The 144,179-nt window shown below is 37.0% G+C and overlaps 2 protein-coding genes and 1 non-coding gene across 3 annotated transcripts; all 3 read right to left on the minus strand.

The window, feature by feature from the left end:
• Positions 1-267: 267 nt before the first annotated feature.
• RXFP1 (relaxin family peptide receptor 1) lies at positions 268-79,001 on the minus strand. The gene is made up of 18 exons (XM_036424806.2): positions 78,622-79,001; positions 47,938-48,075; positions 37,673-37,771; positions 33,538-33,643; positions 29,674-29,745; positions 26,664-26,735; positions 23,584-23,655; positions 23,419-23,490; positions 21,452-21,526; positions 15,874-15,945; positions 13,664-13,735; positions 12,870-12,941; positions 8,661-8,732; positions 7,691-7,762; positions 6,915-7,144; positions 3,732-4,142; positions 2,812-3,030; positions 268-566 (listed from the first exon to the last, which is right to left on the minus strand). Exons 1-18 carry the CDS (start codon positions 78,668-78,670, stop codon positions 268-270), a joined length of 2,274 nt encoding a protein of 757 aa, XP_036280699.1. The 5' UTR covers positions 78,671-79,001.
• LOC118711977 lies at positions 53,088-53,214 on the minus strand. The gene has a single exon (XR_004985915.1). It is a non-coding gene; the product is annotated as a U6atac minor spliceosomal RNA (small nuclear RNA).
• An 18,056-nt stretch (positions 79,002-97,057) lies between the features above and the next one.
• On the minus strand, positions 97,058-97,576 carry LOC118711489 (histone H3.3 type 1). The gene has a single exon (XM_036424612.2). The coding sequence runs from the start codon at positions 97,466-97,468 to the stop codon at positions 97,058-97,060; it is 411 nt and encodes a 136-aa protein (XP_036280505.1). The 5' UTR covers positions 97,469-97,576.
• Positions 97,577-144,179: the final 46,603 nt, after the last annotated feature.

The following is a 144,179-nucleotide window of genomic DNA, read 5'->3' on the forward strand; positions in this document are numbered from 1 at the left end:
CCATTCCTCTTTCTCTCTCTCTCTCTCTCTCTCTCTCTCTCTCAAAAAAAAAAAATAATAATAATAAAACATATTTTTAAAAAAAGAATCTTTCTGAAGTAGATTTTCTTAAATTTTCTATATAAAACATGTGCTAGTATATACACATTATCAAAATAATTTATTTCCCTCATTTATCTTAGCCATTAATGTAAATTATTAATTTTGTGGCATTCATTTTATACTAATAAATCCATTTTGAAGCATCCCAACGGGGGTCAGAGTCAGTTATGAATAGGAATTGAGTCTGGTTGATTGAGAAATTAGGGACAATTCATAGGGGTCTGTGAAAAGAGCTGGCTTCATTAATCTAGGGGGCACCTCCTGCAGCGGCCACATTTCTATCCACATAAGTGATGGAGTATGTGTTTGCCGACTTCTTTTGCTGCCAATTGATCTCTGTGTGTAGTTATTCCAAAACTGATGTATCATTTCTTTGAATGGTCTTGTAGTCAGAGTATAGAGAATTGGGTTCAAAGCACTGTTGATAGGCAGAATAAAAATCACTACCCAAGAGTTTATGGTACCTGGAAGAGAAAAATGACATAGTTTAGTATTTATGGATGTTTTCAAGTTATAGAAACCCCTTTCCCTTCTTTGTACCTCAGCCTCTTTCAAGTGTTTATTTTTCCATTTGGATGTCTCATAATTAAATACAAAGTCTATATGTGATTCCAGGATATCTTTCCAGGGTACCAGTGTTCAAGGGGAGTGTTTGTGCTACAGAAAAACCAGGGTTCATTGCTAAATAGCTTTTCTTGAATATACCAGAAAAATATTCTATAAGGTAGAAATATTTTCCATCAAATGACTATATATTATTAAAATATGATTTCATTTAATATTCTGATTCAGGCTTTTTAGCATTACTCACATAAAGATTATTTTTAATTCTTTTTTTTTTTTTTTAAATCTTCCATAGCCCTAACCGGTTTGGCTCAGTGAATAGAGCGTTGGCCTGCGGACTGAAAGGTCCCAGGTTTGATTCCGGTCTAGGGCATGTACCTTGGTTGCGGGCACATCCCCAGTTGGGGGTGTGCAGGAGGCAGCTGATCGATGTTTCTCTCTCATTGATGTTTCTAACACTCTATCCCTCTCCCTTCCTCTCTGTAAAAAATCAATAAAATATTTTTTAAAAATAAAAAATCTTCAATTGATATTTTTCCATTGATTATTAGAAAAAGTGGAAGAGAGAGGGAAAGTCAGAGAGAAATATCAATGTGAGAGAAACAAAAAACTATTGTTTGGTATTAAATCATGCCTTTTAAAATATTTTAATTATTAGTATATATAATATTGCTCAGAACATATATTTAATAAATTTCTTTTTAACTATTTATTTGGTTCTTAAAAATAGGTATGCATTTTTACACTTTTCACTATTTCAGTAAAAACATCTTTGACTAACCTTATTTTCGAAAATTACTATATTATGTATGCATCTACTAAATTCTCAGATTTTTATTAGAATTTAGTTAATGCTGTCTTTCTTCTTCATTGCTTATAAAATGTCAGATATATTACCACAAACCATGGGATAAAACAAAATTAAAAATGTATGTTTATAAATTTTTAACAATGTGAATGTATTCTGTACTGTACATATAGTTAACAGGACTTTGCACATTTCTAAAACTGTAAAATAGACTTAACATAAAATTTACAATTTTAATCATTTTTAAGTATATAAGCACATTTCACATTATTATGCACCATAACCACTATGCATCTCCAAAATGTCTTTAGCTTGCCAAGATGAAACTTTGTACCTATTAATAACTCCACATCCCCTTCTCCTCCCAACCCTTAACAATACCATTAGCAACCTTTCTGACTCTATGAATTTGACTACTCTAGTTACCTCCTAGATGTAGAATCATATAATATTTGTCCTTTTGTGATTGGCTCACTTCACTTAGCATAATGTTTTCAAGGTCCATCCATGTTGTAGCATGTATCATCCTTTCCTTCTTCTGTACGTCTGAATAATATTGCATTTTGTGTGTGTAACACATTTTGTTCATTCATTCATTCATTGATGGACCCTGGGTTGTTTCCACCTATGGTGATTATGAATGCTGCTGCTCTGAACATGGGTGTATGAATGTCTGAGTTACTTCTTTTAACTCTTTTGGACAATAACCATTAGTGGAATTGCTCAGAAATATGGTAATTGTATGCTTAATTTCTTGAGAAACCATCACAGTGCTTTCTATAGCAGTGGTGCCATTTTCCATTCCTATCAGCAAAGCATAAGAGTGCCACTTTCTCCACATCCTCACCAATACTTGCTATTTTTGAAATGATAGTCATCTTAATGAGTGTGATATACATTATTTTTAAATGTCAAGAGTGTTTTCTTCTCTCACCTCTCATACTCTGGGGTATCATACTTTGAATTGCTATGCATTCAGGGAAGAAAAATGTCTTACCTTCTGAAATAAATAATTATTTGATCATTGTTTTCATCTATGTTCCTTTCTGGTCATCTTAAGCATGGGATTACCAGAATTTCACTACATTGAGTATAGTTTATTTGAGTAATTGTTCCTTTGTCCCAACAGTAATTGTGGTTTTAGGTATTTATGGAAATAAGTGAACAGCTTCTTCCCAGAGAACATTTTATTTGAGAAGAGAACATGAAGTACATATAACTGACTTACATTTCTTGAAACAAGTTAGTGTTAAGGATTTTAGTTTTCTTTCCTAGAGGTATACTGCAGAAACAGATACATTATTTTTGTTTTTATATAAAGAAGAAAAAAGTAGTACCTGGTATTTCTATTTGAAGCAATGAAAGAAATTTCAGTACAAAAATGGGTATCCAGCACAATGCATCAGTAAATACAATAAAGAAAAACCGTTTGGCAAGAGTCATCTCTTTTTTAACTTGATTCCGTATTTCACTTGCTGTTAGAGCACTTTGATGAACGCTGTAAAACATGCTTCCATAGGAAAAAACTACGATGATAAATGCCACCAAGTTAACACCTATTTAGGACACAAAAATTATTGTTCATGTATATAAATATTCTTTCAAAACAAACAAACAAAACATACTCTTAGCTGTTGTTAAGAAACAAAGACCAATATTTTTTTTTTTGTACTTCATAATTGCTTGGGTATATAGAAATCATGAATTTTTAAGATTTTAAAGTATTTTGGAAGTAATGAGGAAGAATGAAATGTTTAATTTTGAAATGGCATATTAAAATGAGATTATAGTGATTCAATGAATATATGGGGCCTATTATATTAAACTAACCTTTCTAGTATTATTTTTGTAATAATTCAATTATTTTATTATATTCTGAAAAGAAAATGACAAGAGAAAACACTTGTATGTGTACTCACGCCAAAAACTTGTCTGGCTACTTTGAATTTGTTCATAGTATAAAGGCAAAGAGTTAAAATATATTTTGCTTAGTATTGTTAGGGTGATTGCATAATATACAAGTGTTTAGTGTCTTGTCTTTTATTAAGGTGCATCATGTTGGAATTTATATGATAAAAGGAAAATTTTAAAAATCCCTTTAGGCTATTCTGATAGAATTCACCACCAATGTGAATGAGAAAAACTGGTTAGAAGATCTCATATAAAATTTTTGTAAACATTAGAAGGTATAACAAGGTTCACGTTGTGATTTATTGCAACCTTTGTGTGAAAAGGCTCATAATACAGAATTTCTTACCAAGAAAAATTGTCACTGAATAAATCTGGGCTCCAATACTTTCTGTGTCTTCCGAATGGAGAGGGAAACATACTCCATTGTTGCCATAGTAATTTTTGAAAAATTCCTTATTGCTCAATGGCACAAAAGCCACTATAACCCCAATAATCCAAATGAGAATCAACATTGTAATTGTTCTGCATTTTCTAGGTCTCAAAAATTGAAAGGGATACACAATGCAGATGTATTTTTCCACTGTCAGAAATGTTAAAAGTAATACTGATACTTCCGTAGAGAGGATGGCCAAAGACCCCGTAAGCTGACAATGAAAACTCTCTATCCACATCTGCGCATGCTTATTGTATTCTCCACGAAACTTTAGGTCAAAGGCTCCAATCACAAATAAGTATATCCCCATCAGGCAGTCAGCACCTATAGGGATCAGTAAATGTCACAAATTTAGAGAAATAAATAGGTATAATAGACTTATCAATAAGCATTGATATTTGAGTATATGTAATATTATATATTCATAACATATCTAATATTTTAGCAAAAATAATAAACTAGTCAAGTTTCTTCCATCTTGGGGCAGCAAATTTTTATTCTAACAATTCATTTATGGGTAAGAGCCTCTTCAACTCTCTTTGATAACCACATTTATAATATCCTTTACAACTAAAAAGTAATAATTTCTCTGTTCTCCTAGAACATGTATGTCTGTGTGAGCAGGGATCTTGTCTGTTCATGTTTTTCATTCTAGCTCCATCACCCCAGAAGTGTTGAATAAATGAATAAAATGCAATTATATTGAGCATTGGATTAGGGACCAAGATGGGGATGTTATTACTTGGTTCACCTCTTCCACTGAAATTCTCTCAGCTTAATAACCAAAAGATATCATCCAAAATCCCAGAGAGAATAATTCAGAAGTTGCTGTGCGAGTTAATGATTCTGAATTTTGAGGCCCATAATTTAGAATACAAATAATTCTGACGTGCTTTACAGTCAGTACAATTTCAGGGGGCTTACATTGTTTACCCAGAGCTAGCCTAAGCAGGCCTGTTCTCTCAAGTTCTGTTCCCCCCCCCCCTTTTTTTTTAACCTTTCTCTGTCTCATTTTAGGCCCTACTTGGTATATTTGCTTTTTAAGCAAACATTACATATCTGAAAGTAGATAAGATTTTTTTTCTCTTTATTTTAAATTTTTTTTGACTGCACAAGTAGTCTACACAAAGTTCCTAAAATCACATCTGTGTATAAATCATAAGGCTGACCCTAATCCTTAAATACTGAAATTACATTCTGGCCTTCACCAAGGAAGTTGAGAGTCCTCAAAATTTTATAACAATACAAAATTTTATAACTACCAATACAAAATAATTGCTTAGGTAGCTTGCAATGAAAAAACCCCTCACACAATTGAACATTAGACTTTGAATGAAGATAGGATTAAGACATGGGACAGCACACAGTATGTAGATTGATGCTTGCTTGAGGGAATATAGGTAAATTATAGACCACGTTACTTACACTATGAACATCCTGATGGCTAGTTTCATGCTCATTTTTCTTTGTAGCCCTCATTTAACATAATAGCTTGCGATCACATTTCAAAAACTTTTAAATATTTTATATGAACTAAAAACATTTTCTTTAGATATTTCAAATTATGACTGCAAAAGATTCTAGGATCTCAGAGTCCAGAAAAACAACTAAGTCAATATTCATGAATTGGACATTCAAACAAAAAGATAAATATAGCTTTAGATATAAAAATATGACCATGAAAGGTTTTATTCATAGTAAAAGATTTACAAGCTTTAATAATATATTATGCCTCGCCGGGACCGGTTGGGCTCAATGGATAGAGCATCGGCTTGGGGACTGAGGGGTCCCAGGTTCGATTCCGGTCAGGGGCATGTACCTTGGTTGCGGGCAGATCCCCAGTAAGGGGTGTGCAAGAGGCAGCTGATCGATGACTCTCTCTCATCGATGTTTCTAACTCTCTATCTCTCTCCCTTCCTCTCTGTATAAAATCAATAAAATATATTAAAAAATATATATATATATTATGCCTCCAGGGAAGAAAACTATTGTAATAAATAAGAGGTTGTTTATGTGGCAAAGTAATAAATGAGAACTTCATTAATCTGTGTAAAGTGATTGAGTTTTCGTCTTTTAAAACTTATTTTCATATTCACCAATGATACATCAATAAAGGGGTTAATCTCCACAATATGTAAAGAACTTATACACAATTCAACACCATGAAGACAAACAATCCAATTAAAAAACGGGCAAAGGTCATGAATAGAAACTTTTCCAAAGACGACATACAGATGGCCAATAGACATGAAGAAAAAATGCTCAAGGTCCCTAATCATAGAGTGATAAAAAATTAAAACCATAATGAAATATCACCTCACACCTGTTAGAACGGCTACCATCAATAAATCAACAAATGACAAGTGCTGGCAAGGGTGTGGGGAAAAGGGAACCCTCGTGCCCTGCTGGTGGGAATGCAGACTGGTGTAGCCACTGTAGAAAACAGTATGGTGTTTCCTCAAAAAATTAAAAATGGAACCGCCTTTTGACCCAATGATCCCATTTCTGGAAATATATCCTAAGAATCCCAATTTTAAAGAATATATGCACCCCTAAGTTCATAGCAGTGCAATTTACAATAGTTAAGATCTGGAAACAGCCCAAGTGCCCATCAGAAGATGAGTGGATAAAAAAGCTATGGTACATTTACATAATGGGATATTACATGGCTGTTAGAAAGAAGGAAATCTTCCCTTTTGCAACACCATGGAGGTACCTGGAGATTATTACTTATAAGTGAAATAAGCCTGCCAGAGAAAGACAAATACCATATGATCTCACTTACATGTGGAATCTAATGAACAAAATAAACTGATGAACAAAATAGAACCAGAGGCATGAATGCAGGGAACAGACTGACAGCTGTCAGAAGGGAGGAGGGGAAGGGAGACTGGAAAAATAAAATAAAACTTATTTTCTTTCTCATCACTAAAGAAATTTTATTTCCATTATAGTGAATGTGAAAACAATATATAAGCAAAAAGGAGAAAAATTTAAAATCTCCTAATTCTGTCTGTCCCTGTTTACTAAATTTTGAATAGCAATGCTTTTCTATATTTTGAAACTAGAATTCCTTTTCAGTCAGGAAATACTCACAGCAGAGAGATATGATTGACATGGCATGCGGCTTGTTCTCAGACCTGATATAAGGTCGCATACAAATGACAAAGATGTTTCCCAAGAATGTAACTGTAGACACAACCCAGACGAACACTCTCTGAATGATGCTTGCCAAGAGATTCTCTAGAGATGAGATTCCATCAGTGTTTGGTTTACAGCTGCGAACGTGTGGTGCATATCCACAGTACTGGAATTTCTTAAAATAGCTGGTGTGCAAAGAGGGAGTTAAAATAAGATTTTAAATTTAATTCGGCCTTACTATTCATGAATATGTATTTCCTACATTTTCTCAGTAGAAAGAAAATGTCTTACTAATGAGACTCAGGGGATTGTAAAACATTAGGAATACTGAAGCTCTAAATCTAAGTTTAATTCTCATTAACTTGATTTTTACTGTAAAAGAATATGTGGGTGAGAGCAGCAAGTAGGCATAATGAATATCCAAATGCTAGCCACGTCTTAGAATATAAATAAACTGTAGCATGTGATCAAGAGAACCCATCAATGAAACTAGTTTGGGTTTTTAGTGTTTGGTATATTGTTGCTGCCACTGATCTTGCTTTTGAACCCTCAGGGGAAGGGAGAGTTAAGCGCTCTCTACTCTGTGCTTCCATGGTTATTGTTTAGGCAACTTAGTCACTAGGAAATGTTAACAGATTGGATGGATTGGGGGTATGGATGCATTAGCCCAATACATGTGGGAACATAAAATATTAAAATCAAGGTGAAGAACAAGAAAAACATCTGCTTACATGTGAGAGAGATTCATAAGCGGTCTGAACATCCTTTGTTGGATATTTGAAATTTCAATTCCTTCTAGACTGCTGAAAATATCAAATTCATGATATAAATAACATGTTATTTAGGGTAAAATAAAATGAGGTTTTGCAAAAGACAATTTTATTTATTTATTTACTTATTTATTTTTGCAAAAGACAATTTAATAAAATGCTGTTAGTTAACATATACTCTAAACCAAACATTCAAACTCAGCCTGCTTTAGGCACTTACTCAACCCCTTTTTGATTCTGTTATTCACACATACTCATATATTTATCCCTTATTTGAATTTTTTTGTATGCTCATAGATCATGGCATAATGCTTTGTGATAATAACCATTCAATAAATGTTTGCAGAATAAATGAACAAGCATTATCTTTTAGACAATATTAAAATGGCAGAGGAGTTTTATATTTTTGAAAAATTTCTAATAACTTTAAAATATTTTTTTCTAAAAAAAAAGTCACTTTGCTAAGGGAACACTTAAATGAACTGAAGCTTATCTTTTAAGGCAATTCTTAGAACCTATCAGAATATGTTTTTATGGTACAAGTGATGATTTATGTAATCTAGAATATTCTCTCTTGGAATAAAGATGGGCATATAAATCCTAGAACTCCAGTGCTAATGGAGGAATGAATATGCATAGATGCCTTCAGAGGTTTGAAGCAATCAATCCAATATAAGCTACTGGTGATTATAGAAAAATTTGAAATGATTCATCATTATCTAATTTTTAGTTTACCAATATATAAGATAAAACTAATAGTTATCTGTTTATAGTCCAGTCATCATATATGTTTTTATGGAGCTTAACTAATATCCTGGGGATAAAGCTTCTGATTTGAAAGATTCTATAAATCTTATTTCATAGAATTTATTAGCTATTAGTATACAAATAACTATTTTATCATAAAACATCCCCATAAGCATATACTTACAGAGACTTGAGTTTGACAAGAGAATCAAATTGATTTGCATGAATTTTCTTGATTGGGTTATAGGAAAGATTCCTGTGTTTTAAAAAAGGCAGCAATAAGTTATTTCTATAAACTGATTGAGGAGAGATAAAGTATATCTGCTAACTTTGGGTTACTTTTAAACATTAACAAAAAAAGTACCGTAAGAGCACGTGCCTCATAGCATACATTAGCATTTAAATGAATTAATGAAGATAAAACAGTTCCTGGCTCTTAGGAAGTACTCTATAATTGTATAAGTGATCTATCTATCTATCTATCTATCTATCTATCTATCTATCATCTATCTATCTAGGATGAGAGAAAGAGAATGAGAGAAAGAGTGAGAGAGAGAGAGAGAGAACGAACTAAGACATCACCATGGAGGTGAAATTGTTAAGAAATAGCTCCCTCCAGAAACATTGTAGGGTACCCAGGGAGGAGCTACACCTACTTCACATCTTGCCTAGGATCAGGTGTGGTTTAAATGATAGAAAAATCTAGACAGGGAAGCATGGCACAAACTGACAAATTTCAGAGAAAAGGTGGGGGTGGGGTGGGTGGGTTGGGAGAGATTAACCTGGGGAATTTATATACATATATTCATAGCCTTTGGACATAGACAATAGAGTGGTGAAGGCTGGTGGATGTGTAGGGTTGGGGAGGTGGGGGGAGTCAATGGGAAGAACAAACAAAGTGGACTAGAATAATTTCAATTATAAAGGTAAATTTTTAAAAATTTGAATTCATAGAATCACATTGAGAATTTTTTACATAAATTATATGTCAAAGAGTGGTATGTAGCACTAGCAATTTGTGAGGCATAATTAAAAGTAAAAGGCTCTAGCTAGGAATAAAAGGTAAATCAAATAGTACAGCAGAATTTGAATGAATCTTTGTAAAAAGCACCTTGAAACAAGAAGCATTGATTAAAAGGAGTTTCTCAGGGCAAGTTCTCTTTTGAAGACATTTATTCTAGATTAGACCATTAGTCAGGTGGGGGTGGGGAAGAGGGGTGTCCCTGGGGGAGAGGTGGTGATTACAGAAAGAAGGAAAGAGGAAGAATTACATTGAAAAATTAATTGTACATATAAAAAAACAAATAAAAGTGGACTCAATAGTTTAGGAATTGAAAGAAACCATCTTAACATAATGAAGGTCATATATGAAAGTCCACAGCCAATGTAATAGTCAGTAGTGAAAGGCTGAACGTTTTTTCTCTAAAATCAGTAATGAGACAAGGATGTTCATGTTTATCACTTCTTTTCAACATTGTACTGAAAGTCCTAGCCAGAGCAACTAGGCAATAAAAAGAAATAAAGAAGCACCCAGATTAGAAAGGAAGAAGGAAAATGACCTCTGTTTACAGATGAAATGATCTTACATGTAGAAAGCCCTAAAGATTTCATACACACACACAAAAAACACCTGTTAAACTAATAGACACATTCAGCAAAGTTCCCAAGTACAAAACCAAATGTATTTATGTATACTGATAATAAACAATCCAAAATAAAATAGGAAAAAAATTCCACTTGTAATAGCATCAAAGGATAAAATACTTAGGAGAAAATTCACTAAATAGATGAAAGGATTATATTTTGAAAACAAAATGTTGCTGGAAGAAATTAGAGAGGACATCAATAAATTCTATGCTTATGAATTGGAAGACTTCCTATTATTAAGATGTTACCCAAAGTAATCTACAGATTTAGTGCGATTTCTATCAAAATCCCAATATAGATTGCAGAAAAAAAAATTATCTTAAAGTTCATGTGGAATCTCAAGGGAGCCCGAATAGCCAAAATAATCTTGAAAAAGAAGGACAAAGTTGGAGGTCTCACACTTCCTGATTTCAAAATCTACTACAAAAATACAGTAATCAAACCATGTGGTACTGGCATAAAGATAGATATACTGGGGTGGGTGGGCAAAAGTATATTTGCAGTCGTAATACAAATAAATAATACAATAATCTATAATAAAAAAAACATAATATGTTAATTAGTCCAGACAGCTGAACGCCCTTCTGGACGACCTTCCTGACAACCTTTGGGATTGAAGCCAGGGCTGCAAGGGCCATGGCTATGAGGGCCGAGCCCCTTGCACAAATTTTGTGCATCGGGCCTCTAGTTAATAACTAATAATGTAAGAATAAATTGTGTTTCATGTACTCACAATCATAAACCTACTTTTGCCCACCCCTGTGTAGACAATGGAATAGATAGTTCAGAAATAAACTCTTATGTATTTGGTCAAATGTTTTTCAACAAGAGTGCCAAGACTGTTCCATGGGAAAAGGGTAGTCTTTTCAACAAATGGTGCTGAGAAAACTAGATAGATATTCACATACAAAAAAAATAAAAATAAATAATAAATAAATAAAAAGAACATGACCCTTAGGTTACACCAGCAATTTTCAACCCATGTGCCACAAGAATTTTTAAAACATGCAATACTTGACTATTTAGTGAGGGACACTGACCTCTTTTCCCTTAGATTGTCAAATAAAAAAATGACAACAGTCAACTTAACAATAGCTGTCTGGTGTGAATGAATCAAAATTACACCTATTTTTTTTTTCAGATTGGCCAAAAATATATTTTTTGTGTGCCACAGAATTTTAGTAATTAGTTTATGCAGAAAGCCCTAAAGATAAATAAGGTTGAAAATTGCTAGCTTGCACCATTTATAAAATTAACTCAAAATAGATAAAAGATTTAAATATAAAAGCTAAAACTATAAACTATTGGAAGAAAATCCAGGGAAAAGGATCATAACATTGGATTGGGCAAAGATTTCTTGCATATGACACCAAAAGCACAGGCAACAAAAGTAAAGATAGAAAAATTGGACTACATCTAAATTAAAAACTTTTTTTTTTTTTTGCATAAAAGATACTCTCAACAAAGTGAAAAAGCAACCTACAGAATGAAAGTATTTTCAAATTGTATCTGAAAAGATTTAATATATACACTATATAAAGAACTTCTATAATTCAAGAACAACAATAACAAAACACAATTTAAAATGGGTAAAATAATATTATATGTTATCCAAAAAATATACGAATGCATGAGCAAATTAAAAAGTATTCAACATAATTAACCATTAGGGAAATACAAATCAAAAACATGAGATGCCACTTCATATCCATTAGGATAGCTATTATTAACAAAATAGGAAATAAAAAGTGTAGTTGAAGATGTGGATAAACTGGAACCATTGCATACTACCAGTGAGAAAGGAAAATGATGTGCCACTATGGAAAACAGTATGATATTTCTTTGAAAAATTAAGAACATGTAGCCTCAAAGTTGATCCAACAACTCTAAGGCTACATATGAAAAGAACTGAAAGCAATGTTTTTTTTTTTTAAATTAAATATGTTTTTATTGATTTCAGAGAGAGGAAGGGAGAGAGATAGAGAGATGGAAACATCAATTGGTGTCTCCTATACACTGAGCATGCAATCTGGACATATGTCCTGACCTGGAATTGAACCAGTGACCTCCTAGTTCATGGTCAATGCTCAACCACTGAAGCACACAGGCTGGGTGAAAGCAAGGTCTTGAACTGATATTTGTACACCCATGTTCATAGCAGCATTACTCACAACAGCTAACAGGTGGAAACAACCTAAGTGTCCATCAATGGATGAATAGATAAGCATATTATGGTATATGCATGCAATGGATTGTTACTGTGAACAATTATATTAATTCATTAATTGTAAAATTAAATAAATAGAATTATAGAATTAATATTATTATTTAGAAAAATAATACTCAAAAATTCTGACACATACTACAACATGGATGGATCTGAAGACATTATGCTAAGTGAAATAAGCAAGTCACAAAAGGACAGCTATTGAATGATTTCACCTATATGAGGTACCTAAGGGAGTCAAATTTATAAAGACAGAACATAGAGTGGTAAATGTTGGTGTGTGTGGGGATAATGGAAAATTATTGTTAAACAGGTATGGAGTTCCAGTTTGGGGAGATAAAAAGTTCTAGAGATAGATGGTGATGATGTTTTTATAATAACGTAAATGTAGTTAATGCCACTGAACTGTACACTTAAAAATAGTTAAAATGGTAATTTTATGTTGTACATTTTTTATCACAATTTAAAATATAAAAAGTAAAAAAATAAAGAAATGAAATGACAAAATATCAATCTTACAATTTTGAGAGCTCCTTTAGATCCTTAAATACATATGGTGAAAGATGTTCAATCTTATTATTTCTTAAATCCCTAGGGAAATAATTGAAAAAGTCCAATTATTTTCTTAAGACTTTATTTATTGCTCTATACTTGATTACTAGCAATTTTAACAATGCTATTAATGATTAATATTAATTACCAGAACTCTAAAAGTTAATAAAAAAAAAAAAAAGAATAAAAGAAAAGGGGAGTGACAGTCTGTTCCATGCCTTCATGCTTTGGGTCTTATTTTGGAATTGTTACTGATTTTTTAAAAGGGACATTATAAATAGCTGATTTAATTTATCTCTCTCTTCTATTATAGGTTTGGATGTTACCCATGGCAGTGTTTAATTTCTTTATGAATCAGAGATTATCCTTTGGTTTCAGAATTAGCAAAGTGAATCCTTTTATCGTAATGGTCTCTGAATACTAGCTCTTTAGGAAACTTAAAGACAAATTTGCTGTCCCTCTAGCAGTGGAACAAAGTGGTGTCAGATGTATTTTATTTATAAAATTTACCCTAACTTTATTCTTTTCTCTGCATCTATGTTTCCTTTACTTCACTTTCCTCAAATATCTATTTTATATTTTCCTTTAACACATATTTTTATATACTCTCAGAATTCCTTTGTGGTCCAAGATGTATATAAATTATGCTAGGAAAAGAGATAATAAATATTTCTTAACATATAAAAGCATATATGTAGAGCAAATGTGAACTACAACAGTAGAAAGAAAAATTTTATCATTATATGTTTAATCAAACTTACAATTCGTCTAGTTTCTGGAGAGGTGCAAACGTATTTTCTTTTAGATCATTAATTTTGTTTCCCCCCATTATCCTAAAAGTGAAAAAACAACACACACATTATAGCTTCTTAAAAAATGAGTTGTTAGAGGAGATGAACAGCCTGCAAAAACTATATATATATTTATAAAAGGTAATTTTATATATATATATATATATATATATATATATATGGTGCACTTTTCATATCAAGATAATCTGAAGGTGTATGATAAGTTATTCAACCTAATTTTAAACTCAAATTTCCAAATCTTTTAATAATGTCAAAAACAAAACATTCTAATTTTAAAGTGAAATAGGTAAGAGCTTTGCAAGGGAAATTGTGACGGTCTCAACTCTTGAGAACAGTCTGATTCTCAAGACCATCGAGAGCATTAGAGAGCTGTTTTAGAGCTGCTTCTTCAGCCCATGTAGTATGTTTGTCTAACAAAATATCCCCTAAATGATGTCACTCATACATATTTGGAAGTTGATGTAACTTCGGGTAGAGTTGCTGAAGAAGTTTAGCCTAAGCTGGACCACGTTAGAGCTCTAGTTTGGGATGCTGAATGATGACTGTAACTCTTGGAAGTTCACTTCTGCAGGATCTCATGTGGACGAGCTAGCATAAAGGACTAACTCATAGAAAAGTAAGAGGATTCCCAATTCTTTAAGCACTGCGTGACATGCTTAGAAATTGGCCTTATCCCATCCTTAAGTATTTATTTCTTCCCAGCACTCCAAACCAGTACCACCTCCTTCCAATATCTCTGGGCCAAGAGAAAACATAAATAACATCATGCAGAAGTTTCTTAAAAAGCAAACACAAGTAGAACAAAAAAGAAGTTCTAAGTTTTTTGGATATATATTTTATACATATTCTTTAGGTGCAGTTTTTTTTTTAATGTACTTTAACTGATTTCAGAGAGGAAAAGAGAGGAAGGGAGAGATAGAAACATCAATGATGAGAGAGAATCATTGACTGGCTGCCTCCTGTACACCCCACCCTGGGGATCAAGCCCGCAACCCAGGCATATACCTGACCGGGAATTGAACCAGTGACCTCTTAGTTCCTGGGTTGTTGTTCAACCACTGAGCCACACCTGGCTGGGCACAATTTGGTTTCTTTAGGATAATTAATATGAACATCCATATGAACTATTTTGCATGATTGATATAGAGCATACTGCATCTCAAAACTGCTGAACTCACTGCAGAAGAGTTCAAATATTTCAATGGCCTGAATTCATTGCAATGGGAGGCATAATTGGAGGAAAGTTATTGTTGTTTTAGTGGTAGCTATTGCATTGCCGATACACAGGGGTCCTGCATATTCTAACATGATGGTTTTCAAAGTTTTCCATGGTAACCTTCAGTAAAAGAAATGCATTTTACTTTGGGGCATAATCCAAGACTCTTGAAACAATACATTTAATTATGGGAATTACACTCTCATATTTTTATTCAATTCAATTTTAAAAAAAAATTATGATCAGGACGTACTACATTACTTTCATCACTCACTTGTGAGTTGCAACTCACAGTTTGAAAAACACCGTCCTGGAAAAATCAACTGTGAATTAGGCAGCTGCATTTTTATATTAAAGGAAGCCCCAGAATCCTTGACTTTCATGGAAGAGGCAGTGTGAATTTAAAATAGGCCAGAGAGGCATAATAAGGATAAATGAAACTCAGCAACATTCTAAGTTTTATCCTGGTGTCCACAATTATATACAGAAGGTGTGAACATTCTGCAATATTTTTTTAAAATTTAATTTTGACTATAAGTAATCTCGCCCCTTACAAACTTTGCAGTAATAATTTATAAAGAGAAAACACTCACAGATTAAAACTTTTGCTTAGTGTTTCTCATACTGAGGCCTTAGGACAGATTCTATGTGGTCTCTAAGAATTTCTTTCCACTAAAATGGGTTTTATTTCAGATTGGGAAAAACAGGCCTCAGGTAATACAGTGACATTGTGATGCTTTATATATATTGACACTTTGTGGTTACCCTTAATTTGAACTTTAGTAATTTTGCCAATATGCTTCAGTTTAAAAACACTTCAAGCCAATAGTGAAAAATTTCCGTAACTACTGTGCATGTTTATCCTAGCTACTGTTCACATAAATGATTCATTTTCTTTGTAAAGAGATATAACATTATTTGAAAAGGATAAAACATTACTTACAAAACAGTTAAACTACTGCAGGAGGTAAAAGTCAAATTTTTTAAATTATGGATATGGTTGCCTTCAACATCCCTGAAACATAAAAGATGATAAAGCTAAATTTTAATCACAGAGAGAAATAAATTGGTTGAGAATGACTTGCTTTCTAATAAAATCGCTTCACATGATGTTTATTTTATATAGATCCTTACAGATGGCCACTTAGATAACAGCTGAAATAATATTTATATAGATTTAATGTTTCTTTTTTTCGCTGTTAATTGTAAAAATGGTTTGAATCACCGAATCTCTACCATGTGTTCATATGGGCACATATGTTACTCTGAGAAATGTGAAAAGAATGAGAAGTCAAACTGAAAATCTTTGTTACGGTGGACACTCACTATTACCAGAGATTTCATAGTGGACTGTATTAAGCATCCGCTAGAGTTACCAATGGCATTTCTCTAAGTTGATGTGACCCTATTTTGCTGCAGCCTGAGAAGCTGCTCCTGCCAAAACAATACTTAGCTTCTACTTCCCTTGCCTAAATGCTCCCCAGAACATTTTTTTTCACCAGCCTTTCCCACTATAAATAACCTCATTGCTTTATTACATTGCCACACAGGTTATTGCAGAGGAAACCCCACAAGGCTATTCTTGGTTGTCCACTCCCAGCTTAGGGATTACCTATAGAAGGGGTCCCAAAGAAATGCATTCACACTTTAATAGCCGATAGCTCAATATTGAAGATGAAATGCATTTTAAGAAACACTGCCTTTATAATTATTCAAAGTGTGTGTATACATGTTCTTGCGACACCCTATTGACCCTCCTTGAACTCTCCTGCTACGTGGCTCACTCACTGTCAGGAGTTTGGTCTGGTCTAAGCAGCCAAATTTGTCAGAAAGTTTATGCTTTATTATTCTCTTGTAATTACCATGAAGGTATTCTTTTATTGCTCCTCTTTCATTGTTCAGTTAATGGGTAAAGTGTGTAGACCAGAGTTAGCTGAGGTTAAGGATGTACTTTCAAAAGTAAGTGCTGGTTTTTAAATCTACTCAGTCTATACCAATACGGAGTTTACTGGTCACCCTATAACATGGGCCTATAGGAATAATCAGGACTCAAATATATGAGCTAAAGTGTGACACAGCTACTAAAATCTGTAAGGGAAACGTGAGAAGCAATAATGGAAATGCGATATTCTGCTGGCTAGGCTACATCTGGGAGAGTCAGTTTTATTTTGGGCACTGCAATAAAAAATAGATATTGACAAATCAAAGTATATCTGGGAGATCTGGATGTAACGGGCCTAGAAATCAAGTCAGTTGGAGAAAGGCGTATTTATTATTATTTTTAAAAAGTATATTTTTGTATATTTCAGAGAGGAATGGAGAGGGAGAGATAGAAATATCAATGATGAGACAGAATAACTGATTCACTGCCTCCTGCATATCCCCTACTTGGGATAGAACCTGTAACCCAGGCATGTTTCCTTAACCAGAATTGAACCCAGGACTCTTCAGTCCGTAGGCTCTATCCACTGAACCAAACCAGCTAGGGTGAAAAGGGTGTATTTATAATAGAGAAGAGTAAAACGAGAGATATATTTGAAGTGAGGCTGTATAAGATATAGGGTTTTCCAATGTTGCATCAGGTTACAAAATTAGATTTACTGGTTGAAGGACACAAAACATTTTAAGTTTAAGCTCACAATCTATGGTGTTCAGAGAAGCAGCTTGTTGTCACTATAGGTATTTTACAGAGGCAGTACCATAACTCAAGGATTTTGTAGAAGTTATTTTTGTACTACATGGAATACAATACTCTAGAACATTCTTTTAAAGAAAAATTCCTATTATTCTCTTATATTGGAAACTAAGCACTTATGATCATAAGATTTGGCCAGGGCTTTGGCCTTTCATAATATTCATTGCTGTTTTATGAATCTACCACCAGGTGGTGATGCTCTCTTAAGCCTCAGAAAATAGCCTTAGGTGATCTTGTTAGCTACTTATGAATTTTTTAAAAAATTAAACTAGTATCTATATTTAAATTAGTATATTTATTAATTTGAAAAATCAGTGGAATGTACACATAGAGGCACAAATTAGGGATTTTTTTTTATTACATTGTTAGTTTTACTTAATTTTAAATTTATCTTAACCCTGAGTTGTAAGTTTGCTTTGGCTTTCTTCCTAAAATTAGAGGTTTTGGTCCTTGGTATGCAGGGATCTGGTTTGCAGCATACATATTAGCTGAAGCATCCAAACCTGCTTCTTGTTGTCCAGCTCCTAGCTTTTAGGGAGTTGAAAAGGGTAGTGTTTTGTTGTTGTTGGTTTGTTTGTTTAGACCACTTTTCCAACTTGATGAGCCTCTGAATCTAATTATATTTTCTCTTTATATATGGCAAAACTTGCCAAAAATAAAAATTTGATTCTTTAATATGTAGGACAACAATAACAAAACAAAAATACCAACAATCTTATCTTTTCTTTCTCAACTTTCTTTCTTATCCCTAGTGGCATTCTAACCATGCAAACCTCCTTATCCTCTACTTCCTCTCAACCTTTCAAACATTACTGGCTCCTATTTCACAAAAAATACTGAGGTGATCAAAGAGGGAAAAGCCTTTGACTTTCTGCCTAACATCTATAGACTTACCTGTAAATGCACCTGCTAATCCTTCCATATGTTTTCTCGGGTTTGGTTTGTGTATGTCCTAAAATATATGGTCAATTTCGGTGAATGTTCTTTGGGCATTCTTTGTTTGCAGTTTTATATCTATTAGGATTAGGTGCAGACACATATAACAGAGACCCAACTATAACAGCATAAACACATAAGGAATTCTTTTTAAGAAAAAAATAAATAAATCTAGAATTAGGCAGTCCAGAGCTAGTATGGTAGTTTTACAAAGTGGTTAAAAACCCAGATCTTTCACATTCACCATTCACATGTCCTAGTATTCATGGTCCAAGATGATGCTTGGCCATAATATACTTTTGTTCTGGATAAGGAAGGAAGAGAAGGGTCTGCCTTTTCCTCTTCAAGGAGATTTCCCAGAAGTGCTACACTACACTTCTTAAGCCTCATTAGTTAGAGGTTAGTCACGTGGATAGATCTAGATACAGGGAAGTTTCAGAAAGTAATGATTTAGTTGGGCACATTGCTGTCCCAAATAAGCCAGTTCTGTTATTGAGAAGGGACACTGCAGTTTGATATACATCAATTAGACTTAACTTATTAAGTATGGTAATAGTTCTCCATATCCTTATATGCCCAACCTGTATATTTTATTTGTAATTCATATTATGTTCTTGAAATTGAGCCATGTTGATGGTAGTAAGGTTAGTTCATTCATTTCATTGCCCAGTGTGTATCACATTTCCATAATTTTCCACATCTCCCAGTACCTTGCTTCGTAATATAGCCTCCATGTTTTCTATATATTCAAATTATTTATTTTAGCTTCAACCCATATATAATCTTGGTAAGTCTTATCTCAAATTAAAAGTTTACTTCACTCTCTTGGTTTTTAGTTCACCTTCCTTCAGCTATTGTCCATCTGTCCATATGCTTATTTATTACTTATATTGCTTCCTTTTAAAATTTCCCTATCTTTACTATAGTGTTTATAGTTTTAAAAATTGCCTTGAAAATGCTATACTAAAAGTTTTAATCTGTTATCTGCCATATATTTTGAAAGCATATTATCCTGAGCTATCATATGCCTTTTTATTTTAGTGTATTTTTCCACTAAATCAGAGTTAAACTTTTTTTTTTTTCCAATACATCTATCAGATTTTCTAGTTTATACTTGCTACATAAAAGTTCATGGGCAAGGTAAATATATTATAACTATTTTAAAAGAAATAAATACTTATAAAGTAAAAATTATTACTAGGATTAAAATTGGAGAACAGTCACTATTAGAAATGTACATGGAATGAGTTGTTTGGATAGCTAAAACTTAAAATTTTAAAAAGTCCACTTTTTAGTAATAAATCTTGATCATTTTTATCAGAAGTGATATATGGCTGTCTTTTTTAAAGCAAAGGGAAGACTTAGTATCTGCCATATTTGCTCCTAATCTCAATGTATGATTTTTTCATTGCTAATTTACTTATGACTAAGTTTAAAATGCTAAGCATGGTTAACTAGTAATGTATTGACCTGAACCAAAATTTAATTACAACACAGGATATTAAAGCTAATTTGCCCTTTCCATTATGACTACACCAAGATGCCCTCTGGACTAAGTCATGATTTCTGAGATATTTGCCTTCCTTTAAATAGTTCCAAGATATAGTATGTTTTGAATTACTATGTCTGATTTTTGCAGTACTTCTCACTCCTGCTTTATTATCAGGTTGATAGCTGTCACTTCTTACAAAAATTGTTTCTTACTCTACCTTTCCCCTTACTTTTTTTTAATCCTCATCCATGGATCTTTTCCCCCCATTTATCTTTAGAGAGAATGTGGAAGAGAAAGAGGTGGAGGAGAGAGAGAAACATTGATGTGAGAGAGATACATTGATTGGTTGCCTCCTAAGAGTCCTGACCTGGCCCTAGAATCAAACCTGCAACCCATCTACATACCCTTGACTGGGAATCTAACCTCTGACCTTTTGGTCTGTAGGCCGACACTAGTAACTGAGCAAAACCAGGGCTTCTTTCCCCTTACTTATTTTTTAAAATATATTTTTTATTGATTTCAGAGAGGAAGGGGAAGAGAGGGTGAGAGAGATAGAAACATCAATGATATTGATGGGTTGCTTCCTGCATGCTCCCTACTGGGGATCGAGTCCACAACCCAGGGGTGACCTTGATTGGAATCAAACCTGGGACCCTTAGTCTGAAGGCCGACACTCTACCCATTGAGCCAAACCAGCCAGGGCTTCCCCTTACTTTTAATTTGGCATTTTTCACCTACTGTAGGCTTAGAAATTAAAGAAAAATTCAAGAATTTCCTACACAATAAGAAACAGATGGAGTTTTCATATGATACTGTATCTGCCATTTATTGACCAAATATTCCAATAGTTATTTTGTTATTTATTTCTTCATTTAACCTTATTTTAATAATCAAATTTACAGGGTAACTGAGCTCTAATAGTGGAGTGATACTTATTACAACAAGCAATGCTATTCGGTAACAAATTTTATGGAACATATTCTATTGTGATGACTTCAAAATAAATTCTAAGTATCACATTTTCACTATGCAGAATTTAGAAAATTTAGTCTTTTTGTACATATTAATAGGTGAATAGGTTGACAGGGAAAAGGGGGAGATGTTATATAGATACTATGCCATCCCTTCTGTCTTCTTTCTGCTTCCACGTGTTTTTTTTTTGTTGTTTTTTTTTTGTCTGTTTGCTTATTGTTGTTGTTTTTGAGATTTTATTTTGGAGAGAGTTTAGAGGAGTTAGTTTGATAATGTGATGTTTAATAATAAAATCGTGTTAAAGTAACTTGAGGAAATGTGATATGACATTAACAATTTACCATTTTACAAAACCTAATATACAAACAAACTAGGCAAAATTAGAAAAGTTAGTTGACTTCTTTAAGAAAAGACAAAGCAACTTACAGCCAATTCAGTCTTGGCATGTGCTGACAAAGAGGTCTGTCAGGTAAATGGGTGAGGACATTATTCATCAGGCCTCTGAAAAAGAAAAGAAATAATTTTAAAAATCACATTTTTTTTCTAGTAGTTTTATTTAACTTAAGCCAAACATGGTATTATCATTATTCTTATGAAACCATGAAAATCTCTTAAGTTAGTTGTTTTCTCTATTTTGGTCCTGTGCTTTATAATTCAATGCTTGTTGGTGATAAAATTAGATAAATAATATCTGTCATATGGATGAAGCAATAACGCTAGTAACAAAAACAAAACAAACAAACAAACAAACAAAAAAACCAACCAGTGCCTTTCAATCGTGGGCAGTAAAAAGGAGGTGATGTTATTTTTAAATTTTTAATTAAAATATTTTTATTGATTTCAGAGAGGAAGGGGAAGGGAGAGATAGAAACATTAATGATGAGAGAAAATCATTGATCAGCTGCCTCCTGCATGCCCCCTAGTAGGGGGTTAAGCCTGCAACCCAGGCATGTACCCTAACTGGGAACTGAATTGTGACCTCCTGGTTCATAATGAGTCAACCTTCAACTATTGAGCCATGCTAGCCAGAAAGGAGGTGCTTTTAAATGAATGTTATTTTTCTTTACTGAGATTAATATAAGGCAGTAATGGTGTGCTTAAGAATATTTCAATAAAATATCACTGTGAAGATGTATTCAGTTTTGATGGACTCAAATTGTAAAAGACAGAAAATATTAAAAATTGTTAAAACTACAAAATAGTCTTATCCTAGCTAATAAAGAGGGAATATGCTAATTGTTGTCACACCCTGATAGAGGTGCCTACAGCCAATAAAGAGGGCATATGCTAATTGACTGTCACGCCCTCAAAGATGGCGGTGCCCACAGCACCCAGAACCCTCAGCCCTGCCGGGGCAGCAGGCGTGCAGCACGGCCAGGCCCTCCCCACGCGCCTGCCTCTGGAGTCCCCCCAGTCCCCTCAGCCTCCCAGCTGTCCAGGGCCAGCCCGAGGCACAGGCAAGCCTCAGATGTCAGCTGCCCAGCTGCCCGGGGCCGGCCCGAAGTATAGGCAAGCCTCAGGTGTCAGTTGCCCAGCCACCAAGGACTGCCCGAGGCTTGCACTGCCGGCATTAACAACAGCAGAGGTGTGATGGGGGCTTCACCCACCCCTGAGGGTTCCAGACTGTGAGAGGGGGCAGGCCGGATTGAGGGACTCTCCCATTCCAGTGCATGAATTTCATGTACCGGGCCCTAGTAAACTATAATTAAATAATGGTTTTTAGTGGTAAAGCCTTTTTTTTAGGGTTTTAACAATTCCAAAATTAAAAAAAAATTTCCAAACTTATTGCTGTTAAACTTAAAACAGTAATTAAAAAAAATGTAAATTTATCGTTTACATGGATCAAACTCACTGAAATATATAAAATCATTTTTATATTTTGTTGTGCATTTGGAAAGTTAGTACCACTAAAATAAATACGTTTCCATAAACTTTCAACCTATGATTCAAATAAGATATAAAATGAGAAATAATGCAGCAGTTAATAATATGGAAAATTATGAAAATAAAAAGTAGAAATAAACCAAAATATTTAACATTTAAACATTACCCCCCAAAACACTCCAAAACACTAATAACAAACAAAATAAAACAAAACAAAACCAGAATAGGAACTATTAATATAAGAAGATTACTCCCCACCCCAATATTTTTGTTTCTCATTCTTTAAAAAATATCTTTATTGTTGAAAGTATTACATATGTCCACCTTTTTTCCTTATTGGCCCCCTCACTCTGCATGGCCTTTCAGACTTTCACCACCCTATTGTCTGTGTCCATGGATTATGCTTATATGCATAATCTCTTCCCACCCCACCTTCCTTCTGAGAAGCAGTAATTTTTATACATGTGTTTTCTTTTAATTAAAACATTTGCTTTAATTTTAATACTTACAAGAGTATAAGAGAACTTAGTCCATAAAATGTTAGTGGGGAAATTTGGCTGAGGTTATTATCATCAATTACCCTGCCAGCCAGAAGAAAAAAAAAAATCAATTCACTTATACATTTTTAGAACATAAAAACCAACGCCATAAAATGCCACATAAATTAAACGTACAGCCACTCTAATTTGTGGAGATCTTCAAAAACACCAGGCTTCAAGAAGGTTATCCTGTTATTACTAAGGTGCCTGAAAAAGGAGAAATGACCACAGTAAAATTAGTATTCCTGATATTTTTATAATAAGGAAATGAAAAACAATAATCATACATCTTAAGGGTTTTTTTTGTTTGTTTGTTTTTTTCTCCTACTCTTCTCATCATGCCATTTCCCTGGCTTTGGATCTCTAAAAGTTCTTTGTCATTTACATTTTTATGTCTAGTTTTTATTCTCTCAGAATCTGTCAATAAACCAATCAGCCTTGTCTTCATTCATCTATTCATTTATTCATCAAATTGTTTTGAGCACCCACTCTATGGCTTTATGATAAGCATACCATTTATTTTTTTGAGGGGCCTTGAGTCTCAAGGGAAGACAGCATGTGAACAGGCTGTTACAGAAACAAGAGGAGAGGAGAGAAGTGTACCAGACATGGTGCTCTGACAGTGCAGAGGAGAAGCCACCTGGCTTTGCTGGGGTCGGGGCTGCAGAGCATGAAAGAGTGAGGAAGCAGGAAGACTTTACCAAAGGAGGCACGCTCGAAAAGAATCTTGGACGAAGACATACCATTCACAAAGCAAAGAATGGGCAGAAGTTATTCTAGTTAGAAGAGATGGCTTATGCAAAGGCAAGAAGTGGAGAGTGACTAGCGAAGGGATTGCCAGATAATTCAGTGTGGCCTCGCCATGCGGCTGTGAAGACAGTTAAGAGATGAACCTGGGAGGCAGTCAGGGCCCTCTGTTCGGGTTAAAGGACATGGCATGTCTTGCTAAAGAGGTTGACCCCACCATACCTACGCAACCTCTCACACTTTTACAGAGTAAATCCCCTCTCTTCTATGTTGATCTCCTCTCACCATGCTGATTTCTAGCGCAGTTTCGTTAGTGCATCCATTCACTGCTCTGAATCTGCTGCCAGTTTGATTCCTAGCGTTGTCACTGACAGTGTGACCTTAAGCAAGCAATTAGCTTCTGAAAGCCATTGCTTCTCCAACTCTAAAATGGAGACAGTATTAGTACCTGCTCCTAAGGGCTGATGTATCATTCGAGGCAATGCACGGCATCAGCACTGGCAAGTCACAGTACTCAGTACATATTATTTATTATAACAATGTTTTCGGCCATGCCTCCCACTTCAATGTCTTTCCTGTTCTTTTTCCTCTCTGCCTGTGCTTCATAGACAAGTATCAGTTTAAGTTTCACTTCCACTGATAACACGGCCCACCCTGATTTCTCTCTTTTCTCCACTCTGCAGATCTTAAGTAGACATCCTGTAAAATGTCTCCTGACAGGAATCTCTCCTTCCCCCACCAAGTTTGACTTTTGCTTATGGGCAGTAAGGGATGAGGCCCCATATTAGAACCACTTCCTTCCCTCCCTTTCAAACCTGGAGCCTCAGGTGGGCACAAGAAGAGGTAAAGAATAGCTTCTACACTTCCTCTGAATACCTCAGGGGCTCCCTTGAAAGGTAATGGAAATCTGTCAGGTACAGACATTTAATCCACCCACGCAGTCGGTGTTCATCTGTTGAGCCCAGTCCCTTTTCTGAGCCACTCTTCGCTGCTCTGGACACAAATGGTCCATTCTTTCACTGAATCATCCTACGCAGCAGCTTTGGTTTGAACGACACAAGTTAAAGACTCAAGTAACCTCTTTAGTCATTCCCTCTTATTGGGTGCATGCTGCGATTGCTTCTCCACCTAAGACCAAGTAAGCTTCTGGAGAATGAGAGGCTTATGTCTCCCCAGCAGTAGTGCAAGGCTGTACTGGAAACACTGATGTGCAGGCTGCTGGAAGGAAGTTGGTCTGACTTATCTGTCTTGGCTCCTGCACCCTCTCAGAATCCGGGACCAGTTGGCAGACATCCCCCAGGGGTCCTTAATGCTGCCGTGCAGGCGGGAGAGACTCCTACCATCAATGCTGTGCTCCCTCACCAGCCATGAGGCCGGCTTCTGGCTGAGCGGTCCTCCCCCTGTGGAAGTGCACTTAACACCAGGGGGCAGCTCCTGCATTGAGCATCTGCCCCTGGTGGTCAGTGCACGTCACAGGGACCAGTTGTTTTGTCATTTGGTAGATTTGCATATTAGGGTTTTATTATGTAGGACTAGAGGCCCAGAGCACACATTTGTGCATGGCTGGGGTCCAGCCAGCCCGGCCCCAATTGGGGTGGATTAGGGCTGGACCTGTTGGGAGGAGGAGATGGTGGGAAGTTGGCCAGCTGGTCTGCCCCAATTGGGGCTGATTAGGGCTGGGCCGGCTGTGGGGAAGGGCTATGGGCGTGGGCTGGCTGGCCCGAACCAAACAGTGTGGTGGGGATCCATCAGAGGTGGGGTTGGTTAGGAGAAGGGGCCGCAGGCAGTTGGCTGGCCAGCCTTGCCCTGATTGGGGTGGTGTGGCTAGTCTGGGGTGGGGCTGGCAGGAGGAGGGACTGCTTGGAGATTGACCGGTTGGCCCCACCTCCTTTTGGAGTAGAGGGAGCGATCAGGGGCAGGGCCAACTGGTTATAGGGGCCAAGGGAGGTTGGCTGGCCTCACCGTGATCAGGCAGGTTCACTGGCCTCAGTGCGCGCCATATCACAGCAACTGGTTGTTCCGGTCATTCCAGTGGCTAGCAGTCTATATATATATATATATATATATATATATATATATATATATATATATATATATATATATATATATATATTTCTTGTAATATGTCTGGCACAGTGTGCCTAATTCTTTTCATAAATTTTCTCATTTGTTCCTCACAACAACCTTGAGGTAGGTACTGTTATAATTTATATTTAACAGGAGAGGCAACTGATGCTTAGAAAGGAAAATAAATTGCTAAACTTAACTCACTTAAGTGAGTGATGAAGTCAGGACTTGAAAGCCTGTATGACTCAGAACCCCATGCTCTTAGCTGAAATGCCATGTGCCCCTTCAGCTCTTTGCACATCTCCTCTCCTAGGCATCGTTGTGGGTTGGAGGGCTGGTATGGCCTGGGACGGGACAGTCTGACAAACCACTGTGGAACGGGCAAATAAATTGGTACTTACAGTTTAGTAAGATTGTACAGTCCTCTGAAAGAATACTTGGATATGGATCTAATCTTATTGTTTTGCAAGAACCTGTGAAAATTATTAAAAGGAAAACATAATGATAACGATGACATATCTATATTAATTCATTAATTGTAACAAATATGCTATAATAATAGAAGATGATAATAATTGGGGAAACTAGGTGAGAGGTATATGGGTATCCTCTGTATTATCTTCATTTTTCCATACACCTAAAACTATTCTAAGAATAAAAATAAATAAATAAATGAAAAACAATGAAATTGACTTTCAGTTCTGAAGTTGAAAAGAATTCTGTGGCTAGATGGTGGCGATGTTAATATAATGATGTGAAGTACTTAATGCCTTGAAACCTATACTTAAAATGGTTAAGAAGGTACATTTATGTCAAATGTTTTTTTTAACACAATTAAAAAAATTTAATTATAAAAGGTATATATAAGGAAATAATTTAGTGAATGTGGACATCATGTAACTTTGTTTTGCTATTTTAAATTCATGCATGATTAGGCTAGTTTTTAACTTAGAAATACTAGTTGTAAAAGTAAAAAAGGTAATAGCTAAAATTTAATATTTGAATTTTCTGAGAATAAAATTTTTATTTTTTATTTTTTTCTGGGAATGAAATTTCAATGCACAGTAAGGCATTAAAGTTAGTCAGACTTTTTAGCTATAATTTTTCAAACTTGTTGGTGTTTGACATAGTGCTGGCAAACATATAAGTAAGGCCTCCAGAAATATTCCATGTCTGCTAAGCAAGTCGACTTTAATCTTATTAACTAGACACCCAAAGTCTTGCTCCCAGCACAAAAAATGTTTGAGGAAACTTATGGGGAATATACATGACAAAGAGAAAAATAAAAATGAAAAGAATCAGGACTAGAAGAATATAAATTAGATAGGAACATCAGGACAAGAAGGCAGGCTTACTTAGTTAATAACTAAAGTCACATTGATAGTTTGACCCTGAGGCAGCTGGAGGCCAAAGGAAATAGGTCCCAGAGCATAAGCAATTGCATCATATTCACTGGTGAAGCTTTGTGTTTTTATGGCCCAGGTGGTGGGGATGACCAAGGAAGACCTCCAAGCCTGAGTTCGTGCTCTGAGAGCTGTCCGTTTGGCTAGTCTATGTATACATTTCTATAAATTTTAAGAATGATAAGGGAGAAACCAATACAAACACTTAGAAATTTTGACTAAAAGAGATCCCCTATTTCTGCAACATGCAAGAAAATCTAACTTTGATTATAAATTTATTACGTATAGCAATTTCACAGATCATGTGGCCCAATCACATAGTAGGTAATGCATCTTTCTCACTAATACATAGACTTTAATATTTATTTATTTATTTATTTATTTATTTATTTATTTATTTATAACTATTGTAATGAGCAAACAATGGAGTATGTTTTCTGGAGACTGAGCCAAGCTATACATCTGATAATCAATTAGAATTTTTTTAAATTAGGCTATTTTTTTTTATTGTTTGGAACAAATTGGCTGTTCATGAATTAACTTAATGTTCTTTGTTTAAAAATCATAAACTACTGTGTTATATAAACCTGAATTTTGCTATTGAAATTTGAAGTCCTAACTTCTTTTAAACATGTGGACATAAGGTGGTGCTGTAGATCAGAAAAACTCTTCATAGTACAGAACTCAGAACATAAAGAAGTATTATCTTGAAATTTTTGTATCAGGCATAATTTTGACAACTTCTTTTTTGTTGATTGATAAATGTCCAGAATAAAATTTCTAAAAAGTAATTTTTATTGGAATTTCTGTGTTCAAATGTGAAATATACTTTTTTTTTTTTTTTTGGTAGATTCAAAATATTTAAACACAAGCATATGACAATACGATTTATTCACAGGTTGGCCTAAATTATCAGTTAACATCACCTGGATAATTTTGGATTTTGAGAGTACATACAATACATCACTCTAAAGCCCACCTAAACAAGAGAAGCTAGAATGTCAGATACTATTTGAGACCAAAATAAAACTCAACCTGCAAGGCAGATGTGAAAATGGAATTTAGTCTTAGGTGGAGACTGAATTTGCAAAACTGGGGGCAGGGGAAGCTCTTTTTATTTTTATACACACTCACAACACACACACACACACACACACACACATACACACACACACACACAGTATATATATATTTCAGAGAGGAAGGGAGAGACAGAAACATCAATGATAAAAGAGAATCACTGACCCAGCTTGTGTTGCTCAGTGGTTGAGTGTTGATCTATGAATCTGGAGGTCATGGTTCGATTCCCTGTCAGGGCACATGCCCAGGTTTTGTGCTCCATCCTCAGTGTGGGGCATGCAGGAGGTAAGCTGATCAATGATTCTCTCTCATCATTGATTTTTCTATCTCTCTCCCTCTCCCTTCCTCTCTGAAATCAATAAGTATATAATAGTATATATTTTAAAAAAAGAGAATTATTGAGCGGCTGCCTCCTGCACTTTCCCACTGGTGATGGAGCCTCCAATCCCCGGCATTTGCTTTGAGTGGGAATAACCTCCTGGTTCACAGGTAGATGCTCAACCACTGAGCAATGTTGGTCAGTTTATGGGGGAAAACTCTTCACTATCTAATCTTGACTGCAGATGTAGTATAAGTTTTTCATATCTTTCTTTAAGGTGTGTGTTGAGGTGATCTATTGTTAAATAGTGCAGAGTGAAACCTCCTGATGGTCCCCACTTTGGCAGAGTAGGGCAGGAAAATTTACAACACACATTCTCTAGTTTCCTTGGGGATAGGTATATAAGATTTTTCTTGAATGGCTTCTACAACTACTAAAAAAAAATTACCTGGTAGTCTCCAGCTAATAGCTAAATAAGTCCCCACAGAAGGATTAAGTTTAAACAGTGGTAATGCTGCTGTTACAGACATGGGAAGAAATAGATATGCCAAAAATGTTAATTTTAATACCAATAATTAAATTTTTAAAAATTGAAACTTTTTTTCTTACAGTGTCCGAAGGTCATGGTACTTCTTGAAGGCATCAGCAGGAAGTTTTCTTATTAAGTTCCTCTGAAGTGACCTGAAATAAACATAAATTTGGATTCTTACTTGAAGTTTGCTTTTCTTTATTTTAAAACCACAACAATATGGATAATTATAAACTTTATTTACTTTAGCAACAGCTTTCAGGAAACATTTTGTTTCCTGATGCTATGCTCATATTCCTAGTATCATTTTAACATGGTCTAATTGTTGATTTTGTATTAATTATATTCTCTTTTCTTAAATTAGATTACAGCACTATAGATATGACATACAAATTAAAGATAATAAAATTGAGAAAATAATTTTTAGTTATGTTCTCCTTTTCTACTTTTATTTAGCAAACATTAGAAAACATTTCAGCTTTTGCATGATAATAAAAATAGCATTTCTTTTTAAAACACATTCAAGGACTTAAATAACTTTATATTCTTCAATATTTCATTGTTCAAATTCCACTACTTTGGCTTCCTTTTAAAATTAGTTGTGAAGAAAACTGTCAATTGGTACATACAATTGAACCATCCTTATTACATAAGTGGTCCATTTCAATTTCTAATAAATCATATGGAAAGATTTTGCCTTGCTTCACAATTTGAAAAGCAGCTTGACACAGACCAGGTCCACTTTAATTGTGGTTTTGTTGAAAAGGACCTAAAATCTTTAAATATTTTTTTAAAGGAAAGCAATGTAACGTAGTGGTAACAAAATAAAACAAGCAACAAAATAAAAGCACAAACTAAAACACACACACACACACTCACACACAAATAAAAATACACAACAACAACAAAAAAACCAAAAATCCCAAAACAATTGCAGCTGGGATCCCTTACATGAATCATACATACTCTTTCCATGTCAGTCTTTTCTTTAATTGTGAAAGAATGGATTACCTCTCATAATATGATGTTGTTATTATTACTAACACTGGCGGCTGGGTACACAAGAAGAATCTTTGATATACTTAAAAGAGACACAAGTGAGGTCCCATGAGAGAACACAAGAGCAAGAAGTTAATTGCATTTGGTGTGGGCCTGCCAAGGCATTAGCAGTGAGTTAATTAAATGTTTGACAAAATATAGCAGGCTAATTTTTAATTTGATAATTTTTTGTGGCCTGCAAGTGATGCTACAAAGATCCAAATGGCCCTTGGCAGAAGAAAGGTTCCCATCCCTTTAAAGTTTCTTAAATAATGTTTCTTAGAAATTTGGGTTTTTATTAATGGTGCCTACAATTTATAGGCTCTTTCTTTCTAAATGATGCCAAATGTTTTCACAAATAGCATTCTCTATATTTTCATAGGGCCCCAGGAAATGGAAGGAGGTAGATGTTGTTATTCCCACTTAATAGAACAAACCCAAATACTTTTTAATATAATAGGTTTTTGTATTTAAAATTAAAATTCCAAGTTTGACTTCTCGCAAAGTGAAGTATGTGAATGAAAGAGAGCAACTGCTGGCTTTATTATTATAATTGTTAGAGCTACCTCTAGTTTTTAAAAAGGAAGTTCTTAATGGGTGATGTCATTTTAATGATAAAATCCCAGGACCTTAATGTCAGCTTTCATAGAGTTAATATTTAGCAAAGTAGAACAATGCAGAAATAAACATATTTAAATATTTGTCTCTTTTGTTATTAGCATTTATGTGAAATATCTTTAACAATCCCAACTTCAATAAATATTACTTGGGTTATTGGCTTCTTTACTACTTTACTTATATATGATTTAGTCCATTTCTGAAATTTCTCTATGATAGTTCTGACTCAAAATATGGACTGAGCTCAGTAATAAACTCTCCTAATATTTACTCTCCTAATGTGTTTGCTGTAAAGCCTTTTCTCTGCGGAATGGAACAAACACTGGGACAAGATATGATGCTGAGTCAGTGTTCTGCACAGGAAAATAGAAATGGACACCCTCAATCAAGCTGCTCAACCCAAAGTGCAAGAAAAAGCTATTTTTAAAAAACACAAAATAAAATAAAGTGGTACAGACATAACTCCTGCACTCCGTTCTCACATCTCCAAATTCCTATAGGAAATTTCCACGGCATGACCTGTTAACCTCAAATTGAAAGAAACTTCTAAAGCTAGAGTCCTCCCCTACTTATCGCCACCAGGCTCCCCATCCTTGGATCACCGTATTACTCAGAATAGAAACCTCACAGTCATCTTGGACTCTTCTTTCATCCTCGTCTTTCTATAGCCAATCATTTATGATCCCCGTTTTTTCCTTATACCAAGAGTTGAAAACCGGTGGCTCATATGTATGCACACATCTCTTTATGTATATATGTATGTGTGTATGTACAATGCATATACATTACACATGTATGTCTGGTGTATGTATGTCTGTATGTTCTGAGCCAGAAGAGCTTTTTTTTTTTTAATTGAATCAGAATACCCTTAGGTGGGACATGCACTTTCTAATTAGTCATTGCCTTATCCTCCTCTACTTCTCCAGCACTCTTCTGTTCTCATTTACAAAGATTAGCTGAATTGCTCAAGAATGAAATGAAATTTTATTTGTGGAAAAATAAGAAAAAAGATTGGAAGCATCAAGGTATTCTTTGGTTTGGATTTTTGAGTAATTTGATGTAAGCATTGGGGTGATACTTTTTTTCTTTGAATATAGAATGAAATCATCACACATTATAAAAACCCAGCAGTTCCAGTCAGAATTTAAATAATGGAAACTCTCCATAGGACCTCAGATTTTTTGGGGAAGAGATTATTATTATTTTTTAAGTAAGACTAATTACTATAACAAAGAGCATTGGTGAATTGATTCTAGGAAAGAAGGCTATCCTTAGTTTAGGTGAAAATGTTGCTTCCTTTCGAAAAGTCTCTGTAGCTTACCCTGCCGGATGCCCTCAGCTCATTGTCAATTTGGGTAAAGTCCCTAGATGACACCACTTGGGTAAACTCCTGGACGCTATTTATTTGATGGCACCACTATCATCATAGCTATTCCCCACCCCTTATATATACCAAGCATATGACTTGCTGGGTTACATGGTTTGGGTTAAAACAAGGCAGAATTTGCCAACATTTGTAAATTTAAGAATAACTTTTATTTTGCCCTTATATTCACAGAGCCATAAGTCACTAAAACATCTGATGAAAACAAAAAAACCTCAGCAAAAATATTGGACTAAAATATCTATTTTTTACTGATTTATTTTGAAAGTCTCAGCCAAATGTGTATATTTGTGGTGTTGAAGTTTGCTGAATTCTAATCTGTACTGGATCAACAAACCACTTAATATCAAGATTTCTGTTTTACATATATAAGTTTGAGTTACTTAAGAAAAAAACCCAGTTATCAACATCTCCAAACCAAATGTGATTCAGAAGAGTTTAATTTTAAATGTGAATCTTTGGGAATATTTACTAATACCATTTAGTTAACTTTTTTAAAATTTTATATATCAGAGTGTATTAAAATTTATGTTCAATAAACTCTAAAAGAGTTCTTTCAAATATGCGTCAAGTAAACACTTGATAAAATAAGAAAGCTCTATATAAAAGTTTAATTGGCAGCTTTTTTCTTTAGCAGCACATACAATTGATTGTGTCCTTTGTTTAGATGAAATATGGTGACATTATATTGTTATAAGGGACTAAGTAAGTTAATGCATGGAATAATTTAGAATAAGGGTAGCATTTAATACATGTAAAATAAATATCAGCAACTAGAATCTAGCATGGAGCAATGACATGATCTTTGAGTAAATGTAATATATCAAGAATGACAAGGCTTTAATTATGACACAGTTTCCCAAGGACTGTTCCGGCTCAGGCAAAGCCATTATTTTCTACTTACATGGAGGTCACATTTGAAGAAACTGATGGAACAGTTCGTAATTTGGACTCATCACAGTCAAGCTGTAAATCTCGGCAAAGGCATTTTATGGGCACAAAACTGATGGCTGAATAAAGGAAAGAGAGTAAGACATGAGGACAGTGAGGGACCAGGAACAGGAGGGTAATGGAAAGTAAGAAAAAGCTATGAAAATTATTTAGTACAAAGTCTATCTTGTTTTACCTAAGCAATTCAGTTAGTGCTTTAAATTAAGGTTCCAAAGTTTGCTTTTAACTTGAACATTACATGGAACTATCGATAAAACATTAAGATATAAAAATATACAGGTTTAAATAGCAGACTGCAATTCTCCTTTATTTTATTTTTATTTTTTAATTTTTGCAAATAAATGAAATCATCTGCTCTTGCTTACCTCAGGGGAAAAGCTAGTCTGAGGGAGATATGATAGTGTGTGACGGCCTTTAATGTCCACATTAAAGCTGCTACTTAAGAATAAAGTGTTTACTGACAATATAATCAAATCGTTAATGGAGGACTAAATCATTTTTAACTACCAAGTAGGCAGAGAACTAAATGCTGAGCTATAGTGTTGGTAGATTTCTTTTTTCTCCACTGAAAATTTCAGGAGTTTTTCAAAGGATTTTAAAGTGATCTTTTGGCTTTTGTAGGGATGCAAGAATGTCTAAAATGTCATTTATGGGATTGAACATATTTTTACACAAAGCTATTCTCTTCTTACTGATGGGTGTTGGGAAGAGGGGGCATGGGATACATGCCTTTGGTTATCATGTGGGGCTACAGTGATAGTCTTAAAGATGAGACCCAATATTCCTAAAGTCTACATGAGACTTGCAGTCATGCGCTCATCTAGCTAAAGAGTAAAATGGGATTATTACTAGGTGTAATAAATCTAGTCTGATTCCTGCCTCTGCGAGGAGTAGATGATTACTGAGAGCAAGGAGGAATGCTCCCCTTCTATATTTGCTTTGAAGCCCTGAACTGTACAGCAGAGGTTAAGGTTACAGGCTCCAATGTCTACAGAGAACAGGCAAAGTAGGTGTAGTCTGTGTCTAGATGTCCCAGTGGATCACTTCTCCTAATCATTCCCATACTGAGATGGGAACATGTGTAGCTAAGCCAACCAGCTTCCTTCAAGATTCAGGACAGTATTTTCTACACAATTACCTATTTTAAAAACGATAACAGTGAACAACATTTTAAAAGATCATAGGAGGATGCTCCTGCTTGCAGGCCTCCGTTGTGACTTTCACAGTAGAGCTTTCAGAGACTGGAACTGTGTCTTAATGGCAGAGTAGAGATTCCCGTGACACAGCTGGCAGGTGACTGCTCACCAGCACGATTGGCTGCAGCCTTGGAAATAGTAACGGGTCTCCTTGGCTCAGATACTGGCTGGTGACAGCTGCACTTCCTCTCCTCCCAAATAACTCTGCAGACACCTTTACAAGACCACGAGAGATCAAGACGATAGCTTAGGATTTGTGTCCTTTGTAAACAGAGTCTCTGCCAAGAACTAAACAGCTTTATAGTGGTAAGTGACCGCTTTGGTTATGAGTCTCTGAAAACCGATTCTGTCTCTTCACATAAAAGCCATTCCAGCGTGAGTGTGTTTATGTTGTGGGGAAGGAGTGGTGAGGGTTTGGCAGGAAGATGAAGGTCCTGAGAGTGAGAGTAAGAAGGGCAGTGAGATTAGCTTAACTCCAGTGGTTATAATATGGTTGTGCTTTTAGATCATGCTAAAATGCTAATTGAACACATGACAAAAATGGTTTGAACAGGAAATTTCACTATGCTAAAATCGAAAAGGATGAGCAATGCACCAGCTAGTTAATGAAATTATGGCTGAGTAAAAATTCTTTCCAAATCTCTGCACTTTCCAAATCCCTCAAATATTGTATAAACTTTATTAATACATTAGTTAACAGTAGATATATGTTTTTTTGTGGCACTCTTCTTGAGAGGTACACTTTATAAATGTGAGCTCACCACATTCTGTCATTCAGCCAAAAATGATTATTAGCCATCCTCAGTTTAATTTCCAATAAATCCTTATAACAATCTGATTCAGATAAAGTGGCACAATATGAACCTTAATTCAAGTATCACTTCCAAATTTTATACTACACTTTCTATCCATTTTACATTGCTTGCTTTTTGGAAAAAAAAATTATATATATATATATATATTTATATATTTGATTGATTTTTTACAGAGAGGAAGGGACAGGAATAGAGAGTGAGAAACATTAGTCAACTGCCTCTTGCACATCTCCTACTGGGGATGTGCCTGCAACCAAGGTACATGCCTTTGACCGGAATCGAACCCGGGACCCTTTAGTCCGCAGGCCGATGCTCTATCCACTGAGCCAAACAGGTCAGGGCCATTGCTTGCTTTTAAGTTTCAAAAAGATGTTTAATTATTACCACCTCTCCTTGAATTGTGTTTAAAAATAATTAAAAGTATCTATTTGTTCTTTACTAAGTACTGATAAAAACTTTTTGATACATCATTTATTGTATAGCTCCATTTCTGCTCTGTAATATTACTTGTGACAAATTTCTCTCAGAGTTCAGGTTCAGGCAAAAATTAATTTCTCTTGCTTACTTGATCGATTTTCCTCCCATTTGTTTGTTTTTACTTTAGAAACCAGACTATGAAAGTCCTGTAGCCCATTTCCCTCTTCTTTGACCTAGTAACTACTAAATTCAGAACTAAGCTTTGGATACAACTACTGAACTTTTCTCAGTGAAGATTACCTTATTTTCCTTTTCCATTCCTTTTTCTACTCACCATTGAATTTTGGTCATTTATGTTATGTTAATGGTTTAAGTTTGTTAATAGCCATAGTTTTATCATGAATTGCCTAAAAGCCTTTTGGGAATAGGTGAGATATAAAAAGATGCAATTAAAATTTAAGATATGAAAAGTATACATAAAACAAAATGAAAAGAAAAACTATGTTTTGAGAAATGTGGCTTGATCCATTGTCATTTTTTCATTATATTAATTTTTTTCTTTCCCCAAAGCTTTTAGTTTTTCAATGATCTAGTAATTTGGTCTTCATATTCTGGGAAACAACGTGAGGCCGAGACAGATTGCTGAGCAGCCTGTGAGACTTACGCGAAGAACGTACACTCCCTTAAACTGGGGATTGCTAGTAGTTTTATTAATCTCATTTGAGTAGTAAAGACAGAAATGCTAAAAATGAAAACAAAAGCTATAATTTACAATTTGTGGTAGAACATAAAAATAGTAAAGTAACCCAACCCCTGCTTTTAACTGCGGGTTTGTTTTGTTTAAATGTTTTTATTGATTTGAGAGAGAAAGGGAGAGGTAGAGAGAAATAGAAACATCTGTGATGAGAGAGGGATCACTGAGGATGGAGCTCACAACCCGGGCATGTTCCCTTAACTGGAATTGAATCTGGGACCCTTCAGTCCACAGGCTGAGGCTCTGTCCACTGAGCCAAACCAGCTAGGGCTCAACTGAGGTTTTGAAAAGCTAGAATCAACATTACAATTCCAAGGTGCAAATTTACATTGGCACAATTTATTAGAATAGACTAAATTTATTTAAAAGAAATTATTCATATAGATCTTCCTGATCTAAAATATTAAAGGCTTAATCCTCAAGGTTATACCCTCCAACACTGCCTCTAGTGTTTTTGTAAGTTTTTGATATATCATTCTGCATGGTAGGTTATAATTAATAAGGCCTTTTTTGTAGCTCTAAATCATAGTTTAGACCTCAGAAGATTTTTCACTTACAAGCATTAAAATCCAAATAGCTTTTATGCTCTTCTATTTTCAGTTTCCTTTATATCGGAGTTTATAGTGACTGTAAAAAGGAGACATATAAAATGGCCATCTTGACTGACAGTAATCTTATTTACAACAATACCTAGTATGATTTATTACTTTTACAGTTAAGATCCCTGAGTCATTTTTATATAAAATTCTCAAATTAAGACTGCATATCTAATAGAGTTTGCAACAGGAAAACTATAACTAGCCTTTTTTTTTTTTTTTTTTTTTTTTAAATGTTGGGTCCAACTTTTAAAGACATGGTGCCTCATGAATTCATGAAACAGGAGATTCAACCCCTCCGGTTACTTACAGCATTTCGGTGTTTCAGACTCTAAGAGGTATGGGAAGGTCGTTCTGTTGTAATTGATAAAATTTTTCTCAATTTGAAAAACCCATCCATTGTTGTCTCCTAAAATAAAAATGAGAGAGCAGAAACGTTCAAGAACACAGAAACATTCTGGCGTATTGGGGAAATAGGTTCTCCTTTAAAATTAATGAGTGGCCAAAACCAGTCTGACTCAGTGGATAGATAGATCGTTGGCCTGCGGACTGAGGGTCGCAGGTTTGATTCCGCTCAAGGGCATGTACATTGGTTGCTTGCACATCCCCAGTAGGAGGTGTGCAGGAGGCAGCTGGTCAATGTTTCTCTCTCATTGATGTTTCTGGCTCTCTACCCCTCTCCCTTCCTCTCTGTAAAAAATCAATAAAATATATTTAAAAAAATAAAATTAAATTAATGAGTGATTCTCAAACTGAGTGAGATAAACATTTTCTGGGAACTTGTTACAAATGTGAATTTCTGGGCTCCACTTCTACAGATCCTGATGTTATATGTCATTGATGGGTCTTCCAGTCTCCATATTTAATAGATATTGGAGTTGATTCTTTGGGCCATACTTTAAGATACAGTACTTTAGATGTACTGAAACATGACACACTATTCTTGGCATATTTAAAAAAAATATATATATTTTTATTGATTTTTTACAGAGAAGAAGGGAGAGGGATGGAGAGTTCAAAACATCGATGAAAGATTTTTTCTGCACACTCCCCACTGGGGTTGTGTCCAAAACCAAGGTACATGCCCTTGACCAGATTCGAACCTGGGACCCTTCAGTCTGTTCTTGGCATATTACTTATGATTCCCTCTATCTTCTTCAATATGAAAACTGATGTTTGTCCACATGGCCCCCACACAAGGGACTAATGGACTGCAACTATTATAACTTAATGCCAAACCAGACCTGGCTGTAACATGGAACAGAAACTCTGGTCACTGGCTTTGCTTTTAGCTTTACTGTATTTCCAGCTACACTTCTTTTAGGACTGGATTAAGGGAAAGGGAACTTTGGAAATCCAGGGATATAATTCCACGCAAATAAAATCACTCTCCTTTCATGATTTTTATCAGGGGAGTTTCAGAAAATTCTTTCTCTTGGGATATCGTAAAGACCTCCCCAATCCCAGCACTCAGTGGGAAAAGGGATACTTCAACTCCCCTGGTAACAAAAACACATATATCTCCCCCTCTTTTTCCTAAGCTCCAAGGGCCCTTCTACTACTTCTTTAACTTTCTAAATAAACTTTCCCTTATTAAAAAAAAAGAAAAAAAAGGGCAAGTCCAAGTTTCCTGAATGCACTAATTTGTCATGGTGCTGTGTTAGGCTTTTAAAAGTAGTTTCCCAGGATTCTCCTTGAGAAGAGAATTCTGTGGTAACACATGTGTGAGAAATACTGCATTTTCTCTCCCCACGTGGAGTTAGTAATACATGCTAGTATGATGAAAGGAGGACTCAGGCAGTAAAGAAATACTTTAATTTTGTTTAACCCTTTTAATAAGATACCACACAGTTTGGAAAGTGTTTGCTTTTTTTTTTTGCGTTTGCACAAGAGAGTGTAAGTTTAGCTCAGTACTTTTCAAACTGTAGATCTAGGACCAGCAGTTTCACCATTTCTTTTGGACTTCAGTGAAAAGCAAATCCTTGGGCTCCACTCCAGGGGCACTGAATCAGAAACTCTGTAAACGAGGCCCAGCAACCTGCATTTGAACAAGTCCTGCAGCTGCTCAGATGCCCGCTGAAGTTTGAAAACCACTAGGCGAGACTAATTCATTAATTGAAACCACAGCGACACTTCTATAACTGGACTAAGGGAAATGGGACTTAGGAAACCCAGGGAAGTAATTCCCCGGAAATAAAAATCCCTCATCCTCCTGTGTGAATCTGAATTGGTGAGAAAATCATTTGTACTGGGAAGGGGATCATTTCATAACGTTAACAGGTGTGGTATTCACATTTGGTGTTCACTAAAATGCAGATTCATGGACCTCACCAGCCCCCAGAAGACTCTTTGCAGCTTGTCATCAGAATTAGCTTCCCACAGGCTCCCACAGATGTGCAGAAGCCACTCCCTGGTCCCCTTGATGTTTGGATTTTGAAAAATCAAATGTTGAGGGACTTGTGCATCTGTCAGCGAGGAGGCCTGAACAAAGGAGGGTGGGATGATACTATTTGCTAAAATGGTCTCTTTTATTTAAATGTAGGCATAAATTCTATTTGTTACAAAGTGTATGCATGCTTTATGGATGAATGAATTAAGTAGGTGGTTAATCTACAAAGTTCAGATTTATGCAAAGCCAAGCATTCCCGATTCCAAGACATTTACTCAATTGTCACACCCATTCTTGGGACACAGTGGAGTATATTTTTCTCAGAAAGTGCCTGGGCCATTAGAACAAACCTCTGGATGCGGCCTGACCAGACAGAGCAATTCATCAAACTAGTTGTATGGAATGTCCCTAGATTGGAATTATGGCAGCAGTTTGCTGGGCAGAATGCCTTTACCTCTTTTGGGGATCTTAGTGATACTACTGTAATGAACTAGTTATTAATAACAAGAAGGAGCAAAGGGAAGACCAAATATTATAGGTATGTCATTTGGGCAGCTTCATGATGGACTGATGAACTGCTGTTAGCCTGATGCTGAACTGGGTCCAGATCCAACATGGAAAGAAAACTCTGGACACTAGCTCTGCTTCTAGCTCTACTGAAACCACAGTGACACTTCTATAACGGAACTAAGGGAAATGGGACTTAGGGAACCCAGGGAAGTAATTCCCTGGAAATAAAAATCCCTCATCCTCCTGTGTGACTCTCAGAAAATTCTTTTTCTTGATGTATTATAAGGACCTCATCCCCAGCACCCAGTGGGAGTGTGGACACCTCAATTTCTCTGATAACATTAGTATCTTAGGAAACAACCCTTTGAAGAAATTAAAAAGTATGACATTATCTTGAGCCTATTTTGAAGAACATTGAGGCCATTTAAGCAACTGAATTTTGTGTCCTATCTAGTAGAAAGTGTCCTGAGATGGAAAATCCTTGTGGAGTTAACCCAAATATTATTGAGCATTGTTGGATAAACAGATAAATAAAACTGAGGTCAAAACATATTTATAGAAAAGTCAAGGGTTCAGCTACTTAAGTATTTCCAATGCTATCTTGAGAATGATAAATAGAAAAGCAATCATTTTTTTGCACACACAATGCATGGTTGTATATTAACACACATAGTTATGATCCATGCCACTTTTTTTGCCTGTATTTTTAACCCCCCCAAAAAACAAACCAGCAACTTTAATGCAATATTCCAACCCGAGAACAGTTAACTTCTACAACAAAGTGCCATCATTTTGATAGCTGTATAACAAGCTGCACTTAGGAAATAAAGGAATATTTAGTGTTTCAAATTTTTAAATGCAGGCCTAATTAACAAATAAAAGAGTTCTTGAGTGTACTTGAAATATTCTTATAACTTCACTTTAAAATCTATATATATATACTAAGTAGCTAGATTATTATGATCTCTGAATGCATAATAATCTGGCCACTCAGTGTATATCCTAAATGCAAATTTTCTCATTGACCAGTTTGACCAGCAGGCACGCTGGCCAACTGCCTATGTCCCCTTTTCCTGGCAAGGCTGGCCAGACCACACCCATGCATGAATTCATGCACCGACCTATATATATATATATAATAATACACACACACACACACACACACACACACCCTCTGAGTGGCCAGATTATTATACGTTCAGAGATCATAATAGTCTGGCCACTCAGTGTATGTATAATCACTATTGCACTGATTAATAAATGCTGCTTATCTAATTCTCATACTCATAGCTTAAATAAGTGCCAAACCAGGGACAGGAACATATTTTGGGGCATTAACAAAGTTTTTCTTCCCTTGAATTCCTTGCACTCTCTGCCCCTTTTCCTGTAAAAACTAAAGTTTTTCACTTTCGTTGCCTTGAAAAATGGATGATGCAGAAGCTTGCAGATAAGAAAGGAGTCAAATTTTTAGTATGTGCTTTTCAAAGGCCTAGGTTTGGGCATTGCTAATAGATTTGGAAAAAAAGAAAAGTGAGCTTTGCTATTTTTTAGGCTAGACAAGAAGCATGGACCAGTGAAGGAGAGTAAAAGGGTCTTCTTTCCCTTCCTTCTTTCTGGGCTGAATCTGGGGGAAACCATAAACTCTAACCTTATTACTTCTGTAAGACTCTATTTCCATATACAGTCACATTCTGGAAGTCTAGGGGGACATGAATATTTAGCGGATACTAACCTACTGCACCACCCAAAATGTATTAGAAGAGGTTTCCATCTCCCCTATGGATTATGGACATATTAACATGGAAACAGAGTGACCTTACTACTTCTATTCTGGTCAAGGGCACATGCCTGGGTTGCAGGCTTGATCCTCAGTGTGGGGTGTGCAGGAGGCAACCCATCAATGATTCTCTCATCATTGATGTTTCTATCTTTCTCTCACTCTCTCTTCCTCTCTGAAATCAATAAAAATATATTAAAAGAAAAAAAAAAAGAAACAGAGTGACCAATGTATTCATCCTTTTCCAGTAGACAAGGCTGCTAAAGTGCAGAGCAGATGAGGGCTATTCAAAGAGAGTCTATAGAGGCAAGGCATCAGAACTCTCGCCTTATGGTGGAGTAAGTAATACAACCTGCCAACAGCAAGGGCATGAGGTGGGGTGTTCTAACTGCAACAGGGAACTTTCTTTGTACAGCCATCCATTTATAATGTAGAAAAAGGAATGCTAGCAAATTGTAATCTGGAAATGCAAATGGTTCCTTTAATAACATTCAGGTATAGCAAATAAACTCCTCAGCATATAACAATTTAATGCTACGTTAATAATTTAATTTTACTACTAAGTACTCAGTTTAAAATAGATATAAATGATTCCTAAATGAGAGACCTCACATTTTTGTAATATTTCCTTTGGTAAATACCCAGATGTATCTCTGAAGTAGCTGAGAATATTAACTGAAAAAAGTAAAAGGTCCCTCTTTTTGGATTTATCATTGTCACACCTAATACTGCTCTGATGATAAAATCAAATGGGGTAAGAGGAGAAAAATTGTACATTTCCATTTTGAAGTTCATCAGTAAGAATCAAAGTTATTATAAAAAAGGTGCAATCAACTATATATTGTATATATAATTTGTATTGCCCGCATATTTTAGAAAGGGATTCCTGTGAATTCAATGGAAAAATTTAAATCTATTGCTTTGGCTTACATTATGTCCAAGAAAAATGTTCAATGATTTGATGTCTTATGCTTTTTGAGCTGAGAATTCTTTTTATATTCAGTAAAATGTTTCATTGCAGAGAAATTATGGGTTTTCTAGAAAACTAGAAACTTTGTACTAAGAGTACTTGAAGATGTTGAGATAATACAAAAGTAATAGTTCTTTCTAAATATAATTAGTTCATATTATAGTTCAATATATGGGAGTAAATTTAATTTTTTGATCATGTTTCAATTTTTTTCAGTGACTTTCTTAAATTTCATTACTACATTTCCACTTGACTTATTTATCCATTTTAATAACTATTATTAGTGCCAATGTTTAGATAGCTTAAGAGGATAAAGAAGAAGTTTTGAAGCTATGTTTTAAGATGTATTTTAAAAGATCTAATTAAGTAAAAAGTCTTCCCACCCATTAAAAATGATTTTTTTATTTGCCAATATACTATTCAGTTATAAATAACCATTTTAAAAGTGATTTTTAGCTGTGTTTTAAAAATTTAAATGTTAAGATATTGCATTTTACATGACTGTAAATATATTTAATGCTGCTTATTCAAATAAGCCAAAAGTTTCAATTTTCTAAAAGAACTAATTTTTTGACCATTTAATTAACATTGAGTAGAATTTAAATATGGTTGTCTTAAAAATGAACAGCCTGGGGAGTATACATTTCCTAAATACTATAAAATGAAGGAGAAAATTTCACAACTGGTGAAAAAAAATTAAAGCAAGAAGAAATGACTATATCTCATAATTTTTACTCTAATGACAGTGGTGACAGCAGCAGCATGCCAACTGGCCATCTTTGAGATTTGGAGCAGAGTTAAAAAAATTTTTTTTTGAGAGGGAGAGGAGATGACTATAACTAGCAGAGTGTCAGTTTTTCTTAAAGAGACTAAAAATTTGAGATAACTGATAATAACAATTTAGTTTGTTTGCAAGCTAAAATGTTTAGATACCATTTTGAAACCTTTATCCTAGTTTATTTCTGCTGTAGGTACCATTTTGCATGCGTTTCTGATTTTTTGCTCACTTGAGTTTAGGTCAGTGGTCCTCAGAATATACTGTGCATCAGGATGACATGAAGAGCTTGTTAAAGTATTGCTGAGCCAACAGTAGAGTTTCATACTGAGTAGGTCTGGGCTAGGGCCCGAGAATATTCATTTCTAACTAATTTGTGTATGATGCTGATGGGTTTGGTCTAGAACTACGTTTGGGGATATGCTGGTTTAGTTGAATTTTTTTCTTTATTTTTTTTTAAAAAATATGTTTTCGTTGATTTTTTAGAGAGAGGAAGGGAGAGGAGAAAGAAACATTGATGAGAGAGAAACATTGATTGACTCCCTTTTGCACGCCCTCTATTGGGAACCAAGCCTGCAACCTACGCATGTACCCTGACCAGGAATTGAACCAATGTCCCTCTAGTTCATGGGTCCTTGCTCAACCACTGAGCACACCAACCAGGTTGCATTTAAGGAGAGCTATATGATTCTGACATAAGAAGATCAGGAACAGTTTTGCATAGTATTTGTTACATGTCTTTATAAGAGTGGTTGACTTGGTTCAAAGGAGAAAAGCATAGAGAAAAAGACACATATGTAATAGAAAGGGAAGTTGAGAGAGTAAAAAAAAGAGATGAGGGACAGTCAGTCAGAAAGCAAGAATGAACATGGAGAGATGCATGAAAACAACGAGACAGAAAGAGAGAAAGAGAGAAGAGCCCACAACCTACAGAGCTTGAAAAACCCCCACAAAAACAAAAAAACAAAACAAAACAAAAAAACTCAAAAAACCAACCACACAAAAAACATTGGGAAAAAGTCAAAGAGGTGAAAAAAAGAAAAAGAAAAAAAAAAGAAATAAAATAGATATATTTCTAATCTGATTTTGTTCTGATTAAGTATTGTTTTTACAAAAATGAAGGTCATGCTTGTCATCAGAATTTAATTCTAAGTATAAAGAAATAGGCCTTAATTTTTTTTTCTAGTGTTATAGTCTCTCTATTAAAATTCACTAGGCCCTGGCTGGGTAGCTCAGCTGGTTAGAGTGTCGCCCTGATATGCCAAGGTTGTAGGTTTGAACCCTGGTCAGGGCACATACAAAAATCAACCAATGCATGCATAAATAAGTGGAACAACAAATTGATATTTCTCTCTCTCTTGCATGCACTCTCTCTCAATAAATAGAATTTTTAAATAAAAAAACTCATCAGGATTGAGAGTACTGGATATCATTAAGGGCCAAATACACAAGTCTACCATTTTATCTTCTTTCAAAATAAACTATAGTTGTATTTTCAGATGTGGAAAAGCTTACCCACCTCCTGACTAACTATATCAGAGTCAGTAGGATGGATACACACACACACACACACACACACACACACACACACACACACACACACACATACATTTATATTTAACTATAAAATCAAGAGTGTAGAAAACTCATTTCTTCAGACAGTAGCTACTATCGATATTTCAATAAGATAGTAAATATATAAACCATGGTTATTCCTAGAAGTACTTAACTTGTTTAAGATACAGGAAAAAAGTCCTGCAGCTGGAGACTCTGAGTCAACCAAGTGTCAGCATTAAAGCTTGTGGGAAAAGCAATGATAACAGCAACTGTGGTAGAATTTGCCAAAGTGGCTTCAAATGTTGTCTTCTCTCAACCCAAGCTCCTTGCAGTGTGACTGCAGCTGCTTTCAGCGGGGAAGGGTCCCTCTCATTTCCTGAAATGCATCTGGCCTGCGGACTTGCCACAGTAAGGATGGCGGTGGAAATCCACACCACATTTCTGAGCGGAGGTCAGGAGGCCTTGCAGACTCTCACTTCACTCCTGGGTGTCATGTGCCTACCCTGAGGACAAGCCCGCTTAGCCTGCAGGGGACCACAGCTGAGTCACCGGCTGTCTCAGCCAAGGTCCCAGGCAGGACAACCAAGCTGAAGTGCAGAAAACCACATGGCTGCTCTCAGACAAACCCAGCTGAGTGCTGACCACACAATTGCTAGCCAAGTAAGTGGTGACTGCTTACGACACAAAGTTTGTAATAGAGCTGTAGCTGACTCACACACCAGCTAACATTTAGTGAGGGCCAATTATACGTCATATACCCTGCTAAACATCTTTAGACACATTATCTTACTGAATCCTCTTAACATCCCATGGATGCAAATACTCTTATTATTCGCACTCTGCATAAAGAAACAGCCATTTTTGCCCTCCTTATGGCCAGGATTCATGCCCAGGCCTTCCAAGCCTCATCTCTAGACTCCAATGCCTCCATCGGAATGTGCTGGTTGGTGAGTCTTGAAAAACTTACATAACTTCAAGGATTGTTGCTCTTGTTATTTGGTCTCTTCAAATTTAGCACTAAGGCAGGAGTTCCCACCCCTGTCTCACAGAGAAATGACTTTTGGAGGTGAATTGGCTGCTCCTACCAGGTTCCCTTCTCTGCTTCCTGCTACCATTTGCATTGGCCGGGAGCTCGCAGGTCACTCTCCCTACCTGAACCGCAAGCAGAAGGAAGGGGACGTGGTTGGCAGGGAGCAAACACTTTTATTTTAGCTTTAAAAATTTTTCTGTAGCATTTGGTTATTTTAATAAGATGATCCATCCACCTATCTATTTATTTGTAGAAAAGAACACATATGTATAGGCATTTAAATCAAAGGTTACTATAGCTTAAGCTCTGCAGTTTAGCTGCTCTTGAGTTACTGCCATCTAGAGACAGCATTCCAAGAAGTTTAACTTCTTTAAGGGGTGTATTAAAAAGTCTGCGATACTAGAAGAACTAATAACAGCAAGGCCTCTTCAGTGTAACAGTTCTTTATGTGGCACTTAACAATTGTCGTGCGATGTCTTTGTCTTCCCCAAATAGTCCCTTATTTTCCCAAGAGTGAGAAATCGTTTTATTTTACATTATTAACCAAAGCTCATTTTCTCACTGTCAGATCTAGCCAGTTCAAGTTCTTTTACACATTTGTGTTTTTGATGCTTCAGACATTTGAAGCAAGTCCTGACAGCCTTGTTTGCCCAGGTATACTAATTGGCCAGAAGCTTTATAGGATCATAAATATGGTTGCTAAATAGTAGGTAAGCTGGACTTTGTGTGTGTGTGTGTGTGTGTTTTAAGGAAGTCTCATTTTTCCTTCATAACTGCAGTAAGCAAAAGATAAGAAAAACAGAAACACTTAGTGAGTGCCTGCACACTTACAATCTTTTACATTTAATCTTCCCAAATTCTTTTAGTTTAGATACAATTTTTGAACGCTTTTATCACATGAGGAAACTGAGGCAAAGAGAGGGTAAGAAACATTCTCAAGTATGCATATTGGTTATTGTATTTAGGCTCAAACTGGGCAGTCTGGCTCCTGTGCCTATATTCTCAATTTCCATTCCATTCCACCTCCAAGACAGTAACCAGGCAGGTTCTCTCATTAAAAAAATTACTATGTGCACAATCACCACTTTCCTGAAATATTGGCTGTGATAGTAATACATAGAAAAGAATGGATTTTTTAAAAGGGGGGGTTGAGCGGCTCCAACCACTTTATTTACTTTTAAAATGTATTTTTATTGACTTCAGAGAGGAAGGGAGAGAGAGAGAAACATCAATGATGAGAGAGAATCATTGATCAGCTGCCTCCTGCACGCCCCACACTGGGGATTGAGCCTGCAACCCAGGCACGTGCCCTTGACTAGAATTGAACCTGGGACCCTTCAGTCTGCAGTCCGATGCTCTATCCACGGAGCCAAACCAGCTAGGGCAAGAATGGGTATTTTAAACTAATGGAATAAATGTAAGATTTCCTTAAGTGACATATATTTTGTATTTCTATGTAGTTTCCTCTCTGCCTATTTCTATCTTTGTTACAAGAGGTCTTAGGACTTCATGATCAGTCAGTCCTTTTGCCCCAGATTCTTGCTGTAATTACAGGCGCTTCACTCACCACAGTTTTCTTCATCGGCCTGGTTCCCACAGTCATCCACGCTGTTACAATGAAGATACTGAGGCAAGCACTTGGTGATGTTCCCACAGGGGAAATAGCCGAGGGAGCACTTGACCTCCTGTCCACTCCCATGAGAAACTGTGGTGAAGAAAGTGGAGACAAGTTTAATATGAAGGCATTGCAAAAAAGTGGTGCCCCAATAGTTTATAACCATTTGGTCTTCTCACCCCGGTGTTACCCTTCATGTGTGGCATCCTCACCTTGCTTCCTAGCATCTATTTTCCAAGAACCTCCACTCCAATAGAATGCTCTTTCCCACATTCTCTGAAGATGCCAGGATTCTCCCCTCTTTGCATGCTCCTTCCCACCTGGAATGCCCTGCCCAGCCCTCTTTTTTTCTTTTTTCTTTCTTCTATGAAATGCCTGCCAATCTTTTATAGTTTAGTTCAACTCTCCTCTTCTCTTTCGAGATTGTTTTAGCCAGTCATGTAAACAAATCAGGAATTTATTGCATTCTTACTATCAGTTCAGAATCAAGCATGGTCTGGGACTAGAGGAGAGAGGGATGCACATGCCTTGTGCTCTTCCCTATACTCTCCTAAGGGGAAGGCCCTGTGCCTATAGTGCTGAATGGAACAGAGTTCCTGCTCTTTCCAGATTGGCTTGTTGTTTTATTTTTTTGTTTGTTTGTTGTTTTTTTTCACTTAGCAACATGTATTCAAGGTTTTTACATTTCTTTCATGGCTTAGTACCTCCTTTGTTTTCAGTGCTGAATAATATTCCATTATTCAGTGCTGAATAATATTTCATTATGATAAATAAACATATACAATCGTTTATTTATCCATTTACCTACTGGAGAAAATCTTGGTTGTGCCCAAGTTTTGGTAATTATTACTTTTTGTTAATCCTCACCTGAGGGTATTTTTCCCCATTATTTTTTAGAGAGAGTGGAAGGTAGCGAGGGAGAGGGAGAAGGAGAGAAAGAGAAAGTGAGAAACATTGATGTCAGACACACATTGCCTCATTGCCAGGGATCAAATCTGCAACCTAGGTCTGTGCCCTTGATTGGGAATGGAACTCTCAACCCTTTGGTGTGCAGGCAGACGCTCTAACCACTTAGCAGATGGGCCAAGGCCAAATTTCGGTGATTATGAATAGAAATGCTGTAAATATCCCTGTGAAGGTGTTTGTGAGGACATAAGTTAACTATTTCATTTTAAAAAATTTATATAATTTCAAAGGTTATTATAGACACCAGTATAAGTCTGTGCTTATTATGCTTACCAATTTTGTAAATCTTTGTCATATTCTAGAATAATTGTTAATCATAAAGAAATAAAATCAGAATAGTTTGAACAGTTAATAAAGCTTATTATGTAAAAATCTATTTGTGGTCTATCACTAACTCATGAAAAGAATAAAAGTGGCTATTTCCTTGATAAGGAACAGTGGGACATTTTAATAATAGAGCAAATGACATTCTTATTGAAAAGGAATTTGTCAGGTTAGATAATTTGATAAAGGAAATAGTCAAATCTGTGTAATAATGAGCTGTGTTGCAAACAATTTTCTTACATGTGAAATTATTATAAAATTATTTATTAATATTTTTTTCAACAAATTGACCAAAGCAAAGTCAAAACAAAGATTTTTATATCACAGGACATAAAAATGTAGAACACCACACATTTAAGAAGTCTGATCTGCATTTTTATATACTTATTAAGTATTTTTTATATACCTATTAAGATATAAAGATATAAATGATCAGAAAAATTCTTTGATAAATTGTCTTCCTTCAGCCACATTTATTGTTTGAAGAGGTTTTTTAAAAAAATATATTTTACTGACTTTTTACAGAGAGGAAAAGAGAGGGACAGAGAGCCAGAAACATCGATGAGAGAGAATCATCGATCAGCTGCCTCTTGCACACCCCCCACCGGGGATGTGCCCACAAGCAAGGTACATGCCCTTGACCAGAATCAAACCCAGGATCCCTCAGTCCACAGGCTGATGCTCCATCCACTGAGCCAAACTGGTTTCAGCTGAAGAGGTTTTAACTAGACATCTAGGTATATTCATTGATGTGCATAAATTACTATGCATGTATTTTCTATTCAGTGGACAGAATAGAAAATACATGCATAGTAATTTATATATACAACATTTACTTCTGCATTTTCCCCTCTTTAGACCTCTAGATACAAAAACTATGATTTCAAACACAATTCCTAGCCAACACTATAAACACAATTCCTAGCCAACACTATAAAGTTCAGTCTCGGTTTCTTTCTTTACAATATTGGTATCTCCCTTCTCTAACAATGAAAAACCAGCTTTCTAAATTCTTATAGTTATTACCTTGACAAATCCACTTCTGCATGGGTGCCCTCCCCAATCCCATTCAGCTCTGACTCCCTATACTGGGCATCTTTCTGATGTGAGCACTCTCCTTGCCCTATTTGGGATCTGATACACTGTGCCAGGCTCTCTCTGTGGACACCCTCCTCACCCCAGTGGGGCTCCAAAGTTCCTCATCCCAGCACAGATGAGTACCATTCTTTTATATACACACACACACACACACACACACACATATATATATATATATATATATATATATATATATATATATACACACACACACACACACACACACACACACACACCCCGTATTTTCCGGCGTATAAGACAACCCCCTAATTTTACAGTTAAAACATAGGTTTAGGCCTATATTCGCTGTATAAGACTACCCCCCACTTCCGAGGCAACACCAATTCTTTTTTTAATAGACTGCCTCTCTGACTCTGGCCAATCTGAGCAAGCTTTTTACTAGAACACAGTGTAGCTTTGGGCACAGAACATGTATAATTTGCATGCATAAAAAGCCTGCTTGGATTGGCTGAGTTAGAGAGGCAGTCCGAGCAGCCTTGCAGTGATTGGTGCAGGATCGAGTTGGAAAATTCGTTTAGTGGCCTATCGAGACGTTTTTTTGGGATATACTCGGCGTATAAGACGACCCACCGATTATTTTGTTTGTTTCAAAAGTAGTCTTATACGCCGGAAAATATGGTGTGTGTGTGTGTGTGTGTGTGTGTGTATATGGTGTGTGTGTGTGTGTGTGTGTGTGTGTGTATATATATATATATATATAAATATATATATATATACACACACACATATATATATATATATGTGTGTATATATATATATATATATATATATATATATATATATATATATATATATGTATATATATTTCAGAGAGGAAGGGAGAGGGAGAGAGATGGAAACATTAATGATGAGAAAGAATCATGGATCCTCTGCCTCCTGCATGCCCCCTACTGGAGATCAAGCCTATAATCTCGGCATGTACCCTTGTCTGGAATGAAATCTGGGACTCTTCAGTTCACTGGCTAATGCTCGATCCACTGAGCCAAACCAGCTAGGGTTGAATGCCCTTTTCTTATTTGCCAAATGGCTTTAAGACTCAACTATTCAGGAAGAGAAGTGGTGGAGTAAAGGGCCAGTAAGTGATGTTAATAGGAAAATCTTGGATAAGTTGAAGGGGATAAGAATATGCTACCCTAAAACATGCCACGGTGGCATAAAGATTATTTTGAACTGAAGGCAATTGAGAAAAGGCAGACACTGGGAGAACGCTCTGCCTTCCCTCATCTACCTAAGAGCAGAGCATACATTTCCTTTGCATAGGTATTTCCCTCTCCTCTCCCACACCAGGAGAGCAACCCTTATCATTGGGGATTGGAAAGTTGGCATTGGGATACATCTGAACAAGCCAACTTTACTTAAATAACATTTAAAAACATTTTTATTGTTTTCAGAGAGGAAGGGAGAGGGAGAGAGAGATGAACCATCAATGATAAGAGGAAATTGTTGATTGGCTGCCTCTGGCACAACCACACTGGGGGTTGAGCTCAAAACCAGGAATATGTCCTGTCCTGAAATCGAATGTTGACCTCCTGCTTCATAGATCAATGCTCAAACATTGAGCCACGCCAGCCAGGCCTTAAATAACATTTTTATTCCATTGGTTTTCTATATGTTTACCTTCCCGCAAGAAGCCCAAACCTTTCTTCCCTTTGTCATTTCACAAGTTGTTGCCCTGTGTTAAAATGTTATATAAGCCTCAAGCTTATATAAGGCCTCTTTTGAGTTTTCATTTCTTTTATGAGGAATCTCTGCGTATGTGACATTTTAAATATTAATATCAATAAAATTTATAAACTTTCCACCTGTCAATTTGTTTTTGTTAGTTCAGTTTGCAAGCTTTAGTTACAGAATATAAGGGGATAGAAGAACAATTTTCTTCCCTTACAAAGTCAAAGTCAAAAGCAAAATCTAAAGAAGTGGAAATTTTTTCTCTCTCTACACTATGATTTGTCATGAAGCTATGTCATTAAGAAAAATTATTACCCATATTATTACAGCACAAATAAGTAGAAAAAAATGATACTGAGTAACTCTGGCCAAGTTGCCCCAAGAGTTACACAAGAAATAGTTCATGTGCAGCAATTAAACATGATATAGGCATGTAATCCAGCTAACCGCTGCCTGAAAGCTCACTGTTTTTGTCCAGCACTAACCTAAATATTTCAGTGGTTGACAATTTTAAATGGAAGAGAGAAAGAGAGTTTATATTTCAAGGCAGATTATCTTTACCAGATTGACACTTATAAAATTCCTGTGGCTTAGGTGCTAATGGGAATTCATCTTTTTATACCTCCCACTAGCTTCCAGACTCCCTGGCTGTAGCCTTGTCTGGGCCTGGATTTCCTGCAACCTCTATATTTCTTAGATCTTTTTCACGCAAAGTAACTTAGCCCTCTTCCAACATATTAAGGATAGCCAAACATCAGGGCCCACAACTCCTTTATAAGATGTGAGAAATTATAAAGAACAACGAAAACTTCCCCAATAAGTTTATCCAAAGGATCACAATGTGTGGCACTATTAGCATATGGGATGGAATATAAAAATAAATTGTAATTGAAATCAATTTTTTATTGTGGCAAAATGTAAATAACACATCAGAAGTACACACTTTAATGGCATTAAGTACATCACATTGTTGTGCAACCATCACTATTGTCCATTTACAGAACTTTTCCATCATCCTAAATTAAAAAAGAAAATGGCTAGATGCCACGAAATTTGTGGCAATGTCTTAACCATATATGTGTGGTGTAAGCCTGAGGGACTTTTCCATCCTTGCCAAAGGGAGTGCTAAGCTTCTCCCCTTTCATATACTAGAAAAACATCTTGGATGACATAATCTCTTGAATGCAAAGCTGCCATGGTTACTACTATTTCACTTCAAAAGATGTATTCATACATTAAATAAATAGGAGAATAGCTATTCTCATATGACTACCTTACTGAGCAAATTGTATTGAGTCTTTGTAGTTCTTCCACTTTATATAAAACTGGAGGCCAAATGCACGAATTTGTGCAAGAGAAGGCCTCCCTCCCCCTTACCCCGGCTGCTGGCACTGGCTTCCCTCTGGCATCCTGGACCTAGGTTTCCCTTACAGCCCCAGCTTTGTCTGGAAGGTCATCCAGAAGAATGTCAGGTCTAATTGAGCATATTACACTTTTATTATTATAGATATATTTTATTGTGGTAAGAATAAGCATATGAGATATATCCTCTTAACAAATTTTCAAGTGCACAATATAGTACTGTTACCTGCAGGTACAATGTTGCACAGCAGATCTCTTTAATTTACTCATCTAGCATAAGTGAAATTGTTTATCTGTTGATTAGCAACCTCTCGTTTCCTCCAGCTCCCAGCCCCTGGAACCCAATATTCTACTCTCTGCTTTCAAGAGTTTGACTATTTTAAATACCTCATACAAGTAGAATCATGAAGTTTTGTCCTGTGATTAGCTTATTTCATTTAGCATACTGTCCTCAAGGCTCATCCATGTTCTTATATAAAGCAGAATTTCTTTCGCAAATGGTATTGGCATTTAAATGTGAAGGATCACTGTTTGCTTTAGATAAGATCCTTTAAGTATAGTTGATATGCCAACTTTCTAATAGTTTTGTATTTGAATTGGCATACATCTGAGCCTATAAAGGCTGCAAGTTGGATACTCTAATAACAAAATTGGTAAGAACAGACCTGACTTATTCAGAGCATTGAACCTCAACAATTTAGTAATTGTATTTCATAACTAAGGTTGAAACAGAGTATGTAGTGGTGAGAACATGTGTCATTGTTTATTGACCAGCCAGTACATAATGCTTAACAACCCTTGGGAGAGTCCCATGTTTTCATGCAAAATTCTATGTGTCTATAGGGGGTTTGTTATATAATCAAGAGTCATGAGGTGAAAGAGGAAGGAGCTAAGCCCATGAAATTTCTGTGTTGTTCTTTACATGTGTCCATAGTATGTCTCCAGTGTTGTGAGTGCAGACATAGTCAGAGAAAAGATAGGAGATACTCAAACTCCATTGCAATACGTATTATGATTGTGGCCATGTCAGATGGGAGGAATAAGAAAAGAATGAGAATTTAATGTGACAGTGAAGAGATTAGTGAAGGAAGTTGGCCACAACTTTATTTGGGCACAGAACTCTGCCTAGTCAAATTAGGACATAAGATAAGAAAGTAATAATAATAATAAAAAAAGGCAAAGATGTAACAGAAAAAAATGTGAAAGACATTGAAATTGGACAAAAAAGATAAAGTTTCTTGAGACAGGTTATTTCCACCTTTATATTGTTTTTGAACTATTTTACAACTCTAGTTCGTAGAATATTTACAGTACGGATGAACGGAGTGGATCCAGAGACATTGAACATGGAACAGAGTGAGGAACCTTGGAGGGAAGGCAGAGAGAGTGGGTGGGTGGGAAATATTATAATCAACCAAGAAACTTGTTGGCAGTGGGGCTGTGAGGACTTGGAGTGGGGGTTATAGGGACGGGCTGGAAGGGGTTAATGGGGGGGGGCATATGCAATATTTTCAACAATAAAGAATTATTTAAAAAAACTTATAGTAATGCAAATGACTCTTGTTCACAATAATTAGATTGTGTGGGACAAAAACAGATTATAAGATACATTGATTATCAGATCTTAGTCATTTTTGTGTGTATTAAGCAAATTTACTTCAGCATTCATATATATATATATATATATAGGCACAATATATATGTATATACTATATATATATATACACGTATAGGAATGAAGTAAATGATATATGTTTTTAATTCTTTGAATCGATTATAACATCTTATTGGTTTCCTCATTAGCAAATGAGTTAAATAAAGCCTTTGAGACATTTTAATCTTATATTTGTATGAAAGTTATAATTTTAACCCCTCCTCCTACTGCTTCTGTTTCCTTTTAAAATGTCATTTAATAGGTGTGGGAACCCATTGAGAACCCGAGTTGTTATTGAAGGTTATTTTAAGCTGAAGGTTTTTGAGAATCAATAGATGCAGAAAGAAGCCTCCTGGGATCTTCCCTTATCTGACTAACAGAAGAAACTTCTTGGAAATGAGGCTGTCAAAATCCCCTTCTCAGAAAGAATCTACTCTCAGGAAAGAGACCAAGAATAAACCTTGCCCAACTGTCATGGCCAAGAGGAAGAGGGAAAGACTACTTGCATCTACATACAGAAACATGATCACAAACTTTCTTAGCTCACCTTTGCTCTCCTAAAAACCTATTTGTCTGAAAGAAATTTACTTGTTTTTCCCTAGAAGGCTTTGCTTCCCCCTTCCTTTTCCTTAAGTCAGGAATATAAACCTCTAAGTTTAAGCATAGTAAACTAGCTTCTTTTATTAGCTCCTGTTGGGATACATACAAATAAACTTTTTCTCTTGTCATTCTTCCCTTTGTCACTTTAAGTCACAGGCCACAGGTACTGAACCTAAAAGGGCAGAGGAAAAAATTTTCCTCTCCTACACAGGTCTAACTTGAACATAGGAGATGACTTCATTTGAATAACCTTTTGCTTATTTTAAAATTAAACTTATTTAGTCTTTAAGTTGATAGCAAGCTCTTATCAGATAAGGAGCAAATAGATGAGATAGAAAAATTTAAGAAAATGAGATTTAGTGCAAATGTTGCTAGGTTATTTTACAGGGAAAATATGTACCTCAGAAGTAGAGGTATTTCTAATTACATTTTTGAAGGCTTTCTGGCCACAATAAATCAAATATTTTATATATCTGAATATAGTTATGCATTAGGAATTAAAAAGACTGAGGTCAGAAAATCAATAATTTCAACAAATAATCCAATAAAAAAATGGGCAGAGCTACCATATACCATGGGCTTTGGGTAATTTTGATATGTCAATACTAGTTCTTCAATTGTAACAAATGTACCTCATTAATGCAAGACATTAATAAGCAGGGGGAACCTTAGGGGAGAATGGAGGAATGGGTGTATATAAGAACTTTTTGTACTTAATGCTCTTTTTTTTTTTAAATAAATCTAAAACTGCTCTGAAAAAAAAAAGGGCAGAAAGTCTGAATAGACACTTCTCTAAAGAGGACATACAGATGACCAAAAAATGCTCAATGTCACTAATCATCAGAAAAACGCAAATTAGAACCACAATGAGATATCACCTCAGGACTGTCAGAATGGCTATCATCAATTAACAAACTACAAGTTCTTGGTGAAGAGGTGGAGAAAAGGGAATCCTCATGCACTGTTGGTGGGATTGCAGATTGGTGCAGCCACTGTAGAAAGCAGAATGGAGTTACCTCAAAAAATTAAAAATGGAACTGCCTTATGACCCAGTGATTCCATTTCTGAGCACTTATTTGAAGAAATCACAAACTCTAATTCAAAAGAATATATGCACCCCTATATTCATTGCAACATTACTTTAATAGCTAGGATATATTAGCAACCCAAGTACCAATCAATAGATGAGTGGGATAAAAAATTGTGGAACTTGTGTACAATTGTATATTACTCAGCCATAAAAAATATGAAATCTTACCATATGCAACAGCATGGATGAACCTAGAAGATATTATACTAAGTCAGTTGAGAAAGACAAATACCATATGATTTCATTTACAAATGGAATCTAAAGAACAGAATAAATGAACAAACAAAATTAAAACAGACTAATGGTTATTGAGAACAGACTGATGATTACCAGATGGGAGGAGGTTGGAGGGGGCTAGGTGAAAAAAGATAAAGGAATTAAGAAGTAAAAAATGTTAGTTAAAAAACAGTCACGGCCATGTAAAGTACAGTAGAGAAAATATAGTCAATAACATTGTAATAACTATGCAGGGTGCCCGGTGGATAGTGAAAATATTGAGGGGTCGGGGGTGCATTTTGTAAAGTATATGATTGTCTAACCATTATACACGCAAAACAAATACAAAACTATATTGAATATAGACAATAATTGAAAAAAAATCTAAAAAAAGAATTTCAACTAAAATTTGGTAGCAAAATAGATTCAGAACTGAATTAAAACACTTAGCAGAGTGCCAGTGAGGCAGCAGACAGTTCATGATGGTGACAGCATGACATGGGTGAGGTTTTGGCCTAGTTGGTGTGGTATACGTTAATATTTAATGTTGATGCAAATACATCTTTTTTTTTTAGCGGTACTTGAAATTAAATTTTTGTGATTACAATTTTTAAATTTAATATTCTCATCTCATACAAACATCACTCGTAATTTAAGAAATCAATTTTTTAAAAAAGAGTCCTAATGGATAAGATCACTCCAATGCATAAAAAAGCGAGTAACTATTACAGTCATATTTGATGCAACTTGGGAAAAAATGCTAAATAATTTTAATAGCAACAGCAGAAACATTTTTGATGAAGCACTTGAATTTCTTCCTTCTGAAAATCCTTTGTGATTAAGTGTAAAATATGTGTATATGCTCTGTATGTATTTCAGGGGGTCTGTGTGAATTGCAGTACATAAAAAAGGAAAAATGGTCTAGACTTTGTGCAGCTATTGTAGCTTTCTCTTTGACTGAATAGGATACCAATGTAATTCAGGATCAAAGCCAGAGAGCAAGTACAGTGGAGTATTTTTATAATGTGGTTTAGAGGAAATTGCACCAGTTTCCGTCTAGTAAAACTATTATGCTGTGGCTGGCTATCATTTTTGGGTGAAACATGACTTGACTTGTATTATGTCCAAATCTTGAATCCTTCTCTGAGAAGTAAAATCTGAAGGGTTTCAATAAACATTTTTTAGAAGCTAGGTTCCTAGTGACTTATCATCAATGAAATAAAACTTAGCTTTTATTGTTGACAGATCTTGACAGAAGCGCATAAGCACTTATAATAGTGTCTGGGAAACTCCTGGAAACACCCACCCAGTGAAACCATAAACCTTATTTTGTAACAACATTAACTGTTAAAATGGAAAATTTCAACCCGATGGCTCTGAAATCACTGCAGTCACTTCAATTTAAAATGAAGGAGGCGAGTACATTTAAATAAAATGTTTTATAGGTTTTCCTTACAGCTATAGTTTGGGTAAGCACCAAGATAAGTGTCTCATTGGATTCCATAACTTATTTACAGCATTTTTACAATCGATGGAAAATATGTAATATTTCTTTTTTCTTAGGTAATTACTCACATGATCAAAAGCATAGAGGCAATTTGCTAAGACACCTTGTCAGGAAGAAACAAAAACCAGCCAAATAGAAAAACAAAAATCGACACAAACTTCTCCTACATTAATCACTTACTTTTAGAGATAATTTCTATCTTAACTGATGACTATCAGTAACTATTTCAGACATCCAAAAACACAACAAATGAAAATACTAGTTGTAATAGAGGAGTGTTAAATTATATGGTATGCTTACTGAACTATATATATATATATATATATATATATATATATATATATATATATAGTCCCACAATTTGAAGTGAAGTAGATATAGGTAAGGTGACCAGACATCTCGATTTTTAACTATTTGTCCCAAGTTCCGTGGTGTTTTAAAAAAAAGTCTCGATTTTTGGAAAGAAACTTTTTAAAAAGATTTCCCCCGGGATGAGGAACAAATTGTTAAAAATCGGGACTGTCCCGCCAAAAGCGGGACGTCTAGTCACCTTAATCTAGTGACATAAAACATTCAAGGCATATATTTGTACAAAAAGCATGTTAAAAACACTCTATACAGGTTGATCTTATTTATATGAAATAAAGGAGCATATAATGCTTGTGTTTAGAAAGTTCCAATATATTAACAAGAAACTGCTTACAGTGGTCATCTTTGGGAAGTGGAATCAATAATGTCAAGAGAAAGGAAAAATAATATTCAATAGTTTATATCCTTAGGGGAATTTGGCCTTTGTTTTTTAAAGTATTTCTTTAACAATAAAATATAATCTGAAGCTATTTACAGATATTCAAATGTTTGAAAATGTGATTTCTTAGTTATAAATAAAAATCCCGATTTGTAATATTGGTTACTTTTCTTTAGACCTTTTGAAACAAGGTAGGACAGTGGCTTTCAAACAATGATGATTTTGCATCCCAGGGGACAAAAGTCTAGAGACATTTTTTATCTCCACAACTTTGGGGATGCTATTAGCATCTAATAGGCAGAGTCAAGGGATGCCACTAACCACCCATTGATGCACAATCCTCAAAACAAAGATTTATTCTAAAATGTGAAGAGTGTCTTTTATCCTAAAAGACTGAGGCCTTGGTGAAGAATCAAAGGGAAAGCTTTCTCTGCTAGCAGACTTGTGGAACAGGCAATGAATTACTTCAGCGGCTGTTATTCTTCTATTTGAGATTTTCTAGTAGATTTCGAGAGAATAGACATTACCAGAGTGATCAATGCAGCTGTTGTGTCTCTTGGAAGGTTGAGGCTATTGTTTTTGACAAGTCACTTGGGAAAGAGGTTACAGTTTGTTATATCCACTAATGCCAGGGGGAATATTTGAGTTATTTATAAGGAATAATTTCTTAACTACAAGTATTATTAAACAACTAGAGGCCTGGTACATGAAATTCATGCACGGGGGGCGGGGGGCGGTGTCCCTCAACCCAGCCTGCATCCTCTCCAATATGGAACATCCCTCTCACAATCCAGGACTGCTGGCTCCCAACCTCTCGCCTGCCTGCCTGCCTGATTGCCGCTAAGTGCTTCTGCTTGCCAGCCTGATCACCCCCTAACCACCGCCCTACAAGACTGATTGATGCCTAACTGCTCCCTTGCTGGCCTGATTGACCCTAACTGCCCTCCCCTGCCAGCCTGGTCACTCCTAATTGTCCTCCCCTGCTGGCCTGGTCACCCCAACTGCCCTCCTCTGCTGGTCTGGTTTCCCCCAACTTCTCTCCTCTGTGGGCCTGGTCCCTCACAACTGCCCTCCTCTATAGGCCTGGTCCCTCCCAACTGTCCTCCCCTGCAGGCCTTGTCCCTCCCAACTGCCCTACCCTGCAGGCCTGATTGCCCCCAACTGACCATTTTGTGGTGGCTATCTTGTATATTGGAGTGATGATCAATTTGCATATTACCTCTTTATTATATAGGCTGAGTTGCTAAGACAATCTCTAGAGGTTTCAAAAAAAAAGGATAAATCATTTAAGATTATTTTGTCAAAAGTAAAGAAATCAAACAGAATATTTTCAGGATGCTTGAACTAGTTCTCTGAATTTATCACATTAGCAAATATTTAAAAGGAGCTATCATTAAAAGAATCACTTTAGACTTTAAATTTGAGATTTATTTTTAATTTTAGAGGATGTTTATTAAGCTTGAGGACAGTGACATAAGAAAGGTCTGGGAAATGAGCCTAGGCGGGGCTGCTTTGGCTCACTAAGAAGTCAGAGAAAAGGGGGCCTTGGGGATAAGTTCAGGGGATTAGTTCAGGGTGCACTGCCACTGCCCACTGCTGCCCTTGTTGCAAGTCTTGTGGGGTCCCTCAGAGTTTAGGAGATGCATGCCAGTGGGGAAAGAAAGGGAGAAGGGAGGGGAAAGGCATGGGGGTGTTCCTGGGAGGAAGAGCACATGCTGGGTTAGATTTGAGATGTGTGTACTTGGTATACATAAAAACTCTTGGAAAAATTCAAGCATGCATACCTCAGTAAAATGGAAAGAAAAAAAAAAGAGCAAAAAAATTCCATTGTCCTGACCAAATCCAGAGACTCATATCTCTTCATAATATTGCCTCAGTCCAGTTTTTCATGTTCAATCTTCAATCATGTTTTTTTCTCATAACTTATATTATTGGCTCCTGATAAGTCAGATACTTTATGTACCCAGAATCCAGTCTGTCTTAATGCCTCACACAGAACTGACGTAGGGACAGAACTGATTGCTTCCCCTCCACTTCCACCCCATGGGCCAGGCACATTGCTGCCTCCTACCAATAAAATGGCAGCGGAGTGGACAGTGTGACTTTCTTACGGTATTTATCTGCCAATGTCCTATGCTTTTCTCAGCATAGAACATTGCATATCATGGCCCCCTGAAAGCCTTTATTTCTCCCAGAGGCTAAAATATATGCCTCTTTTCTGTTTTCTTAGCATCCTGTGCTAATCTCATTCTTTCAGACCCTGGTTGCATTGTATTATAATTCTGCCACATATGTCTCTTCAGTCAGCTTTCTGAGGACAAAGATCATGCCACAAATCATGATTGAATTGCTTGTGCTTAGCATGAGAGTTTAGAATAGCAATAAATATTTAGGAATAACGAATGAGAAGTGAAGCTATGTGCTGAATTAAGAGGAAATGGATTGATTTTTCGTTAGTGCTATCCCCTCATTGTTACCAGCTTAATAGTCCATGCTGTATTCAATTCATATTCTCACCATATAATTAGCGAAGTAGAACATAAAGACATGCCTATTACAATTACTTCCCATGGAAATCAAGTCTCCCTCCCCGCCCACCCCCCCTGCAAAAGCAAACAAACTTAGAAAAACTAGACAGAATATGTCATAACTTTAGTAAGCTCATATCTTTCCATTCAATTTGATCTTTTAAAAAATATCTTGGCTCACTTAGGGGTGTCTGCTAAATTAGCAGGATAACATTTGAAGATAATGACTGAAGTATTTTCCCCCCTATTTTTTTTTTGTTGTTGTTGCCAAGACTTTTCACTCATTTATTCAATGATAGTTATTGCTTCATAGGGAGGGCAACTATAGCTGAGAACCAAGAAATATATACAGCTTGAGTTAATTTATAAACTTTTAGCTGAAATAATATTGAAAGTCCAGATTTCCATTGCAAGAGTGAAGCTTTTTTTGGAGATAATGTTTCTTTTTTTTAAGTTTAGAACTATTGATTTGTCTAGAGGACTTAGAGGATAAATTTATATATAAATCACAGAGTGAGAAGAATGTGTACATGATGGTTACCTTTCTGTGTTAAGTTGGGTAGACTATAGTAGACCTACAATCAGTTCCCTTTAAGTAAAGGAGACCACCATCACCCGGCCAGGTGGCTCATTTGGTTGGAGCATCATCCTGAGCACCAAAAGGTTGCGGGTTCAATTCCTGATCAGGGTGCATACCTACGTTATGGGTTTGATCCCCAATAGGAGCATGTATGGGAGGCAACTGATTGATATTTCTTTCTCACATCAATGTTTTTCTCTCTCCCTTCCTTGCTCTCTAAAAATCAATAAACATTAATAATAATGTTTCTCCTCCACCTGCACTTCTATGGCTACACTTGGCAGGACAAAAGCACATGATCCACTTCAAATCCAGAGCCCAAACTTAAGAGGGCCCTTAATGCTGATCAGTAGTTATTCCCTCTTCCATTGTTCCCTCTTCCCTATATTCTCTCAGTTTCCTAGATGATTATTTTATTCTTCTCTCCTCAATCCTCCAGCACCTCTTCTGCCATATTCATACCTCAGTGATAAACCCAAGGCCACCAGAGCCTCACAAATCCCCCACTGCAACTTCCACAGACAACCCTCCTGTGCTCTGCCTCCTCAACTTTGTTATGAAAGAGCTGTCTTTGCTGCCATCTAAAGTCAGTCCTTCAACCAAGCTCCCAGGTTCCATCCTCCGTCTCTACTCAGGACGCATTCCAATGATCCTCCTTTTTCTTTCAGCAGCCTGAAAACATGCTGTTATGTTTCCCTTCTTCAAAACAAGACAAAAGAAAACAAAAACAAAAAAAACCCCATAACTTCTTATACCATGTACATTCCCATTTCTCATCTTTACTTTTTAGCAAAACTTGTCAGAAGCTTCTATACTGATGTCTCTGATTCAGTTTTTGTGGTCAGCTTTACTTCTAAAGTTCTAGAAATTTATTGAACACAGTATCAACATTCCCTTGTGAATGTGGGTTATTATGTCTAGGGCCTTTTGAGGGGACACATGTCTATAAATTTGATCTCAGACTCCTGTGCTTTAGAAGTTCTGTCAACTTTTTATAGTTTTTCTCTACAATTCTTCACTGTCACTTCAACTATCATTAATCTGTCTGTCTCTGTGGTCTCAAGACTCTAATTACTATTTCTAATTTATTACTTGAATCTGCTGTAGCTCAAAATGCAGATACTCAGACTGCTTGACGTAAAGCTGTGGTGGGAACATCCGGGCCACAGGTAATATAAGGCCTGAGAAATCAATTGGTCTACCTCTGCCAAAGCATTAGGAGTGAGTTAATTAAATGTTTGACCAAAGATAGCAGGCTAATTTTTAACTTGATAATTTTGTATGGTCCATAAATGATGTCATAAATATCCAAATGGCCCTTGTAGGAAAAAGGTTCCCCACCCCTGGTGTAAACCTAAGGATCCTTAATGCCGATCAAATAAGCTATAATGGGGGCTGAACATTTTTTTCTTACTTTTGAAGAAATGTCTGGACTTTCAAGAATCCAAATTTTGAGGTTCTAGGACTAAGCAATATATAGTTGGGTGAGATGTTATAAATACTGCTCAGGTCTTAGTATTCTGCCAGAATAAGCATTTAGTAAGCATTTATTTAATAAGAGCATATATTTTCTAACACATGGAGTAGCTACAATTTCTGAATTTTCTATTTATACATTCTAGTACTTATCTCAAACTATGACAAATTTTTTTTCTTGACTTTCCAACCATCACATTTTATCCCTGCTCAGTGGTGTGACAGCAGTCAGTTTTATTGATTATGCTAGTAGTACAGCCAAGAAATAAAGATCCCAAATCAAGGGCAGTTGTATTTCTTTTTAATAGCTCTTCCATTCAGCGTCTCATTTCTATTCCTACTGTCTGTGATTCCAATCGGTATTATCTCACGTCTGGATAATAAATTTTTAACGGCTTCCTTTTGATTATACTTTAGACTTATAGTCCAAGTGTCCCCAACTGGCCACAAACCTACCTTTTTAAACCTAAGAGGACATTACATTAACCTTTCACTTCCATTAGTTTTCTCTTTCAGCTTTTTGACATGGATTGTATTTTAGGCATGCGACTAGGCAATTTACATGCCTTATTTTATTTCCTCCAAATAACTCCATTAAATATTTATTAATATTACCATGATTTTACAGATAGAAGGTAAGGCATAGAAGAGTAGCTTGTGTGGGGAATCACAGAACTAGGACGTGGCAGAACAGAGATTCAGACACAGGTCTGTCTGATTTTACAATAGAACCTGTGTTCTTAATCACTGTGTGTCTGCCAGTCCTCCCATAGTGAGCAGCTCAGGAGTCCCTGAAAAATCATTCATACTTTTGCTTCCTTTTTTTTTTTTTTTTTTAATGACAGTGTTCTTGCACATCTTCTTTTTCACCTAAGTCTTCCCCTTCATCATCAAGTTCAATTATACCTTTGAACAGACTTCTTCTTCTGTTCTGGGTTGTCTGTCCTTCTTTTGAAATCTTTGAGTGTAAGGATAAGGTGCTGCTTCATTGGGGCATGTTATGTGTGTGTTGCTCTGAGTGTTCCAAGTTATTTCCCCACAAGGTTAAAGACAAACATGATGCATATAAATAGACATTTTCCTATTGCTTCTTGACAGATTTATTGGAGATGGCAGCTTTATAAATTCAGACTCATGGTTCATATGGAACAATGATTTCCAAAGGAGAAAAAAATTTATTACTCTAGCTTCTCCTTCCTTCATATTTAGAAAGCAAATTAAAAAAAATTAAAAAGGGGAAGATCTCATAATTTTTTCTCTTTAGAGAAGTTTTCAGAAATAAACAACTGCATAGATGAGGCTTCTATTTTAGTAACTGCAAGAGGGCTTAGAGAATGTAATTCTTAGGATATACAGGCTGAAGTATTTAGGCCTGAAGGGTCATAATGTTTACAACTTACTCTTAAGTCATTCAAAAAGAAAAATATGTATATGTATGTATGAATGTGATAAGAGATAGAAAGCAAGTGTGGGAAAATGTTAACACAGGTTGACTCCTGGTGAAAGGTATATGGGTATACAATATACTACTTTTGTAATGTTTTTGTGGTTTTAAAAATTTTCAAAGTAATTTTTTAAAAACTTGGTAAATATTTTAAACTTGTAGCTGAAATAGTTGTAAAGTTTCTAGGTCTTAAAATTGTTATTATTAGAAAAATATTTCACTTTCCTTTTGCTTGGCATTTGGGCATATAGTATTTTTAGTAAATATTGAAATATAAAAAGACCTAGACACCATATACATGTGTGTGTGCAATGTATGTGTGCTTTAAGCTTTCTGAGGATTATTGGTGTAAGCTACAAAGAACTTTAATGGCAGGAGTATTATTTATAAGATATGTAATTCCATATCATCTGTGTGTTTCTAACTTGGAGCCTCTGATTTTTCTATCCCATTTAAAAAACACATTTTTATTGATTTCTGAGAAGAAGGGAGAGAGAGAGAGAGAAACATCAATGATGAGAGAGAATTATTGATTGGTTCCCTCCCACACACCCCAGTCCTTAGGTCTTAATTTCCAGATTAGAACTAATAACTGTGCTAAAAGTACATTTCATAGAATCTATACTGTTCAATCAGTCACCAATCCACGGAATTGTAAGCACCCTGGGCAGAATATTAATAGTTGTGTGGGAGCTCTGCAGACAATAGAAGTTACCAAAGACAGATGCCAAGAGTCACCTGTGGATCACTTTGATTCTAGGACCTTTTCTGAAACCAAGTAGATATTGCGTATGCCTTTCTTTCCTTATTAATGTCTATCAGAAACAATACTCATCCTCAAACTCTTCGTGATTGAGTTCTACTGAACTTAACAACCTGCAGTGCTTAGTTTGTATCGCTGATTACCTGGCTTCCTATTTCTGTCCATGCTGCCTGTGGACAGCCTGTGATGGGAACTGGCTGCTAATTCAGGTCATCAGGTTATCAGGTTAAACACTGAGGAAGAATTCATCTTCTCTTTTCTGGTCATACTCTGCTATTGTGGTTGCCACCGGGGCTGACTTTGAGTGGCTGTCTGCTGACCTGCCCATCTGCACCCAGCTCATGAGAACAACAAATGGATTATAAGCTCACCTGTGGCAGCACCATTTCTTTAGAATTGAATTCTTAAGCAGAGAAGCCATAAATTCTATGACCATTTCTCTACATATTCTCTTATTCTTTAAAAGAAAATTCCTTTAGCTGCTCTCTGACCCTTACAATTTCTTTTTCATTCTCTCATCTAGGGATAGATGTTCTTTGCCCTTCATCTCCCGCCTACAACCTTCAGCAAACACTGGAGACTTTAGCTCTACAACTACCCCAAAAATGTCAATTTCTAATCTCTACTTCTTTTTCCCGTAGTGTCAGGCACTCTCATTTCTTAGCTGCAACTGTCTCTTATTTGGACTTTTCTGCTTTCTTTCTTTCTTGCCTTTCTGCAACCTGTTTTCCATTCAGCATCTAGATTCTAGAGGGAGCCTTCAAAAAGAAGGACATTTGAAAATGTCCTCTTTCAAACCTTTTATTATCTCATTGCCCTTAGAATGAAATACAAGCCTTTTACCCTCACCTTTCAAATGAATGAGCCACTCCTTCCTACTTGTTGTCTTGGTTTCTTTCCACTTTTCCTGCCTGAGATTGAATTACATTGTCTTTTTGCTAGGCTAAGTTTGGTCTTATGTAAGGGTCTTTGAGTTAGCTGTTTCATCGACCAGGATGGCTGGATTGTTATTTCCAAAGGGTCATGGCTGGCTATTCCTCATTAAATAGGTTTCAGTATAAATATCTTTCCCTTAGGCCAGTGGTCAGCAAACTCATTAGTCAACAGAGCCAAATATCAACAGTACAATGATTGAAATTTCTTTTGAGAGCCAATTTTTTTAAACTTAAACTTCTTCTAACGCTACTTCTTCAAAATAGACTCGTCCAGGCCATGGTATTTTGTGGAAGAGCCACACTCAATGAGCCAAAGAGCCGCATGTGGCTCCGGAGCCACAGTTTGCTGACCACAGCCTTAGGCTGTTTGGGATCACTCTACCTATAGGTCCCTCCACATTCTTTGTTAGTTACTATCCTATTACACAATTCCTCCCTCCTTCTTCACAATAGTTATTTTTAATATAAGACATTTTATTTATTAGTTTTCATTGTTATTTGACTATTGTACCAGCATGTAAACTCCCACAGGCTAGGGATCTTTCTTGTTGTGTCTACCATTGACTTCCAATGCCTATGTTGGTACTACACACATTTTAGGAGCTAAAACAATTAGTTGAAGTGAAGAAGGATGAATAATTGTCTATATATTAGAAACATGTAGGATAATATTTTTACATGTGGTGCTGTGGAGGTCTCTTTAATGGATCTGGCATGTGACCCTCCTCTTTAGACCCTGGCTTCAGCTAGTTAGGGCTTAATTTCTATAAATATCACCCAAAGGCATCTCGGGTCTGATCCTAGGTTAGTCAGCCACCAAGTATTTGTTTCCTCAAAGGACATGATCCCTTCACTAGCTTCATAGCAACTCTAGGAACTGCGGATTTGCCTATAGAATGGCAAAACTGAGATGGTTTAGTTGTATTTTTAGGGTAAGGGGAGGAAAGATGAAAGGAAGAGAAAAGTAAGGAAAGAGAGATAAAAAGAGAACTATTTGAAATTAGGGCTAGCTCTTCAGGAAAGCTGCTGGTGGAATAATATTGGATTACTACTGTTGTTGTCAGTTATCAATTGATGGTAAAAATCCTAAGAGGTTAGAATTTAGTTTTAGATAGAATATACATCTGTATTAGTCAAGTGAATTAAAATATATTTTCATAGATTAGCCTGGTTTCTAAAGTGGACAAATGGGCATGAGATTTACTTTTTTGTTTTTTTGTTTGTTTTTATTGAGTTTTTACAGAGAGGAAGAGAGAGAGACAGAGAGTCAGAAACATTGATGAGAGTCATCTATCAGCTGCCTCTTGCACATCCCCTACTGGGGATGGACCTGCAACCAAGATATATGCCCTTGACCTTAATCGAACCCAGGACCTTTCAGTCCACAGGTTGATGCTCTATCCACTGAGCCAAACCAGTTTTGGTGGGATTTACTTTTTTTGGGAAACAATGAACAAGAAGTTGCCCAATTCATATGTATGGAATTTTAGCAGCACACCTAAATTTAGTACACCTAATATTGCAACTCCAGAATGTATACAATTTTCTGACTGTGTTATTTTTAAAGAGTTAATACAGTTTCCTAATGTGCATTGAATTTACTCCAGAAGGTAATTTACCCCGTGGAAGGATATGACTTAGTCTGGCTGAAGGTGAATCACTTTTTCCCCATAAATGTATTGAAACCATCTTTTAGTTTTCTGTGACTTATCATAGGGTATTAAATAAAAACTTTGTACTGTATTCCACACATATTTTGTACATTTTATAGGTACTAGTCAGGGAGAAAATATATTAGAAATGCATTAAGGTCCTAGAAAAACAACGTAAAATCCAGCAGCTGACTTGACGTGGTCTTAGGCTTTACCTGTCTAGTGGCTCAAGATGCAATGGCCACACTTCCTTTAGGGACTGCTTTTAGTTTCTCACATTCTAGTCCACTTTTGGTAAGTTACCAGAGTTACTTCCTAATGCATACATCTCCTTATAGCATTCCATGTAAAACCTCCATTCCAATTGTTAGGATTGTAGGGTAATACAATCTTAGAGGCCATTTGTAAGCTTTCCTCCACAGGAGAACAAAAGACCAGGAAAAACTCACTGGACACCAGGAGTTAGACCATACAAAGAATGAAAACTGTTCTGAAGGCACCTGATTGCACATCTTCATTCCCTCTGCATTCCAAGCCCACCAGCTCAGCCCCAGACCCACTGATAAGAGCGCCCCATGAGTGACTGCATACAAGGATGTGTGCTGCCATCATCGACCAAATGCCCCCTGGGCTCATGTGCAGCCTTTCCCTTTGATATCCCATTCCCCATCTCTTTCCCTTAAATCAATTCAATTCTCTTTCATCACAAGCTGAGATGGCTATTCAACTTACCTGAGTACACATTCACCCTGTTCACCTTTCACTTCTTAAACTCTCACAATGTTTCCTGGCCTGGCTCCTTTCACACCTAACGCCCATTACCTATTTACTATAGTCTGAAGTACAGACTTGAATGTGGCTTACAAAGACATTATGATCAGTTCCAATGATTTTCTCTATCTCCAATCATTTGCTTCAGCCCTACTCCTGAAACTTCTCATCATGTCCTTACTCTACCAGGTCCTTTTCAGTCTCGATAGTCTTGCCACATTCGACCTGTTCCTGTTGGGCCTTCTGTTTCTCTGGGAAGCACTAAGTGGTAGATCTGAGTGGAGTTCAACCTGTTTGATTAGTTTGCTTATCCGTAAATGGCAAAAAGAACACTTATCCATTTTATGATAATATACATACTTAGGCATCATGATTTGGTATTTGTATGGTGAATGGAAAGACATCAGACTTAGGTGTCAGGTAAATCTGAATTCAAGTTCTACATTAAGCACTTACAAGACTGTGGGGCAAGGGGCGTGTGGGCTCAGAGTGCATCAGGAGTGAAGGCTGAGTGATGGGGAAATGAGAGTCCACACAGCCTTGGATCAAAGTCTTGGGGGCTCCTGGGGATGGGAGAAGGACTGAGAAGAGGAGAGGATGTAGAACTTCAATAAGGCTTGTGTAGATCATTTATAACAAATTATTCTTTAAATCTTTCCAGGAGCAAGGGAAAAGGTGAATTTTCTTTTCTCTATATGAGTTTCTTTAAATGCAAACCCATTCTGGGCCTGGACTGTGTATGATGACTTTCTAAGGATTTCACTAACCTCATCACCAGAGCACACAGACGCCTTAGCCTGTTCCTTGCCCTGCCTCTATATTCCGGGCTGCTGCTGATCTCACCGAATTTTTCTTTTATCTTTGAAGGCTTGCTCTCAGTCTGCAAACACTATTTTTATCCAGCACTATTTAGCATCATTCTTTTTTTGATTCCTCCACAACACACTGCCTTGTTAAATTCTATTTTTCTTGAGCAGTACCACATTTGTTCTTCTTTCTTCGCTGATCTATTTAGGCAGTCATTGTAATTATACCATAGGCAGAAAGTTGAGGAGATATACTATTGATAAAATGTTTGGCTTTGAATTACCTGCTCACATTTTATTCTATTTTTTTTTTTTTTGCGCGCGCACGTGTGTGTGTGTGTATGTGTGTGTGTGTGTGTGTGAGTCCTCACACAAGCCTATTTTTTCCATCGATTTTTAGAGAGAGTGGAAGGGAGGGAGGGGGGCAGAACACATCGATTGGTTGCCTCCTGTATGTGCCCCGGGGCTAGAAACTGCTACCCAGGTACATGCCCTTGATGGGGAATCAAACCTAAGACCCTTTGGTGTGTGGGCCAATGCTCTAACCACTTTGCAACACTAGCCAGGGTTCTATTTACATTTTAATTTAATAATTATAGCCAGTGTCTATTCATATCTATCCATCTTAGATTATAAACACCTAGAGAGAAGAAAAAAAAATCTATTTAATTTTTGTGTGTATCCCTTTCTAAGGTAATGATTATAAAGAATGATGAAAATAATATTGAGCCTGCTGTATATACTTGCATAGAGACTTTGAAAAAAGATGCCTACGACTCAGTAGCAGTACAAAAAGATTTATATAATTTTTTTTGGCATTAAAATGGGTTTGATGGACAAATGATTTGCCACATTATTTCAGGTCAACACTGGGGATAAATGCTCAAATACTGAGAAAAGTTATGGAATTTTAACAAACAAACATAATCCTTCTTTCCAGGGAACATAAATCGTGCTGTCAGCTAACAGACCAGGGTAAGGACAGCAATCAGAAGAGCAGAAATAAAAAGCTAAATTTAACTTAGCCAAACCAGCCACCTCTCTTAATCTTAACTCATAGAGGGAGGTTAAATGGAGGCTAAGAGAGGCTCACAGAAAGCTTGATTGATGACGTCTTCTTGCCTAAGTTTGAAATGTGTGAGAAAGTAGAAACACTTATAAATCATCAAGCAGTTTTGCAGTTTCTAACAAATCAGATCCAACTAGGAAAGTGAAAATGGCAAATCTTCTGGACTATTGAAAATGAGTCAAACATTTCTAACCGGCTCTGGGAAAAACCTATTAAAATATCAAAAAGCTGGGATGAGCCAAGGAATATGAGAGAGGAGGATAAAAAGCAAGATAAGAATCAGAGGCTTTGTGAGTGAACAGAATGGCAGCCTGAATAGTGTTCTATTTCAGACTCCAGTCTCTGATGTATCTGGGAACTTAATCCATTTTTTTCATTAATTTATTCTTGCAATAAGGGCCCTGGATAAGAGCTTTCACAAAAGCTTAATGGGACACCTAATCTGATTTCTCTCAGTAGAGCCAGGCACATACGTTAATACATTTTCTTCAGCATTTATTGATTCATGCCCTGGCTGGTGTGGCTCAATTGGCTGGAGCATCATCCCTTACACCAAAAGGTGGTAGGTTTGATTCCTGGCCAGGACTTATAGACAGGCTGTGGGGTTCACTCTCCAGTCAGGTGTGTGTGAAAGGTAACTAATCCATTTTTTTAAAGGGTCTTTAAAAAAATATATATTTTATTGATTTTCCGCAGAGAGCAAGGGAGAGGGATAGAGAGCTAGAAACACTGATGAGAGAGAATCATTGACCAGCTGCCTCCTGCACACCCCCTACCGGGGATGTGCCCGCAACAAATGTACATGCCCTTGACCGGAATCGAACCTGGGACCTTTCAGCCCACAGACCAACGCTCTATCCACTGAGCCAAACCAATTTTGGCACTAATCCATTTCTCTCTCTCACATCTTTCGCTCTCTCCCTTCCTCTCTCTAAAATCAACATTTTTAAAATTAAAAATATTCATGTTTATTTGCATGCCTTAACTTACAACATTTTAAAAAAATATACTTTTGTGTGTTTTTGAGAGAGAGAAACATCCAACAGTGAACCTGCAACCCAGGCATGTGCCCTGAGAAGGAATCGAACTGGTGACTTCTTGGTGCATGGGTCCATGCTCAACCACTGAGCCACACAGGCCAGGCATAACCTATAACATTTCAATCTCAAGTGTGTGAAGTAATATTTATCTGTTTAAATGGCCACAGAAACATGCAATTTCAATGTTTCCTTACCCTGTGAGATGTTGGAGCCATTTTACTCATTACTGTAAAAGTTAGCCCATGGATCCAGGTACCCACACAATGGGGGTGTGTACATGCAATTTGCCTATAGTACATTAATCAGCTTACTAGCCTCTGTGAAAGTTCTAATTCATAAGGAAGGAACATTAGGGACAAGAGGTGGGTAGAAATAAGAATTCTGGCTGCAAGTTTTGGGACCAGGAGAGGAGCGTTTCTCTTTGTGTGTCTTCTGTCAGGACATGTGAGAGAAAGGTTAAGATAAAAAAGGAGAAATTGAGTGCTGAGGAGAAAGAGAGACTGGTTCATTAGAATTGCAAATTAATACCTGGGTTACAGGAGGCCAGGAAAGGAAATTTTCCTGGGAAAAGGAAAGGAGGTTTCACTTGGCACTAAACCGTCTATCTGTGGGAGAGATGAAAAGGAGGAGAAACAGCCGAAACCGGTTTGGCTCAGTGGTAGGGCGTCGATCTGCTGACTGAAGGGTTCCAGGTTCGATTCTGGTCAAGGGCATATACATTGGTTGCGGGCACATCCCCGGTAGGGGGTGTGCAAGAGGCAGCTGGTCGACGACGTTTCTAGCTCTCTATCCCTCTCTCCTCCTCTCTGTAAAAAAAATCAATAAAATATATTTAAAAAAAAAAAAAAGAGGAGGAACAGCACATAGCACGATTAAAAGGAAGTGAGACGCTCGGTGGCCAGGAAGACTATACTTTTCACATCCTCACTTCATCTCAATGCCTGGAATAAAAATTCAAAGACAGCCTCATCCCACAGGATAAATAGGAAATCAGACTTTAGCATGTAAGGCATGGTACCGGATAGCTTACTACCTGTGTGGGATTTATTCGCTACCAAATCATCAACTGTTAACGCCTTTGGGTAGCTTTCCTCAATAGCAAGGATGCATTATGTTGCTTCTCTAAGTGTCCTCTCCACTGCCATGAAGTTGGAAAGCATGCCACTGCTTCTCAGGAAGTTGTGTGTATGCTGAGGTGGGGAGAAGGAGGTAAAGAGCAAGTTTAGGGTGACTCTACTCAATGTGGACAGTCTGGGCTGTGCCTCATCTCTCTGGCACCAGCCTTGGCATAGGCAGGAAGACAGAAGACATGGTATCCTTGCAGGGGATGAGTTATGGGTGAGGTTAAGCACTTAGGTGTTTGGTGCTCAAGCTATTTTGGGAGGTATCTATGGAAAAGAATCATCTGTCTGGACACTAGAAGCAGAGTTTTTGATCGGCTACAAATTGCTCCTGAAAAACTGGCAAAGCTTCTTCCACTGTAGCTTCACTGGACACCTGTATAGTAATGCTCAGTCTCATTTCAACCTTCAGCACATAAAGACCCTCTCATCCTAGGGAGATGGCCAGATTAGTGATCCGCACGGCTGTGATGGAAAAGGCCTGTATCTTTAAAGACGGTTTGGCTATCCGGAAATAGCATGGGAGCATGGGCTGGAGAGGGAGAGCGGAGGGAGACAGTGAAAACATCCACTGATCTTAATCTGCTCTGAGAATTTCATAAGCCCCTTTCATTAAAGTCTCTTTGGGCCTGACTATGAGCATGGATTTGGGAAGATAGAGTCAGAACCCTTCTCTTCTCTGACCATTATCTCCTTGATTATGAAAATGATTTAAAATGGTTACCTACCAGGCAGGTATTGGTATATGAAAAATGATCGTACTAGTTTAGTGTGTTGGCAAAGTCTTAATCTATGAAGCTAGGATTTTGGTGGACAATAAATTTATTTTAAAATATTTTTAGTGCCGGGACCGGTTTGGCTCAATGGATAGAGCGTCGGCTTGGGGACTGAAGGGTCCCGGGTTCGATTCCGGTCAAGGGCATGTACCTTGGTTGCGGGCACATCCCCAGTAGGGGGTGTGCAAGAGGCAGCTGATCGATGACTCTCTCTCGTCGATGTTTCTAACTCTCTATCCCTCTCCCTTCCTCTCTGTACAAAATCAATAAAATATATTTAAAAAAAAAAAAAAAATATTTTTAGTAATTATTATTATTCTTAGAGGGGGGGCAGGGAAAGAGAAAGAGAAACATCAAAATGAGAGTGGAACATCCATCAACTGCATCCTGCATGCCCCCTACCAAGAATGTGCCCTGACCGGGAATCCAACCAGCACTGGGGCACTGGATGATGCCCAACCAACTGAGCCACACTGGCCAGGCCAGTGCAAGAGCCCCTAACTTCCCATCTCAAAGAATAGTTTATAGACATTTTTTCAAAGCACTGATTATTTTTAAAAGACAAATTCATTATTTTGGAAGATTTAAGAAATATAGTGACCCTAGTTAATTTAATAATAATAAAAAAAAAGAACAAAAACAAAAACAAAACATGAAGAAAAAAACCCCAACAAAACCAACCACACCCATAACCACCATCATAGGGCTTGAAATCAAAATTATATACATGCTTACAGTTTTATTCAGACAAAAATTAAATCTAACCAGAATACCAAACTCTAGGCATTCGCTTTAACAAGTCTGTCCTAATGTGTGAAATTATGCTTGTGAAACTATTTAGTTCACAAATGTGATACCTTGTTTTCCTTTTTAGGAACGATGATGATGAGGCACAGGCTTTCTAATCTATTTGAAACTTAAAAATTTGACACTATATTCATAGTAAGAACAATACAAAATTATTAGCAACCTTTAAAACTATGAGGTGAAATAGTAGATACTTCTGGAAAGTTTATTCTTCTATGTTTTGGAGGTGGGTAAATATATCAGTATTCTACTTTTCCATGTATTAATGTTCTGCTTTTCATGTACTAGTGGAGTGTTCTGGGAAAGCCTCTTCCCTTCCTCTTCTTCATGGTTACAGAAGAGAATGGCTAAGAGACATGCCAGTGCCAGGACCCAAGACACAGACCAGGTGGTCTTGTAAGTATCCACTTGGAAACTAAAAACTAGGACCTTACCCAGTCCTTGGCCCAATACTAATATTTGAGCCCCTTTTATTTCCTGTTTCCTCACTTGTTCCCTTCCTATCCAAAGTATTCAGTAAAATTATTGCTTTTGCTGAATGATATTGTTTAATAATGAGCAAAGCAATTGCTGGTAAGGACTTGTGATATAACTCTTCCTGGGGATTGTTTTTGAACTTTGCAGGATTCTAGGCTCCTAAAAAGTTGCAAAAACAGTTCAGAGAGGTTCCTGCATCCTTCATCTACCTTCTCCTAAGGGTAAAATCTTACGTAGCCACAGTACATTTTCAAATCTGCAAATTAACATTGACACAATTCAGTTAATTAGGCTATAGAGGAATTTTTTAAGAATGAAAAATCCTCAAGGTTAAAAGAAAACCTTTTCTGAATCTTAATGTTGCCACTCAGTGTGCGCTTGTCTCACTGTTTGGGAATCCTAGATGAACATTCTGTTTTCTCCACTCTCCCCCTTTAGCGATCACCCCTTGGTCCTATTGCTTATTGGAGTACCTGGCATTCAATAACTTTTTTGGTTAAAAGGGTGACTAATAATTGCTCAAGTCTATAAAGGGCTTTCTGTTTTTAAGGCCCTTTAGTACACATTATTTCTACTGAGAATGTTCATGGACTCAGAGGAAAAGCATGGACATCGAAAGCATTCAAACCTTGGCATTTATTAGCTTGAGTCTTCTGAGAAGGTACCGAATGTCTTTGGGCTTGTCTTCCTGCGCTTAATTGTATCTATATAATCTCGTCGTTTTGAAGATTCAGGGAGGTAACTGATGTAATAAAAAACCAAACATAGGAGATCTAGGAGACAGATAGGGTAAAAGATTTTACTGCCCTTTTACAAAACAAGGCTCAGAGTGGGTAAATCGTTGTCAAAGATCAGCACCTTAGGTAAGCAGTCATCCATGACAACTGTTCCTAGGCAACAGGAAAGTGGATTAAAAAACAAACACATAAACATAATTACAACCACCACCACCATGGGATTACAGAAACTTAAGACTTTTCTTATATCACTGTTGACTTCTTTTGCTATATGTGTAAGAAATCTTCTGTTAGGTGGTATTGGGTGATGAGATAAATTAAAAGGTGAATCATGGGTGTGGGTTGCCATTTTGTGGTTAAATGTGCCTCCACTCCACCTACCCAGTTGACACCAATATAGCCAGAAATTTTGCTTGCCAAACTGGGCATCAGATGTTTGTGCCCTCATTCTCCATGGAAAGCACACAGAAGGATGAGCACATGGAGCTCTCAAGTACTCACATTGCATTACAAAAACATTGTAAATCAGAAGAACTTAAATTTTAAAAGTTGTAAGGTTTTGACATCATTATTAACTATTTTTATCCCCCCACCCTCGCTTTGTAACAAAAAAAACAAAAACCCTTTTATTTTTTTCCTGGTCCAAGATCTAATCTGATACATTTAATTTTTTAATTATGTTTGTTCCTTAGTATCCTTTTTAACTTCTTTTTAAAAAATTAATTCAATTTATTGGCCATTACAGTGAGATATTAGTTTGCAAAACCATACACGTTTCAAGTGTTCAACTCAACAAAACATCATCTGCATACTGTGTCATGCGTCCATTGCCCAAAGCAAAACCTTTTCCTGTCCCCTTTCCCCCATCCCCCTTTGCCCCTCCTCTACTTAGCCCCCAACCTCCTAATAACCATTTTCTATTTCTGGTCATCAAAATAATTTTTTATTAACAAAAGACAACATGTAAGCATAGAGCCTTTTTTACTAACCTGAAATGATGGTAGCACATTAGCCAAAGTTACTTCTCAACTTGCCCTGAACATCTTTTACATATATACTGGTGAATTTCTCATGCCTATTTTGGAAGTACACCTCTGGCTTCTGTGACCTATTCATTTTATTGAAATGGAAATGGAGATGGCAGAGTATGCTATTGTTTAATGAGGAAGTTGGTGGCAAATCTCAAAAACTCCAATAGTTTAAGCACTTGCGTTATAATTAGAAACAGAAACATTCAGTTTCTGGTAGGGGTTTGCAATTTCACTCCTCTCCTCCACCCAGTTAGAAAATGGAAATGTCAGTAATCAAGATAACACATGGAGACAGCAAAGAACTGGAATGCTTCTCCAGGATTCTGAGTAATTTTTATGTTGATGCTCTCACCTTTGACCATCACAGTGATATATACCAGAGGTCAGAAGGCAAGAAGGAAAGACAGGGGGGAAAAATCATTGTGGTGGGGCACATGGGAGAATTTGTATTAAAATGTACTCAATAGAATATCTTCATGTAAACAAACTTTTAAGAGAGAGAGGAATATAACTCTTGGGAATACTCAGTTTGTTAGAGCTTAATCATTTCCAGCATCAAAAGGTATTAAAGGTACCCAGAAAGTTTTCTAATTCGCTTTGACTTTGTCATAATTTATTACCCATGAAACAAAAACATTTGATTTCTACTGACATAATTAACCTAGGCTTTAATGCAGAACGACTCTTTCCCTTGATGAAAGAAAATTATTCTGAAAAATAAACGACAGCACACAGAGACAGCAAAAACTGTCACTGTACCAAAAGTCAGATGTCCATCGGGACTCCTCCTGTGTGTGTGTGTGTGTGTGTGTGTGTGTGTGTGTGTACACGCGCCTTTCCTGGCTTTGCACTTTCCCTTATTTTTTCTTTTAAGGAACAGCGAGGCACCTTGCGAACTAAAAAAGGAGTTTTCTGAACGCATATCCCTTTGAGGAGGCAAATCTATGTTATCAAATCACAAAGGACTAGGACAGGAAATGTTACAACTACATAGAAACTGGAACACATGTAAAGACTTCCCGGGATATTTCAATGGGCATATTCCTTGAACCCAATCTCTTTAAAGTCTACTCCTCTTGAAATATTACAAAATTACTTATAAAATATTGTTAATACCAGTTAGACAAATTTGGTTGCTATGAAAAATAGGGTTTCTATGGCATGCTGGTCTTGCCTAACTACTGACTGACAATATATTCCAGTTTTTAATAGAAATAACAGACATGTATTAAGAATAATTCTGAGGTGAGATTACAATTTTGTCAGAAAAAAAGCATTGTCATCTAAAAGCATAAACGTAAGTAACACACAATCATACTTATGATAATTTCATAAAAGGCATATGGAATGCAATCCTGAGTATACTTACAATATTTTCCAAAAATCAAGATGTAGAAGAAGATGGGACCAGATGTCATCTCTTTCTTTCTGAGCAACTGATTAAGAAAAGTGAATACAATTTAGTCTTGGTTTCTGAGTCTCATACAGCTCACGGTGGTTGTGTGCTATTTCTGTCTGCAATCTTAGCAGCTATAAAGCAGTCCTCTTTCCTTTCTCTCCCATTTCCTCTCCCTCTCTCTTTCCATTCCCTCTTCTTTTCTTTTCTCCTTCCTCTCTCTCCCTCTCTCTCCTCCTACCCCCCCCCCCGAATCTCTTCTTCCCACCCTCCTCTCTAAAAGTCTTAATATCCTTCTTACACATACACCCCAACGCCCACACAAACACTGATAAAGCTTAGCAGCGAGGAAAAGTTTCAGACAGAACATACAGGCTTTTGACTGCTAAACATCTTGTTTCCATGTCCTGCGACGTCTACAAATGAGGGTGTGCACAAACCCTGACAAATGTCGGAACTGATCAAAGTCACACCACAGGAAAGAAATTGAGCTGGAGATATATTACAAACAAACAAAAGAAAATCTCTACCGCCTCTATGATTTGATACTAGCAAAAGAACAGAACAACAACAACAAAATCAGGGCAAAATGCCTTTGTGGAAGGAAGGTAATAATTAAAGTGTAACTACGTCATTCTTCTATGATCTGAGTTTAGACATTTGAGTGCTATTGTTCTAATAAAGTACAAAGGAATAAAAAACAATCTTAAATTTCCTTGGGCTCGTGAGTTCTACTGCAAGTGGAGACCACGACCTTCCATGGTTGTGGGGGGAGCCTTCCTGGGTTTGAATCACAGTCTGTTCCACCAGGCAGCTGAGCTCTGGAGTTCTGGAGGGAAATCTCTCTCCATCCAGGCAGCTGTGATCATCAGCCTGGTGCATACTGAATGCCTGGCAAAGGTCCTCGCATATAATAGGTGATTAGTAAAGGGCAGCCATTCATAGGGTAATGGCTTTTTATTATTTTTATCAGCAAGTAAAAGAGCATGGAATGCAAATAACATTTCCATGGAATGCATTTTCTTTTAACCAAGGCACATCATTCTTATTTTGAGAGATTTGTTTGTGAGGATAATGTCTCCTAACCACTCTACAAGTAGAATCTTTTCAAATGACATATCCTTATATCGTTTACTTCAACCTAAGCAGCCTCTTGGTGGCTTAAAGGTTATATTAATATGATTCCTCCCCACCCACCCACCCCGTGGAAGTAATTAATAGCATAGATACAGAAATGATATATAGGAATCTCCACAAGTTCTTATTCATTGATCAGTAGATTTATTTCTTGATGACACTGGGTGTTTTTTTTTGGCAGAAATATTTATGGTTAGTTGAGTTTAAATGCTCATTTGGTGTTTATAATAAGCGTTCATTAAGTGTTTCTTATTTATAATAATACTTGAAACATCTTAAGTGGTTTGTTACTTTTTATTTTAGAAATAGGGTTTCCTGGAAAGATACTTGGGATGTGTCAAGGCCAATATCTGGAGGGAGACAGTTAAGAAGCTTCTAAGCTGAGGAACTTGCTTTGGGAATTGTTTGGGATACAGAGTTTTCAAAGAAACACTGATTCTATTTTGCTAGTTTTGAACATTTTGCCTGAGCTGATATCACAGATGTATACTTTAGTGGTCTAGTAGCCAGGCAGGGCTCTTTAACAATATATATATACATACAATGCATTTTTAATATCAAATTATAATTGTGAAACTTCAAAATAATTTCTCATTTCACTAAGATTGTATTAGATTTTGCTAAAATCTAAATATTTATTTAAAGGAACAACTTTAGATTTTAATTTTTTAGGATACCACTTATTTTTGGCAAGTACAATAAGCCTGGAATATTAGTTTCATAGAGGTATCTTGGTGGAAAACACCCAGGAGTGAATGTACAGTACCTCTGCTATAAATCACAGCAGGTACATTAGTTGGACAAGAGGATTTTTTGAAAGTAATTTTTTATTTTTCAATTACAGTTGACATATTAGTTTCAGATGCACAACATAGTGATTGATATACCCAGTTCCCATCTGACATCAAAAATAGTTATGAGGATTTTTATTTATTTTTTTATTGTGCAATGCTGTCCTTTGTATTAAAAGATATTTACCAGCACCTCTGGCCTCTATCCACTAGGTGTCGACAGCACTCCCTACTTGTGGCAATTAAAAAAAATCTTCAGATTTTGATAAATGTCCCTTGGGGGCCAAACTTGCTCCCAACTGAGAATAACTGTGAATGAAAGAATTCCCACAATGTCTAAGTATTGATTTTTAGCAGATAATTAAATAGAATTGTTCTCACCTAAATTTGAGTGAAAGTGCTTTCTTATCTTCTTGTTCTGGAGTGTGAGGTGATACTTTTGTTTTTAAAACAAACAGATGGTACATGTTCCTAGCCTTCTCCTCCTGCCTACACTGTTCAATTACAAACTTGCTCTCTGGCCCTGATAGAATCTGTGATGTCATTGCCTCTGTTTGGCTGAGGGACTCCCCTTTCTTATCTTGGAATCCCTTCCAAAACCTTGCTGCAGCTCTGAATAATAATAAAACCTTCTATTTGAAAATTATTTCTCAAAAAAAACAACAACTAGTGAGTCAAACCAGACAAATATTAACCTGTCTGTACTACCTAGATTCAAATTTCTAATGTATTTTTCCCATCACACTACCACTGAAAAATATTATATTACTATGCTCTTCAATATGATATTTTAACATATGGGTGTTCATTCATGCTTCTGAACCTATTTGCAACCATTATTTTCAACAGTAGAAACAGCCATTTTATTAAATAGTTGTTTGATTGTAGACCTGGGAAAATCTCAGTGAAAGAGGTTGATAAAATCTTTGTCAGAGTATCATAATATAGAGATATTAATAAATTAAACCAATTTATAAATTAAGAATCAGTGCAATTTAAGAGCTAAAATACATGCAGTCAAACTAGCCAGCCTATGGACCCATTTCTAATTGACAGCTGTCAGTCAGGCAACACTCTAGAGATACCTATCATCTCTAAGTCACACCAAAAGATGATGCTTTGTCTCAACTTAGCATTAACTAAACAATTCTGAAATGAACAAGTACAGGCATTGCAAAAGATACTTCAGACAAAATCTAAACAATTTTGTCCTAGGTAGAAGTGATCAGAGTTATTATATCATTTTAGCAGAAAATGTGGAACCAAATCCCATGGGGTTTCATGTGTTGCCTTTGAGGGATATAATAGAGAGACATAACAGAATTGTGATCCTCTGCAAAATTCATTGTGTGAAATTAAGGACAGCTAATAAGTTCAGATCTCTCTCTCTCTCATCTGTCTCCATTTATCTATTTACCTACCTATCTATCTAATCATGTTATGCAGAAAAGCCAGTTGACTGCATTTGTTAAGTGCAAACTGTACAGAGCTTAGTACTATTAACCTTGCATTACTTAATTTCCTCAAACCGCTGTAATTAAAGACATTCAAGTTTCAGGCTCATTCTATCTAGATAGAGACTCCCTAGTTAAGACTGACACTATAAAAGCAGTAATATAGTCAGAGACTGAGCCAGTGGATGGGATCAGGAAACTAAATTTGCTGTTTCATGTCATCAACTGTGTGCTCTCCGAGGAGCCATCTTCCTTCTTTCCCCACAACCCACTGTGCATGCTCAGTCATTATGGTTAGGCTTCAGCCCCCTCAGACATCTGGAGTGCACGTCAGCTCCCTGTTGTGCTAGGAGCCTTGCCTCTAACCCCAGCCCACTTGCCTATGATTTAGTTGCCACGGAGCCAACTCTGCAGGAAACATAGTGCTTGTAGCCCAAGTGTTTTCCCCTTTAGGCACTCTCAGACTGCTGCTGGTGCCTCTGCGTGGCTCACTCATGAGACAGCCTGACCTAGGGAAGGGACATCTCCTACATATTGGAAGGAAGAATAAATTAGAATGGTAAAGGTGGCCTTTGCCAGTCAAAGTAGTAAATGATGGAGAATTCTAGTCCTGCTTTTGCCACTGGTTATACATATAACCTCTGATAAGTCACTTATATGCTTTGGTTCTCAGCTGCCTTTTCTTTACTGTCTTTGAAATCTGGTATGTATTTACACAGGCAGCACATCTCAGTTTGAGCAAGCCACATTTCAAGTGCACAGTAGCCATGATTTTGAACAGTGCAGCTAGAGAAGGGTGAAAAGGGTGTCTTTAAGATTCCACCAGGGTGCATTTTGTTATATTAAAATCAATAATAGGATATTAAACACATAAAGTTAGTTCTTCAGTAGTTTTTCGATTTGATGATCAAACAAAAAGGACTGTTTCAAATTAAGTAAAATTCTAATTAACAACAGTGGGGCCAACATAGGATTACCAAACTTAATTTTATCAAGTAAAAAAACCATACGGCAGGAAAATGGTAACCTGGCAAATTGTATACGAGAAGGGCTGCAGATCATATCTGCTTATATTTCATTGGCCTAGCTTCAAAATGGTAAAGGAAGGGCAATCTAACTCCATGGCTGGAAGGAGGAGAGCAGAAATATTTTGATGAACAGCTCAAATGACAACTTCAATCTCCCCTTCTGAGACGTGTAGACACAATATACTAATTTCTTTCCTAAGGGAGATACTCCAGAAGTTACATCTCTTACTTATGACAACCCACTTCCCATTTTTGTATTAGGACTCACTGGGATGTAAGTGGCAGAACTCCAATGCAGCTGAGATCGAGTCTCGTCATCTCATCTCTCTCACTCTAGCTTTTTCAGTCCTTGTTTCTCCTTCTTTGCTTTATTAGTTGAGACAGACTTTCTCTATACTCTTGACCTAATGGCTACTATTAACCTCAGGTTTTTATCTTTTCAGATCCATGATCCTCAAAACAAGGGAACACCTGTTACTCTAATTAAATAGTTATGCTTAGATCTCTGATTTTAGATTATACATTTGCCCCTGAAATAAGCATTGGACCTAGGGTACCAGGGCCTAATAACGGTCTGAGACTTGATTATGTATTTATCTTGATGATTAGAAGATCATATAGGATACATCATCAGAAACTGGAGCATGGGTAGGATTGGTGGGCAGGTCCACAGTATCACAAGAATGCTAGTAAGTATAATTAATGGAAATAATATCAAGGCTGAAAATGCTTAGACCATGTTTAGAATTAGTGGGTATTGGTAAGAGAAGAAGGGGGCAGGAAACAGAGTTGAGGATTGAGCAAAAGAAAGATTGACAAAGGAGAAGACAGATGGTGAATAAATTGATCACTAACTAATATAAGTTGAATGAGAATATTGTCAGGCTTTATAAAGTGGTGAATGGGCATTTGTGAAGAATCTGAAAAGTCACTGCTATCATAACAGTCATAAATCAGTGCAAATATTAAAAAGCAGTATATAATCATGCAGTTATCATTTTGCTATGTGAATACAGATCAATTTTGTCAAATTACTTTCCTTCTGGTGCGATAACACTCTTCAGGCTGTGTTACTGAAATGAGAAGGTGTTGAAATAAGAAACCCTAGTTATGAAAATAAAAATGTGTTTTCCTGTTTCTCATTTAATCTTCTGTTAGAATTACTAGGGTCCAAATCTGAGTTCCTGGGATTTCTAAATTGTGTCCCAGGTTACTGGCTATTGCTCATGTTAACATTTCATGAAATAGCTATAGGGAATTCATCAGCTATTATATCTTCCAGAGACTAATCAAACATAATTGACTCGGAGGGTAAAAACTTAATGGAGACAGATTTAGACACCTTCCCATTCCTATCATGTTTCTTGGTTGCTATTCCCTTTTGAAATGTGAAGTTGGGGTCTTCTCAAACTTGTCAATCTGAAAGCATATCAAATAGTTGTTATATTTTAAAGGGTCAAATATCTTACCAGATCTGCTACAGGTGGATCAGAGGTCTTCTGTGTGGAATGTTGCAGGACACGTTCCACACAGAAGTTACCAGAAATTGCATGACTTCGGATTCAGGTTGAAACCGTCTAACTTGTAAAGGCAAGAACGAATAGACAAAGACAAAGTAAGCGCGTCACACCTGTGACTGAGGACGTGCGGCCCTGACAGTCTGAGAGGCTCCCTTACTGTTCGAACCAGAGCTTGGTTCTAAAGTGGCAGTGGCTTCAAGGAAACACCAAGGACCTAGGAGATCCAGTACATCCTTTCTCACTCCTGCTACTTCCACATATTCGCTAACCATGGACCCTGAAAATCATGACATAGAAGGAACGTGAAAAATAGAATGACTTGTATTCCTTTTCTTTTCAACCCTTCCTAATTTTCAGTAAGACTAGATAGAGAATACTGGTAGAATGTGCTGTATCAAGAAATGAAAAACAAACAAACAAACAAACAAACAAAAAACAACCCAAACACAGTTAACTTAGCTTTGAGCAATATTTTCACTGTTTTGCTAAGTATTAATGTTTGAGCTACAAAATACAAATCACATAATTTGGTGATTTTGCATACGAGTTAAACGTTGGTATACCTGTGTTTGCATTTAAAACCAGCATTGGCAATATAAAGATGGATGACAAAATTCATGTTAATAATTTAAATTTTTATTTTTATTTTTAGCTAGAATAATATTAAAGAACAAATGAAAAACACTGTGGCAGGAAAGAGACAGAGAGAGAGAGAGAGAAAAAGAGAGAGAGAGAGAGAGAGAGACTGTGAAAAAGAGGAAAACCCTTTATATTTCCATACCTTTAATAGCACCTTTCCCTGCTTTTTAAAAAAGGAGTCTTGCATTTTCATTTTGTGCCAAGCCTTGTAAATTATGTAACTGGCCCCATGCTTGTACCAACATTAACTATGCAGAGATGTCAAATTTTCTTTTTCTTTTCTTATCTCTTAAGTGGCTGTACATGAATGAGGACATGGAAGCCACTTTGAAAATACAGCTGTCCCCCACAGTGTACATCCAAGATGAATCTTCTAAAAATGTGTCAGTTTACAAGCTGTTTGATTGGAGTAACCATCTCCTATCTGCACTAACATACACAAATTCTTTTCCTGATTGTCAGAGTGATGTAGTATTTGCTACATGAGCATTTCAGATGCCATTTTGCATCCCAGAGAGAGGAAGTGGAATATTTGGCCTAAGGTTGGATTCTTATTGTCGTATAGTTTCTTTAAAGCAAGTATTAAGATGACTTAGCTATTAAAACTAAGAAAACAAGTCTATAATTGAATAATGTAATTTTCTACAATTTTGAGAAATAATACATTTTATTGGAAATGAATGTGTAGCATCATGTTAAAGTTGTTGAAATGACTGTTCGTGTTGTTTAATGACCTTAATGTTGTAACTCAAATTGGTTAGAGAGCAGACTTCATTTTTCCTCTATAAACATTTCTAGCCTAAGTGCCTTAGGACATTATGTGCCACAACATTTGATTTATAATAAATACCTTTACAATTGTCCAATTTGGTTGGCTTTTAGTAGATTTTGACAATGGCTGTGTTTATTCTTATCCTGCTTTATAATTATAGAAGATATATATATGTCACATAAATAAGAATTACTTTTATTAGTGAAAAAGAAAACTGATTAATGAGTATAAATTATAGTGACAAATCTTTTTACTTTCTTATTTAGTTAACTGGTTTGTTTTTCTCCTCTTCCTTCTTATCTGTATTCTACCATGGCACTCTACTTGTATTGCTATTTGTATTGTTAGAAAATAAAGGAAAAGTTATTTGCTCATGTGTTTCATTATTGAGTCAATCAAAATGTTTACAAACCACCTGAATTTAATCTAGTTTTAGAACAAGGGAAGGTAAAAATGAAATTAAAAAAACTGCAGATGTCTCTACTGCCACTCAAAGAATCACTCAATAATTGCATTATGTTTCTTATTTCAGGCATTGGAGACTCAGAGGTCCTGTCCACAGGGAACTTTCTTTTTTTGTAAATATTTTTATTGATTTCAGAAAGGAAGGGAGAGGGAGAGAGAGACAGAAACATCAATGATGAGAGATAATCACTGATTGGCTGCCTCCTGCATGCCCCACACTAGGGATCCAGCCTGCAACCGAGGCATGTACCCTGACTGGGAATCAAAACCGTGACCTCTTGGTTCATGGATCAATGCTCAAATACTGAACCATGCTAGCCGGGTGAAACTTTCTTTTTAGTGGTGAAGACAAACAATACACATGTGTTGAGTAAGTGGTCAGAGAAGGCTTTGCTGAGAGTTGACATTAGAACACCCCATCCCTGAAATGATAGGATGGGGTGTTCTCATACTTAAAACCCTTCCTTCTCATGGAGCCAGCCCTGCATCTCTCTGCCTCACTGACTCTCTTGCTACCAGCTCCTTCTCAGGCTCCACCCCGGCTCCTGATTCTCTATATGTGTATGCACATTATATTTTTCAGGGCATGCTTCCTAGATGCCATCATTTCTCAATCTAGTCCTCTGATTCAATACCTTTTTTGGGTAATACATTTTTGAGCATCAAAAGAAAGATATAGACTTTGCTCCCAGATAAAATGAACATGCTCACGAAATCTTACATTTTGGGGGGCTTAAAAGAACCTGCTGAAGACTACTTCATGGAATTTATAGGGGTGCATGGACCCCAAGCTGAGGAATTCTCTTTACCTGCTCTTCTTGGTCCATTTCAACCACACCTATGCAGCTATGGGGTTAGTCAAACCAAAGACTCCGAAATCTATGTCCTCGGCTTGTGTCCTCTGTAGAACTGCTTGCTATTGCATGTCCCAAAGTCACCTTGATTCAGTATGTTCAACAGGGAAGTAACACACATCCCCCATTCATCACCATTTCTTCTGCACTTTTCCACCTTTTGCTCCTACATGCTCTGCCCTGGTGAACAGCACCACCATTCACTAATACCCTTTCCTTTTCTCAAGAGCTGACACATTTTTTATCATGTTTCCTCTTTCCCAATGCCACATCTGCTCTACAATACTACCTCCATTGCCTTTATTTATGCTTTTTCATTTTTTTGTGTGTGGATATTTTCAGAGTGGAGTGGCATAGAAATCTTGATGCATGTGGCAAATTCTTGGAAAAGCTATTCAGAAAAATGGGTGAGTTTGCTGATTTTGGACTGCTGAGTAGCACTAGAGGTCCTGTCAGTTTTCATTAAGTAGAAATTTCCTTCCTTTTCCTGGCTTAAATTCCTCATGAAAATGCAAGGATTAAAACATTACTAATGAATATCATTTTTTGCCTAACCTGAAGACAGTTATTAATTTTCTCATGGCTTTTCTATTGGCAAGTTAAGCAGGCTCACATCCTTTAATTTCCACATATTTTCATCCATATTTCTATTTTTGAATCCCTTCAATATTTTTCTCATAATAGTAATATTTAATTCAGAATTGGATGTTGGACCCTGGTCAACTCAACAATTACATATTCTTTGTCCACAAAATATTGGATATCTTATGGTAGAAGATGGTGAAGGAATGCTGATTAGGTTTATACATAATAGAATTAGGCAAATCAATTTAAGGCCATACAACACAGAATGTAATAAAAATGCTAAAAAATAAATATGATGAAGCATCAACATGTCTGGCATTGGGATGGGTAGAGACCAACCATGAACTATTGAGTAAGGGTTCAGTATCTGTACATCAGTGGTTTTTGGCTTCAGGGAAGTCTTAAAGGGAAATGATTGCGGCAGTTTGAAGAATGGCTGTGTGAGGAGACTCCTTTCCTGAGAGCCTCCACCTGTGTTCTCATCCTCAGCTGTGGGCCGAGAAGGAGCTGAGCTCTGATTTCCCCCACCTGGAATAAAATCTGGGCTTCTCCTCTCACTTCCACATGAAACAGTTCTGGTCTCATTTGTTTTACATATTTGTTTTCTCTCTAAGATTATATTTGAATACAGAGTTTCAGGAAAGAAAAAGAAAAAAATAATAATTGTTATGGATAATGAATAAAATTAATCTACATAAATTATTTTTTGATTGGATTTTTTCATTGAAAGTCAGAATGTTAAAATTTTATTCTAAACAGCATTATTTGTGTTTATGAATATATAATGAGTCTGTGTTGAGAGTTCTAAGGTTTACAAGATTTTACTGTCTGGGTCCCTCGTGAAAAATTGCTTTCATTTTTCCTAGTTGTAATTATGTAGAATTATGGACCTTAGCCATGAAAGAAACTCCAAGGCAATGTCTGGGCCACCTTTCTGACTTTGGTGGGCAAGTTGTAATTATTTACACTTTATAGGTAAAATATTCAAGGCTCAAAAAAGTGACTTGTCCAAGACGTGTTATGACAATGAGTGTCAATAAAAATTAGATTTCATATAAATTTTCATATTGATTTTAAGTATACTTGAATCTCCACATCTTGAACACTTTGCTGATTAATATTCAGCAAAATATAAACAAATCAGTGGTTAAATTTTCACACTTTCAACATGAGGGTAATATATTACTAATTGCTAACTAGTCATCAATTTTTTCTTTCTTTTAAAAAAGTCTTTATTGTTGAAAGTATTACATATTTCCCCCGTTTCCCCCATTGACTTCTAAAAACAAACATTCCTCTTTGTACCAATCCACCAATCCTTCTAAATATCTATAGACATGGTTCCAATCTATACTCATCAACCTTACAGGAAATTTGTGTCTGAGACAACTAGCCATCTACCAAAGATTCATGTTCTTCTTCATGAATGCAGAGTTTTTTTTTTCTAGGAAGTGACTGCCCAACCAAGTTATCGCATTATATTTTTTAGCTTATCTTGCATTTAGGTGAGGTCACTAATTCTTGCCAAGAACCTGAGTGTAAGAAATGTGTGGTCATCTCAAGTCTAGGAGGTTAAGAAGAAATATTTTCTCCAGTTTGCTGGCTGATTATCATGCTCAGTGGTGATCTTGGAAAGCAAATGTTGAAGATATTAGGCTGTTTACCAATGTCCCTGAATCTTGGAGAAGAACCCCTCATCGCTCCTAAAGAGGAAGACTCAAGTAAGTTATTGTATCAATAGTAAGCCACTGGGATGTCGGTATTTCTTACAGCACCTGGTATTGCTCTGATTATTATTAATAACTAAATATCTATATCTTTGATATTCCCTTGCTAACTTTCTTGACTTTTTTCTCTATTCAATTTAGATTCCTTGGTTAACACCATCTTGATAATCTTTACCTAGGTGAACCTTTGTCCTAATCTCCCTCCTGCTGGGGAAAACCACAAACTTGGATGAGTCTTAGTATGAGCCATTTTGTTTATGTCTCTGATATTATGTGCCTCTAGAGAATATTGCATGACCATGTAGAGTTGGACCATTACAAATTCATGGTTTCCAACCACACATGGATAATCAGTGTATTTCAGTTATTTATTTATTTATTTATTTATTTTATTTTATTTTCCCAAGTTAACTTGATCTCAAATTCTCCTTAGTGGTTATTTTAAACATCCATCCCCAACCCATTCTTCAGCCACTGACATTTTTATTCACCTGCATAGTCTCCTAAACTCTTGAGCAGCATTGGCTGTGTTGGCCCTTCCCTCTTTCCTGTTGCATCTTACCCTTACATTCTGTGACAGCCTTGATGCTGGTCTGTCTGTTTCTTTAGATTCTTATTTAAAGTCCCTTTGAAACTTTCTCTTTTTCCACTTATTCCCTGAAGATTGGTGTTCCCTAAGGCTTAATACAAGGTACTTCTTTATTTGATATAATCCTGATCTCTTCCATGGCTAAAAGCTTGTTCCCCAGGCAGAAGACTCCCAAAATTGTATCTTCAAGTCCTGTCTTTCTCCTAAGCTTCAGAGACTTATTTCCAACAGCCAGCTAAATATTTGCATTTCTATACCCAGAACACTTAAAAGTCTTCATGTCCTGAAAGAACATCACTTACGTACCATCCTTACTATTCTGTAAAACACTGGAAATGGCACCATTGCCCACCTACTACCTATGCTGGAAATTGGTTATTTGATTCCTCTTTCCTTTTTCCAAGTTGTCAATTTTATGTCCTAACAATATATTGAGTCTATCGACTTCTCTTTACCTCACTGCCCTGTCTTTATTGAATGTAATTTCATCCATTGTGTGGATTATAGTGACAGCTTCCAAATTGGTCCCTGCCTTCAGTCTTGACTCCTTCAATTTATTCTTATCCAGCTTACGCTGCTGTTCTTAAATATTATTATTTTTCATATCACTTTTTTGCTTAAAAGCCTTTGAACAGTTATGATTCTAAATAGTCAAAGAAATCTTGAAAAAGAACAAAGCCAGAGTCATCATGCTTCCTGATTTTAAATTATTGTATGTTACAAAGGGACAGTAATTAAAACAGTATGATATTGGCACTGAAGATCAATGGAACAGAATAGAGAGCCCAAATAAGCCCATGTGTATGTGGTCAATTAATTTATGACAAAGGAACCAAAAATGTGCAATGGAGAAAGGACAGTCTCTTCAATAGGTGATATTGGGAAAACTGAATAGCAACAGAATGAAACTGAACCACCATCTTACACCATACACAAAATGAGTTTTCAAAATAAATTAAGACTTGAACTTAAGACCCGAAACCATAAAACTTCTAGATGAAAAAATAAAAAGTAAACTCCTTGACACTGGTCTTGGTAATAATTTTTATTTATTTATTTCACAACAAAAGTAAAAGCAACAGAAGCAAAAGTAAACAAGTTGGACTATATCAAACTAAAAAACTTCTGAACAACAATGGAAACCATCAACCACATAAAAAGGCAACCCACAGAATAGTAGAAAATATTTGCAAATTAGGTGTTAATATCCAGATGATCCAACTCAAAAATGGGCAAAAAATATCAAATAAGGTGTTAATATCCAAATGATCCAACTCAAAAATGGGCAAAAAATCTGAATAGACATGTCCTTTCAAAGGAGACATACCCATGGCCAACATTTACCTAAAAAAGTGCTCAACCTCACTAATTATCAAGGAAAAGCAAATCAAAGCCACTATGAGATATTTTATACCAGTTAGAATGGCTATCAAGAAGACAAAAGATAAATGTTGGCAAGGATGTGGAGAAAAGGAAGCCCCTATGTACTGTGGTTGGGAACGCAAATTGGTGCATCCACCACGGAAAAGAATATGGAGGTTATTAAAAAAATTAGAAATATACCATCACATGATCCATAGTTCTGAGTGTTTATCTGAAGAAAATGAAACCACTAACTTGAAAAGATATATGCACCTTCATGCTCTTGGAAGCATTCTTTAAAACAGCTAAGATATGGAAGCAATATAAAGGTCCATTAATGACTGAACAGATAAAATATGATATATTTCTACAATGAAATATTTTTCAGCCATTATGTTACAAAGAAAATCTTATCATTTGCACAGCATGTATAAAATTCTAGGGCATTATGCAAAATTAAATAAATCAGACAGAGAAGGACATATAGTGTGTGTGGTCTCACTATATGTGGAATCCAAAACAAAACAATACACACACACACACACACACACACAGCTCATAGATAAAGAGAACATATTGGTAGTTGCCAAAGTTTGGGGTGGTGGTTGCGGGGGAGGTGAAATTGGTCAAGGGGGTGAAAAATTACAAAATTCCAGTTATAAAATAAACAGGTCATAGGGAAGATTTAAGTGACCTTCATTTACTTGCCCTATGCCCCACCCTTAAGGAATACCCTCTGTATTGGACTGTGACTGTATTAGGCTTCCTGGAACATGCCACTCTCAAAAGGACTGATGATGCTCTGTGTAGGGCTGTGATTTATAATTTAAACTTTGAATTGTATTCTGAGGTAACCACAGATTCAACAAAACTTGGGTCCACCAAGTGGGAAGGGGGTGTGGGAGGGAATAATCTGGTTTCTTTTAGTAATTTTTTTTATTTGGGTAATGTTTTTCCAATGTTCCACATGAAGGCCTTCTTTGTTGTTGTTTCTTTGACTTGGAAGAAGCTCTTCAACAGAGCATATTGCTTGGGTCAGTAAATGACCTCAAAATCTATTAGAATTGTGAAGTGTCTCCTAAAATGGCCAGTTCCTAGAGGGAACCAAATAGACTTTAATGTAAAGGGCAGTGGATGCAGGTGTGTGTGTGTGTGTGTGTGTGTGTGTGTGTGTGTGTGTGTGTGTGTGTCTAGTTCAGGTGCTGTGAAAGCCTCCTCCAATCAGGTCTAGAATTCCTGTGAAGTCACCTGCAGTGAAAACAATATGGTTTCTGCTCAGGCCAAGGGATCCACTGACCTGTTTTTATAAGTTCAGAGCATTGTGAACAGAACCTCAACCTAAAATCCACTTAGGTTTCATGGATCTTGCATGATCTTTGAGAATTACGCATATGCTTGTGCCTATAGAAGTTACTGGACATTCTATAGATGTAGTGATTGTCCCGGGGTAGTTCTGTTATCAACCTTCTGGCGTGTCTTTATGTTGTTCATTTGGAAAGCCGGGGGCAAAAGAGAGGTGATGTAGCATTTCTGAAAATTACAACTTAAAACCACACAGTAATTTTTAGACCTTAAAAAGGACTTCAGGAAGATACCCAGGGTTACTGAAAAGCTTCTTTCCATTTAATGAGGTAGTCTTGTGATTCCCTTGTTTTGTCTCTTTGGTTCATTGGAAATATTTCAGTGTTATATGACCACTCGATGCAGAGTCTGCATTTCTCTATAATAAATCCCTCTGCCAAATGGGAGTTGCAGACTTGCTACTGGAAAGAGTGAAGCAAATTGGTAAGACTATCCTCATGTGGGAGCGTATTTCTGTGGGAGTATAGTCTTGATTAAAGTGTCAATGCAGGAATCAGACTCCTGGGGGAGAGGCAGGATCTCCTGACAGGACCTGCTAACCATTTCTAGGCTATAACATTGGTGCTGTTTGAGGTGCAGGGAGGATGTCTAAGCAAGTCAAGGAGAGGTTGACTTGGGTGATTAAGCAAGAAGCAAAGGATTTTTGGTTAAACTGAAGACTTCATTTGGGAACCAAAAATGTAAACAAATCTCTTGGACCCCCGAACCACATATTTTCCCTGAAAAGCATGCCTTTTTTTTTCACTAATGAAATTTTGTTGAGGGTTATGTTATTAAGGAGTGAACTTGGATGGAACTTCTTTAATGGCATACTGTACTAGAAATCTGAAGACCTGCAGGAGATTTAAAACCAACTATTGCTATAACTTTTTAAAAACTGTGAAATTATCCAAATGCACATAAATCAGGTTTTAATATACTGTATGATGGGTGGGTAGACTGTTCATTATACCATTCCTTTCTTTGAATTCTCAGGCATGGTTTGGTAGCACAAGAACTCTGTAACATTAGCAAATTCAATAAGAATATATGGGGAAAAATGACACGGTGGTTTATATCTGAAGTTAGCAGAATCTGCGGGTTGGGGTAGCACTTACAAGCAAGAAGACCAGACAAATTCTACTGGCATCCTAAATGGTATTCCAGCTGAATTTGATTTTATCCAACATGATACAGTGCACCTCCACATCTAAGGGAACAGAGTGTGAGGCGTTTCTGTTGGGTAGTGAATTTTGGTTGCAGCGAGGGTTTTGAAAGAGAGAGAGAAGCATGGGAGAAAGAAAGATGAGAAATAAAGTTTAAAAAACAGTAGGTTGGAAGTAGAATGTTACAGATCTCATTACATTAAAAAATATTTCTATCAAAATAAAACACGTACCTCAGTAATTTTCAACCGGTGTGCTGCAAGCATTTTTAAAAACATGCAATGCCTGACTATTTAGTCAGGGACACTGACCTCTTTTCCCTTAGATTGTCAAATTAAAAAAAAATTGACAACAGCCAATACAACAGTAGTCAACTGGTGGGAATGAATCAAAATCATACCTTTTTGTGTATGTCGGCAAAAAATATAGTATTTTTGGTGTGCCGCAGAATTTTCACAGTTTATGTGTGCCATGAGACGAAAAAGATTGAAAATTGCTTATGTACCTGGTTGAGTTGATAATCAGAGCAGTTAATGATTTATAATGAAAAGCTCTTAGCCACACCACTTCTCCATTCTCTATTTTCTCTGCCCCAGAGGAAGTTGCTTTGAAACTGTTTCTTCTTGCAATTTCAGCTTATTGCATATAGTATACATGTCATTATTACTTGATTTATTAATTTTAGACATTATTTATGGACTTTCTGCTATTATAGACAAAATTTAGTTACTTATATAATTTATTCATTTTTTTAGCTCATGCGAATATACTTATTATTCTACATTTGTTCCTCATGATACACTTAAATAATATACCTATTTTTAATTCTTGCTCATACTATAAGGAATAAATTTTGATTTCCCACATTGCAATGTAACTGTCCTTCACCTTTTCTTTCTTCCTTTCACCAAATTTCTAGTATTTCACTTTCACTTTAAATTTTTAAGGTTCATAAGATATATATTCTACTTAGTAATTGTAATTAATTATTCCAGGTTTTATTTAGGGATTGACTAGAAATCTGAAAATTAGCAAATACTGTTTACATTGCTATAGATAGGTAACTGTTTATGCTCTGGCTAATAGTATCCTATAATTATATTTCCTTCCTTTGGCATATTTTTGTTGTTTTTCTGAAGATATTACTAAAGTTTCTAATTTATTACATTGACTGCTTTTATTGCATTCCCAAGTTCCTAATAACTTCTTAAGAATATTATCAAGTCTACAAATATTTTGCACAGATAGTTTTTCCCCCCTGAAGCCTTGTATCTTCCTGCTAAAAGGTTTATAGTGAGTTTACACCTATTTTATTTTTTATAACAATTTAAAGAAGTCCAGTAAAGAGCAAAGATACATATGCATGGTTACTTCTCCATTTTAACCTTTGTTACTCCTTGACACGTACTGAAGCAGGAAGATGCTTGCTAGAACCTAATTCCAACCTACTTTCTTTTTTGAATTGTTCAGTCTCCTCCAACTTTATATGTATGAAACAGAACTCATTTTCTACCCAATCCCTATCCCAGCCTGCACCTTTTTAAAATGAAAATGTTCCTGAATAGGCTAAATTGCTCTCACTCTCCAGGTACTCTTCAAAACTTTATTCACTTATTTTTAGAGTTTTGGGGAAATGTTGTCATATTTTGGTTTCAATTACCATTCATTAGTGGATAAGTCCTAAATCAGTATCTACTGCTGAGATGTCTCTTTTGAGCTCCTCTCTTGTCTAGCAGATATGTTCTATGGCACACTCACAGACATCTCACATTAGTAAGGACAGAACCACATCACCATCTTTCCTCCTGAATCTGCTCATCCTCATGTGGTCCCAGCCTCACGGAGTGAAAAACTTCAAGCCAGGGATTTAGGAGTTCCTCTTCACTGCTTTCATTTCTTCACGCTCTCACATCTCAACAATCATTAATTGCTGTCAAATTGATCTCATAAACATTTCTCAAATTCATTCTATTTCTTTTTTTTTAATTTAAATTCTTTAGTGTTTAAATTATTACATATGTCTCCCTTTTCCCCCATTGACCTTTCCCTAGCCATTCTCACTCCCCAGCACAGACCCTTACCATATATAATAAAACAGGAGGCAAAGGCCTCTGGTTAGATTGGGGGAAGAGAGATATTACTTACATGGAGTCTTTCACCATCAATGTTTATACTGTACCTAGATATTATGGGTTAAATAGTCTCCCTCTCCTCCTACCCAAATCTTTTTTTTTTTTTTTTCATTTGCAAAGCATTTTTCTACTAGAAAACAAGTGCAGTCTAGTTCGAACACCAACTGGTCCCTAAATTACACACACCTTAATGACAAGACTCCCCACATGCGAATGTAAAACATTTAACTTAAAAATGTTGACACTACAATATATAAAATAGCTATTATAAATGCACATAGTTTATTCTATAGCTGCCAGGTTTACTTTTTTTCTTTTTTTTTTTCTTTTTAGGAAACTGTAAGTTATTACACTGTGGTTAAGACTTGTCTCTTCACACTTGAAAAAGCCCACATTCTACTGTATCACAGTGATGCATGGTCAGACTTAACAGCCCCAACTGTTAAACACTTGGATCAAGTCATAACCAGCTTTATTGCAAAAGGACCCTGTACACATTTCTCAATTCCAGTACCTTAATAACTACCCAACAAGTCACTAACATACAGAAACATGCATCATGAGAAGCAAGAAATATCACCCATCCCTTCTGCCTCTTAGCAACTTGTCACTCCTGAGCAACAGTGCTCACGTTCACTGAGGTCTGTGAACAGTAGTCCCTTTTCCGCATTCATCCTGAGTGAAAGACGGAATGACTTAAGTACGAATGCAATATATTATACACAATTTGCAATATATTATACAAATGCAATATATTATACACAATTTCTCACACAAAAGAAGTCACACATGAAACCAAAGAATCGTACAGAATTTATTACAAAACACCCGTCAAAGCTGCCTTCCCTCAAGCTCTCTCTCCCCGTATCCGGCAAGCCAGCTGGATGTCCTTGGGCATGATGGTGACCCTCTCGGCGTGGATGGCACACAGGTTCGTGTCTTCGAACAGGCCCACCAGGTACGCCTCGCTGGCCTCCTGCAGCGCCCCGATGGCCGCGCTCTGGAACCGCAGGTCCGCCCTGAAGCCCTGGGCGATCTCCCGCACCAGCCTCTGGAAAGGCAGCTGCCAGATCAGAAGCTCCGTGGATTTCTGGTAACGACGGATTTCTCGAAGCGCAACGGTCCCGGGCTTGTAACGACTGGGCCTCTGCACCCCGCCGAAAGTGGGGGCGCTTTTCTCGGCGGCTTTAGTGGCCAGCGGTTTGCGGGGCGCCTTCGCACCCGTGGATTTGCGAGCCGTCTGCTTGGTTCGGGCCATTTTCGTCCACTCGATGCCGAGGTGTTTTTTTTTTAGGCCGCTTTTCTGAGTCCGTGATGCCGCTCCGGCCGCCCGCCCGAGGGAGAAGCCGCAGCCCGGAAGCTAAGTGCACGCGCGGGCCGCGCCAACGAATAACCAAACCGCTTTGCCCCTACCCAAGTCTTTATGCTGAAGTCCTAATCCACCAACATCTCAGAAGGCAACTTTGTTTGTATATAAGTTCTTTGTAGATGTAGTTAGTTAAAATGAGGTCCTAGTGGAGTAGGGTGAGCCCCTAATCCAATAGGATTGGTGTCCTTATAAAAAGAGGGAAGTTTAGACATAGACACACATAGAAAGAAGACAATATGAAGAAAACCAGGGGAAAAGATGGTCATCTATAAGCCAAAGAGGTGCCTAGAACAGATCCTTCTTTCAAAGCCCTTATAAGGAGTCAACCCTGCTGGCTTCTAGCCTTCACAACCATGAGATAATAAATTTCTGTTTTTTAAACTACTCAGTCTGTGGTACATTATGATGGTGATTCTAGCAAGCAAATATACTTGTCATGAGAGTAGGAGTCAATAGATGGTAAATTGTATAGATAGATGAATAAATAAATGCATAAGATGAGAGATGACTCTCGGTTGAGGAGATCAAGAGAAATTTCAATTGGTTATTAGGTTATCTGAGGATCAAAATAGTTCTCAGAGTTCAGTTGATGATTTGGAGAAATCAGTAAATATGAAATTCAAATGAAGGCAACAGGAAGGAAAGTAATAAATTAATGGCTTATAAATAATGAGTTGTAGCAAGGTAAGGAATACACCCTTTTTCCTATGCCACTGAATTAAAGGGCATAGGAAACTTGACTACAGCAAGGGGCTAGGAATGTGGTATAAAAAACACTCATTATCTTTGCCGTACATTGATATGTCACTGAAGTACTCTAGAGATCTCACATATTCTTTGTCCTTCTATCCTTATCTAAAGGATATCCCACCCCTATCCTAGATCTACATTATGGGCATCAAGATATATGTGCATGCTAATATTTCCTACTTTGATAATTGATAATTTTGGTATTATTTTTGAATAAGTACTTTGGATTTTTTTAAATTATCTATCTTGATAAAATTGTGAATGTTTTCAGATGTCCTTCTTCATATCGTTTTAGGTACTTTTAAGTCAGATGAACACACAGTGATGTGCTATGGAAACCAAGAGGAAAATACAAATGCTTTCTAGGTAATAAATGTCAAAATTTACCATTATGTTTCAAAGATGTGTTTTATAGGAAACATCTATAAAAGTGAATAACAAGTAGTCTGCCTTGTTATTGAAAATAGCAGATTATTAAGAATTGACGCAAGGTTATAAATGTAGTTTATATTATATTTACATTTTGGTCTTCATAGGAAATATTTACAAGATGAAGTTGGACTGATGGAAGAGGGGATGCCATGGTTATGAAGTTGCAAAAAGGATCCTTCATTCATAGTCACAGTCTCAGGGAGGTCATTGGACTTGGAGCATGTTGCTTGTTGAGCTTTGGGGAGACCCCGGCCTAGATTTTTCATGATCTGAAGGTGCTATAATTTACTGGGCTTGGATCCTTCTTTTTGGAAAGGCTTTCTAGTTCTCATTTCTGTTTTTCTATTGCAGTTGTTATGCTTCTAGTGTTAGAGATCTAACTTAAACAAAATCTGTTGGAGTCACACAATTGACTCCTATCCGGACAGATCATACAGAAAAACATGTGTGAGTGGCCACTTTCATGATGGACTCATTAGTCTGGGAGGTAGGTAAACTATAAGACAATTTTAGAGTTAATGTCCCATTTTCTCATGTTGGTGCAGGCAATTAAATGGTTTTCCTGCCTTGGAAGTTATCTAAACCTATTTCTTCTTCTGTAGAACTTGGAGAGCTACTAAACTGTATCTTTTAACACAGGGTATAAAGTAAAATATGCTACACTTTGAGTGTTATTTAGGGTTCTTAAGAGAAACAGAAAAAACTAGGAGGAGGAAGAGGAGTAGGAGGAGAGAGAGAGAGAGAGAGAGAGAGAGAGAGAGAGAGAGAGAGAGAGAGAGAGAGAGAGAGAGAGAGAGAGGCTCAAGTGATTTTGGAAGTGACTTGCCATCTGCAAGGTGGAGACTCAGGAATGCTGGTGCAGTTCAAAGACCTGAGAGCTGGGAGGCTAATGGTGTGGATTTCAATCTGTTAGAGGTCTGAGAACCAGGCATGCCAATGTTCCAAATCACTCAGTCAGGCAGAGAATAATTTCAAGATTCCTCTACCTTTTTATTCTCTTCATGCTCTCAGAAAATTGGACAATGCCCACCCACACTGGGGAAAGCCACCTGCTTTACTCAGTTTGCCAATTCAAATGTTAGTCTTTTCTGGAAACACCTTCACAGACTCACCAGAAATAATGTTTAACACGTGATCAGGCATCCCTGGGTGCAGTCAAGTTTACACACGAAATTAACCCATCCTACACAACCTTCTTTCTAGAACTTAATTTCAGCTCAATGTTGTTATTCAACGAGCCACTAAATCATGCTACATAGTTAATTTTTTAATGGCTTTCCTAACTCAACCATGTCTTGCTTCGTAGAGTCTTATCCTTGAGTAGATTTATGTGTATATATTTTTTTACTTTATCTCCCTTTTTAGGTAGGATTATAACACTTGTTTTAGTCTGATCCATGAATTTAGCCAATAATCTCTCAGGCAAGTTCTTTCGTCACACCCCAGGAACCCACCAAATTGCTATACACACAGCAGACGTTGCAGAAATATAGGGTTTGCATAATTAATTGCCTGAACTCAGATTGCATTCAAACAGTTGACAACCATACTGAAGTTGCCCAGGGAGCTTACAGTTCAATGGATCCCTCCCAGCCTTCTTACAAATGCCTAGGTAGTCAGGTCATTTGAAAACCATAGGAAACCTGGGGAGAAGCAAACAAAATGTGTTTAAATATCAGGTTATTATTCATGTTTATTATTTTAGCTAAGAGTTGCTGAACACTTACTATGTGCCAAACACCTGAGCCAAGGTCTTATGTTAAATGGTAATTCTGGGAAAAGTATTATTATCTCTATTTTTCAGATAAGGAAATGAAGGCGTAGAGTATTAAGCAACTTGCTCCAAGTCACAGAGCTTACATGGCCTTTGAGTGATCTGAAATTGAATCTAGGACTATCTAAATTTACAGCACCGGGCCATGACCTGGAAGATAACCTTTGCTATTAAGTTACGTTTGAGAAATGATGGGCCCAACCACTGTCTGAGAGCAAATATCTCAGCTGCATTGCTCAGAGCGCTGTCAGTAGTTGCCTCTAACAACTCAGCTTGCTCTTCACTCTGCCTCACATTCTGAGGCACATTTCCTATAAATACTTTCAGTTTTAGGTTGACTGCCCTTGTACTATATGGTTCACTTCAAAGGTAAAATACCAATTTGATCTAAAGAAGTAATTTTTGCCTTAACACCCCTGCTGCAAAAGAATAAAGGAACAGCTGAAGTTTCCCTGTGTAATTCCTATATAACCTGACATGACTCCTGGCCTCATAAAGGATGTAAACTTTCATGACCCTGGTTATTATTCCCAGGGTGATTTTAAAGTTTATGTATGTGTGTGTGTGTGTGTGTGTGTGTATGTGTGTGTGTGTGTGTGTGTGTATGCATACACATTTGGAAAACAAAGATAAAACATGATAAATCATTCTGAACCTTAAGATCTCTTCATTTTCTCTAGTTAATTGCACAAGACTCCCATGTGAAACTAATTACAGAGGGTCACATTGAGTACTGCATCCTCAAAATGCTTTGGGTTTACATTATTCATTAAAAGTGTGTGTGTGTGTGTGTGTGTGTGTGTGTGTGTGTGTGTTTGGGGAGGGGGTGAGGGGGATCAATTTTTGTAAAAGTTATTTCCAAAAGGAGTCAAATAACTATTTCAAATCACTATAGGTTGTATAGTTCCATGAAATGGTTCTCTCTAAAAACAATGCACATCTTGTTTTGTTTACAGAGATCTCTAGTGTATTTTGTTTTGGCCTTTTCTACAACACTCAGCAAATTGGTTTTTACCCAAATGTTCCATATGTGCTGTGTTATTTGACCATCTGTTGTTTTTGACACATTGCTTTTCTCTCCAGGTTTCATTTATTTGTTATTTTTAAAGTCGTCCAACAATGAGTTGCCCATTTAATAATTATAGAGATATTCTTGCTTGCATGTGAAGTAATGTCAATCTTTTGGTTGCCAGATATCAGCTAAATTGTCCATGATCAGGAGTTTCAGCTACATACATTTGCCCATCTTTCGAGTAAGTACTATTGGGTTTTACTTTTCAATAGTCTCAAAATATACCTCTGTACTAAACAAAGAGGGAACCATGAAATTACTACAGAAATTCCAGTTTGAGGCTTGTTTCTCATGAAAATAAGCAGTCCAATTACTCTACAGAACCCATTCCTAATATATGAATTCAATAAAGTAGAAGCATGTAAAATAAGTATCTGGAAATAGGTTGCATTTTATACAGTAATAAAGCACTGCATAACATCAGAAAGGGAAACTAAGAAAACAACCCTATTTACAATAGCATAAAAAACAACAACAATAACCTGGCAACAAATTTAACTAATAATGTAAAAGACCTGTAGTTGAAAAATTATAAGACACTGAAGAAAGAAATTGAAGAAAATACACAGTCTTGCCAGTATGGCTCAGTGACTGAGTGTTGACATAGAAACCAGGACATCATGGTTTGATTCCTGGTCAGGGCACATGCCAGGGTTGCGGGCTCCATCCCCAGGAGGGGGCATGCAGGAGGCAGCCAATGTTTTTTCTCTCTCACATTGATGTTTCTATCTCTCCCTCTGCCTTCCTATCTCTCTCTAAAAAATAATAAATAAATAAAGTATAAAAACAAAAGAAGATACAAATAAGTGGAAGCATAAAATATATTTCTGGATAGGAAGAATTAATGTCATAAAAATGTCCATACTACCCAAAGCAATCTATAGATTCAACACAATTTCAATGACATATTTCACAGAACTAGAAAAAATATTTGAAAATTTTATATGAAACCACAAAAGACCCCAAAGAGCCACAGTAAGCTTGAGAAAGAACAACAAAGTTGGAGGAATCACACTACTTGATATCAAGCTATACTACAAGGCCATAGTAATCAAAATAGCAAGGTACTCTCATAAAAACAGACATATAGGTAAATGTCAGACTTAAATGTCAGACTTAAAATGATAAAAATCCTAGAAGAAAAAAAGGCAGTAGAATCTCAGACATTTCTCATAGCACTACTTTTATTCTGATACATCTCCTCAGGCAAGGGAAACAAAAGAAAAAAACAAACAAACAGATGGGACTATATTAAATTAAAAAGTTTTTGCACAGCAAAGGAAACCACCAACAAAATGAAAAGAAACCCACTGAACGGGAGAACATATTTGCCAATGATAAAGGGTTAATACCAAAAAATTATAAAGAACTTGTAAAACTCAACATCTAGAATAATAAGGGTAATCTGCTAATTAGACTGGACAGTTGAAAGACCTTCCGGATGTCCTTCCGGATGTCCTTCCAGATGACCTTCCAGATGAAGCTAAGGCTGTGAGGGCTGAGGCAGCCACTGTGGCTGTGAGGGCCACAGCTTTGAGGACTGAGCCCCTTGCATTTGGCCTCTAGTCTATATATATAAAAGGCTAAATGACCAACTGTACGTCTGTCCAACTGTCCGACCAATGACCAGCCAGTACATAAGACACGCACTAGCAATCCTATCTAATAAAAGAGTAATGTGCAAACTGACTGTCACTCCAACACACAAGATGGCTACCCCATGTGGTCAAAGATCCTGCCCCTATGGGGACACAAGATGGCTACCACAAGATGGCCAGCAGGGAAGGGAAGTTGGGGGTGACCAAGCCTGTAGGGAAGGGCAGTTTGGGGGGGGGGCAGGCCTGCAGGGGGGGCAGTTAGGGGCAAACAGGGGAGCAGTTAGATATCAATCAGGCTGGCAGGGGAGTGGTTAGGGGGTGATCAGGCTGGCAGGCAGAAGTGGTTAGGGCAATCAGGAAGGCAGGCAGGTGAGCAGTTGGGAGCCAGCAATCGTGGATTGTGAGAGGGATGTCCGACTGCCCATTTAGGCCTGATTCTACCGGGATCGGGCCTAAATGGGCAGTAGGACATCCCATGAGGGGAACAGATTGGAGAGGGTGCAAGCTGGGCTGAGGAAAACCCCCTTACCCTCCCTCCCCCCATGCTCGAATTTTGTGCAACAGACCTCTAGTTTAAAAATAAACATTGAAATGCCCATGCATGATGCATATAAAGCTCCCATCAAATTTCTTAATACAATAGTATTATTTCTTCAGAAATGCCATATCATAAATTAAAATTGGGAGTAGATGCAATCATTATCCTACTAAGAAATCTTAATAAAATGGGGTCTTTTTAATGGTACTAGATTTTTTTTATCAAAATTGTGAGCTAACATAATTGAAGCTGACGTATTAACAGGATCTGTGGAAAGAAAGGTTGTTCTGATGCCAAGAACTGATTTGTCTGACACTGGCCTCCAATTTATTAATTGGAAGACAGTTTCCCATAATGCCAGCGATTGCAATGATTATTAACAAATCACAAGGACAAGCTCTAAACAGTGTAGGAATATTCTTACCTGAACCCATTTTTAAACATAATCAGTTACATGTTGCTTTCTCTCAAGTTCAAAGAGCATGTGACATTAAAGTTGTAAATACTTTATCACAAGGGAAATTAGTCAAGCACTCTGAAAGTGTTTTTACTCTTAATTTGGTGTACAAAGAGATATTAGAATAAGTTTAATCAATTTATCAGTCATTGTTTTTATCAATGTTGTTTTTATACCATGTTTTTGTTATTTTTATTTCATGTCTTTGTTGTTATTATATCATGTTGTTATTGTTTATTTATTAAGCAACTTATATATGATTTTCGTGTACATTTTACTAATTTTCTTTCATCTATGATACTTCTAGTATATAGAAAGGGTGAATAGTGAAAGTAAAATATTTCTTTTAGTTAATTTCCTTTCATTGTGCACTAATCCGTGCACTGGGCTACTACCTTACAAATAATCCAATTAAAAATTGGCAAAGAACCTAAATAGACACTTCCCCAAACAGGCTATACAGATAGTGAATAGACATTTGAAAAGATGTTCAAAATCACTAATCATTATAGAAATGCAAATAAAAGCACAATAAGATACCACCTCACACCTTCAGAATGACTATCAATAAATCAACAAATAGCAAGTGTTGGCAAGGATGTAGAGAAAAGGGAAGCCTTGTGCACTGTTGGTAGGAATGCAGATTGGTGCAGCCACTGTATAAAAGCACTATGGAGATACCTCAAAATATTAAAAAGGGAACTGCCTTATGACCCAGCAATTCTTGGAATATATATGAAGAAACCCAAAACACTAATTCAAAAAAATACATGCAACCCTATGCTCATTGAGGTGCTATTTACAATAGCCAAGCTTTGGAAGCAGCCCAAGTGTCCATTAGTAGATAAAAAAGCTGTGGTACATTTGTACAACGGAGTACACTGTTAAAAAAAAAAAAAAGGGAAATCTTTCCTTTCACAACAGCATGAATGGAGCTGGAGAGTATTATGCTAGGTAAAATAAGCGAGTCAGAGACAAAGAAGTACCATTTTACTTTGCTTTTACTAATGTGTGGAATCTAATGAACAAAATAACAAATTAGAAACAAACTCATGGAGATAGAGAATAGACAGTTGTCAGAGGGAAGGGGTGTTGGTGAACTGAGTGAAAAGGTGAAGGAATTAAGCAAAAACCAAACAAACAGAGTCACAGATAACAGTATAATGATTACCATAGGGAAAGGGGGTGGGGAGAGGTAGAAGAGGGTAAAGGAGGGAGAAATGGTGATGAAAGAGACTGGACTTGGGGTGGTGAACACAATACAATATACAGACGATACATTATAGAATTGTACAGCTGAAACCTAAATAATTTTATTAACCAATGTGACCACAATAAATTCAATTTTTTTAAAAAAGGAAAGAACTCCCAACCAGGAGCAGACAGAGGCAAAGGGAGAGATAAAGAGCTACCGATGGAAGAGATGTGGAACTAGAGAAAGGAGGGCCAAAGACGAGAGACAAACAGAGGAAGAGGTGCAAGAAAAAAAATAAGAAAGAAAATAAGCAGTCCATTTTCCTTGCAAAACCCATTCCTAATCAGTATTTATTACCCTTGTTGTGTCAGAAAACTCCAATTTTGATGGGGAGATTAGAGTTACCAACCACTTGAGATTAGCAATGTGACTCATGGATGAAAAACAGACAATTTTTGGAAAGGCCAGGTGCTGATTTATGCAACTGGTCTGATGAGAGACAGAGCAGATGGCTCGAAAAGGCAGACTTTGGAACACCGTCTGTCGATCTTGCCATAAACATGAAAATTTTGTTCAGTTTACTGGATGTGGTAGTCTTCCTCTCCACCAGGAATGAATATTTCCATCACCAGTGTCCAAAGACTAAATCTCACCGTTACTTTTGGAAATCTCAAAGAACAAAGCTATAAAAGAAGTTTTCTAAGAGCTATTTAAAACTCTGGTTAGGGTCTTGACCTATAATTTGTATAAATTGATATACATTCATGGAAAAAGAGGTCATTGTATAACCTACTGGGATTCTAGGATATAGACACACAATGTCAGTATTATACTGAATTAGTAAACTTAAACTTTATTTCTATCTCTCCTAAATAATTGAATTGACCGGGTTACCTTAAATGAGTCACTTAATGTTTTTGTACCTCAATTGTTCCTTTTGAAAAATCTAAATTAAGTTGACACAGAGTATAAATAAGAGTTTTTTCTAATTCCTGGATCCTCAGGTATTTTGTAGATACTTATACCATTGTTGATCTATCAAATGAATTCATAAATCAATTAGGTTTCAGAAGACTCAGATATGGAAAGACAAACCCTGTTTACTTCCTCTTTGACACTGATCCATGACGGATGAAGTTTGTTACTCATTGCCTTCCCCCCTACAATGCCAGTATTCTTAAACAAAACAAAATTATTGTTTCTTTATTCAAGTTATGTTTCAAGAATCATTTGAATTTGCTCATTTTGAACAAATCATGTGTTTTTAGGCCCTCCCATAAATATTTTATAAGCAAATATTATCTTTTATTGAGTCTGTGGTCCTCCCTTTATTTTAGAATGATTGATCTCTGAATCTCTCTCTAAAATTTAAACTAAGAATATAATATTTCTCAAAAAGTATCCCAAATAAAATTAATAATAAAACATTTTATAGAATTTGCCTCCATTTAAAAAAATATATATTTTATTGATTTTGTACAGAGAGGAAGGGAGAGAAATAGAGAGCTAGAAACATCGATGAGAGAGAGTCATTGATCAGCTGCCTCTTGCACACCCCCTACCGGGGATATGCCCGCAACCAAGGTACATGCCCTTGACCGGAATCGAACTCGGGTCCCTTCTGTCCCCAAGCCGACGCTCTATCCATTGAGCCAAACCGGTTTCAACGAATTTGCCTCCATTTTTATCATCAAAAGACTAATTTAAGTTCTTGTGCCAATTTTAGGATAAGCAGATATTAGTAGAAAAAGGACTCAAGAATGATATTCAAATGAAAACATCAATTGATTGGCTTATTTTACTCATTCTATAATGAGATGCTTGATTCTAATTATATATAACTTTAAAATAATTTATTCAACTGGTTTTATGAGAAGTTGGACATCTAATTTGATTGCTTACTGGAATCACCTGAGAGCTTAAAATTTGATGTATAGGTCTTTCCTCCAGATATTGTGTTTCAAGTGATTTGATTTTGGTATTAGTTGTTAAATTAATTAAAACAAGGAGGCCATTAGATTGATGTGGCTCTAATGCCAAGAGGGCCCACATAAACAATCTAAAATCTAAACCTGTAAATGCCCACAAGTTTATGAAATAAAAAACCTAAGGGCAACCAATCACAAGCAGTCAACTGGGCTTGAAGCTATAGCCTGTCAATCATCTCATGTTTGGGGGTGAGTGGGCGGGACTAGGTGCAACAAGGTCAGCAGCCTTGCTGCAGCAAGTCCTGCCTGGAGCCGCTGGGGGCACCCGAGGTTAGGTTCCTCAGGTTGCACCAGGCCAGGCGAAGCCGAGGCCGAGCTGGGCTCTGGTAAAGCTGCCCAGATAGCCAAGGCAACCCAGGCAGGGAAACTGCAGAACTCAGCCAAGGGAAAAGTGCCCAAGGCAGTGCTGGCCAGGTTCCAGAAGTCAAGGCTACCTTGGAGTGACCCTGAAGTTGATGACCAGTGCAAGAAGGACCATGCCTGAGCCCGTCACCCGGCAGATTGTAAGTCCCAACTGAGGCTGCAAGGCCTGTGGCCCAGAAGAAGAAAGCCAAGGGCACCCTGTTCACCCAGAAAGACTTGCAGAAGTTCCAGCTAGGCCCCCGGGAGAGTACAGTGGGAGAGACACTCGGTCCAGCTTCCTCCTCTAACCTCACAGCCACTGCTGGCCCCAGGACCCTGCCATGCACAGGGGGGTGGCCAGGCTGCAGCTAAAGCCAGGAGCAGGCTGAGAAGAGCTAATGAGCTGAAAGCCTGCAGGAGGATTTAAACTCAGAAGAGAGCTGAAACTGGAAGGCTTGGGAGGAGCTATTTACCTGCCCAAGAGGAATATTTCTGGGCCTCTTGGCTGTTTGCTGTCGAGAGGCCAGTTACTTGGTCCTCGGGTCCACACATCTAGGACTAGGCGGAGGGCTGCTGGGTATGCTTCCAAGATCTAATAAATGTGGGCTCAAGGAGAGGGGGATGGGGGTGCCATTATTTTACCTCCACCTTTTCTGTATAAAAGTCCTTCCCCTAGCTCCTGTCACTGGAGCTCTCCTAACCACTTGTGTTTTCACACTGCCCAATCAGAATCATATTTTGCTCAAATAAATTCTTTAAATAATAATTTAAAAAGAGATCAGCTCAAACAATAACCTTCACTAAACAGGATAAGGTACCCGAGGATAAAGTAAGTACAAGACAGAGAGGAAACACTGCATTTACAACACTACCTGCAGCTACCATGAAGCTTCAGTACATCAGGTTACATTTTATTCCTCTCATCTAGCAGATTTGACTTTGTAAAATATAGTCTTGGATTGGCAGTGATGAAATCTTAGTAGGCCAGGGGTTATCTGACTAACCCTCTCCTGGGTGCATTCTTGTAATAACGAGCAGAAATAAGCCTTTGGCCTTTTCTAATCAGTCTTTTGGCAATAGTATCACTCTATTACAGGAGAATAAAAACATTTTTTAAAAAGACTCCAGTATGATTTTTTTTTTTTAGAAATAGTTTTTGGAATTGATTTTTCTTTCAAGTGTAATGAAAAACTTTGCTTTTTAACATATATATTGAACATGTACAAGGGTCTGAGAGATCTACGTTCTGGACAGATTTTGAAAAAAATTCTGGAGAAAGCTGGATTGGCTCTTATATAAACATAATTATTTAGAAAATACACCAAGTTCCTTCTTAGCCAGTGATTATTCAAAAACTTACATTCTTTAATAAAAACAATAGCTGCTACTCTAGGAAATGAAAACAGGAAAGCTGGCCTAAGTCAGTGTTTCTATGATTACAAACGTCATCTGGGTGCTTTGTCCTGTGTAGTGTCCAGGAGACAAGTGTCTGGGGGATGAGTGTCATCTTATCCTCTAGCCCCCAACAGGCTAACCAAGCAAGATAATCGTGACTGGTTCCCAATTTGGAGAAATTTGAGTTTAGCGTGAATTACAACTAAGGTAACCTCTGGAGGTGATGGTGACACCTTCTGATTGCAGAATTTACTCTTAAGTTGCTGAAGAGGCTCAGGAAGGCTCAACATGATAACCTTTCAATATTTCTTTGAGAATAAAAAAATATTTTGCTAATCATACAACCATTTTAGAAATAATTCCAATATAATCAAAGACTTTCCATACTGAGTCAACGTCATGGATAAGAAACTAATTCATGCAATGAAATGGAAAATCTTTAAATAAAACCTGAAAAAGGGAAAATAGAAAATAATGCAAGACAGGGGAAAAAAGAGTGCAAGCAAATAGGTCATAGTGCTCCATATGGTTATTAAAATTGAGCAGCCAATTTTGTTTGAGCTTCCTGGTTGACAAAGAAAATAGGGAATAAGAAAATATATGTCATCTATAGAAAGAAAACCCAAATTCCCAGGGAAATAGTCACATTATTCTCAGAAAAGAGAGATGAGTACAATTCACATTTCATTGTCTGAGGGAGGAGAGCTTAATTGTATTCTTCATGTCCTTCATGTCAGTAAATTCCTTAAATCTTTAGAGGATGCCACTTTTGTGGAGACCTTTGGGAAGATTGCTAGTCAATCTATCCTTGCTCAGTGCATACAAAGTGTGTTATCAAAATTTTTTATTGAGATCTCATCATTAATCAGGTCTGAAGAAATTTGAGAAGTTAGAGTTATATTAATACACCAGTTCTCAAATAATGTCACTATTATGTCACATACATCTCAGTTGTAGTCATTCCTGGAATAAAATAATATCCACATAAACCATGTGGATGCCTGTTACTTTTAATTTATCTAGTATCTTTAGATTGTTTGGGGAGAAAATTAAGAAAAGAGTTTTCATCCCTAGCAGTGCATCAGAATCTCCTGTGGAAAATGTATAAATATTTCCACATGTGTTCCAAAGAATCAAAATACCTAGGAATAAAGGTCTAGCATCAATATTTTAAAAATGTTTTGCAGGTAACTTTGATGCAAATCCAGGGTTGAAAACAATAGCAAAAGTGATTGCTACTGTTTGCCAAAGAAAAGAGATATAGTGAGGAAGAGGTGGAGACGGAGTGGGGAGAGGTGGAGGAGGATGATCAGAATCTTTGAACAACTACCTTAAAAGATGGGTATCAACTTTTATATTTTTTAATTTCCTCAGATATAGCTAATTCCTCATAAAATGTCTTCATGTGCTGTTTAGAAAGACCATGTATTAAAAATTTAATAGTAATTATTTCTGTAAAACATTTAATTTAAAAATACTTTTTAATATATTGAAGCTTTTGTAATAATTTAATCCAGAATAGAAGTAAGCCCTGGCCACCTCTGTTTCACACACAAATCTAATATATTTTCATTTTTTACCTTCTACTTACATTCAGGTTACTCAAGAGGCCCTGACAGTGTGTAATGGAGATTGCATGGGGCTTAGTTAACTCAAAATGACTTTCAGAAGTTTCCTGTTCATCATGCCTTATTTCTGTTGTACCTATGACCAAGAACAGATGGTCTCTGAAACACAAAGGCTGTACAAAATGCTACCTCAAACAAAGACCTCTGATGACTCTGTGGTACAGATAGGTGATTGATAGTGAAATACTATTTTCAAAATTTGACATCTAGCTTTTTTCTGAAGTTAGACTTCAGTTTATGCTTGTCATAAGCTGTGAAGCAGCAAGTGTTTTTCCTTCTCATCATATATGTATACATATCCTATATAATAAAAAGGTAATATGCAAATTGACCCCAATGGCAGAATGACCGGAACAACCAGTCGCTATGATACACACTGACCACCAGGGGGCAGATGCTCAACACAGGAGCTGCCCTCCTGGTGGTCAGCGTTCCCCAACAGGAAAAGCTCTGCTCAGCCACAAGCCCGGCTGATAGCTGTGAGCCCAACAGTAGTGGCAGGAACCTCTCCCACCTCTGCAGCAGTTCTAAGGATATCCAACTGTGGCTTAGGCCTGCTCCTCCCGGGAAGCGGGCCTAAGTTATCAGTCTGACAACCTCTAAGAGCTCCTGGACTGCCAAAGGGATGTCTGACTGTCAGGTGGGCATCCCCCGAGGGGTCCCAGACTGCAAGAGGGCACAGGCTGGGCTGAGGGACACCCCCTCCCCCCCCCAGTGCATGAATTGTGCACCAGTCCTCTAGTATCTAAATAAATACCTGTATGCATATTTATTTAGAAAATAAACTGAAGAGGAAAATTTTTAAATATTTGTTGTAGTTGTTTAAGCATGAAAGGAACCATTGAAATCCAAAATTTCATAGGTATAATGGCTTCTAAGAAAATAGAGCAGATCACAAACACCAAATGGGGAAAGATATAGGGTATGAACAGAAGCCAGGGATAGAGAAAAAAGGGATGAATTAGTGATTGGTGTGAAAGGAGAGATGAGGTCAAGATGTCTTTACATTTGCATTTCTGAGCCCTGTGGGAATACTGTGTGGGGTGCTTTGGTCTGGTTTAAAAGAAGACCTGTCAGGGGGAAACAAGCATGCCATATACATTCATTCCTCCCAGCTATATTTACCCCGCCATCCTGAAAAATATAGCCTGGAAAATTCTTATTCATTCTGTAAGGTACAGTTCAAAGCTGATGAGTTCTCTTTAGCTTTCAAGGTTTCTATCATCTCTCCATTCCACTTAATTTCCTCTTGTTCTTTTTACTTTCTCTAGCTGTTTAAGTATGTTTGTTATAGCATTTAAAATATATATTCAAATTGTTTGTTTTATTTTTTAGATTATGATGTCATTGAAGGTTAGGATTTAATCTTATGATTTTTAGTTTCTAAAATGCTTGAGATAAATTTGATTCTTAAAGTTTATACATGTTAATGAATCATGGTTTTTCTTCTATAGCATTAAATGTCCTGGCATGATAATGGCTAGATCAAAATCTTCAGTGCTTTAGTTTAAATTTTTAAAGTGATATTTAAAATATCTGAGTGCATTCAGTTTCTCCTACTCAAGTATCTAGAAATATTTGATACAGGTATGAATACAGGTTGGGCAAAAGTCAGTTTATAGTTGTTAGTACATGAAACATGAGTTTATTTTTGTATTATTATTTAGTAATTGTATTATTTTCCATATGGAAAACTGTAAATTTATCTTTACCTTACCCTATTTTTATCAACACGTGTTTCATTCATTGCAAGTTTTTTTGACCATTCTGTGAAAATAATTCTAATTTTCAGGAAAGTTACAGAGAATAAAATCACAGTATATAAAACTTCCATTGCTTACCCTTCATGAATTTTTCAGTTAATCTGAGGAGTTTTAGTTCTACTTAACCTGAACTAAAATATGTTTCCTTGTGTTTAATTCATGACAAAAGACTGCTTGAAAAAATGATCCTGAGTTACTTTCCTTTGTTTTGATGATCTGTGATTTAAATATACTGTCTTTGTTGGCAAAGACTATAAGTGTGATTTGCTCTATTATTTAATAATAAAATTTATTGAATGTTTACCATTGGAGGCACTATGCTAATTTTTAAAAATTTATTTTAGAGAGGGAGGAAGGGGGAGAGAGAGAAACATGTATGTGAGAGAGAAACATTGATCTGTTGCCTCATGCACATACCCAAATGGGATGTGGAAGCCACAACCTAGTATGTGCCCTGACAGGGAATCAAACCTGAGACCTTAGGGTGTACATTACAATGTTCTAACAAACTGAGCCACACCAGCTGGGGCCACTATGCTACATTTTTAACCCAAACTACTGACTTTGATTCTCCATTTTGTGAGTAAGAAAACTATCACTTAGGGAGGTTAGTAACATGCCTAACTTCACCCAAATGGCAAGTAACTGAGTAGACCCCAAAGTCCGCATTCCTAGCCATTGACTATTCCACCTTTGAAAAGGGTAAATGAAAAATAGCTACTAAATTTGACTCAAAAAATTGCTCAGTAAAATTTCTGGTTCTGCTTATGCAAATTCAAAGGTCTAGAGAGACAATTTCACAGGATTTTTAAATTACTATGCAAAGCATCAAGGAATCAGCCTTGGTCTAACATGTGTGCTTGAAATTCCAATCCCTTGTGAAATGGCTAAAGATGTTTAAAATTAGAAGAAGCTTAAGTTGTATGGTTTTTCATGATCTCTTTTTCTGCCCCAGTCAGAATAATGATGTGAATGAGGCTTGGGGAGCAAGAATGTGCAGACGATTTCATGGCAACAGATACATTGCTGGGCTGTGTGTGTGTGTGTGTGTGTGTTCTTTTGAAGTCTATTTTTAATTGAAAACACTCAATGTTTAGTTCAAAACTGAAAATCAAGGCATGAATTTAACTTGAAAATGTTTATCCTGGCCGAAGCCAGTTTGGCTCAGTGGTAGAGAGTCGGTCTGCGGACTGAAAGGTCCCGGGTTCGATTCCGGTCGGGGGCATGTACATTGGTTGCGGGCACATCCCCGGGGTGTGTGTGTGGTGCAGGAGGCAGCTGGTCGATGTTTCTCTCTCATCGACGTTTCTAGCTCTCTATCTTTCTCCCTTCCTCTCTGTAAAAAATCAATAAATTATATTTTTTTAAAAAAAGAAGAAAAAAAAAGAAAATGTTTATCCTGTTTCATTTTATAAAGGCTAATACACAGAGAGTTTCAGAATTAGCCTCAGGTGTTTGTGGGGGGAACACAATGGTTTATATATGTATTCGTAGTAAAAATTTTAGAATTATTTTTAATGACTAAAGTGATTTTTAAAACTTGGAAACAAAATCTCCTAGAACACTCAGATCGCAAAAGAGTTCATTGAACACATGGATATGGCCTTTTGGATTTTTGCAGATTAAATCTGAAAAGTAAGTTTTTGCTGTAAGGCCAAGGTAAGAAACCAATCAAACCGATGAACTATTTGAAAATATAGCATACATTTTTGTAAGGAAACAAAATAAAGTAAAACATGGGCTGTAATGAATGACCATTTATACTGCTCCTCTTTCTCTTTACTCTATAAATTTATGCCATGTCTAAATGATAGAGAGAGAGCGAGAGAAAGTGAGCGAGAGCGAGAGAGACTGACTGAAGGAGGTGAAGGATGCAGGGCACAAGCTATTGTAACCCATTCTGCCTTTAGATCAGCATGATGCTTTGGGTGTGTGGTAAGCAGCTGTGAGAAAGATAAGTGATTTCCCACCTCCCAGGGGTCATGTCCTTGGGATAGAGAATGAACAGCAACTCCTGCTGTTGGCAGTAAAGTGGGCACTTGATTTCAAAGAATGCCTGAGATAATATGAAACCTACTGAAATTAGGCCAGAATCCACTTCTCATATAATTATGTGGACTAAATTGGAGTACCAATTTATAGAAGAATTAGTAAGCTCTATATCAGATGTTCTGTAATAATTAAACTTTGCTCTGTAAAATAAATTGAATTATGTTCTGTAATAATTAAAGTCATGCACCACTTAACAAAGTTTCCTTGGCCATTGATGTTTCTTAGGACACCACTTAGGACACTGCTTTCTTTCTGTGTTTGAAGCAAGTTCTGGTTGCAATGAAAGGCGTGGCCTCTGAGGTTATTGGTGCCTACCCTTATCTTACTGTGAATCCCACTGAACTCTCATTCATCATTGGTTCTCTGGAATTTTGCCTCATGGAATGGAATATTTAAAAGCCATGTATGAAAGCTGCAGCAAGAAACAGCACGCAGGCATATCGCTCCATTGTCTAAAAAGACTCAATTTACAAAATGCAAGTTCAAAGATAAAATTATTAAGAATTTCAAGACAGTAAATAATAGCAGAGCACTAAACTAAATGTGGGACTCTTTTGAGCACAGTCATATGTGTAAACATCTCAGTCATATGGCTATGTACATTTTCAAAACTCAATAGGTGCAATTCATTATATGCACATTATAACCAAATAAGAAAGCAACAGAAAATTACACCTCCAATCATCAACTAAATCCAAAATTGCAAAAACTGTTTACACTTTATTAATTTATATTTTCCAGTGACTAATCATATGCCAAACAAAATGGATTAGATATACCAGCTACCAGCCTCCTCCTCCATTTCCTCCCAGCACTATGACCTACTTCAATAGTTACTTAAAAGTAGCAAAACTATTACACAGTTACAGAGGATAATTTTCTGTCTTGTTATATATATATATATATATATGTATATATGTATATATATATAAAACAAGACAGAAATATATATTTGTTATATATATATAACAAATATATAACATATTATTACAATCCTCTTTTTCATGTACTATTCAAAGCAGTTACTATGCTTTCTTTGTAAAAAACAAACCATATTACATGGTTTTCATAGTACATGAAAAAGAGGATTGTAATAATCAGTCTACAATTTCCTAAACAACACATAATTGTTTGCTTCTTTTATGTATCATAAAGTATGGAATATGTCTGCAATTCCTGAGAAATTTACATTATTTTTTTTCTATGACAGTATAAACTCACAGAAAGAAAGGGCTTTGACAGGGATCATGAAACCTTGCCTCGATAAATTCATTTTTCCTGGTCAAGGATGCATATTGAAAGACAATTCGCTCAGTGCCACCTGAGTCACCTCACTGAGAAGGAATGAAGTTCAGTATGGTTGAGCCTTCTGTTCATACTAAGTTTTCACATCTGTAATATGGTCAAGAGCTTTAACATACTCTCTTATGATTTTGTTTTACCATTTTCCCAACCACTGATCTTCAGCAGGATGGTGAATTATTTTCACATTTGCCTGTAATACAGGAGCAATACTGCTTAATGACTTCTCAGTTCATGGAGGCAATGCTGGCAGAGGTACTTTGTAAAGAGACATATGAATACATTTTTTTTTCTACCTTAGTGCTGTTTTATTTGTTCAGAGCAAATGATACCATCACTTTGAATATTTGCATATATTTAAAAGGAAACATTTTTTAAAGAAAATCCTATAAATGAAAAAGATTTCAGGCATTAAATAATTTCTTTAAAGCTAATTGCAGTCCAACAAATTTCTCAGGGCCTTTCTTTAAAAAAAAATATTTGTATTGATTTCAGAGAGGAAGAGAAAGAAAGAGGGAGATAGAAACATCAGTGATGAGAGAGAATCATTGATCAGCTGCCTCCTACATGCCCCCCATACTGGGCAAGTTATTGAGCCCATAACTTGGGGCATGTGCTCTGACCAGGAATTGAACTGGGACCTCATGGTGCATAGGTCAATGCTCAACCAATGAGCCACACGGGCCAGCCTCAATGCCTTTCTGTGTAGCCTACATGAGGTAATTCTCAAGCTTAGGCTAAGAGGTACAGCCTGGGAAGTCAAAAGTACTTATAAGCCTGTTGTACAGAAGAAGTGCACAAAAAACATAGAACACACTTTCTGAATCTCAAAAACCATGATTCAAACTATTATTTCCTGAATTACTATTACAGCTGACTTTTAGGGCTGCAGACCCCCAGCACAGTTGAAAATCCATGTATAACTTCAGGCTCTCCAAAAACTTCAATCCTCCTTGGTATCCATGGGTGGATTAGGACATAGAGAATTAGAGCTGCAAGATTCCTTTGTCTTCTCCGATCCCAAAGAAATATGCATTATTAACCTTTACTCTCGAAATTAGTCTTTCATGACCATTTAAAAAAATATATATTTTATTGATTTTTTACAGAGAGGAAGGGAGAGGGATAGAGGGTCAGAAACATTGATGAGAAAGAAACATCGATAGCTGTCACCTGAACACCCCCTACTGGGAATATGCCTGCAACCACGGTACATGCCCTTGACCAGAATCAAACCTGGAACCCTTCAGTCCATAGGCCGATGCTCTATCTACTGAACCAAACCAGTTAGGGCTCATGACCATTTTTAACAGTATGGAATACATACAGAACTATCAAATTATAATGTACAATACACAGAAGTAAACTGGGAAAATCTATATAATGTTTAGTGAAAAAATCATTACATTTATTTTATGAGGTACAAATATATACTTTGTAGATATTAAATATTGAATGAGCTTAAAATGTCTAAATAAAATCTTTCTGGGATTTTAATGAAAATCTTGTACTTGCTTCATTTTAATATTAGGTTTTATGCTTTCAATGGCTATATTTAATCCTTGACTAATACTTTTGAGTGATTACCACCAAAGATAAATTTTGTTTAAATGGGTATGTAATTAAAAAGAAATTAAAATCATTTTATCAACCATTCAAATAAAGAATTCTTAACAGTTGAAATTATATTTAAAGCTGCTCTTCATTTTCTTTCCTCAGAGATAAAACACTGAAATTATCGATATATTTAATGTTAATGGATGTTGAATATACTTGAACTTTTCCATATCAGAATCTCAAAATAATGATGAGGCTCTAATAATGTGGGTGCAATTGTAGAGCCATCACCTGAGGTTAGTTTGCATCAGAAAAAGGGCAAATCAGCCACAAATCTACAAAAGTCTTACAAATAGGTGAAGGCAGAGATTCAGAGCCGCTGCATTGGTGGCGCCTGTCAAGAAATGTGTCTGTTTCCCTGCCTCACCCCCCACTACCATTCTAATCCCTTGCTAGCATATTTAGGAGTGCCTGCAGAGCCCCCTGGGCATCTGAGATGTGAATTCCAGAAGCTCTGCATTCTTCTTGTCCATGATAGGCAGAAATGCTTGTTGCAGCTGGCTGTTCAAAGAGACACCCAGGTGGTAGAGTACCCCACACTGGTTAAACACCTGGTGGGAAAGCAGAAGGACAAATCATAGCTCATCGTGCTCACTGCCTGTAGCTGAGGGCTGCCAGGTCAGTCCTCACTGTGCTAGGGCCACCTCCTAAGATCCCAGGACAAAGATGCTTATTATCGGAGGAAACTGATCTAGGAGCTCTCTGACGGTTACTGCTGCAGTCCTAAGCTTGAAGGATTAATATCTTAGGACACCTGAACCCCTTTCTAGGAAATAGACTTGCCAGGAGTTGAAAGGCACTGTTAGAGAGCTCTCTTAAATAAGGTCATCTCAAGGTCAAATGGGTTGAGACATGCTGTCAAGGGATCTTTTCCACGGCGGGAATAGATAATGTTAGATCTGTCTCAGGCTTTTCAACCTGAACCTGAGAAATTAGATTTCCAACATCACTCTCCTTTGCTAGTGATGATGATCTCCTTCATAACTAAGACTAAATTTCACACCATGGAAATCATGGCTTTTATGATGTTCCTTGATACCTTTAACCAAATTGATCTTTTGCACATTCACAAATACATTTCATCTCTGTTTAAACCAGACACCCGTGTGGTGGCTTGGACGTGTCAATTCAGTTAAGCTGGGAACTGTATTTCCTACAATGAGTCTGCCTGTGTGCCTCGTGAGGAACAGGTGTGAGAACTGGAAAGAAGTGAAGCCGTGGCCATTTTTCTTTGAAGGTGGTCTTACTGGATGCTGAGATGAACAAATGTGTCTGTAACTTTCAATCAGTCCCAACTCTTCTTTGCTTGGTGTCCAGCTCCTCTTCCAACTACTCACTCTGTTGACCTCTGTTGGCTGTGGACTTCCAGATGTTCTAACTACACAAAAGCAACAGTCTCCTGCAGACCTCCCATGAACTTCCCTTCCCAGGCTCATTTGTTCTTCTGGATGAACCTGGTTTCCAGATTGATAGTTGGGTGTCTCCTCTGATCTTCCAACTCCACCTTCTGGATCCTCTTTTCCTCAGCTCCTCTCACAACTGTGTGAGACTCTGTTCCTATGACAAATCCCTCTTCCAAAACATTCACAATGACTCTGCTGCCCTGTTTGAATCCCGTCTCATACATTTTGTTTTCCGCTCTCATACATACCACTCTTTTTCTAACTTTCTGGGCTCTATTCCTTTCCACAGCCCATGTCTTCCAGCAGAAATTCTTGTCCTCTCTGTTCATGAGAGAAGAAATCTTAACCATCCTTTGAAAATTCATTTCCAATACCAGTTCTTTCCTGAAGTTCTCCTGGTCATTCCAATTACAGATAACTTCTCTCTTGAACTGCATATTTGTACTTTCTATGATTCTCCTCACTTATTTTTTTTAAAATCCTCACACAAAGATATTTCCCCATTGATTTTGAGAGAGAGAAAGAAAGAAAGAGAGAGAAAGAAAGAGAGAGAAAGAAAGAGAGAGAGAGAGAGAGAGAGAGAGAGAGAGAGAGAGAGAGAGATGTGAGAGATATATATCAATTAGTTGCCTCATATAACTCTGACCAGGGCCGAGGATTGAGTCTACAACCAAGGTATGTGACCTTGACCGGAATCGAACACAGGACCCTCCAGTCTACTGACACTCTATCCATTGAGCAAAACTGGCCAGGGCTCATCTCTCTTTTTTATAGTTAGTCATTTAATTCTTAATAGAAGATAGAACAGTGACTTAATCCTCTTGTATTCCAAGGCATTGTTTCTGTAACATACTTAACACTCAATAAATATTTGTGACTTGAATTGAATATAGATACAGAAATGAAATCCCTAAGAAGTTTAGTGATTAGTTCATGGTTATCATGGGAAGACAGTAAATCTATCAAAAATATTTTAGGAAAATTTGGTATTACCCAACAGGCAAAGATCACTAATAAATTATAAACAACCACATTCTCTCAATGTCTTATTTCAGGACTGTTTTTATAATGTAGTACAGATAATACATTGTGTAGCATTTATTTTCCCTCTTCAAAAAGGGATGCCAAAATAATTTTGCAACTAGGTTTTTGACCACTCAAATTAAAATGATTTAAAAACTTTGTTGTTAAACCAGGAATTCATGTATTTTTTTTCCTGCAAATGAAATTTTACAAAAAATTCCAATATATAAACCTATCAATGGAGCAGCTTAGGGTGATGCATAGGCCAAACCTACTCTTCACCCACCCACCCATGGCTTCTGGGGAGTTTAGGGCTCAAAGGAACTCAGTGTAAAAACTGCCACCACAGCATTTTTCACTTGTGAGGGTTAAATCTCATTGTGTAAAAGCTTGGTATGTTAGACATGCAGAATCCCAGGCCCCATCCTGAACCTACTAAATTCAAATGTGTCTTTTAGGAGGATTCCCAGATGATTCTTATAGACGTTTGGGGGATATTAGTATAGCAAGGGACAAAACAAGAAATTGCATACAATAGATAGGGGCAATAAGCTTGAATAAACTGTATGCAAAAGGGAAAATTGAGATGGAATCTCTTCTCCTGTATAATTCTGGGCTAGGGTTGGCCACAAGAGAAACGTGCCCAATATTTGGAAGGTAGAGGAAACAGCTCTGATGACACTCAGAAGGTTGCAGGTGTCGATGTAGCTCATGCATAGGGTATCGACCCCTTTGGGTGGGGCAGCAGCAAGGCCTGCATTGCAACGTTAGCTGCATTAGCCCATATTTTCTCTCCCCTTCAGCTTCTCCAAGTCCTAGGCCAGGCATGAGGATAGCCCCCAGGGAAGGGCAACAGGTACCTCTGCAGGTCTCTGGAGTTGCCATGTGGACAGAAGCATATTCCTGCTTCTCCTCACAGGTTCCTTTTGTCTTTGTGAGTGGTGGTTAGTCTTCGTGGGTTCTAGTTTTCCTTGATTTCTCCAGCTTCACAGCCAGACTTCCCCCTCCCTCTGATCTAGCTAATCTACAACTTCAGACTCACCATCAGTTACCCTCTTCTGGAGTTTCCTTTCCCTGGCTTCTTGCACAGTTGTTAAATATAGCTCCTAAAAATGACTCCTTTATTTCCAATTAGTCATTGCAGTCCTGCTTCCCGGATCAACCCTGGCTGACACTGATTCCACTCATGGTCGCCTGAGCCTTGATTTTGTGGCTCATTTCATGTTACTTTATAGATCTCTGTCATTTCAGCTGAAGGGTTTCTTGCCATATAAAGCAACATTTACAAGTCCCAGGAATTGTAAAAAAGGAGAATTACCTTTTCTAGGAAAACTTTTAAAATTTGATATGATTAGAATAGCTTTTTCTTTTCTTTTCAATTTCTTGGTAATGCACAGAGGATAGCTAAATGTTACTTAATGCCTCCCTTTATCCTTTCATACAGATGAGTGAAAGAAAAAGAAATACCTAACCAAGCAAGGAGCACTAAATCAGAGGAGACAGCTCAGCAGAAATAGGCTATTAGGAGAAAGGGGGAAGGGCCTTTGGCAAATGTAATAGGAGGATAATAAACTAAAATTATTTTGTACCAAGAAACTAACCATCTCGATGAGTCAGCCTCAGCTTTGCCTTTTACCACTTTTTTCAGTTCATTTTTCAAATCAACCAAATGTAATTTTAAAGTAAGCAGAAGGCACAAGATTCTCCTCTTTCCCCATTTTGATTAATGCAAGATCTGGTCAGAAAATGACACCATTTTTACTTCTTAACATAAAATATTCTGTTTTGTATCTCAGGAGTTTTCTTGTACCTTAACCTGAGTAATAAGGCTGGAACAAAAGTAGGTAATAGTTTCCCTGATTTATAATTTAGTCCTATTAATCAACTATCAATTGCCTCTGGAATTCACTCAAATTTCCAAATTTTCTTTGCAACCTGATCAGGGTGTTAAAAATCCCTGATCAGGGTGTTAAAAATTCAGATATATTTGCTTTATTTTATTTTTAAATATATTGTATTTTTATTGTTTTCAGAGAGGACGGAAGAGGGAGAGATAGAAACATCAATGATGAGAGATAATCATTGATTGGCTGCCTCCTGCACATCCTTCACTGGGATTCGAGCCCGCAGCCCAGGCATGTGCCCTGACCAGGAATCAAACTGTGACCTCCTGGTTCATAGATTGATACTCAATTACAAATTGGCACTTTATTTATTTATTTTTACAAAAAGTCCTAATATATTTGAGCTACCCTTGTCTACCGACAATTATAGACAATTGCCTTGGAAGTCATACATTTTAATGTTTTCCAGATCTTTATATGGCAGTAATATGGGATGTGTGAACCTTATTACTTATCAGTCAAGGCATACATTGCTGGTGGCACTGAAGGAGTTTCTGCTAGAATGAGGCAGAGATTTTGATTTGTGCACTGCTGCATCCCCAGTGCCCAAACACCTCTCGGAGCACAGTAGGTATCCAATCGAGATTTCCTTTGTTGTTTGCCAGACTTGCTTTATACACGTAGTCAGCCTTGAACACAAGTATTCACAGCTTATAGAAGGGAAGCAGGACAAGCTTTATGGAGGATGAGACATTGGTGGCACAATACATAATCTGCTGTTTCCTAATCTGATATTCATGATGCAATGAGGTGTTCTGTATCAGAATTAAAAATGTGTTTGCATATTGACTGTGCAGGGCTGAATAACTGCCCCTCTTCTCCCATCTCCACGTCTTATTCCCTGGAATTTGTGACTGTCATCTTATGTGCCAAAAGCACTTTGCAGACGTCATTAACTGAAGATCTTGAGATGACTTTGAATTATTTTGAGACAAGAGCTTTTAAAAGAAAGATAAACATATAAAGCATAATTTTTAACCTGAGTTTATTGGCAACATTTCTTAAGTGTGACAAAAACTACTCTTTATTTTGCAGATTTTTTACTCTTTCCTGGTTGCCTGGGTGGCCTTTTCTGGGGTGGAACTTTAATTTATGTGCGAAAGGGACATATTCTAGGGTGTCAGGATAGGGGTGGGGGTGACGTGGGCAGTGGCCGTCCTTCCTTGGAATTATTCATCTTCTAAGTGAGCAGTTTTGGATAAGAGCCAAGGTGCTGACATTGTGTGAAGGTGCTGATACTGGGTTTAGTTCGATCATTTTAGGGGCATTTTGCATTTTTCTCATTTCAGTATAACCATTGATACCTAAGATCCTTTAAACAAATCCTAGCCCCTGTGGGTGTACACTTGATCCTTCTCCTAAGCTGTTTGACAATCATTTCCCTTCAGTACTAACGGCTTTGCATAGTCTTATCTGCATAGAAATAGACTTGGTCACCAACTCTTAGTACTTATCTCATATCTTTTTGAATCTCAGAACAAGCCCAAATTCCTGGACAAGTCCAACACAATATTTTATACATTTTATTCTCATGCCTCCACTTTGCTAATTTTCTGGCAATCACTTAAATTCCAGATAGAATTAATGTCAGACACAAGCAATATCCAACTGACGTTCAAAGATAATTTTCCGTCATTTTTCTCTTTGAAAAATGCCTTCCCTCTATTTCTTCCCCTAAAGGCAGAAAGTAAGTTGTCTGTGTAAAATATTAGTTTGTATTGCTATTGTGTAACTTTAAACCAAGACTAGTTTCTGTCCTTTACTGTCTCTAACACATTGCACAAATTATATTACATTTTTTTAAGTTTCCCAAGTTCTTTTCAGATATGACACATTTTTCTCTGTCATGGACTAATGAAGCCAAGCTTCCCGTTTGGTTTGTGAATTTTATTTAAGATTGTATTAAGAGAAACATGTAAACAAATCTCTTAGTTTTGTTACTGACCCAGAAAGTAAAAAGACCTTGTTAATTTATAAAAACCATTTTGGGATTATTTCTCCAAAATAAAAAAAACAATAAACTGCCTTCCAGTAAGCAGCAAATGTGTATAAATAAACAAATCGAGTGTGGAATTCTCTTGGCAGGGTTTGGTCAGATTTTTATCTCGATGATTTTCTTTTGTTTCCACATGACAAACACATTTTAGTGGAAGCTGAACCAATGCTCGAAGTGAAATGAAGTGAAGGAAACCCTGTGTAGACAGCATTTCTTCACCTTCCTATGACACCTCACAGTTGCACAAAAATCTCCCTTAATAGTTCCCTTGTGATGTGAGGACATCCAATGGATGTCCCAGGCCAATTACAGGAATCAAACTTCTCAGAACTGATTCACTGCAAGCAAATACCACCATATCTCTTATAAACAAGTGCTAATTAGGATGGATTTCCAACTTTGTTTTTGAAGGAGCATACTTTATTTCACTCTAGTTCCTACAATCTGCTCCCCAGACATTCCCTTGTTATTTTAGGGACTGTCTGCCAAAAAGCCACTTGGCCAGTGAGCGGAACATTTTTCTGCTGAAGTCTTCAGATGTTTTCAGATAAAAATTATTTGTTGTCATAAAATTTATGAGTCTGATTTCTCCAAGTAATATACCTCTCTCTTCTCCCCTATGTCCTCTCTTTTTTCTAAAGACTTTAATAGAATTCATTCTGTTAGAATGTAATGTCAAATAAAAAAATAACTGTTTAGGTATAACGCAAACCTTGCATCATTGTACACTACTTTCATAGCTATATATCTAGGAGATATCATTTTAGGAATGATTACAAAAAGTTCAGCAATTGGTTTAAATTCACAGAGCTAATCAGGTTTGAGATGGACTTTGGCTCATGTGTTTGACTTTGAAGCCCATACTTTTAACCACTGTGCTGGAGTTGATTCATTCAAACATAAATGCTTCTTATTCAGGGGCAATCTTCAGACACTGAGGTAGAACTTGGCTTTTGCTGGGCCCTCCTATTATGTGAATTAACTATCCTCATTCTTGGTTACTGGCTGGCTCCATCTCAAGCACCCTGGTCAAAGAAGACCAGGTGGTTTCTCACTGGAAGAAACTGGTTGGTTAGACTGTTTCTTTATCCAGATGAATTATAGTTTTTCACACATAGGATTGGCTTCAAATAGCAAATTTGAAACCATGAAATAGCAAGCCAGAAAAGGCAAATAAATGGTTTTACTTGTAATGAGTTGGAAACTGTTCTGGAACATACCTCCATACCACTAAAAATCTTCTTTACTGTGATAGGGTGGAAATTTAAGGCATAAATTTAAGGCTGGTTTTAATATCTATTGCATGTGGAGTATGACTTTCCCAGTGTCTCAGAATTATAGCTGCAACCCAAGCTGAAGACACAAGGCACTAAGTATTCCTAAGTGATTAATGGCTGCCAGGGCTTATTAAGTGGCATCTGTTGCCACTACCACCACCACCACCACCACCACCATCACCACCACCACCACGAGTTATCATCTCTCTCCACCCCACACACCCATTTCCTTCTGTTGTCCCCAAACTTGAGAAAGAACATTCACAACTTATGGCTGGAGGAGGAGAGAGTGGTGCTCTTATATCCATGGAGCCAAGTAAATCAGCTTCAATACAATCCTTAAGGAGATTGGAGTTATCTCAAAAAAGGGGAGAATGACATCCCTGTCTCTGGATATCTGCTTAATGCAGAATCTGGAGACTTTTTCTGTTGGCAAAAGTATAGCATGCCTTTGAAGAGTATCATAATATGCCACTCCAGAATATGCCACTTTGGCATAAGGATTACTTTGAGCTAAAGGCAAATCAATGCATTTGAGAATTGGCAGATGCTGGGAGAATTTTCTGCCCTCCCCTTATCTGCCTAGGAAAGAGTGATTCTTGTGGAGTGGACAACAAGATGAGTTTGTACTAGTATAAAAGATCTTACTAAATAGCCCTTACTTACCATTAGCTACTCTATATATTTGCTAATACTTTTCCCCACAACTTGTCATCTCTTGAAGCCTAAGCCCATTTTCCCCATGACTTTAACCACTCCTTTGAGTTTCACTTGTGTGTTTTTTTTTTATAAACTCCTGTGTAGGTAAATATTAATAAAAATGTGTCTTTTCTCCTGTTAAATCTGTCTTTTGTCAGCCTCCCAAGTAACAAAAGGTTTTACTTCCTCACACTTTTCAGCTCTCCCTCACTGTGGGAAAGGAAGGGAAGTGCTTGACTGTGTCTCCTATTTGAAGACACCCGTGATGAGGCTGAAGGAGATATGTTGCCCCTTGGATGGGCCCTGGGGGACTGAGCAGATCTCAGACACAGAAAGGCCCAGAGTGAAGCTTCACAGGTACACCACTCTGTAGGAGTGGCACCAGTTGGAATCAGCGTAAACCAGAAGTAAAATACACAACGGCCCCTCCAGCCAACATCACAGATGCACTCACACAAGGAGAATGTGTTGTTCCCACTCCCGCTCCCATTTGTCTCCAAATCCAGAGTAGCAGATGTTTATAGGAGGATGAAAAAGAGACATCACAGAGACAAGCCACAGCCTCTTCTCTACTCTAAACACTAAATCTCGCTTGGGGTGGGGAAGGGCATAAGAGAATACGAGAGCTTCGAGTTAAATGTGAGACTCAAGTTATTTAAAAATGGAATTGCACCAGCCCTAAATACTGGGGGAAAGATTGCTCTAGTAACTGAAAATGATGATGGAATCAATGTAAGACATTGTTAAGGTAGCCATCACCCTGATGGAGATCTGATATGGCTGGTGGCACAGTTGAGAGAAAAAAAGGCATTTTGTAATTAAACTCCAACAAATTCAGACTCTTTATCAGCAGGTGTATTTATAAACAAAATGTTTCCTCCAGCATGTTTCCATACACTATTCTTTGTGGGCAAGGACTTCCTGAAGTGAAAATGTACAATATACGTGCAGTCCAATGCACAATCCAGTAGACATATGTGGTCATTGAGCATTTGATATGTAGCTTATGATACCAAGGAAATGAACTTATAATTTTATTTAATTTTTATTTAAATTTAAGTAGAAATAGAAATATGTGGCTAGTACCACAAGTAGCTAATTGAAGAACTATTCTGTTTATGTGAAGATTAGTAGAAATGTTCTCCTAAACCCGTGGGTACCATCTGTCTATGGGTTTGTGTAGTTATAAGTCAGAAAACAAGGTGCAAGGGTTGCTGCATCAAAAACGTCACATGAAACAAGTCTTTCACTGCATCTTCCCAATATGGCAGAGTCTTCCTTTGTGGCAGTTTGTATCATTATGCTTAATCCTCTACTACACATGTGTCAAACACAAGGCCCGCGGGCCAAATCCGTCCCGCCAGGCCTTGCAATGTGGCCCGCACCGCGCTGTCATCACTGCACTCCGCTGCGTTTCCATCACAATGACAGTTTATGACTGTTCAGTAAACCATTCGGCCCACGATTTAGGCTGGATTTTAGATTTTGGCCCCTTCTCTGATTGAGTTCGACACCCCAGTCTACTAGTTAGCAAGAGACCTGAAAAGACTGTGTCTTATTTAGATTTTTATTCCTTATATTGCCTACGTAGTGCTTTGTACCTTGTTCATATGCAATAATTGTTGGCTCTTGGTTAGGGGAAAATAAAAAGATCTTGGCTATTACAAAAATCTTGTTACGTGGCCTTCCACACTTAACTCTACCCAACACAATCTTATTACTAAGTACTTAATTTCATGGGGGAAAGGGCAACTTAGAAAAAAGTTGTCAAAAAAGGTTCCTTTCAGGGATGACAATAAACAAAAGGCCGAGACACAGTGCTCTGCTTTGAAAAGTATGTAGCACATCATCTGTATTTCTTCCTCATCAATACAACCTACAGGTCTCCAGCAGGCCTGAGCTATTTTTATCCATGTATAATTCGGCACTATGCTTTTGTTTACAAAAATGAAGTCCATTTGCATTTTTAAGATGGGGTTCATGGATTATTCATGGTTATATTTCTCACATGTGGCATTTCCCCCCACATGATCTAAAAAACTCTTTACCGACCTTGATTTCTATTCAACTTCTGTGTCTCACAATCCTCCATGTGTGGCTATTCTTTTCCCCCAGTGTAGTTACCTGTATACATAGTTGCAGGTTCCCTTGAGGAATGATTGGAGAGATCGTTACTGTACATCTTTGCTGTGATGGTGTAGGGTGCTTAACTGATGGCGTGCTAGCCTCTCCTTCATTCACTGAGTTCCAGATACGAAAACTGGCTGACGTTCTGAAACTGGGCAATGGATCCCGGTTTTTAATTGGGGCAGCTGCCCTCAGATTTTCAATCATTTATCCTTAATTTGATTGCATACATCTGCATCATCCAATACAGCAGTCACATATGGTTTTTACCTTTTAAATGAATTAAACCCAATGTAAAACAATTACCGTATTTTTCGGACCATAAAACGCTCCGGACCATAAGACGCACCCGTTTTTAGAGAAGGGAAATGAAGAAAAAAGATTCTGAAACAAATAGTGTCCTAAAATATTTTATGTGCATTAAAACCCAACATCACAGTCATAAACACATGTAATCAACCCTGTAAAGTAAACAGCAGCATTTAGAACCATTTTAGAGCCGGGCAAGCACACAGAGACCACACAGAGCCGGGCAAGTAAAAAAACTTTTTTTTAAAGTATATGTGTAGGCTATATTTGGACCATAAGACACAGGGACTTTTCCCCCCCACTTCTGAGGGGAAAAAAGTGCGTCTTATGGTCCGAAAAATACGGTATGCTCGTCATTTGCACTGACCAGCCACATCTCCAGGATCGTGCGTTCCCAGGGTCTCTCATTTTGAGAATCACTGTGTTGAAATACTGGCAAAAAGTAAAATTTCAAACTTGCAAAGCTGTGGGAATTCCCTGTTTTTTCTCCACTGAATTCACAACTTTCAGGTGAAAAAGAAAAAGTTACTACCTTCTGCCCCAAACTGTGTCTGCCCCGTGGCAGCGAAGTGGCTGTGTTTTAAGCTCCAGGCTTGGGGGAAGGAAGAGGGCTGCTCCAGGCAAGTCTCCTGCGACAGACTCCTGCTGTCCTAGCAGCTTGTTGAGTGTAAATGCTGTCCAATTTTTTGCCCACTTTTGGCAAGTTTCAACGTAAGAGGTTAATTGTTTTTTTTGACAGTTTTCTCTAGTTTTATATTATTCTCTGGGTAAAGAACTGACTGACCTCTTCATGCCCCCCAAGTCAGAATTCCCTCCAAGGGTTTGCTTTTTAGTTGGTTTTGCCATTGACATGAAATTAATTTGTAATAAACACTGATCAATAATAGCATTCAAATAAATATTAATAAAATGCCTATTAAGTATATAAAGTGAAATCAGATCACTTTTTTCTTGGCAAAAGCTTTTAAAACTTAACTACTTATCCCTTTCAGAGTAGAATGCCCCTGTTCTGTCAACTGTCTATTGGTTTCTACTATCTGTGTCCCCTCCACACCCTCACTGCTCTCTGACAAAATTTCCTACAACCATATTTATCATCCCCTGTACATTCTAGATTTTCTTTTTTTTTTAATTATTTTTATTGTTGAAAGTATTACAGATGTGCCCTTTGTTCTGTTTTCTTCCCATTGATTCCCTCCATCTCTCCCAAGCCTTTACCACACTATCATCTGAAATTCTCTGCATTTCTGTCATCTGGGAAACTTAAAATTCTTGGGCCCGTCATCCAGCTATTTGAATATCATTTATCTGGGGTGGGGTCTGGGCACGAAAATTTTTAAAAATTCCTCTAGGTGACCTACTGTTCAGCTATATCAGACCCACGGGTGTATAGTTATGGAAATAGTGTCAAAGCCAGAAATGACAGGTGAATAGGCTTAAACCAGGAAGCAGAGAGAAAACATGGATCAAGCCAGGGAGAAGTCCTGAGAGGCAGATATTCACTGAACCCTGACCAGTTAGCGCCCCTGAGCAGATAACCCCCAGTGCTTCATCGAGTCATTAGGGTCTATGATTTCTTATCGGATAGTAAGGAGCTATACAAAAAGTACAAAATTACTGGATTTTTAAAAAAATATATATTTTATTGATTTAAACACACCTGCCTGGACTCGCAATATTAAATAAAAGGAGTTAAAGGGAGAAAGATAGAGAGTTAGAAACATCGATGAGAGAGAGTCATCGATCAGCTGCCTCTTGCACACCCCCTACCGGGGATATGCCCACAACCAAGGCACATGCTCTTGACCGGAATCGAACCCTGGTCCCTTCAGTCCCCAAGCCGACACTCTATCCATTGAGCCAAACCAGTTTTGGAAAAATTACTGGATTTTTAAAAAAGGGATAAAAGCACATTGATTTATTTAAAATGTACCTCATTATTACAAAATAAAACATCAGTTCTAGATTTTAAAAAGATAAGACAGTGTTATTTCCTTAAGTTTAAACATTTTAAAAATAAATGCACGTTCATTATTTATAATAAAAGCTTATACTGGATGTCTCTTGGCCTACATAACCTGATCTGTTCTTCACTCCAGGTGCCCAAAGGCAACCGATTTTAATTTTGTTAGCAGTTTCTTCTGGTGTTTACTCCCATATTTCTCAGTGATATGTGCCTATAGTTATTTTTATTGATCAGTTTTGCAACTTCTCTTGGACTTCCTGCTTTGGTGAATGAGGATGTGGCTGTGAGTGCACCCTCCCTACCCATCCTGATATAGTTACATCAATGCAGTTTATTTTCCCTTCTCAGTGCTTGGTTCTTTTTCAGTTTTAATCCTCACCTGAGGATTTCCTTTTAAAAAAATGATTTTAGAGAGAGGAAGAGAAAGAGAGAGAAACATCGATCATTACACACCCAGCTGGGGACCAAACCTGACACCTTTTGGTATACAGAATGATGCTCCAGTCTACTGAGCCACACCGGCCAGGGCAGTGCTCGGTTCTTCAACTGGCACATTAGGATCCCAGACACTCGGTGCACAGGTCAGGGTTGACTTAAGCACGTGCCTCTCAAGAATCCAACAGCCCTTACCCCTCCTTCCCACAACCACAAGGATCATTAGGAGACAGGCACCTTTTCCTCATAACACTTCAAACCAAGGAAACGTTTAAATAAACCCCTTTGATTGTAGGATAGAACTATTAAACACTTTTGTAAAAGAAATTTCCAGCAAGCCTTTCATTTTTTAATACACCCACCCCTCATTCTGAAGGGCCTCCATTTCATGCCTCCAAACGATTTACTGTTCTTGGCATCATTCTCCAACTATTCCAAGGTGCCCACCTACCTCCAGGCTGGCTCACCTCCAGTGATTCCTAGGAGAATATCTGACACCGAAGAAGAGAAAAGTAGAAACCCAAGTTTCATTTGGAGTTATACATAACAGTATACAGCATTCCTGGGTGATTATTAAAAGAGAGCCTTTTATTTAATGTTGCGAGTCCAGGCAGGTGTGTTTAAAAACTAGTTTCATTGCTTTGTAGAAACGCCTCTCTATGCTCTCCACACGGGCATATGTAAGTGCAGAGCAGAGCAACAGTCAACTAAGGTGATCAAACAATAAACGGTCCAGTGTGTTGAACGTTAAGAAATGTGAGTATTTTATTTTAGGATCTCTTTAGTGAGGAGCTTGACTTTTTTGTCTATTTGGATTAGAGCTGCCTCCTCCTCTTCTTCTCCAGAACATTTTCTTCTACAGGAAGGATATGTGTCACATTCTGGGTATGAGGCCTCAGGCTTTCCTTAGGAATATAGCCAACAGCACTCAGATGTGGCCACCTGGACCACGAGGAAGAGTAAAAGGACAGAAACCGTAGGGAGCATGTAAGACCATAAGCATTTAAAAGGAGCTAAAACGGCCGAAACCGGTTTGGCTCAGTGGATAGAGTGAAGGTCTGCAGACTGAAAGGTCTTAGGTTTGATTCCGGTCAAGGGCATGTACGTACCTTGGTTGCGGGCACATCCAGTGGGGGGGTGTTCAGGAGGCAGCTGATTGATGTTTCTCTCTCATCGATGTTTTTAGCTTTCTGTCCCTATCTCTTCCTCTCTCTAAAAAAAAATCAATAAAATATATTAAAAAAATAAAATGAACTAAAATGGTAAATACTATGTGGCTCATCAATAAAGAGAAAAATCATGAAGATAAAGCGAGTGCTGGTGGCTTAAGGTCTGGCCAGCTGATTCCTATTATCTCAGGGTAGAATCCATGTGGGTTCGTTTTGCAAAGATTCAGCTTGCTTCTTGTTGTTAAAGTATATAAAACCAGGTTGGAACCAAAGGAAATCAAGCAATGTTGGGAGAGCCAAAACTGATTAGAGTAATGAAGATACAGGAAGCTGGATACTGTAATCATCACGAGTGTTTTTGATAAATCATTCTATTGTCTTCTATTTGGAGAAAAGGAAGTGTGTGTGTGTGTGTGTGTGTGTGTGTGTGTGTGTGTGTGTGTTTTCATATCATCCTTGAGCTTTATAATAGTTTTGGGATGCAAGAGTGTCTGGAGACATTGCTGGAGGATATTTTCTTTTACCTCCTTGCTTGGTCAGGTTAGAGGTGTGGATGCTGCAAAGTCAAGGTTTCCTTGTGATACTGCAGGTTCCTGAGATTTAGTGAGCTCCACCAGAAGGAGGTGTCTGTCTGTACATATGTGTGCGTGGGTGTAACGCTAGTCCAATGATGTTACACAGAACTTTCTCTGATGATGGAAATTTATCATAGCTGCACTGTCCAGTGCAATAGCTACTGACCATAGGTAGTACTGAACACTTGAAAGGTTGCTAGTATAAACAAAGAACAAATCTTTCATTTTTTAAATAGCCACATATGGAAAGTGCTACTGTATTAGATATGGTGACTCTCATCAACTGGAGCACAAATTCTGGGCATCAGACCTTTTCAAGGTTCCTACTTGAGAAATAGCCCCTCGGGGTTAAATCACCAGGGATGTGTTTTAACTTGGGATACACATGTTATACCTGGATGGGGAGAGCAAAGGACCATGGCAAAGTTATGTTCATCACTAGAGGCCTAGTGCATGAAAATTCATGCACTGAAGGGGATCCCTTAGCCTGGCCTGCACCCTCTCACAGTCCGAGAGCTCTCAGGGATGGGAGACAACCAGTGATCAGGGGAAGGTGATCAGTGGCATCTCATCTCTGCTGCTGCCACTGCTGGCAGCGCAAGCCTCAGCCAGCCCTGGTTACCTGTGCCTCAGGTGGCCCTGGGTGGCTGGGCAGCCACCTCCAAGGCTTGCCTGCAGCTTGGGCCGGCCCTGGGTGGCTGGGGGAGGGGAGGGACTGAGGGGATTGGGGGACTCTGGAGGTAGGCTCTGTGCCTGCCACCCTAGGCAGAGCTGAGGGGACTGGTGCCATCTTGTGGCTGTGGGTACCGCCATGTTTGAGGCCATACCAGTCAATTAGCATATTCCCTCCTTATTGGCTGTGGGCACCTCCATCTTTGAGGGTGCAGCAGTCAATTAGCATTTCCCTCCTTATTGACTGTGGGTGCTGCCATCTTTGTGATGGTGTGAGGGTCAATTAGCATATTCCCTCCTTATTAGATATTAACTAGAATTCTTTGGTCCCAATTGTGAAAGAAGCAGTAATAATTAAAGTGTCCTATCAGCCACATGATCAGGGAGGGAAGAAGTGACAAACACTATTCTGGGATGTGTTAGTTACTTTTGTTGAGGATAAATAGTTCGCAAGATAACCAAACCTAAGATAAAAATCTCAGAGGTGAGGGAAAACTACCTATGATTCAAGGACCCAACAATAAGCCTCAGTTTGTGGAACTCAGAATTTCTCCAACATATCTGACTCCAGAACTTGTCTCTGGGTGTACATGTGTGATGGCCATTAGCAGCCACAAAGATGCTGCTCTATGGTGCATGCTTTGGGGAAAAGTGCTCTATAAGATGGTTGGTTCTGCTGTAAGTTATGTTCCCAGTCATTTCATTAATCCATTTTTCTGCTACAATCTCCTTTCACCTCTTCTTTGCTATGTAGTTGGAACTATGTCAAGAGCACCCTGGGGTCTTGGTGAGAGGTTTTGTGCCATAGGGATTGGGGTATTGCTCATACCACCTCCTGTGACTTAATCTCTTTGAGCCCCATCTAATATGTATGCAGTTTCCATTTAGTGATGGGCGGATTCTGGGAACACCCGGATGTATGGCTCAGTGAGTCCTACAGCCTCTGGCCCAAGTGTTCAAGTAACTTGGTGTCTTAATAATGGTTGGTTTTCGAAGTTCAAAGATTTCTAATGTTAATTCATTTCACTTAAAAACAGAACAGGAAAAGAGCAAGTGATGCTTCCTAAATACATATCCCCAAAGATGTCTATGGAGTCAATTTCCCTACTTTGTACTCATTTATTATTTCCTAGCATATTTAACTAAATGGAGCATAGTTTTTGTTTTGTTTTTAATATTCAGCTTTTCTATTAATATCCACCACACCTTCCTATTAGTCTATACACTTAATTTATCTTTACACATGCAGAACTGTTTCTTTTTCACACTTTGCTCAGCCAAGCAAGATAAGGGACTAAGATTACAGAGAAATGTATCCTTTTTAGAGTCAACACATTTTTGTTTTTTTTTGTTCAGAAAATAGATAGCAACTACAAAGTGAGCCAAATTTACTTTTGCCAAATTATTTATCAAAACGTAACAGGCCATGCTGGGCTAAAGAACTGTGAAAATGAATTCAATATTTTTGCTAACATAATATAGTTTATATCTAAAATAAACATAAAATTTATTGAATTGGAGGAAACGTTAGTACAGGAAAAAATATGTGGGCTTTTTTTGGTTTGTTTACTTAAAGCTAAAATTATAGCAAAATCCTCATGTATTTTTGTATCCCATTATACTTATTGTCAGGACTCCCAGAACAGATTAGGTGATTGCTTTTCCTTTTTCATTCTTTCTTGGTTCCAGCTCTACCAATTTTCAGATTATCTAGATGTCCTTTTGTTTTGTTTGTTTTTAATCCTCACCTGAAGATTTTTTCCATTAATTTTTTTTTTTTTTTTGAGAGAGAGTAGAAGGGAGGGAGGAAAGAGAGATGGAGAAAGAGAGAGATGGAAACATCCATGTGAGGGAGATACATAGATTTGTTGTCTCCTGCTTGTGCCCTGACCGGCATCCAGGAGATAGAACCTCCAAAGGTACATGCCTTTGACTGGAATTGAACCTTTGACTCTTCCATGTGCAAGCCAATGCTCTAACCACTTATCAACACTGGTCAGGCTCTTTTTAAATTTTTAAATTGTCTTTACTTACTTTGTTTCTTACATGTTCTTAAGATGTTAATACAATAGATAAGAATTTATGCTTGTCATAACAATCATAAAATATTTTTATCATCTTATTACTAGAGACCATGTCTTTTATTTACTACCTGTCTTGAACCTAAACACATTTGTGATTTACTAGTAGAATTTTTCTGAAAAGTTAATCTAAATATATTATGTTTAGTCTTATTTTAGGAAATCTGAATCATGTAAGTTGGCCAAACAAGTAACATAAAATGTATATAAGATATTTCTTTATGAAATAAGTGAAATGTTATCTACGACATCTAAAACACACACACACAAAGAATTATTTCAAGACTGGTCTGGCAGTTGATTTGCCAATTGTGTTTACACTTTTGCCACATGGTGGCGCCACTTCAGTTGATAGAAATGTCAGCCTCCTGGGAACCCAACACTGTTTATGGGAATTGGGACTTTGTTCTGGGGACCGTGGTGACTGCAGTGTTGCTATTTTTACCATTTGCTGTTATTATAACACAAAAAAGCAAACAAATATTTAATTGGTAATACTCTAACTGCTGAAAACAAGTTCTAAAATCAGATGACTTTGAAATGGAAGTCAGAGGTGATGATAAAATGCTGTGAAGAATTTCTCATAATTGCCATTAAACACTATGCATGCCTTTGGAGAATTCTGCCAAATATCAGAGGTAATATTGCTGAGAGAAAGGGGAATCATCTGATAATATTGAGTAAACAAAAAATGTTGAAACCTTAATGACAAGTGGTGTTTGTTCACATACACATTACTAGAAATAGTCTCATCCACTTGCCATGCATAGATTTTCTTTTAGACTGATTGCTTCCCCTCTAGCTTGGCCTCAGGTGCATGTAATGATTTCCCAAGGCACTAATCTCAATATTTTCTAAGTGATTTAGTCTTAGAATTCCTCTTCAAGATAAGAGTTTCCAAAGTATATGCCACATCAGGTCCTAAAGATATGAAACAGCAAGAGTTATTACTAAAATGACAAGGGGGTGAATTTGTAAAGAATCTTTAAAAGAAAAGATGGGTGACAAAGTCAATTTTATGAATCCAACAGCTACTTTAGACATGCAAGTAATATACAAAATCAAATCTTTCAGGATGTTTATTTTTAACATATAGATAACTAAATATTTACTGAGTTTTTAGTTTATGTGTTATGTGCCAATTTAACAAAATCAAAGTGTACATTGTTAGGGAAAGAACAAAATATGGCAGTAAATAGAAATTGGTACTTTATTATCTTAATGCAATACCATCTTTATACAGCAAAGACTTTTCTTGGGACTGGTTTGTTTAAGGGGAGAGTAACCTGTGAGAAATCATTGGCTAGTAAATATCTGGAGATATTATGGATAACAATAGAAATTGACTTTTTAGAATTTTTCTCTGTTTTTATGTTCCTTTTCATTGAAATACATTCTTGACTATCTTCTCTTGATTAAAGGAATAATCAATAGAGATAGTCAAATATTTTTTTCTCTTATTTAACCCACCTCTATATGGTTAACAAACTTGTAGCTACTAAACAAACTTGTAGCATACTGAGCCTTAGATCTGTTTCTTCCCAAAGTGCATTATTACTGATGTCGTTACTTGGCCAAATTTCTCACCTCTGTTTTTCCTATGACTAATTAATAAATACATATATTTATATTTATTTACTCTTATCTGTACAATTACCAGATTAAGTTCATTAAACTGTTTTTTATCATATTTTCATCAAAGTTAATGAGATGAATACTACATCAAAACTGAAACCCTTGCCAACCACTATTTGATCTATAATATGATTTTATCTCACCTATCCAGGAGAGCAATGCTCTCTGTATGAATAGTAGATAGAGTTGAAAATATTGCTCCTTCAGAAATGTCACAAAGCTAAGGCAAAATGGCTTTAGAGAAACACGGATTTGTTGTTCCACTTGTTTATGCATTCGTTGATTGATCTTTGTATGTGCCCTGATCAGGAATCAAAACCAACCTTGGCATATTGGGACAATGCTGCAACTCTGGTAGGCACACATGAGCAGAGCAAGGAGGATAGGCTAGGACAGTGGTCAACAAACTCATTAGTCAACAGAGTGACAAACCACTGATTTAGTTTAACAAAAGCTAACAGAATTAATGTTGGGTTCTAGGTATTGCATTGACATTGGAAATATAAAACATTGCTGAGGGACATTAAGGAAGAACCAAACAAATGGGGAGATATTCCATGTTCAAAGGTCAGAGATTCAACATTGCTAATATGTCATTACCTATCCAACCCCCAAATGATTATTTGATTTAAGATTATGTTAATAAAAATCCCAGAAGACAGATTTGTAGAAATTAACAAGTTAATTCTAAAATTTGTATTGAAATGTAAGGAACTAAAATAGATCACATGTTGGAAAGAATAATAAAGTTGGAAGACATACACTAACTGACTTCACAATTTGTTATAAATTTATAGTAATCAAGACACTGTAGTAATGGCATAAAAATAGGTGAAGAAAAGTATCAATGGAACACAATAAAGAATCTAGAAATATATATGGTTATTTTAGTTTTGACAAAGGTGCTAAAGCAATTTTAGGGAAGAAAATGTAGGCTTTTCAACAAATGGTGCTGAAACAATTAGATATCCATGTGCAAATGAGTAAATTTTGATTAAAAAATTAACAGGTAGTGTATCACTGACCTAAATACAAAACCTAAACCCATAACATAACATTTCTCAGGAAAAAAATTGTGATCTTGGCTTTCCTACATATGACACCAATGATGGTGACTGCATATTTTTTTAGATACAACACCAAAGGCACAATCCATAAAATAATATATTGATAAATTGGATTTAATCAAAAGCAAGAACTTTTGCTATTCAAAAGATGCTAAGAATAAAAAATGAACCACAGACTGGGAAGAATATTTACAACACTCATCCTATCTAATAAAATAATAATATACAAATTGACCATCACTCCAACACACAAGATGGCTTGCTTCATGTGGCCAAAGATGGCTGCCCCCATGTGACACAAGATGGCCAACAGGGGAGGGGAGTTGAGAGGGACCAAGCCTGCAAGGGAAGGCAGTTGGGAAGCAATCAGTCCTGCAGCAGAGGGCAGTTAGGGGTAACCAGGCCAGCAGAGGGAAGTTGGAGGTGACAGGGCCTGCAGAGAAGGGCAGTTGGCAGGGACCCAGGCCTACAGGGGAGAGTAGTTGGGGGAGACCAGGCCTGAAGGAGAGGGAAGTTAGGGGCAAACCGGCTGTCAAGGGAGTGGTTAGGGGGTGATCAGGCTGGTAGGCAGAAGCAGTAAGGGGCAATCAGTAAGGTAGATAGGCGAGCAGTTGGGAGTCAGCAGTCCTGGATTGTGAGAATAGGTAGGATCAGGCCTAAATGGGCAGTCAGACATCCCTCTAGGGGTCCCAGAATGGAGAATGTGTAGGCTGGGCTGAGGGACCCCTCCCCCCCATGCATGAATTTCATGTACCAGGCCTCTAGTATTTAATAAAATACTTCTACCAGAATTTATAAAAATGCTTAAGATGGATACAAACACTTGAATAGAAATAGTAAAAAGATTTAATAGACACTTCACCAAAGATTTATGGATGGCAAGCAAGCATAGGAGAAGTTGTTTAATATATAAATTAAAACCACATTAAGTTGTATTTGTCTCATCAGAAAACCATAAGAAAAAGTATACTTGTTATAAGATCAATACCCTCAGGGAAGCCCCAAAGCTGTGACTTCCCACTAAATATTTATGGTTCACTCCTGACCTGCCCAAGCATCCTCTAGAATACCAAAGCTAAGTCGTAGTGTTACAATCAGGTTTGCTGTGGCATCTCAATTGGTAGACTCAGTAATTTTTTAATGTAAATATAGTTAAGCAAAATGAGATATGGGATGGCACTAAGGACGCTGTAAAACAATGAGCTTGAAAAATTGAAGGAACAAATCAAATGTGAAGATGTTTGGCATTCTAGTCAAGGGGAGAAGGAGCAGGGCTGTCCAAGTCTTAAATTTATGAATGATTAATGTGCCTAAACTTATCAGGATCCTAAATAAATACTGATATAGCATTAGTATTTTTACTAATCTGTTATGGAGATAAGCTGTTATATTATGTGCTTGGTGAAATATTTTTACTTTTAATGCCTTATACCATACTTTTTTTGATTGACAGGTTGCTGATGTCATAAAGTGAGGTTATATCAATGGTCTTTTAGCCTTCTGACAAATTGTGATCTAGAGGGAGGTGATGAGAATACAGAAAACTAAAGAAGAATCAAAGAGAAAAATAAAAAACAGATAACAACTTAGATAAAGCTTCTGGTCTGTGTAATAGAGTAACTAAGCAGGTACTTAAGTATTTTTGCAAAGAAGGGTCCCCAAAAGAATAATCTGGTAACTAGAAAGAGGCTACATAAATTTCCCCATACATGCATGTTTTGTTTTATTTTAAAAATAACACTTTAATTTGCTCATTGTCATTTTTATTTTGATCTACTTGTGATAAGAAACCATAATATGTCAAATGTTTAAGTTTTTTTTTTGTTTCTTTTTTTAATGTTCTTAATCTAGTTAGAAGTTGATCTTGCAGGGACTAAAAAAGGAAAAGAAAAAAAAATGATTGAACATAAAGAAGTAAAGTTAATGTTGTTTTGCAGAGGCAATGGAAAGTGGGGGAAAGAACAAGTTAATATGGTTGATAGAACTAATGCAATACATTTAATGGTGGTAGAAATCATTGGGACTTTTTTGGCTCAATAGTAGCTGATCTCAGTATTTTCCGCCCCATTAAGATCTTATGCTTGATTTTAATTTAATTGATTGAACCTGATTTATATTTTATCAAATAGTGTACTTCCTTAAAACAGGCAAATATATGCACAATGAGCACAAAGAGAATAAGTGAAAAGTAAGACTCAGCTATTTCTAAACCCTCAATTCCCTGCATCTTGGAAAAAATCTGGAAGCTTTTTGTGTAGCCTGAAAAGTTTTACCTTTTTATGCTTCAACCTAAATACTTTGGCTATAAGCAGATTTTCCTCTGATTGTTTTCATAAAGAATGTAACTGAAATAATTGGTCATGGTGACCCCTCACATGTGGCATTCATGCACATTTCATTTTCAGTTTCATTAACAACAGGTAGTGGGGACAATACAAATTGGGTAATACGTTTTGTGTCAAATGAACAGTCATTTTGTGTGTTTGTTTTTGTCATTTTTATGTGAACTATATCCTGCCATGAACATAATTATTCTAGAATGAGGGTTGTTGGTTTCCTTTGAGGCAAATTGAGAAAAAATATTTCCCAAGATGCAGCTTGAAGCCCTGTATTTTTAGAGTTGTCTGTTGTTTACTAACAAAAGCACAGATATTCCCCACAGATATTTTTCACAGAGAGCCTTATGCCACATACCGTGTTTCCCTGAAAATAAGACATCCTCCGAAAATAAGACCTAGTGCATGGAAAGATAAGACATCCCCTGAAAATAAGACCTAGCACAACTTCGGGAGAAAAAATTAATATAAGACACTGTCTTATTTTCAAGGAAACGGGGTACTTCATTGAACATCATGAAATTCTTCAGAAAAATTAAGACCTAAAAGAGTTGTGTGGTCAGTGTGGCTCAGTGGTTGAGCATCCACCTATGAACCAGGAGGTTATGGTTCAATTTCCAGTCAGGCTCGATCACCAGTGGAGGGCATGCAGGAGGCAGCCAATTTATGATTCTCTCACATCATTGATTTATTTATATATATATATATATATATATATATATATATATATATATATATATATCTCCCTCTCCCTTCCTTTCCTAAATCAATATAAATAAATAAATATAAAAAATTTATATATCTATGTAAATTTTATACTCAAATCAAGTTATTAATAAGTTTCTTGCCCCAGACCTTGGACTTCTTCTGTTGCTCCTAATACCATCCATACCCTGATGACTCCAAAATGTATACTTTTATTTTCAAATTTCCCAGAGGCTCTAGCATCTAACTATCTGCATATCTCTGGTTAGATGTCTAATAATCATTTTAAAATTGACAAATCTTAAAGGGATTCTTAATTTTTTTTTCTCTATTCTAGGGAAAACACACTAGCACCAGGATTGTCAGATTGCATTAAAAAGAAACAAACAACTAATATACTTTACTATAAGGCACAAAAAAGTTGAAAGCAAGTGAACAGAAAATTATTCCATGGAAACACCAACAAAAAGAAAGCTTGCAGAGCCATACTAATAACAGACAATGCAGACTTTAAGACAAAATTGACTTAAAGTCATAGAGGGACATTTCAAATGGCAAAAGACACAGTCCACCAGGAATGTATAACACTCCTAATTTATAGACATAAGTTTCCAAACATGTAAAACAAAACTGACGGAAACAACAACAACAAAAAAAATACAGGTAAAACTAGGGTCATAGAAGAATTTAATATATCCAATTCAGTAACTTATACAACAGGAAAATTTATCAGTAGAGATGTAGAAATCTAGGACAACTGATTAACTCTAAGTGGGCAAAACACACTTGTAGGACATAGCGCTCACCATGTGTATCAAATACATTCTATTCAAGTTCGCACGGAACACTTAACACGATCATCTATGTATCTGGACTGTAAAGGAAATCACAGCTTTTCCAAGTGTTAAATCACAGGATATTCTCTGCTCACAGTGCAATTAAGTGAGACATGAATAACAAAAATACAAGGAGAAAAATGCCTAAATACTTAGAAAATAAGTCCCGCATTTCCTCCCCCCCCCCCCCCCCCCCCCGCTTAGAACCCGTTTTTACCTCATTACCCTTATCTGTATTTTCTGACAGGTGAAGGCCACCCAGGGGTGGTTCCTACCTAGGAGCTGCGGCCCAGTCTTGTGAAGAGGCCTGCTGACCAGGCACAGGTCCCCCGTGTCCCTGCAGACCAGCCTGCGGCCCTGGGCTCAGCGACTGGAGCACCCTCCCAGCTTCTCCAGGATCTCTGCGGAAGTGCAGAGGAGGCGTGACTTCCTGTGCGTGTGCATGCGGGATCTTGGCTTTTGGGGCCTCATGCACACCTGCGACCCACTGACGGAGCTCCCTTGTTGTTGCAAGGGATGGCCATGTCCGCTTGGGGCAGAGGAGAGGCTGCGTTACACAGAGCAACACCTAGGCAGGTTAACACAGACGCCTCTGACAGAGGCTGGTGGTCACCCTGGGAAGTTGCAGCTCCTGGTCAGTGAGTGGAGGTCCCAGGAGTGAAGCCACACCAGCTTTGGCTGTGGCTCCCGTGGCAGCAGCAGACGTCACACAGCTCGCTGGGCAGCGCTCCTGGAGGACATGACACTGACATCAGCCAGGTTTTTAAAAGCAGTAGCGGCACGAGCGGCCGTAGAAGCTCTTCCCAGGTTCTCTCTGAATGTATGAGGCAGATGACATCACTTCTCCTTTCGTAATTGTGCTGTGCCACTTGGTGGCCCAGGTCAGCGCACTGTTTCTGCTGCTAGGAATTAGAGGACACCCCCCCTCCTCCGTTTGCAGGACAGCAAGGCCTCAGGAAATTGTTCCGCTTTAAGTTGTGAAGGAAACACAGATAATGTCATGCGAACTCCTCTCTGGGTAGAGCACAAAAAGCATTAACACCTTTCTGAATAACCCATGTATCAAAGGTGGGATCAAAATTAAAAAATTAAGTACTTAGAAGTAAAGGATAATAAAAACGTAACATTAAAACTTGTGGGATTCAGTCAGAGGGATGTTTATAATCTTAAATGCACATATTAGAAGTAAAAAAAAAATCTGAAATTTTATCATGTAGGCAGCCATTCAAAAGTTAGCATAAAAAAAAAAGAGCAAATTAATCAAAGAATGTTGAAGGAAGGAAATATATTAAGAACAGAAATTAAAGAAAGTATAAACATATACCAGAGCAAATCAGTACTACTCATATTGATAAATATCTAGCAAAACTGCCTGAGAAGAAAACTTTAGCAGATAAAAGTCATCAATAGCAAAATCCCACAGAGATTAAAAACAATATGTATATATTTATCTTTTAGTTCATCAGTTTATAATGTGATCTATAGAGACAATAAAGCAACAAGCAGACTGTCAAATTACAGCGGGGAGGATAGGGAGATAAGAGATCAACCGAAGAACATGTATGCATGCATATAAGTATAACCAATGGACACAAAACTCTGGGTAGGGAGGGCATATATGGGAGTGTGTGTGGGGGGCAATGGTAAGATATGTACACATATAATAATTTAAATAAATAAATAAAATAAAAATGTAAAAAAATAAAGTGATGCATATGCATAAAATTAAAAAAATAAAAACGATATGTATAAATTTATGTCAATAAATTTGAAAACTTAGATAAAATATGTAAACTGTATAGGAGAAAATAGGAAATCTAAATAAATATTTAAATAAAATGGAAGCAACAAATACATAGGTGCAGAAATCCTCAATAAAATAACCCAACAAGTTTTAGTTTATCCTAGGAAAGAAAGCAATGTCATTTTAACATCTTTAAAAATTAATTCCCCACATCAATAGAAAAAAGAGAAAAAAATACCATAATCTTGACAAATGCAGAAAAATCATTTGATAAAACCCAATACCTATTTTGTTGTTGTTGATCTTTGCTCAGGGATATTTTTCCATTGATTTTTAGAGAGTGGAAGGGAGGGGGAGAGACTGAGAGAGAGAAACATTGAAGTGAGAGAGACACATAGATTAGTTGCCTCCAGAAAGTGGACCAGGGCCAGGGATGTTCCCTTTACCAGAATCAAACCTGAGATTCTTCAGTCCATGGGCTGACACTCTCTATCCACTGAGCCAAACTGGCTAGGGCATTCAATACCTATTTTTGACAAAAAATAAATCCCTTAGGAAACTGGGGTTCACTGGGGACTTCCTTAATGTACAAAAAACAACACACTTAATGGTAAAATGATAAAAGCTTTCCCCCTATGTTGAGAAGGAGAAAACAATGCCTAATACCACCATCCAACACTTTACTGGAGGTGGTACCCCAGGCAGATGTCAGAAACTGGCATATTTCAGTACCTACCA

Source organism: Pipistrellus kuhlii, unplaced genomic scaffold, assembly GCF_014108245.1.
Source record: "Pipistrellus kuhlii isolate mPipKuh1 unplaced genomic scaffold, mPipKuh1.p scaffold_m20_p_8, whole genome shotgun sequence".
Lineage (NCBI taxonomy): Eukaryota > Metazoa > Chordata > Mammalia > Chiroptera > Vespertilionidae > Pipistrellus > Pipistrellus kuhlii.

Coding starts and splice junctions, on each gene's coding strand:
- LOC118711489 (XM_036424612.2), bottom strand. CDS start 97,468: ATGGCCCGAACCAAGCAGACGGCTCGCAAATCCACGGGTGCGAAGGCG.
- RXFP1 (XM_036424806.2), bottom strand. CDS start 78,670: ATGACATCTGGTCCCATCTTCTTCTACATCTTGATTTTTGGAAAATAT. Junction 13,736..15,873: donor TGCAGTAGTTTAACTGTTTT/GTAAGTAATGTT, acceptor TTTCACTTTTAG/GATAATGGGGGGAAACAAAA. Junction 12,942..13,663: donor CTCCAGAAACTAGACGAATT/GTAAGTTTGATT, acceptor TTATTTCCCTAG/GGATTTAAGAAATAATAAGA.